The sequence below is a fragment of the Parambassis ranga genome, chromosome 24, assembly GCF_900634625.1.
Source record: "Parambassis ranga chromosome 24, fParRan2.1, whole genome shotgun sequence".
Classification (NCBI taxonomy): domain Eukaryota; kingdom Metazoa; phylum Chordata; class Actinopteri; family Ambassidae; genus Parambassis; species Parambassis ranga.
The window spans coordinates 1,003,864-1,139,184 of NC_041043.1; the positions used below are offsets into that span (position 1 = coordinate 1,003,864).

At 41.9% G+C, this 135,321-nt stretch overlaps 5 protein-coding genes and 1 pseudogene across 6 annotated transcripts; 2 read left to right on the forward strand and 4 right to left on the reverse strand.

Annotated features, from left to right (window-relative positions):
• The first annotated feature begins 332 nt into the window (after positions 1 to 332).
• On the forward strand, positions 333 to 2,986 carry rab10 (RAB10, member RAS oncogene family). The gene is made up of 3 exons (XM_028396758.1): positions 333 to 453; positions 1,507 to 1,608; positions 2,455 to 2,986. The coding sequence occupies exons 1-3, from the start codon at positions 388 to 390 to the stop codon at positions 2,539 to 2,541; spliced, it is 255 nt and encodes an 84-aa protein (XP_028252559.1). The 5' UTR covers positions 333 to 387; the 3' UTR covers positions 2,542 to 2,986.
• A 2,056-nt stretch (positions 2,987 to 5,042) lies between these two features.
• On the reverse strand, positions 5,043 to 9,085 carry LOC114428391 (serine/threonine-protein kinase LATS1-like; annotated as a pseudogene).
• Positions 9,086 to 11,710: 2,625 nt separating this feature from the next.
• Positions 11,711 to 14,274, reverse strand: LOC114428395 (nucleoporin Nup43-like). The gene is made up of 8 exons (XM_028396752.1): positions 14,010 to 14,274; positions 13,543 to 13,665; positions 13,291 to 13,368; positions 12,933 to 13,095; positions 12,694 to 12,829; positions 12,457 to 12,608; positions 12,259 to 12,375; positions 11,711 to 12,147 (listed from the first exon to the last, which is right to left on the reverse strand). The coding sequence occupies exons 1-8, from the start codon at positions 14,127 to 14,129 to the stop codon at positions 11,918 to 11,920; spliced, it is 1,119 nt and encodes a 372-aa protein (XP_028252553.1). The 5' UTR covers positions 14,130 to 14,274; the 3' UTR covers positions 11,711 to 11,917.
• Positions 14,275 to 14,386: 112 nt separating this feature from the next.
• Positions 14,387 to 19,891, forward strand: LOC114428396 (protein-L-isoaspartate(D-aspartate) O-methyltransferase). Of its 2 annotated transcripts, none has more exons than XM_028396753.1 (8): positions 14,387 to 14,682; positions 16,470 to 16,574; positions 16,678 to 16,709; positions 16,978 to 17,082; positions 17,241 to 17,361; positions 18,140 to 18,225; positions 18,304 to 18,473; positions 18,982 to 19,891. In XM_028396753.1, the coding sequence occupies exons 1-8, from the start codon at positions 14,502 to 14,504 to the stop codon at positions 18,992 to 18,994; spliced, it is 813 nt and encodes a 270-aa protein (XP_028252554.1). In that variant the 5' UTR covers positions 14,387 to 14,501; the 3' UTR covers positions 18,995 to 19,891. The 2 variants fall into 2 exon arrangements, with proteins under 2 accessions (XP_028252554.1, XP_028252555.1); XM_028396754.1 differs by having other exon boundaries at positions 14,391 to 14,682; positions 18,304 to 18,531.
• Positions 19,892 to 19,989: 98 nt separating this feature from the next.
• On the reverse strand, positions 19,990 to 25,959 carry LOC114428392 (low-density lipoprotein receptor-related protein 11-like). The gene is made up of 9 exons (XM_028396749.1): positions 25,177 to 25,959; positions 24,505 to 24,662; positions 22,724 to 22,865; positions 22,509 to 22,634; positions 22,241 to 22,426; positions 21,610 to 21,777; positions 21,456 to 21,512; positions 21,276 to 21,365; positions 19,990 to 21,193 (listed from the first exon to the last, which is right to left on the reverse strand). The coding sequence occupies exons 1-9, from the start codon at positions 25,742 to 25,744 to the stop codon at positions 21,039 to 21,041; spliced, it is 1,650 nt and encodes a 549-aa protein (XP_028252550.1). The 5' UTR covers positions 25,745 to 25,959; the 3' UTR covers positions 19,990 to 21,038.
• A 666-nt stretch (positions 25,960 to 26,625) lies between these two features.
• LOC114428537 (mitogen-activated protein kinase kinase kinase 5-like) lies at positions 26,626 to 76,369 on the reverse strand. The gene is made up of 30 exons (XM_028397048.1): positions 75,394 to 76,369; positions 61,087 to 61,226; positions 57,810 to 57,833; positions 54,360 to 54,553; positions 52,427 to 52,595; positions 51,675 to 51,781; positions 47,685 to 47,855; positions 46,784 to 46,896; positions 43,174 to 43,333; positions 42,813 to 42,966; positions 42,616 to 42,723; positions 42,266 to 42,318; positions 41,215 to 41,310; positions 38,807 to 38,888; positions 37,794 to 37,927; positions 36,968 to 37,095; positions 36,665 to 36,801; positions 34,680 to 34,785; positions 34,012 to 34,169; positions 32,356 to 32,533; positions 32,200 to 32,217; positions 31,639 to 31,816; positions 30,825 to 30,993; positions 30,561 to 30,746; positions 29,991 to 30,096; positions 29,506 to 29,746; positions 29,288 to 29,400; positions 28,696 to 28,817; positions 28,515 to 28,591; positions 26,626 to 27,626 (listed from the first exon to the last, which is right to left on the reverse strand). The coding sequence occupies exons 1-30, from the start codon at positions 75,806 to 75,808 to the stop codon at positions 27,566 to 27,568; spliced, it is 4,098 nt and encodes a 1,365-aa protein (XP_028252849.1). The 5' UTR covers positions 75,809 to 76,369; the 3' UTR covers positions 26,626 to 27,565.
• Positions 76,370 to 135,321: the final 58,952 nt, after the last annotated feature.

Below are 135,321 nucleotides of genomic sequence, written 5' to 3' on the forward strand. Positions count from 1 at the left end.
ATCCTATCCAGATCAAACAGACTAGATTATTTAATGTGACAGATATTGGATATCTCACATTATCCGTCTTCATTATTCTTTGGTGCAACAAAACACTGCAATATTACACAATCAGTGTGAAGGTGTAACACTTAGGGATTGGCTTGGTTTGGGATTGGCTGGAAGGATTTCTTGTAATTTTTCTCACCGTCGCTTTCTCAGATTGAGCTGTTTGATGTTGTTTGACACCTTGATGTGTATCAACCACATTGTCTGCCCCCTAGTGGCTATTATCAATTTTGCAGAAACACTTTTTTTAAATAAAAACATACTTATTGCCCATATATTGTTTGATCGGATTGACCCTTTGTGTGTATTTTACAGCATGCAAATGAGGATGTTGAGAGAATGCTGCTAGGCAACAAGTGTGACATGGAGGACAAGAGGGTCGTACCAAAAGCCAAGGGGGAGCAGGTGAGTGACTGCGGTGTGGAGGTATTTCGTCATCGAGGGCCTGTGTTGATTGGCTGATTAGCTCGTGCTGCTCTGGACATTCACTTCAAAGGCCTTAATCAGCTCAGTCTTTGACACAGAGCAGACTTCTTTACATTAATGTATAGTCTATAGTTTACATGCAATGTACATTAAGCTGCTGTTAGTCTACACATGCCATGTAGCTGCTTAAACAACATGCTTTCTTGAATCATACGCCATTAGCAGTGTATAAACAATTTTATGAAATAGATCACATTCATGGCATATTTAAGTATTTACAGCCTCCACAAGCCAGTTATTCACTCCACACATCAGCTGTAGGAAACCTGTAGATCAGCAAAAAGCTTGATGGTTTTTCATGTGGCTGCCAGTCACATGAGTGTCAATCAGGACTTCCTATTTCTGTTGAGAAGTGCAGACGTTTTTGTTTTAATTGAAATATGGAGACTAAATCCATCTTAATGAAGTCTTATTTATTAGTTTAATTTTAAATGTGGTTATATTTTAGTTATCCAGTTTCCTGGCGGGTTTGTGTTCTGTCATTTCAGAGTTTGTCATCACTTGTATTTAGCTTCAGTGTTTCTCTGATCTAGTCGCCTAATTCTGATAACTTGGTACATATCAAAGTGGCTCATCTGTCCATTTTACCCTCATTTAACACCGGATGAAAAATGTCAAAAATAGCCCAGACCTTATGACGTTGTTTGATCATAATATTTTAGCTCGGTGTATTTTTTGTATTTGTTTTTACTTGATTGAAAACACTGCATGCAGTGATCTAATCCTTCAGACTAACTGAAAACATGTGTGGGCCTTTGGAAAGTTTTTCTTCATATTATCTAAGAAAACCTGCAGTCACTACTCAGGATAGTGACAGATACAGATCTGCTGCTTACTCATACACACACGCACACCTGGCTAGCACAGTGTGTGTTTGTGCACGCTTCAGTGATACCTGATATCCTGTCCTACTCTCTTTATTTTTGGACTGGACCTCCACGTCCACTAACAGAGCTGCTCTCTTATCCACAGATTGCGAGGGAGCATGGCATTAGGTTTTTTGAGACGAGTGCTAAGGCCAACATCAACATCGAGAAGGCTTTCCTCACGTTAGCAGAAGACATCCTCAGAAAGGTGTGTGCTTTCAGTCACCTGATAAAGTGCTGTTTATTTGAAGTGTTTGATACATGCTGCCAAAGAGTCAAACGCAGTTCTGAGGTTCAGTGTTGGTAGTTATGATCAAATGATCCAAATAGGTGCATGGGACACTTAAACATTTTAGGCTAAATATAATTAAATGAGTTATAGACAAAAATATCCCTGGCATGAGAAAGTATCTATAGAAAAACATTTAACCTCAAGGTCTATGTATAGCTCCCTCGTTAAAGGAAGCCTCAAGTGGCCACATGAGGAATTGCATCATCATTCAATCATTTGCTTCATATTCAGCCCTGAAAGTTACCGTTTAGGTCAAACTGAATTAGCTGTTTTAGCTGCAGGCAGGTACTGACTAATATCTGGATTATAGTCGCTCAGAACAAGTTCTTAAAGACACACTGTCCACACTTGTAATGGGTCGTGTTGATGGTTGCAGGTTTCCTTTTCAGAGAAAATAGCCAGAAATGCATCAACAAATGAACAGAGGGAAATAGAAACTTGATTAAAATGCTGACCTGAGGTGCAAATGTTTATGGACCGACAGAGCCACCTGCTGCCTGATGTGTGCACAGGAGGGTGTTTCTTCCAACCGTCCTAGTTGCTGTTCAAAAGGGACCATTAATATGACTGAATAAAGCTTTTGCGGACACAGAAGTGAGGTTTGAGTGATCATAACAACACAAGCTTAAACCTGCACTGAACTTCAAGACAAGTTTTGTTTGTGTTGTTCCTTGGTGAGCGTTTCAAGGTCACTTTCAGTGTTAGAATTTTCCTCAAGTGCGACGTACTTAACAAGCCGTATCTCTCCTGTTTGTGTGACAGACACCTGTAAAAGAGCCCAACAGTGAAAATGTCGACATCAGCAGTGGAGGTGGAGTCACAGGCTGGAAGAGCAAGTGCTGCAGTTGAACAACAACTCTTGTTTCACTCACACTAACGCACACAGACACATACACACACTTACTTTTTTTCTCTCTGTGTCTCTCTCTCTAACTGCTAAGTCTAACTCTCTCGCCCCCTAACCTGTCTCAAGAGTTTTCTTGCACACTGACACTCTCTGTCTTTATCAGAATAAAAAATAAACCACAGTCATCTAACCCTCCTCCTCTCTGCCCCCCCCCCCAATGTTCCTCCACTCTGCATCTGATGATCATTTTTATTTCTGATAAAAAGAGAAATCCAGTCACGTTTCTTGTCATTTTTTTAAAAGGTTGTTAAGAAAAAAGAAAAAAAAATGTGTGAAAAGACAAGCTCATATTTTTAATATTTCTTTTGCCTGTTTGATCACCTGTTTGGACGCCCTCACCTCCCCCCTCTCCCTCTGAACCTTACCCACCCACAGCACTCACCTTCAGTCAGAGGAAATCAAAGTGAAAAAAGAGAAAAAACATGTAGGATTAACATTTTGTACACTTAGTGAGGTTTCTGTTGTCTAACGTATTTGGTCATTTACTATTTGTTACCAAGTGACAGAGGCGTGGCTAGCTCCTTTTGTATGTGGGGGTTTATTTTGTCCTGTGCCTTATATGGAAGACAGGGGCGGGGCTGTGTGGTGGGCGGAGCCACATCCACCCAATGAAATTACAGTTTATTATTCTGTCGGTTCAGGCTCTTTGTCTCGAAGAAGCCGAGCTGAAGCTAAAGCGTTTGAATTTCTCCTCCAGCCAAGAGAACGGCATTATACAGTATGTCCTGTTTATTAATGTTTTATTTTTATCTGTATGATTTATTTTACAATTTTTGTTTTTTTCCCCCTTTTTGGGTTTTTTTTTTTTTCCTGCATGCAGATTACTTTGGGTGGAAGCGTTTCTGTAACGTTGTGTAACTTTGTCACTGGGTAACTGTGGGTGGGAGGTACAGAAGTTCTCTTTGGAAATTCAAACAATTTTGCAGATCCATTAAAAATAAGCTTGTTTAAGTTAACTTGTTTGTCCTCAATTGTGTGCATGTGTGTCATTTGATGTTTGCACTGTGAAATTGAAGCCATCACCACAGAGAAAAAACAAAGAAAAGAAAAGTCCATCATTAAAAGATGGACTGAGGATTGTGTTTAAAACCTCAGCGAGTCGGTTAAAGTGTTTATGGTTGTTGGTCTTGCTTATATTCATTATTCAAAACAGATAGTTTAACTCCCTGCTGGAGGAACAGCACAGGTGACAATGAGCGGCAAACCTTACACAGTAACCATTTACTCAAAGTGTACTTTTTAAAAAAAAATTACATTTAAAACTAACTGGGTAAACTGTTCCAGCTACATGAGTATAAATATATGCTTTTTTCGCTGAACTTTTAGATTTCAGCCCTGTAAAACATGAAAACACTGCTCATATTGTGACCTATTTTGGGGCAGAACACTTTCATGATCTTATCAAAGTATGTCCTTCACTGAACTTTTAGCCTACATGAGGCCCTGACAGTTGGGGTGATGATTTACTGTTACTGTAATCAATAAACCTCAGTAGTCTTGTTTCTACTAGATGGTAATCACCAGGACTCTGAATTCACAGGTGTGCAAGTTTTGTTCTTTACATTCTTTATTTATCACCCTATTCCCAAACCTCCCAGAGCAACAATGTACACAAAAATAAAATTCTCTCACAATGAAAACACACAAAAAAAACCAGTGCAGAATGACAGTGGTCACCGTTAAGTCCATAACAACTACGTTCAGAGATCTTTCCTACACACAGAGAAAAGTACAGCGGTTTACACAATCATCATGATATGTGACCAAGAGTCCAGTTTCTCTTACAGTTCTAGAAGATGAAGTGACGAGGCGCCTACAGGGAAGGCTCTTCTGGCTGATAGTGTGAATATAAAACCACAAAATACTACTTTCATGGTTACTTACTACAGTCAACACCCACTTACTTAGTGCTTTGGTTGAGAGATGAGTATGAAGTGTAAATGGAAGAAAAATGAGGCATTAAATCTGTACCTGTAAATTACTGTTAAGAGGCAGAAAGTAGATAGGCATCAGTGGACACTGACAAGGGCCTGCCCAATAAAAGAGGACAAAATCAGCTGACAGGGAAGAGAAAATATTTACATCCACTGTGTACAAATTAATTTATAAATACATTTAGGTATAAATTAGAAAAATAAAACAACACAAATCTACTGTAGTTCAATCAACTACTGCTACGTTTCATTTTAAAATGCCAGTCTGATTATTAACCCCTTTTATTTTTGGTGAAAAGTAAGAATAAATCACAAAAGGCACAGCAATTAATAATTAGAGCAATTTATCCCTGCAAATCTCTACGACACTAAGTCCCCATTGCAATAGACATATATAAATTAAGACGATTTTTTTTAAATGACAGCATCACCAGGTAAAACTTCTTAAATAAATTAAGGGTTTAAGGGGGGGAGAGGGTTTAGGACAGAGAGGCATATGACATTTTTTAAAATGTCATATGTCCCCAAAATGTGGTACTACTCCTTAAATCTGTGTGTGTTTGTTAATGTAATTATGTACTGCAAAATACTTTCCTATGGCCGAGGTTTTAGATACTGTACCGCAACAACCCCCTTCACATACACAGACACCTGCCACAAATCTGTTCTGTGCAGGCCCCAGGCTCTACACGTACACCAGGTCACGGCCCTGTGTCGCTGCCTCCTGTGCCATCCCCTCTGAGTCTGCCTCATCCTCGTTATAACTCTCATACTCGATGGGTTTGGGGCAGCTGTACGGGTGGCCGTTATCGTCGAAGAAGCGTCGGAAGGTGAACTCGTAAAAGGCGTGCTCTGGGTGCTTGCCGTTGCGGAACCAGCCGTTCAGGGTGTCGTTGTGGTTGTCCTTGTCATCGCCGTCGCTGCTCCACAGTTTTTCTGGGTCTACGGGGTCGAAGTTGGAGGTGTCAGTGGAGTGAGCGATGGTTGGGATATAGGGCGCCACCTGCTGCCTCAGGTCGCTGGAGAAGTCGATGCTCTTGAAGAAAGGATGGGCTTTGATTTCATCTGTGCCGTTCTTGCCGAGGCGGTCCTCGGGACCACGGCACAGTTTAACTATGAGATCGGAGGCCTCTGGGCTGAGCTTGGCCTGGGGGAATGTGCAGCGTGTTCATCCAGTTTATCACCTGATTCCAAAGAGAAAGTAAACAAAATAAAACAACATGAACAAACAATAGAAGTCTGTGGATGCATGACATTTCACTGTAAGTTCCTGGCATACCTTCAGCTGCGTCTCCAGGGGTGTGGTCGCCAAGAATGGAGGCTGTCCAACAACCATCTCATATAAGATGACACCAACGCTCCACCAATCACAGAGCTGGGTGTATCCTGAAGAACAGGAAAAGATTTAAAGCAATCGTACTATAAATACACCTTATTGCAGGATTTGGGAGGAAGTTTGCTGCTCTCGTTTTAATTTTTGTGCATATTTAATTTCGAGGGTTCTGGTCCACTTACCTGTTCTGAGCAGAACCTCTGGTGCTATATAGTTGGGAGTCCCCACCAGGGAGTGGGCCAAGCAGCGCTGGTGCTGCCGGGCCTTTCTTCTCTCCAGAGGCTTCAGCCGGTCTGAGCAGCGGCAGTTAGCTGGATCCTCCCACTCCTTGCTGAAGTCCATGCTGTCTTGCCTCACATGGTCACCTGGAGAGAGTTCACATTATTTCTTACTTTGGTCTGATAAGGAGGGTGGACCTCTGATAGATACGAGTAAAAAAGCTAACATGAGAACTTGGAGATGCAGCTACTATAACAAGAGGAAAGTCAAACAGAGTAGTGCAGATGTTTACAAAGATACAAAGGTCCTCCTTTGAAAACGGCTCTGAACGAGCTTACAGGATAAGGTCTTACTTATCTTACCTTATTATAATGACGTGACATTATTTTATGTTAAATGTTGATGCACATAAGCAAGCAACCTGAAGCGTGGCTATATGTAATTGGTGATTTTTTGAAAAATTGTTAGCTTACTCATACATGAATTTTTTTGCCTGAGGTAATGAAAGTTGGTACCTACCGCTCTGGTAATACTTGGAGTCATGGGTCCAGCGGAAGCCAGTACAAAGGCCAAAGTCGGTCAGCTTTATGTGTCCATCTCGGTCTATGAGGATGTTGTCAGGCTTGATGTCCCGGTGGATGAAGCCCATCTTGTGGACGCTCTCCACAGCGCAGGTGAGCTCCGCAATGTAAAACTGGGCCAGCTCTTCTTTGAAGATGCCGAGTCGGATAAGAAGGCTCATCATGTCCCCTCCGGGGATGTACTCCATGACGAAGTAAAGGTTGTCCTTGTCCTGGAAGGAGTAGTAGAGACGCACTACCCACTCGTTGTCGGCCTCAGCGAGTATGTCCCTCTCAGCCTTGACGTGAGCCACCTGATTTCTGAGCAGCACATCTTTCTTACGAAGTGTCTTCATGGCGTACAGTGCTCCAGTGTCCTCTTTTCTGGCCAAGCACACCTCACCAAAAGCTCCGATGCCAAGTGTCTTGATCCGTTTGAACATGGACTTATCCATCTTGGCCCGCTTTAGCCGGATGTAGTTGGATTCCTTCTGGCAGAGCATCATACGCATCTGCTCTTGGGCTTCAGAAGATAAGCCCACCTGAGCACAGAACAAGATCAACAGTCAAATACAACATACAAACCACACATCTGGTTAGAAAGCAAGACACTAAGAAAAGCAGCGTAACATTCATTTAACATCAACTTTGTATGCAACATATTCCCAGGTGATTTTCTGAAACAAAATAGCATAATCAGTAAAATGCAGGCTATGGAGTGGCATGCATTTACTTTAGCTACATGCTTTTTATCACAAAATGCAGTACGCTTAGGATCCACACACCAGTCTCTCAACAAACACGTTATGTGAATGAATAATGTGTGTCACAGGACAGCAGAGAAACTGTTACCTTTTAGATCAGCTGTTAATGACAGCGAGGAGAGAAAGAGAAAGAACAGCTAAGAAAAAGACAGTATGAAAAATATCAGGTAAAACAAGACAGTAAAAGGGTGAAAAAAAAGGCTGGAAACAATATAAAACATTTCAAACTGGTCAGAAAAGCTTTTATCAGTGTTCTTACCCGCTGCATCTCACTTTCCAGCTGCTTCCGCCTCCTTATCCGCATATGATGGCTCTTCAGAATGTTCTCAACATGTTGCTCCCATGAAAAACTTAAGGCTTGAGGGGAATACAAAGCGACTCGGCCAGACTCCCCTCTGCGCTCCTCATCTTTCTTGTTGCGGCGCACTGGAACAGGAGATGTTGTGATTTGCTTCTCTCTTTCTGTTGCTGCAAGCACTTTCAGGGCTTTCTGATGCTTCCTCTCTGGGTTGTCGCCGGTGGCGCTTTCCCCTTCAGCAGGCTCCTCTCTACCTATGCTGAGTCTGTTGACCCCTGCATCATACGCTGGGGGGCAGGGTGCAGCCTGCTGCTGGAGGGAGGTGCTTGGGGTATGGTGGAGGGGGGCCTTGGTAGCTAGGCACCTCGGGTGTTACAGGGATTTGAGTTGACAGACGCTGGGGGTTCTGGGTAGGCAGTTGCAGCTGTAGATGGCTGAACCTGCTGCAGCCATGGAGGATGTGTGGGGGCAACAGCGGTGTGCAGTTCAGGTTTCTGGACACGCATGCTTTTCACTGGCGCAAGATGGGAGCCTGTGTGATGGCAGTTGACAGTTGGTGGCAGAGGGCTGGGAGCTAGCTGGGTGGGCAGGTCGGCCATTCAGCTGGTGGTTGTTAAAAGAATTAGAGGCGGACAGGAATGTTGTGCTGCCATGACGGAGACAGATCCTGGTTGCTGCTGTTGCCAGAGGAGGACTGAGGCTGGTTTGAGGCCAGAGGGGGCTGGGGCCAAGACTGAGGAGGACCTATGCTGTACATATCTAGGTTGTGACTGTTCCGGTTGGGCACCATCATGGACTGAGGGATGTTTCCACCATTGACATAAGAAGGAGAGGATCCTGGCCCCTGCATCTGCTGATCGGTTTGGACTATGGCGGCTGCTCTGGTTGACTGGGTAAGGTGGAGGGGGCTGTCCTGCGGGTTCCTCCCATGTAGTCTGGCCTGAGTGGAACCATTTTGTGTCCAGCTGGAGGGGAAGGTGAACTTGTTTGCCCCAGAGCTTTGCATTATGATGGGCTGGTGACCCACAGGCACTGGGCTGATCCACGCTGATTCTGTGCTGCTGCTGCTGCGGGGTACCCATCAGGCCAGGCCCCCTGCGGTACTGGAGAGATACGGGGCCCAAGGTAATCCATGTTTCCGGAGTAGCGCTTGGTTGATGGGTTGCTGTCCCAGGATGATGCAGGTGGCATGGCTCCGCGGTTTTGGTGGGGGTGTGACGCTGCGCACCTGAGGTGGCAAGGGAGGATTGACTCTCTGACTATTACCTGGGTGGCCTTGTGGGAAGGCAGGAGGTGGTCCAGGGCTGTCTGAGCGGTACATCATCCCATCCACCATGAGAGGACCATGTCGAGGAGCCAGAGACTCTTTAGAGCCCTTCCAGCTGGCCTTCTCAGCACAGCCTGCTGGATGTGAGGAGCTCCTATAGGGACACAAAAAGTATCAGTACAACAGCTCACATGTACACAAGTCATCTCTTTAAACCTCAACCTTGAAAGTAATTATGACAAGTGGAACGTGATGGCAATGTCAAGGATTATGAAGGTGGATATACAACTGTATGTCAGCATGTTAATTAAAATGTTAAACATGATAAATAATTATAACAGAGCCAACTAATAGAAAAGTTAGGATGTGTTTGTATTGTCAAGAATAACTTCCTGAGACACCCAACAAAAAAGAGCTGCGTATCTGAAAGCAGAATGTGTCAGTTAAGTCCTAATGGTTAAATAGTACAGTACATAACACAGTCATGTCCTTGATTAGTAATCATCTTACTGCCACTGTGAACATCCCCTTACATACTCTTTGTCACAGTATGTATTGTCATTTCAGGAAAATGCCCCAAATCCTACAAACAATATTGTGGCTAAATGAATAGCCCTGGGTGGAAGGTAAAGGACAAAAAAAAAATCCCAGAGGACTGTATACGTACCTGGGGCTTTCAGGCCTATATTGTTGGGTTGGCAATGGCCATTGAGTCCTGGTAGCTCACTTTACCCATATAATCCGCAACAAACCCTGCACCACGGAATGCTGCTTGGCTTTAGAGGCAAAAAACAAAACAAGTGACTTAATTTAGGTAATCACAGTACTTTGTTTGTGCAACAGCCATATGAAAATGGTCGAGTAAACTCTTACATTTAAATATCTGAGGGGTTGATGTGCAGATTACCCTCAATTGTGTGTTACAGTTTGATACTACTACACTACATACTGGTACCACCACATACGTCAGTTGCATGCACACACTCTTCCAACTAAGAGATGACTTCAGCATTGTCAACTGTACAAAATCGTCTTCCACTTTGCATACCCGTCATTTTTCAAATAATCCCCCTACACAAAGACACAAACCAAGTACTCTGCTCACCTCTTCAAACCCCGCACAGGGGAGGTCAAGAGACATGTGTTTGTTATCCTCAGGTCCTGAAGTGTTTGACTTATTGGCAAAAGGCAACAGGGATTTGCGTATCTCCTGTAAGGCCTTATGGTAGGGTTTTTGGGGTTGCTGCATCGTCCCTGTTGCCTTGGGTCCTCAGGGTGCATTTTTTCCTTGCTCACCAACATCAACTTTAGGCTGCTGGTATGAGGGGTTTTGACAGGTTCCGCAGGCTTGTTCCGTATTTCCTGCAGCATTTGCTGGCTGTTGCCGCTGTAGTTACTGGCGGGGAACGTTTTGGGTCTCATCTGTCTGTAACCTTCGGGTTCTCCCCTCTCTTCATGTAAGAGCATGTATGAGGACGATGATGGGGATGAACAGGATTTCACCATCCAGGGCTGCAGGGACGGTAAAGGTCTGTGATGTCTGACCTCACATCTGCATTCCGCTGCTGCAATATGCAAAAACCAATATGAGATGAGCAGGCATCCAGAGTACATGTTATGTTACCTAACAGGCTGGACAAATCAGACAGAGTAGCAATTAACTTTCAGATGACAATACTGTGGCTTATTCTGAATTATGATGTTGAGTAAATACAGTAATACCATTACTTTACTATTTCACTTCGATATATGAATGACATATGAAGGGAAACCTGCCTCAGAGGAAACCGTATGCTCTCACAAACCAAGACCTGCATCCACTTCCTAGCGTTATTAGCATTTTTACGCTAACAGCGCGTCGTTAACGCGAATCCTGCTGCGCCAGGTGGAGCATTAAACACAAAAATCTCTGTCATATCCTCCAAATATATCTGTTATTTAGCGAGAAATGTATCGCTAGTTTGAGTTCATTTAAAGTCAAACGGCGCAGCAGAGCCTCCGCGGCCTGTGTTGTTGAAGGCATCCATTGCTGCTAGGCTAATTCAACAACAGGTTGAGAATTAGCCTGCTAGCTATGGCAACAGTTAGCTCAGTTAGACAACTTACTAGTGTCTGTTTCTGCCACTTTCCTCGACGCGTTTCCTGCTTTAACAAATAACGAGAATTGCTCGTCGTTTCCTGTCAACAAGAACACCAATTTTAACTAAAATGTCCTTGTTGTGCCGTGGTGGCTGATTCCTTGTCGTGTTGAATTCTGGGATGTCTGAATGACAAGTACAACACGATAAACCACACGCAAAACTAACGCAACACACTTCCGGCCCCAAGCTTTCATAATAAAGCTCTGTTGCCATATTTTAGCAGGCTTGATTCAGAAATAAAACATTTTGTGATGGGATTTGTAACAACAAAATACACGTATTGCGTAATGTAAAAGTTCCATGTACGTCGGCATAATGTCAGACCTTCATTCCTTCACAGCGGTACGACAGTAGAATTTTAATTTCTAAAGCACAGCCGGAAGTCCTCCTAAAGACTCATTAGTGAACCTTGGTGAAACTTCATATAAAATACCCGGATGCTGCTTGTTTTCTGTAATAATGCTCAAAAATTGACAGACATGGAGTGTAAGTAGAGCTGAGGCTGGGAAAACAAGGAAAGTATAACTATGCAAATATATAGCTTTGAACAGTCATATATAGTCCAGTATTAATAAAAGAATCAATGAACCCTTGATACATTTGTAATAAGGCTTTTTATTACATTTTATTTAACAATTTTATCTGTAAAAAAGAGTTGGATTGAACTATGCTATTTGGAATGGCTTACAAAACCTTGAGGTGTGATGAATGAAGCAATCCCAGACAAATACACAAGAAAAACCTCCCTGTGCAATCCATCAGACAGCTGATCTCTTGTCGCAGAAGTTGACAGCAACTTTATTTAAACTGGGACCTGTCTGTTGACAAAAATTGCTTCTCCGTCAGTCCCACATACAAGATACTGTCCAAGTACATCCAAACTATTGACGGAGAGCGTCTGGCTGGGCAGCATGTGAGTCGTCTCCAGGTGGCCTTTGCTGGAGTCTCCACTAAGCCAGGCGCTAATGAGCGACTGGTTCCCTCCAGCTGGGGCCATTGCACTGCGAGAAATTATACTACTGTTTCTTCCACCTGGAAACACAATAATAAATGATGACTTTAGAGCATCTTTGCAGCATCTTAAGTATCTACTTCCGATCACATTAAACAACAGAGTTGTTTAACTCCATCAACATTCCTCACCTTGTAAGAAAGAGGGCATGTCTGAATGTGACGAAGTCTCCCAGTGCAGCAATGAGCCGTCCTCTGAACATGTAAACAGGTGGTCTGGGTTGGTTGGGTGGAAGTGAACCTCCCACACTGTCCAAACAAAATAAAAAAATGTAAGAATGAATGTTTAATTTAAACTAAACAGTTCAGTTTATCTGCCCATTATCTTACTTTCAGCAGAGTGCGCCTCCATAAGTGAGAAGGGCGCGTTGCCCTGTCTCACATCCCAGACACAGAGCATGCCGTCTTGACCTCCTGTGGCCACAATATGTTGCTGATTTGGGTGTCTGTCCACACAGTGCAAAGGAACTCTGTCCCCTGACCTAAAAAAAAGAACACATCCAGCTCATTTATAATCAAAACATGCCAAAGAAAACATATAAAAATCTACCTTTTCAAGCATCTTACAGGGAGAGAATCTGGGATGGTGAATTGCTTTGTTGTCTGAAATCCCACAGCTTAAGCTGACCGATGGAGTTCACGGTTAAAATCTCTGTTGTCCTCAGGTAAGTCACAGCATGAATTGTGCTGCTGTCCGCATTTTCTAAAAAATAACGGTCACTCATTAATACCTTGTTGTACGTGAGTTCAAAATATTACACATGAAAGTCAGGTTACAGCAGCTTATTATACAGCTTATTACTTACCTATGACTCGAATCACTCCTTCATGGTCGGCTCTGAAGACAATGATCCCACCATCTTCACCAACCGTTACAATCTCAGGACTACTGCACACAACGCCAGTACAGGGCGCATTGTTACAAGGATAACGGTGGGCCCTTGCCCAGTGCTGTGAAATAGACATTGCCTGCAATTGAAAAATAGAACACAACGCTATTATTGTGAAGGAGTCAGAAGGCGGTATTTGTTGTTTGTACAAGAAACTGTGTCTCAACTATTTACATTACAGCTCTGCTCAGCACAACTAAATGTCCTCCCAAAATAATCTCATTTGGTTTTTATTTATTTTACTTCCTACATAAGAAAACAGAATTCACAGTACCTGGGTGTTTTGGTGGTGGCGAAAGATGGTGACAGCCCCCGATGACGATGCTGTGACAATTCTGTCTTGGTCCAAAAACTGTAAATTAACCACAAAACAGCCAAGCAGTGGCATTATGTGAAAGCATGTGAATGATTCCTCTATTGTATGCATGTATAACTTTATATTATACCATTGTTCTTTATCATCAAACATAGCTCTGAATGAGTGCTGACATTAAACATGGTCAATTGATATAATGCTGAGTCTTACTTGAAGGTCGAGCACATCTCCATCATGCTTGTGTTCACATAAAAGCTGTGGATCACCTTCAAGTTCATCTTCTAGTCCAGAACCTCCATTAGTCCCAACAGACCAAATAGAAATCTTGTTGTCCTGCAGTAGACACAGATTGGGACAAATGAAGTCACAATTGAGCAAAATCTTATCAACGATCAATAATGACACAATGATCAAATAGCATTGCCTTTGTAATGTACATTTTTTCTAATTTATATTACGGACTTTAACCGTGTTAAATATCTTTATATTGCAAAATATGAACAGTAGTTTGAGGTTATTAACATCTGGGCAGCAAATATAACACTGCTTCATACATTCGATTAAAATACCAAAAAGATAGGTCTAGAGTGTGTACAGTGAGCCAATAAGAGAAACATACAAAACATTTGACCATTTTAGTCATATTTATCGTAAATGATAACTGTCAACTTCCCAACCTCGTTGTCCCACGAGCCAGTCGCAAATATCTCTGGTTGTTGCAGAGACGAGTACGATATTGGCCGCCATCTCGTTTTGCTGATTTTCTGGGACACGTATTTAGCATTTATACATTCCATGGAAAGACAGCCCGTTTCTACAATTCAAAACGAACAAACTATTAATGGCGTTAGCTTAGCATTCATGAACAAGACCGAACAGTACGCGCCTGCTACTTCGTACGTAAGGATGGTGGCCCAGTAAGGCCAAACAAGCCAGAATCCGCTTTTCGTTTAACACCGACTAATAATGTGGCACTCCACCTAGCGGCTGCAGTCCATGTTACTGCGGCAAATCTGATAAAGCACAGAGTGTGGGAATGTGGCATTCCCCTTGCGTTCCCAAACGTTGGCGTAGGCACATATCTACACATTTCATTTATTTGATGAATATTATACTGTCCTAGATGAGGGCGTGTGTTTAATTAGCGGCCCTGCTCTAAAATCATTTGGATGTCTAGTGACGTATCCGCCGCTCCGCCGTCTGCTCTGGAGGTGGTCAGCTTCATCGGCAAAACCGTTGGCGCAGGCGCGGCACTGACAGCTGCTGTCTACTTACTCCGCAAAGTCTGTTTAATAATGGCCTGGAAATCAGGAGGAGCGAGCCACGCAGAGCTTGTCAACAACCTCCGCAGTAAGTCCGAATGGTTTGTGAAGCGGCGGCACCGATACTTACATCGACACGCCATGCGTAAAACGGTTCAGTTTAGAGGCTGTGGTTAAACAGAGGAGCGGTAGCTAGCTGAGCTATCTATGTTGTCGTAGACCTAGCGTTGCCTCTCTCCACCCCTTTCCCAAAGCACGTTTACGGCGAGGAAGAGCTGCATGCCTTCGTCATTGCAGAAAAAGACCCAGTCATAAAAACAATATTACATTTTTATTGTGTGAAGCAGTAGAATATTTGTGCAGCTTCATGTTTGTTGGAAGTTAGCTTAGCATGCATAGAGCTACTATGTGCGTCATTTGGGACGTTGAAGCTAGCGATAGCAGTATCTAGCTAAGTGCCCTGCCCACGTTCATTGATAGTTATTTCTAAGGGTTCACGCTGCTTTTACGTAAATGACAGTGACAACTGTGCATGTGAGGCTAGTTTGTTGAGGGGGCATTGTTAGTGGATGATTGAACGTGACAACTTGCTGTGTCACAACTGCTATCAGTTGCACTCAGGGTGCAGAAAAAGAGCAGTGTGCCACCCCGTTTAATGGTTATAGTGCCATGTCCACTGTAATAATACTATCAATGCCACATGGCTTGATCTGCCAGCAGAGTGTAGTGCAGTGTGTGGTAAACAAAGACTTAGCCATTGACAGCTACTGTTCAAACACACAGACTCTGAACTGACATGCACTTCATCAGATTATACTCACTGTGATGATATCTGCAGACGCGAACGCAACTTTCAATATTAAATATCTACCAGGGCTATTTATATTCTGTGCAGTCCAGTATATTATTGCAAGCTGCAAGTATTTTGCTTAAAGCTGGTTGGTTTGCAGGCTAGTAACCCTAGTTTATTATTTATGTGTTGCTATGTTGTAGTTGTACAAAAAAGAACATATAATATAAGGAAGTCTAAGCTCTTTGGTAATAATTGATGGTACAAATCAGAATAAGTGTAATTGCTGCATTATTACTTCTTATTCTTCTCTGCTTTATGTGCTTTCATTTTGTCCACTTCACTGGTCGGTGACCCATTAAACACATAAATGGCTTAAATTGAACTCAAGTTTGCATAAGCTGCATTTAAGCAGGTCACACGCAGGATGCATGCTAATTCACGACTTTCTTATTGTCTCACTCTGTCCTCTTGGACTAAGACCAGTCAGTTAAATCTTGAGTGCCTCATTAATTTTTAGCACCCAGCTATGCATGTGCTGCAGGAAGTATGAAATGTGTCTCTAAATTATACACATTTGTAGAGGGTAATTATGGATAGGAATAAAACAGCTTTAAATAGAATACTATTGCTTATTTTAAATTATAGAAATCCCTTGTAGGTGTCTGTTTGGCAACTTGTGTGGTTTATTTGTAACACATCCTAAAGAGACATGTTGTGGGGGCACGGGGGGAGGTCAGGAATGAGAACGGTGCCGGCTGTCGTTGGCTTTTCTTGCATTTGGCTCAAGTCATTATAGGAACCTGTTGGGAGGGATTATCCTGAAGATACTGACACTCTCTCTTTGTGGTTTCTTCCATGACTTGTGTATTTGCGTTGTTAGTGTGCTAAACCCTGTCTTACTTACAGAAATGGGAAATAGAGTTAATGAGTAACCTCACAGTATGCGTGGTTATATTGCACACCCCAAATGTAATTTATGTAAAATGTCCTTGTCTGTCTGATTCTGCTGCACCTGTACTTCTGCCGTGTGTTTCTTGCTTGTGTTTCAATAATACACAGTGACAAACTCTTTGTGTCCTCAGAAAATGGCATTATTAAATCTGACAAGGTCTACGAAGTAATGCTGGCCACAGACCGAGCACATTTCTCTAGATGTAACCCTTACATGGACTCGCCGCAGTCAATAGGTACGTCTGCTCATGAGATCACTTATGCATCGCAGCACATTGCAAAACTACTCTGTCTGAGCGATGAACTAACACAACTTTTGTCCTTTTTTTAACCTATAAGGTTACCAAGCAACCATCAGCGCCCCTCACATGGTATGAATATACAGACATTTAGACATTTGTGCATAGTTTTTGTACAGCTTGATTCCAATCAGTTATTCATCTATTTTAGAAGATTTTTTTGGGCTTATGTAGATTATTATGTTTTCTGCCACAAGTTAAAATAAATAACCCAATGAGACAAGCAGCTAGTTGTATCTCCCCTGGGTGGTCTTAGAGATGTAGTATAAATGCTGACTAATGGTTATAATGCAAGGTTTTTTGTTTGTTTGTTTGTCTGTTGACGCCACATCCCACCCAGCATGCCTACGCCCTGGAGCTTCTACACGACCAACTGTATGATGGAGCCAAAGCCCTGGACGTCGGCTCTGGCAGTGGAATCCTGTCCGTTTGCTTCGCACGAATGGTGAGCCACACACATGACGGGTAAACACATATGATTTCTTATTGGTGACGTACTGATTTTGTATTTTTATTTTTTTGTTTGCATTCAATAACATGCCACTAGTTCATGTAAAATGTATGAAATAAATGCATGAACCTCTTTTTTTTCCTCCTTCACAGGTAGGTCCTAAAGGGAAAGTTATAGGAATTGATCACATCAAAGAGCTGGTAGATGATTCTATAAACAATGTGAAGAAAGATGATCCTAGTTTGATAACATCGGGACGAGTCACGCTTGTAGGTAAGACATTATAGATGACAAACACATGCACTTAATGCATACTGCTTTCTTTTTTCTCTTCCGTATAAAACAGGAGACTGTACAATGATCTCTAGCAGTGAAAAAACAGCCTGTAGTGCTAAATAATTGAGCAGGGGGTGCCTACTTTCGCAGACATGCCCAAGTTATTAATAATAAAAGTTGTTTGGATGAACTTCAGTGCTTAAAAAGTCTACGATGTTTGGGTTCAAAGCAATATTTTGACATTAATGTAAGGGATGAAACAATTATTATAGTTCATCTTTTGGATTTAGAATAGTAGTAAAATACATTTTGTGTATTAGTGATGTCATACACCATTTGGAGAAAACCTCTGGCAGCAGCCTGGTTGAGGGAGGATCTGCAGTTCAGCATCCATTCTTTCCGATGTTCACTATGTTTACACCTAGCTTCCAAACTCCTCTCAGGAGCTGTGTTGGATAAGTTACAGGCATTGCCTACCTTGTTAGCCATGCTAACAGTTACTGTACAGCAGCTATTGTCAACATATGGTGGAGAGAAGATGTTTTTTGAGCAGCTGGCGACCATTCTTATGTCCAGCTGTGTTTTCAGACCTACATGGAGAGTTGTCTGTTGTTCGTTGTCACTAAAACAATGAGTGAGATGAAAATAGTGTTGATGAAGCCATTGCAGATAATAAAATCTTTATTTAATAGATAGATAATGAAACAGTTTGCTGAGGATTTCCTTCACTGTTGAGTCTAGCAGGATGTAAGTGATACCCTGTGGTGTGTTTCAGTGGGAGACGGACGGATGGGCTACACAGAGGAGGCGCCATATGACGCCATCCATGTTGGCGCAGCAGCTCCCACTGTCCCACAAGCTGTGAGTTCTACTAGAATCCTGTTGATCACATTATGTTCGGCCATCGACCTACACTTATCTCTCATGCATGTCTTCCAGCTCCTGGATCAGTTGAAGCCTGGTGGCCGGCTCATTTTGCCTGTGGGCCCGGCGGGAGGAAATCAGATGCTGGAGCAGTATGACAAGATGGAGGATGGCAGCACCAAAATGAAGCCCTTGATGGGGGTGATTTATGTGCCTTTAACAGACAAAGACAAGCAGTGGTCCAGGTGGAAGTGACTTCCTTCTCCCCCCTCCTCCCCCTCTCTCCTTCTCACAGTGGCAAAGGTGAAATGGTGTGGCTTGGAGCAAGCAATGGATGACAAGGGGCTGCGTTTTGCTGCTTGTTGACTTTTTTTGCTTCTTCCATACCATACCAACAAAGCTGCACGTTTCCTTCATCTTTTTTTAACACCATAGTTGCAAATTGGTTCAATAAAACCCACCCAACTAATGCAATTAACTTTTTTTCTTAAATGCCTTAACACAAAAGCAACAGTGTGAAGGTTTCGTTTTTTAAGAGCATGAATGCTTGGTCAATTTGGATGCCTATTAGACAATAAAACCCAACTCCTAAATATGTTGCTTTAATCTTTTCTCTGTGAGATGCAGACAAAAACAACTGTTTCCATGCCATGTGTTTCTTAACATTTTGCATGTGATTCTGTTTGCATGACAGGAGCCAGGTTGTTTCTTTGCATGTTTTCTGTTCTAACAGTGAATCTGTGTCTCTCGCAGGGATGAACTTTGAAGAGGAATGCAGCCCATAATCCACCTTTTTCGTTTGAAACCTGGAGAAAACCTGGATGTGGTCAGATAGCCATTGACATTTTGTTCAAAGCATAACATACATGCTTTTTTTTGTTTAAGGAGGGACTGGAGTATCACACTGATGACAGCCCTGAATGGCAGGGATGGAGGACTGCTTTTGAGCTCAGCACAGAAATTTACAAGAGGGCTTGTTTTAGTTCCAGGCCTGCATCTTTTGGGTTTACTTTTTAACCACTGGATTTTAGGTTTGATTTTTTTTCTTTTGTGGTTTCACCATTTGAATGGCAGTCAGATGTTTTGTACATTTCAGCAGCATCAAAGCTGAATGTAGGATGAACAGCAGGACAACAGTGAAGAAAAACGCCTGAGCCTTTTTTAGATAAGTCACATAGCTACAGTGTGTGTGTGTGCCGATCATATAACTGTAGACCTTTCTGCTCAAATATCAGCTTTTTCCCCCCTGCCAGCAGTATCAAAAACACACACATGCATACAGGCAACACAATGACAATAACACATCCTGTTTATTGTGCAGCACTCTACACGTAGAATATAAGCAACACCTGGAATCATAGTGAATATACTCCACTGAGAGCAGAACACTAATAACACCAACACGCAGGGCTGTGTGCTTTTCCACTTGTGTTGCTTTGCATTAACAGTTTGTGCAGGCTCCTCTGGCGACTCGCACTAAATGGGGAGAGTCACTGCTTTGCCAAAATAAACACCAACAATATAAAGCAAATGAATGTCTGTTTTCTTTCAAAAACATGAAATAAAAAAAAAACACATTTTATTTTGGGAGATGGAAGTGATGGACATTTGGCTTTCACAGTTTCTGGAATGGCAAATGAAAATAAACAGATGCTTATGTTTTTGTCTTGCCTTTTTCTTATTGAATATTTTGTGCACATTAAAGTCTTATGTTGTAGTGTAATCTGTCATGAGTATGATTGTGAACTAACAATTCAATAGTATTTTTATATATATAATAAATTTTATTAACTCACATGAAAGACAGCACTTTGAGGGAATACATCTGCACGAATATATAGTACATATGATACTCCACATGTGTTTAACAAAGTAAAATTTCAGACAGGACAATAGATCATAGGAGGTTGCTGTGGCTTTAACACGATTCAGGTGAACGTTATTAAAATTAGTTGATTCCTGTTGAACTAAAATAGGCAGTCTTACATGTCATATTTCTGCCCTTAAGCTGACTTAAAACAGTTTTCCCCCAAAAATCAAATGTCTTTTTTTTTTTTAACCAAACTACACCCAGCAACAGTATCACTGCACAGAAGGCAGTGTGCAGCCCAATCAAGGAGCAGGCCATCAATGTTTAAACGTAGCCTGGTGTCATAAATAGATGTGCTCTGCCTCCCTGCACTGTCATGTGGATTTTTTAGGAGTAACTGGGCTGTGACGTCTGCAGCGACCTGCTCTTGTAGAGTGTAGTTCTGTCACATTAGAGAGGCACAAATTTCTACACCCACTCTACATGGATAATAGTAGCGCAGGCTATGTGAAGGATGTGACTATTTGAAGTTGGAGTGAACTGTTCCTTTAAAACACTTTAAATTTGCAGCACAAATATGGCACATTAGTGCCACACAGTGGCAGAAATACACCATATTTTGTGCAGTGCTACAGTGCAGTGCTAATTGACAAATAATTGATATCAAACAACTTCAGGAATCAATCAATGAAAATAAAAAGGACAAATGGTCCTTTTATGTGTCACCTTTGAGGAATGTTTTTTGTTAACAATGAGTCAAAATCAGGTTTTCTTAACATAAATATCAATGCACAAGCAATCGGAATATGTCATAGGCTGTGAAGGCAGCATCTATCAGCAGCAGATTTACAGTACCAGTCAGTGTGGAAGGTTCATGACAGCAGAGCATCAGCTGTTTCCATCATGTAACAAGGACAAAAACAGACACTGGACTGCAAGAGTGCAAAAAACCCTCCTGGATCAGACTCTGGTGACCTTTGTCTGTCTCTCGGCTGATTGGCTACAGGTACATGCCATTGATGAGGTAATCAGACTCCTCTGTGGTGAGAGGTCGAGCTTTCTTCAGTTTGTGACGGACGAGTCTAAGGCGACAGCCGATCATAAGCAGCAGCAGAGCAGTGATGATCAGGCCGAGCGCCAGAGGAAGGATCGCACCTGGAGGATGAGACAGGAGGAGGGTGGACGAGTGGAGCAACATATTTCATCACAAAGACACAGGAGACACACAAGGTCTAACCTGATTCAGGGCCTGGATGTCCTCCCATTACTGGAAAAGGTTTGGAGATGGTGTCACTCTCTGCTTGTTTTTGGGACTCTTTAGGAGCAGCTTCGACAAAAAAATGAATACAGCTCAGAATAAGAAGCGGCCAGTCACTAACGCTATATTACTGACTCCAGTAACATTAGATGTACTTACCTATCTCAGTCTGCTTGGTGACTGGTGGGGCCACGCTTGCCGGTCTGAAAGCTGGACCTAAAAGACGTTCACGAATATTAAATCAAATGAATTCATGGTTTTGCATTTATAAAAGAAATGCAAGAAAAAAATGAAAATGATGGGTAGTCCTTACTTTTTTGTATACATTCACTGACACAGTCCGATTCCTGTAGGAAGTTGTTATGGTTACCCTGACAACCACCATACAGGAAGTGTTTGCACTCGCCTGCATTTTGGTCATAGTACCAGCGTGGGAAGATTCCTTTACATGGACCCACGACTGGAGCTGCAGCACACGGATCTAAAAGAAACACACACACTTTCACCATTGACTCAGCCTCAGAGTCAGACGAGCTCAATCATGCATCAGTGATATTTCATGCTTTCGTTTGACTTCAGTCTCTCTCGTTACTTAGCATTTGTACACAAGGCTGAGTGTATTGTGAGCTAAAGAAAAGACTCCTGAGAACGCCCCACCTCAGGCATGTAATGGTGAAGAAATAACAATGGGGGAGAGAAGGCCTTTTTGGTTGGTGTGATTCAGGGATCGGATGGCGGAGGGGACAGAGAAGCTTTGTTCCTGCACTTAGAGGAGATGCAGGCAGAGAGCTGCTTTCAGTGGGAATGCAGAGTGGTCCTGTGGCTCACTGCTCTGACTCAGCGGCTGCCTACAAGCTCCATCTGTCTCCATGTCCAGACTAATGACACAGAGACAGAATCATTCTGTCACACAAATATACAAACAGGTACCATCAGGACTTTACCTTGACTGACCGAATCCTCCTGTTCACTGGGACGTTGTAATGGAGCAGAGTTGCTCCTGTCGGCTGGTGGTGTGAGGGCCTTCCTGGGGAGCACAGAGTCCTCCTTAGCCTCCTCTGTCTGGGCTACAGGTTGCTGAAGGCTGGGTAACTCCACAGGGTGGGTCACTGACTTCCGGTTGCTATCAACTAGAAATAAACCCCAAAAATATAATCAGTACACAGATGATGATAACATCATTTTTGTCATTCTAACATTCATATTTCTTACAGTTTGGGCAGAAGTCTTCATCAGAGCGGTCTGGACAGTGTTGCTTTCCATCACAGGCGTAGGTGATGTCAATGCAGCAGCCATCGTCGCACTTGAACTGGTAGTTTGAGCAGTGACCGGTACACACTGTGGGCACAGACGCAGGCTTCACATGAACTTTACAGCACTGTGACATTAAAGACTACACTGCAGGACAAAGATGTCCGCCTTCTCACCTTCTGCTTGGTGTTTCGGTGCCAGGACAGTGACGGAGACGTTGTCCGAGCTCTTCTGTCCCGCTGTGTCTGTGACCGTCATCTGGAACGTGTACACACCCTCCTGGAGGCCGCTGATCTTTAACAGTCCTGGATGGGTCGCCTTCAAAATAAATAATATAATATATAATCATAATATATTTCAGACACTATTGTTTGTTCAAGGATGTTTTTTTAAAGAACATAAATGTGAAAAAGCTTTACATACAGATGTCATCAGGCAAATAGTCCAGCAGTGTCTTCATTAAATCTGTGTTTGTAAAATATATATTACCTTTCTAATTTATGCTATAATACTGTTTCCCTTTACAGTAACTCCACTATAACCCTGTTCCTACCAACCATTGTGTTGTTGATGCTTATCAGGTCTCATTGCTATATTGGTTACGTAGCCATGTGGAGTTTATTTACATGTGTATCTATATTATAAATGCATCAGCAACCTTCAGGGCTGGATGGCACCAAACAGATATTTTTGTGTAAATATATCAATATGGAGACTGCTCAACCCTCGGTGTGTGAAGGAGAGATTTCTTTCCTGCTGCTGTTAGACTGTATAATGAACACTTTTGATAGGTGCAATATTTACACACCGCAGTGTACAATAAACTATTTATTTAGGTTCTTTTGATGCACTATGTATAGTTTTTTACAAACCACTTCTACCTCCACTCACCTGTGCAATAACTGTTAATATGTATACTCTTTTTTGATTCTATTGTATAATTTTATTGGTAGTTTATCTTATTATGTAGCTTCTCAACATTATACAGATAGTGTTGCTGGCTAGTAGGTGACATGTGACTGACTGCAACACCATATGCTCAGCTGTGATGGTGCTACATGTGCTGCAGACACTGCCGACAGTATTGTAAACAGCGGAGTAAAGCAGCTCAAAATATAAGACTATTTCTGTTTGTTAAAAGGTATTGAGCAATATAAACAACACTATATGCGTATGTGATAATGTCAGCAGACAAATCTAACTGCACTTTCAATTGAGGCTGATTCACGTTAACATGGAGCTCCATCCATCATCTGAACCCACTTTGTGTTACAGTGTAACGCCAGGACAGGTCGCCAGTCCATCACAGGGCAACACACACAAACAAACAACCATTCACACTCACACCTATGGGCAATTTAGAGTCACCAGTTGACCTAACAAGCACATCTTTAGAATGTGGGAGGAAGCCGGAGCACCCGGAGAAAACCCATGAAGGGAGAACGTGCAAACTCCACACAGACACATATCTGATAAAGACAATCCAATAGTATTTTCCTACATGAATGCTGTAATTATATATACATTCATTATTGCTTGAGCTATGATGGATAGCTCATAATCAACTTCAGTTCTTAAAGTGTAAGAACTGAAGTTCTTAAAGTGTAAAAAAATATTTTACACGTGTTTGTGATCTATTACTATATGTACAAGCAGGTCAAGTTTCAGGGTCTGACGCTGCTGCTGTCCATGCTGCAGATTGGGCATGAAAAACTCTTATCTTTGCTGATACAGAAAAGGTTTATGGAGCTCTGCACACAAGCCACCTTGTTGACTTAACTAATGCAAATACTCAAATGCATTTAGTCACTGGTGCCTGTGAGGACATTTAGTGACTATTTAAATACAGCACATGGAAAGAGACACCTGCTCCCTATGAGAGCAAACAATATGAGCTTCGCCTTGTGTGTCTCCATTCAGCTGCAAAACATCATATAACAGCAGAATATACACTGACCTTCATATTGATAGCTGTGTCCCCTTTAACCAGTGTCCATTCAAAGTGGTTGATCCCATGGTCGTCCACGCTGTCCCGGCCGTCCAGCACGGCCCAGTCTGTGGGCAGCTGGATCACCACGTCCTGTCCGGCATCGCTGCGAGGAGGCTCATCCGCATCTGCAAAAGCACAGAGGACGACGTACACCACGTGACAGATTTATTCTCCATTCTTAGTTTATTTCACTTATTTTATTTTCTGCAACTGAAGGACTGCACCTTGTTCATGAATTAGGTGTGTTTTCTTAATGCAAGAAAGCTGTTCTCATCTGAACACCTGCACCTGCTCTCAGAGTGACCTCATTTAACACAGCTACAGCCATTAAGGCAAATCATTAACTCGCCCCTCCTGCTTAATCAGGATAAAAAGTCAGGAAAGAAATTCTGTTTTCATTCTGAGATTAAATAAATGGACACATTTACGCATTGTAAATTGTTGTTTCCTTGAAAAAAAAATCATAAAAAGCCTTGGACATGAGCTCAGCCACCGCTCTTCATGACACTTCTTGTTGTTAGCTGGATAATAACAACAAAATGCTAATGTCTAATGACTTGATCAGTGTACTCATTTAATGTTTCACATAGCCTGTATTTCCAAGGCCAGGTTCCAAGCATAACAACAGCCCTGCCCCACCTTGTTGTGTGTCATCCTCCTCTTCCCCGGGCCTCCTGGCTGGGCCGCCGGCCTGAGCGGGGAGGTGTCCCTGCGTTATGTTGGGGGACCGGCTGTAGGTGGTAAAGCCCTGCTGCGGAGCGAAGGAGCAGACATTTTTACCCCTGTACGTGCAGTTGAACAGGTAGCAGCTGATGGTGTCCCCGGGCTGCCGCCGCTCCTCCTGGACCAACGCCACGGTGCAGTGAGGCTGAGAGCAGCAGGCGTGCAGGCAGTCCTTCCAGGTGTACACCCTCTCCGGGGCTAGCAGGAAAGTGGCCCCCTGCTCAATGGAGGCCCTGGCCCGGATAATGCGTTCCCCGACTGCGTTAAAGTCGCCCACGCAGGAGTCAATCACATCCCCTGCCCTGTGCGCCTGGTCCTGCTGGAGCTGCTTGCGGAATTCCTCCAGGAGCTCCTCCACGCCAGATATTTTGGATTTTAAATCAGATATGGGCGAAGAACGACTGTCGATGCGCTTCACGCCGAACAGCAGCAGCGCAGAAGCCAGCAGTGGCAGCAGCGGCCCGGGATGCTGAAGCAGAGCCATGTTGTCGTTCACGCAGAAAAACAGCCTCTACCTCTGCCTCCGACTGGCTCCCCAGTCATGAGGGTCCCTCACAGCGCAGGCGGCCTCCCTACACCAAATAAATCCCCGGCTTTAAATACGCTGTTCGGGTAAATAAAACATGAGCCACGGAGCTCACCGCTTGTCCTCTGACGATGCTACAAATCTGTCGTTGTCATGGTGAGGGGAGGGGGAGACCGCGAGAAGCTGACGTCACAATGATGAACAAACATGGCGGAGAACAGTTCACCTGTAGCAGGTCCCGTTATCATCGTTAACTGATCAATATTTTGTGATAACGTGTTTTTCCCATTTCTTTAGTATAATAATAATAATAATAATAATAATAATAATAATAATAATAGTATTATTATGTTTCAGGTTAACATTTTTTTGTAGTTTGGAAGGGCCACTTGCAGCACGTTATTAATAATATATTAATTATTTGTATTGTTTTGCCCTCCTGGCTTTGAATAAAGGAGCTTTTGTTAACCTTAACCGCTCCATGCCTCTGCATTTGTGTCCTCCTCCTGATGAACCCTGACAGGACAAACTTAATGACCTTTGCATATAAATCATAAAAACTGCTTTTATTTTAAAAAGAAAGAAGTGAATTATAGATGTCAGATATTATCACTTCTCTTTCTGTATGAACCTTTTTCAATCCCAGTAAGTTGTAAATTAAGATTCAGTGACTCATGTCTTTCACAGCTTCGGTTGAAAACTTTTATTTTAACAATATAACACAACAAATCTTGATTTACTTTAGATATGAAACAAAAAGAACACACAGTTCATGATTACGTCCCTCGTTTCTGACATCATGGTTTAAAAATAATAATAACAATAAAAAAAGGCTCTTCAATGTGAAAGATTTTTCATTACAATATGAACACATTAATGATCACATCTACACAGGCAACACAATTTCGTCAGTGTACAACAATAAAAAACAAATAGTCTGATATGATGTTATGAATTAGTAACTTATTATTCTCTCAGGTGATTTGTTACACTAAAAAATACAAGAATATACAATTCATTTGTCACGTGTTCATCGTAAACTTGGTCCAATCCACATGAAAATTGTTAATCTTTTTTTTAAAGGTACATAAAGGTCTCCACATAGAACCCTATAACACAATATTTACACAATAGAGTTGTTTCTGTTTTAACAGTGTGCACTGTTCCTGATAAGGAAATGAAATGAAAAGTAAAACTGATTCATATTATAGCAGGAAATGTGAAAAAAGAAGCACTGTCAATATCAAAACAATCTGAGTTTGGATTAAAAAAAACTCATTGAGGGCATACACTGATGTCCTTCAGGTTACCATGGCAATTAAATTAAAATACATTTAAATAAAGTAGTGATAAGACCATAAGGAATATTAGTACAGATGGTGTTGAATGTAGTATTTTGTATCTCAGGCTTGTATTAGAAAACAGTCAGTCTCTAGGGGATTTTTATTTGTAAACATCTTTTAAAGACAGATCATGTCATAATTTAATTTTACAACCATCTTAACACACATCTGTAACAAAAGCTGTGTTGTGCCATCAGGCATAAGAAAACTAGTGGCCCTTCTGAATAAATTCTGACTTTGAAAAAATGACCTAATATCCCCCAGAAAATGCTCATTTGAAAAATTCTCCAGGAGATCTTCTTTTGTGTTGGTGGAAAGCTGCTCTGCAAACACGGTGAACACGCCGCACTCCTCCTGAAACATCTTGCTCCTATAAATACTGAGGTAAAGAGGAAATGCTGAGTTTCTCTGAGTGGTTGTTGCCTCTCTCAAGGCCTTAGGTCAACTTCTGCCTGTGGTCTGTGATGGCCTTCCATAGTTTACACAGGACTCCACCTCTGACAGGAAGAGCAGAGAAAACAGCATCAACACATGTAATGTTGGATGCCCGCAGAACTCGTACTATACGTCAGCTGGCATAACAGAACTTTTTCAGATGACGTCTCACTTTACTGCAGTAAAACCTTTGTGATGTTAAAATATATTGTATTAACCACAAAGCCTTTAATTCTCCCATCATCCACCCACACATACACCAAACAAGCACGTGAAACATCTTGGTATTATATAACATCTTTGCAGCACCAATCATTATGTGACCTTTATGATATGCACCTTGCAAACAATACTGAGGTCCAGACCTTGGGGACCTGAGTGGTATCTATGGCCGTGTATGTGGCTCCTACATGTAAGGAGGTTCTCAATATGTCAATATGTTTTTACAGCCCATATGATAATCCTAATACAACAACCAGAGTATAGAAAGATGCTGGAAACCAAAGGACACTATGTGGGGTGTGCTGGAATAGATCAGATTATGGGTTCTTCCAACTTTATTGATCCTTCAGAGAAGAAATATTTAGGACTTTTGTAAAATTACAGCAGTCTAAGTCTGCCACCATGTGCTGCATTCATTTTGATATGACAACTAGGGGGCGCCAAATACAGAGATATACACACCATGCACATCTTGGCTTGTATTAATGATGTCGTGTCTTTGATTTCAGTTTAAGTGCCAAAAACTGTCACTCTGAGAACATCATTTTGAGATTTGAATCACAAAGCAGTCTTGTGTACATTTACAGTAAGAACAGGAAATTAACAGACAGCTGTCAGAGCTTCATGCTGTCTTCCTGTTTATCAGAGAGCTGCAGATGTCAGCATTGTGTTATGTGCCTAAAAGCAGAAGCGAAACTGCCAGTCATATAAAGAAAACTGTTCACTACCTCAGTCTCAAACTCTTCAGATCGTCTCTCGTTACATCATTGAGGATGTCATTCAATGTATACTCCTCATTCAATATCTGGAGAAACATGACAATGGAATACATCTTTGTGTATGAAAAATACACGACAACCACCGTTAATCCGACATCTGAGAGAGCGACAGAGACATGCGCGCACCCACCCTGTCTATGGAGTCTTGGTCTGCGCCGTAAAGCCTCAGCCAGCTGGTCAGTGCTGGGTCTTCATGCGTCTCTGCAGATTGACTTCTCTGTCCCTCTGGGCCATCTGATGACAGGGAGGGGTCTAACAGAGAACATACAGAGGACACATTTACAGAAGAAAACCAGCACCCTACATTAAAAAATGATGTATGGGATAATTTATTTTTGCACACTTTTCCCTCCAATATGTGCCCAAAAACAATTGGACTTATTTTTACTAATATAATCTGATTATATTGCTTCTGCTTCACAGCAGAACTTTACTTCAGTCAGGCTTCAATACACACCTAATTGGAGCAGGAAATGCATCATTTGCACCTTCAGTAGGTGCTAAAAGAGCTTTGTTTGTGTGCATCCCTCATGTCATGACTTGTATAAATTGTTCAGAAAGCTGAGCATCATTGGATATTTCTCTGCACTGTTTATAAGCCTGTTCCATTTTTTAGGCATACATTTCTGTGGAAAGGGAAGTGACTCAAAAAACTTAAAACGGGAAGGCAGACTGGGATTTGCAGCAGCAAAGGAGTGAGTGTAAAAAGGTAAATCACAGACCTGTTGGCTCAGATCGCATCCTCAGTAGTCTGATCTCTTGCTCTCTCTCCTCCAGCACGTGTTGCAGGATAGCCTGATACTCTCTCTCCTTCTCCAGCAGCTGTTCCAGCAGCCTGGAGTCAAACAATGTCAGAGGGAGCACAGAAGGAGAATTTATTTCAGAGTTTTTTTTGCCAGACGTGAAGCTGAAAACATCCTCCCCTGCTGTGAATGTTTACCTGTTGGTCTCCAGCTTCATTCGGCCCAGCTCCATGCTCACCGAGTGCTGTGCATTGTGGGACTCGTGGGAGACAGTGGAGCTGAGCGTGCTGACTCCTGATGTGACAACTGTGTCATCGTGAGTGGCGACAGGAGGCGCCCTCTGGTGGGTGGAGTTCCTGTCTGGCTCGCCGTCATCATCGACATCGTCCTGATCAGCCGGGTCGCTCTCAGAGGCCAGACTGAAGTGAGGCCTCAGCTCTGAGCACAGCAGCAACACATGTTTAGCGGCACTCATTCATATATACATCCATCAATTCATCCATCCACCTATCCATGCACCCACCTCCACATTCATCCAACCATGCATCCATCCATTAATCCATCCAATTATGCATTCACCCAAACATTCATTATTTAATCCACATATCCATCCATTCATCATCCATCCATTCATCCACCCCACATTCAACCAACCATGCATCCATCCATCCATCCATAGTACCTGGAACCAGGATTGTGATGGCGGTCTGCACAGCTTTACGGATGATGTTGTCCAGAGCAAACATCCAGTGAGGCTTGATGTTGTGGTTTCTCAGCACTTTGTTTACCTGGAAATGAGATAATTTCCACTTTAAATTGCATTCTTTATACTAAATATGTTTGTATAATGTATGTATGTAATATATTATATGATGACACTCTTATCACTTGCAGCTCAACAGTCTGCACCGATGACCAACAGGAGGCACCATAGCCTCATCTTCCTCTAGGATTATGCAATAACCCTCAGTATGAAAACAACCACTTGTTCTACAGTCTTTTCATCTGTATTTCTGCATGTGTGTGTGTGTCTTTTTATCACCGTGTTTAAAGGTTATAAGTGTTTCACAGTGCAGCCTGCTGCTGTCTGCAGCTCATGTGTTTTTTGCTTTATGCGAAGGCCAGAAGAACCTCAATTCTCAATTGTAATAAATAAATCTCAAACTGATGATGTTTTATATTCCCGTTATGATCAGTAATTCATAAGAGAGACCTGCTTCTCAACCCTCCCTGTGATTCTGTTGATACTTACAGCATCCTGGAAGCTAAACAGCACAACCTGCAGCTGACTGATGGCGGTGCTGTCAAAGTCCAGCTCCAGTTTGAGTTGAGACAGAGTGTTGGCGATGATTTTCCTGTCCGCCATGCGAACAAAGTCGGCCAGGCTGACCACAAGGGTGGAGATGTGTTGAGCTTTCAGCTTCATTTCTTCTGAGCCCTGGAGGTGGAGGAGGGGAAAAGCCTTGGGTTTATACACATACACACACACCTTCTGATAGTTTATTCCATTACAGACCTGTGTGAGGGCTTCCATTAAGTTAGCCACCACCTTGTCCTGGTCCTCTGTCAGGATGTGGTGCAGGGTGGCTCGTCTCTCGCTGTCTTTTCGAAGCATGAAGAAGCCTGAGTCCTTCTCATCAGGAGATGGAGGGGCACTGTGGTCCTCGAAGTTTTCCACCGGAATGCTGAGTAGCAACACATAAATGTCTTAACTGGCTTAATATATGACAATCCTACAAACCTATTATTATTATTATTATTATTAGAAACAGGCTTTTAATTAAATTATACTGTTTACCTATTTAGATGGCACAGTCTGCACTGTGTACTTAATTTTATAGTATTTATTTCATTTATAGTCTATTTATTTATTTATAGTATTTTAGCATTAGAATTTTTTACTTAATGTAATTAAAGTCTCTTTTTTAAACATTTTAATTTAACTTTAATTTGAATTTAATAATTAGTCAACATAACTCATTAATTTTTAATTTACTTAATATGTTTATATACCATTATATATTATAATAATACTATTATAATGCTATTTTATTTGCCATACTACTAATAGTGTTTTATTTGTCATTCATTATTTTTATGTTATTTGCTTTTACTGGCATTATTTCCCCCGTTGGGGTCATATGGTATTACACACGCAAGCATGCATTATGGTGGCCAATGTGTCTCGTGTCTGTGTGCCCCTGGTTGAGTATGAAATGGCCCTAGGTGTGTAAATGTAGGTCAGGATTATATCTACACCTCTAGCTTAGACCACAATGGCAGCCTCATTCAAGGTGTCAAAAATCATGCTCTGGTTTCAGCTGTTCTACCTGAGAAAGAGCGACCTGGGTCCCTTGACATCCCTCTCACTGTAGCACTTGACGCTGGGCTTGAAGATGAAGGGGTTGGTGTTGAGGTCGTTGTCAGGGGAGACAGAGCCGTACTCACTGCTGCTGCTGGTGTCCTCAACCACCACCGGCACAGGCAGGGAGATACTGCGGAGGTACTCTGAATATAAAAAATAAACTCTTAAAGAGGGTGCATACACACAAAAATGATCTAATGAGACAGCTGCCTGTGCCAATCAGGAAATGATGCTATTCTTCTATAACAAAGAGAACTGAAGCCTTAAAGAGGATCAAACTAGTGAAAACTGATTGAAATTGTCCTCCTTTTGAGCTGATTTATCTGGCAGTAAATTGTTGTGTATAAGTCATTACACTGATTAAAAAGATGTTCATGCATCTACTTGTGTAGTCTTGAAAAGATCCTAGTTGCACAAGGTAGGTCGCCATTGGCAGGAGAAAAATGTGAACTGTTGCCTAGATTCTCTTCGGCAAAGCATGCATATGTATCACAAAACTGACAGTGTGGGGGACAAAATTGCTCACCTGACCCCGATGTCAGTGCTGCAGGGAAAAACAGAAGAAATCTGTCAGCAAACAGATTATGATTTACAAGCTTACTGTGCTGTTTTTTAACCTTTAACTTTATGCAAGCTGGGATGGTGTAAATATAAAGCAGACAGACTTGAGAATTAAACCCACCCGTGAAACTGCTCTTGCTCTTCTTTTTGCGGCTGGTGACGGTGAGGAACTCGTCAGTGAGCAGGTCGAGGGCGGTGGCGCGCCGATCTGGGTCAGGCTCGAAGCAGCGCAGGATGAAGGCTTTGGCCTCTAACGACATGGACTCTGGGATCTCTGGGTGGATCTTAAACATGCCAACCTGAAAATAAATGGACACACACTCAATTAAAGAAGGCAGGACGACACAAAGGTTTATGTATGATGTCTACATATTGTGTTGCACAGCTGGCCTGATAAGTTAGCATAATAATCAGTTAGTTCTGGATGGTGTAATACCACTTTGTACCACCAGATGGTTACTGAATTGGCAACAGTTAAAAAACAAGAAAAGGCAACAATGGCTAATGCTTATGGTCAGTTATTTGACAGCAGGACAGTGGAAGGGCTCACTGGCTGGTGTTTCTAGCCTAGCATTGCTGCTCTTCTGCTTTCTTGCATACTGTTAACACCCACCTCTTCCTCAGCTACCAGCCTCTAGGGATGCTACAAACAGATAGCTTATCTAACCGACCATGCATGTTGGTTGTTAGATTATCACTGTGCTACAGTACAAACACTCACAACATACCTTAAAAATGAGAAAAATAACACAAAAAGCACCTACAGAATGCACCTTTAGAATAATAATATAGATTTTTTCCCCTCTGGCTAAACTGTTTGATTACTTTAGGTGCAAAGACAGTGTTTACCCAGTGAAGTTAGACTACCATGGGCCCGGCTGTAGCTCGAGGCAGCAGTTGTTGAGAGGTAACACTAGAAATTCCTGCCATTCGTGTTGAGGAATGTTGACTTAAGATTAGCAGAGAGATGCCCCTCCCTTGAGACATTCCATGAAGAGGACTGTTTAAGAGAATTCCATACAAATTGCAGACACAACATGAGATCCTTTTAGAGATGGAGATTATGGACTGTACACACAATGATATATCCAGAAACTGTGAGAGGAAATCCAAGTTTCTCCTTTTCTGTTTTCCTTACTATAAGGTCCTTATTTAATTTTATCACATCATATGGAAAACTGCATGATTCAGAGCATTGACAGCAGGGCTGTCACGCTCTCCACACATCCCTTAAACATCTCCACTGCCCTTAATGGGCTGCACATGGCTAAGAACAATAATTCGTAATTTCATGACAATGAAAGATGGTGTGACACCAGAACTGTCCATGGCTCCTAATAATCACAGTCAGGAGCCTAAACCATCTATCTGTTCTGATTTCTCTGTTCTGACTCTTGGATAGTTTGTCAAATATGTGCAGTAAGTGTTACCTACAGTACATCATCAAGTGTTACCTACAGTACATCATTATATTAGATTTTTTTTTCTTGTTTTGAACACTAGTCTGTGACTTAAAACCTTATTTTTTTTCCACAAGAGGCTCCGCCGTACCCCCAGGAGGCTACACCTACTCCGTTTCCATACAATTTCTTACATTTGGCTACTGCTGCACTGGTGCTGAAATTACCCAACAGACACCAGATTTGAAACTCCTATACACAGCAAAATACAGACAGGTGTCCCTAACTTAGCCTAAGACACCCCTTAACCAGTACTTCCCTACTTGTCGTGTGCATCTTTAGGGTGAAAATAAACACACTATTTAGTAGGATAGTACCTTAAACATAGCAGCTTGTGGTTCTCCCAGTTCATAGAAAGGTGGTTTCCCAGTGGCCATCTCTATGATGGTGCAACCCAGGGACCAGATGTCTGCCGGCTTGCCGTAACCCCGAGGACCCTTGTCTATAATTTCAGGAGCCATGTACTGCAATGTGCCTGAGAAACAACACAAAATAGTAACACAACCACAGATGAATATTCAGATAATAATAAGAAGTATATTGTTGGCTGGCTGCTTATTTGCTGCTATTAGTAACCTGTGTACAGGCATAAGAACAGACGGGGATACATTTTTAGCAGGCTTGGACTATAAAAAGGAGTAGCCCAGTTTCCTGAAAGAGCTCCGCCATTCAGGCTGCTGTCAGACGACTCAAAAGGTCAAGCTGAGTTGCCACTGGCGGCCGTGGTGGTGACATCAGAGAGCTGCAGACCCACCCGATCTAACTGCAGACTCAAACACAGTGTCTGTGAATAGCAGCAGTCAGCTATTTTCAGTGATGTCACCTACTGGCTGAGTAAATAAGGCTGGATTAATGGTGCTGTCCAAAGACACTGTGCTGGGATTACTTCGATGCTTAAGTGTATTTATGGCTACTACTGAGCAAACTTTAAGACTTTATCAAGCCTGTCTGAGTATGTGCTGTGTGAACAGTGTTGTACCCGTACCTGTGAAAGTCTCAGTGCAAGGGTTAATCCCAGCCAACCTCTTAGATGTGCCAAAATCTGATATTTTCAGGACGCCGCTGTAGGTGTTGATGAGGACGTTGTCACCCTGTGAATTGAAAGCACATCCGTGAGAATACGCACACATCGAAACGATGCCACTGAGATAATGGAGAGACTCATTCTGGAACAGCTCCGGCCTACTGTTAGGCCTCACCTGGACCCTCTCCAGTTCGCCTACCAGCCCCAGCTGGGAGTTGAGGATGCCATCATTTACCTGCTGAACCGTGTCTACACCCACCTGGACAAGCCAGCGAGCACTGTGAGAGTAATGTTTTTTGAATTCTCCAGTGCCTTCAACACCATCAAGCCGGCTCTCCTGGGTGAGAAACTGACAGCGATGCAGGTAGAGCCCCCCCTTGTGTCATGGATTGTGGATTATCTAACTGGTAGACCACAGTATGTGCGGATGCAGCGGCGTTTGTCTGATACAGTGGTCAGCAGCACCACGGCCCCACAAGGGACAGTCCCCTCTCCCTTCCTCTTCACGCTCTACACCTCTGACTTCAGCTACCAGACAGAGTCATGTCATCTTCAGAAGTTTTCTGATGACTCTGCCAGCGGACACAAACAGACTCAATAAACTGATCAGAAGGGCCGGTGATGTTGTGGGTGTGTCAGACAGAAGGATGCTGTCTAAGCTGCAGGGGATCCTGGAGAACAGCTTCCATCCTCTCCACCACGTGCTGCTGAGGTGCAGGAGTACGTTCAGTGCCAGACTGATCCCTCCTAAATGCACCACTGAGCGCCACAGGAGGTCATTCCTTCCTGTGGCCATCAAACTGTACAACTCCTCCCACTGAGATCAGACAATCTAACACACTGTCTTGTAATTATATCCATATTGGATTTATTGTAGACAAGATTTTACTGCACACAGTATTAGTTGTATTATATATGACTTCAGTTTTCACTTGCCTGGATTTTACTTGAATGTTTAGAATTTATTAGGTTTTATATTTATTTTACTCTTACTACTACTACTACTACCTTATTTTATATTTCTAACCTGTTTTTTTTTTAGTATACATGGAGCACCTGGAATGAAAGCAATTTCCCCCCTGGGATCAATAAAGTATTTCTGATTCTGATTCGGATTCTGATAATAAGCAAAACTGCCTGCAAATCCCTGAAAACTGACACACCGCAGCTACAGCTTTGCACGTAGGAGGTGGGGTTCTGAGCCAAAACAAGGTGATTAACATTTACATGGTGCTAACGAGGCTTATATGAGCCAGTTGTTAAGTTAGGTAGATGTGTGGAGGAAGAGGCCGCTGCCTCTAATGGGATTGTTATCAGTGTTGGTTTGTCATCGCTGAGATAACACAAGGAGAGCCTCTTACTTAAACCCTTACTGTGATGTAGCCAATACGACAGAATTTACTGTTAGCAAAAATGACGTGTGTCACACTTACAACTATTTTATTCTTCTGACTACACGCAGTGCATGTTGTTTTCTTAATCAGGTGTTTTTTGTTCTCTCTTTGTACATGTTTTCATAAGCTGCAGTCTGTTAAATTCACTTGGCCACTGTAATCAGAGGGATAAACTGTGCCGCTGTTGCTGCATATCTGTCCAAAGAAACATCAGGAGGGAATTTCTGTATGAAACCATCTTTGGATTGAGAAGCTACCGACTTAATCTGATAAAGCAAGGCTGCCCCTTTCATGTATTTTTAGAAGGAGTCTGCAACTTCTTCCCGAAGCTAGGGAGAGATCTTTAAAAGGCTGTTATGAAAAGGTATGTGTTTAAACCTGGAACAATCTATTTGGAATAACCCTTTAAACGCACACCCTCCTGCACTTTAGTCTCCTCTGTTCCTCTTATCAAGCTTCAAGCTTCCGGATATATCCAGATATGGCCCGAATCCTGCTCTAGCTGGATTGATTTCCCCAGTGTGAACGGGGTCAAAGAGAAGCTGTCATCACCTTGATGTCTCTGTGTGCTATCTGATTGTCGTGCAGATATTTGAGCCCCTCCAGGATCTGGCGCGTGTAGAAGCCGATGGTGGGCTCGTTGTTTTTAAGAGGGCCCCACTTGGATCTGAGCAGTGCAGACAGACTCCCTGCACACACAAAGGGACAAAGTACAGCAGCGATCTATACACCCGATCTGACCTGACAGATCTGATTACACAAACCCCAATTTATTTCCACCTGATCCCGCACTGTGGCGTTTATCAATGCAGTGCTCTTAGTTATTCAGTCAGAGCATGGCAGTAATGACCTCACCTCCGGGCACCTGCTCCATGAAGATCTTGATGAAGCCGTTCTCGCTGATGGAGCCGAGGTACTGGACGATGTTCTTGTGCTTTAGGTGTTTGTGCAGGGCAATCTCCTCATGGAGTGGCTGAGAGTACCTGTATGAAAAACAAAATGACACATTAAAATGATGAAAACAAACTTTTTTTTCATCACCATAGAACATGTTTGAAAGAGTACCAGTGCTAGACATATCTCTCTCTTCTTTCTGCTGGAGAGAGCTCCACATCTGAACTATTTACCCTAAATTCCCCACATTCTTCACAGCTGAGCGCCTGGCTGACTCACTGATGTGATTAGCGTGACGGTGGAATCCTCTAGTCTGTGAGAGAGTCTTGCAGTCTGAGGTGGAAGTAGGTGGAACCGTGAGTGGACCAGCTTTAGGAGCAGTGATGGGAAATTAAAAAGGTGGAGGTTGGGAGTTTGACTTCACGGTCCCCTCCATTAACCAGCCACTCCACAAGAACCCCACAGGGTATGCTGCAGCTGTCCTCTAAATGTTGCCCGACAGCAGGGTGAGGCAGTAACAGAACAGTACAATTAATAGACCTGAGCTAATCATGATGTAAACCATGACTGCAGGTGGCTTCAAATATTTAACCCCCATAGCAGCGTGCTAATCAGATAATATGACATTTTGCTGTGATGTTGGCACTATAGCAAAGGTCAAAGTTCAAAAGGTCAGGGAAAAACTTCAGGATTTATCCTCTGGGTATCATGAATATCACTGTTCTTAGGCCTCTGTTGCTTGTGCCTGTGTGAATAAAAAACCATTATGATGGCACATGTTCCTGACCTGCTGTCCCTCTCTGGTATTTCTTTGATGGCGAGTCGGACCTGGTTGCTGAGGTCTCGGCCTGCGTACACCACTCCGAACGTGCCTTTTCCCAGGACCACCCTCTCTCCGTGCTCGTCGTATTCATAGTCGTACTGCAGAGACAAAAGACACACACCGTGAAACTCAGTCTGAAGACATATTTGAAAAATGATCTAAATACAACACATTTTGGTCATCAAAAATTTCCACACATTTACTTATTTATTCAAACCTAAATGTACTAATTTGTGTGTGTGTCCATTTTTGGCTAGCAGTGACACTCTGGTGCTAACAAGCTAATAAATACAAAATTCAAATATTATATTCTGTATAATGCCTAAAATGTATTTAAAATCTTTTTTTCTTTGTTGTGCTAAGTGGCTGCTAAAGCTACATCCCTCAGGTCAGGCTGATCACATGTCAAACAGACATTTAAAAAGTTCCTGTGAGAGGACCTGTTAGGCAGTCGATCTGAGCCACGCTGAGTCACAGAGGGCGCAGCGGCATTTTGTGTAATTAGCTTTTCTCCCCCCCCACCCCTTTGGCTCTGCTCGTTGGTGAAGACAGGTGAATGCAGCAGCAGGTGTCTGTTCAGCACACCGTCAGCATCATAAAGCACAGCAGCAAAAAATCCAGGTCTTATCTCAGCAGGTTACTGTTCATTTCTCAGTGTTTGCTGCTGCGTTTTGATCCCGTTATTATAATCTGAATTGTGAATCTGAATTGTGACAAGATGAATTAAGAAAAGATGGGTGGAAAAGACTTAAAAAAAGGATGAAAATGTAACAATTAAGCCACAAAACCTACATCAAAACACCAAGTTGCAACACTAATTAGCATTTTTTTTCTGTCAAACACCACATATTTCCTGTGACATTTCAACGGTGGGTGAAGAGAAACAAAACAGGATGCAACCAAACAATGTGGAGCAACTCACACACACACACAAAAAAAGAGTTTCAAGAGTGTATATTCAAGGTTCTGCATCTCACCTCTAACGTATCAGCATCACAGTCTCCTTCCTCTGGTCCTTTCCAAGCTTCTTCTGTTATGCTGTTAACCAGATCACAGAATCTGCCAAAAGAAAAGAGAGTCCAGAGCAGTCCAAATGAAATCTCATTTATTAATATCACATGTAATAATACATGTTATCATGTTTAAAAGGAGACAGAAAAAAACTTTCAAAATAAAAGCATAACATTACTGGCCATGTTGTTCTCACACCCACTGCACCACATAGGTCTGAAATCACACACACTATGTTACCAAAAGTAAAGGGACGCCACCACCTTTCGCATACTGCTAGTCTGTTTTTAGTTGTAATGGTATAATATCTTAATGTCATAGCCTGATTAGATTATCCATGATTGATTGCTGCTGATGTGCGTGTTTGCATATGAGTGTTTTCCTGTATATATTGTATTGATTGTTCTTTGCTTGTTTTTTTATGTATGCTGCTGGTACTGCTACCTAAATTTAGGATTCATAAAATAATCCTTAATCTTAATCTTAGGGTGTTTTCACACTTGGTCCCTTTCAGCCCTCTAAACTAACTCAGATTGAAGACTCAGCATTTTTTGCACATAAGGGAACGCTCCAACCATACCCAAAACCCCTTTAAAGTGAACCAATAAATACCATGTAGTATTTAGACACCCAATAAACAATAATTATGGCAATAAATAATGTAGTCTCCTCAATCGCTTTTTGTGCTCAGATGTAACTAATAACTTCTTTTGAATATGCGCGAATTTAACTAGAAAATACAGGAGGCAAGCATAGCAGCAGACATTTTGCTTCAAGTGAATACTACCCAGAATTCAGTGCAGTGGGGGTCTGAGAGCTCTAGAGAATCTGGTGTGAACAGAAAGAGGACCGAGGCCCCAACAAATCTAAACTGGACCAGAAAGAGAAGCCGATCCTCTTTGTAATATACTCACAGTGTGAACACAAGAAGAACTGAGAGCTTTTTCTGTTGCTCCACTTTTTGGTCGACTTAAAGAGGACTGAGTTCAGTTCTTTTAAAAGGTGTGAAAGCACTCTAAATCCTAATCAATCAATGTATTCTGAAATTTAGTGGATGAACCAGTAGAAACTAAAATTTCCAAACTTCTATTCAATTGTTTCAGCTTACAGTGAGGATTTAGATGATAACTTTGTGTGAAAATAAACTCAAAGAAAAATATCTTTAAGGCCACCTGACACTTGACCTCATCTCACCTTCACCAGAAAAATGGAGACCAAAGAAACGCATGTGGTTCACAGATGGTTTGTCCATATTGTATGGAGATAAGATTTAATACACCGACACCAGGTGTCTTGCTCTGTACTGCTATATATTTCACAATATGAAGTGATCAGACATCTGACTCTGAATGCAAGATCTGATATCTTAGAGCAATACAACATATTATTTTTATTCAAAAATGTATGTTCTAGTTTGCACAGTTTGTCTGCGATCCCGTTATTACATATTGAGGCTGAGTTGTGTTATTTAGCTGGTGATCTGATCCAGAAGGGGTTACAGTATGTTTACAAACACACTTCCCACACAGATACATGTCGTACAGTGACCTTTTACCGCAAGCTGTGAATTAGCGCGTCTCCTCGTCATGCTGTCACACAGGTGTTCAGTCACACACACACACGTGTGCCTTCCTTCCTTCCTTCTTTCTCACTCCTGCCCAAATGAAAGCAGCATCATAACAACAGCAGGCATGACTCACTGACTCTCTCACGCTCTTAATAATGGAACTGGAAGTGCTCGGCAGGGCTCAGATGTGCAAGTCACAAATCTGAACACTTCAACGAGCAGCCAGAGAGAAACACAATGGTGTGCACAAGGTGTGCTCGTGGTGGTGACGGGGAAAGTGTGAAATTTCCCACCTGAGTGCAGAGCTGACAAGTGCACTTCAACTACCGGTACTTGTAGGGATGGGTGCAACCACAGAGGAGGCACAGTACATCATCGTGGCCTGTCACACATTTATCGGACGATGTTGGTTCAAAAATGAGCAGGATATAAGGAGTTTCCTACTAAGAATTTGAATAGGCTAAAGAGGCTTATGAATAATCTCTCTGTAAATAGTGCTTTTTGATTTCAACCTTTACAAATTTTAAATTAAATTTGAAACCTTTATTAGTCCCACAATGGGGAAATTGCTTAAGACAGCCCAGCAAAGAGCGCCATACAGCAGTGAGTACACTCGAGGCTATGCGGGTGTTAGCATGATTACTTGAAATGTTAACGTTTTCCTCATCAGAGTGAGAGGATGAACATGCTCAAAGCATAGAGCTTCTAGCATGACTGCAGACTCATGCTACAACACAAGGATGACTGGATGTCAGATGTCTGATGTTATATGATGTCATAAACATTACACATATATGTCTGACCAACCTTTTACAGTGCATCTCTGTACAGAAATAGATCTGGAAGTCTTCTGCATTGTGAAGGACGTAGAGAAAGGCGCTGCGTTCATCGAACTTGGAGATGCTGTAGAGAGACAGTGCACAGTTAGTTGTCTACTCATCACTTGGGAGCAGATGACTCGGATGGATACACTTAAGCCTTTCACTGAACTCATGACATCCACCATGAAGACTGCAAGGTGATGTAATAGTTTAACACTGCACATGGAGGCAGCTTCAGTTAAACATAAAAGACATACACACAAAGCTCACTGAAGCAAATAAAAGTTGCCATGAGCAGCACTGACATCGTTGTTTTGATGAGCACTACTCTCCATTTTCTGGAGTGGCAGTGCCAAGGCCAGAGCCGCTGAACCAGACAAACGGAAAGCCTCTGTGTGTGTGTGGTCGTACGAGCTGCTCGCAGAGCTGCTATTGTGTCCCGCTGACTGTCTGCAAGCTGAGTGGGCACAGAGAATGAGTTGTTCCCTAGCAACATGTGAGCACGGCCCTCCACTTCTCACTGATCTGACAGTGAATTCCTTTGAGGAGCGATGAAAAAAAAAAAAAAAAACAGGCACAGAGCAAGACATCAGGAAAACTGTCTCTGGTAAAAAAAAAGGATGATACTGCTGTGTGCAGCTGTGAGAAGTGAAGTGGTGCTAGCTTAAAGCACATATGTAATGTAATGTATATTTGTGTTTTTTTGCGCATGCTTACACACATCTGCACATGACACAACATGTGCTCTGAGTCATGCAGCAAAGTTCATACAAAGCAGGGACTCACAGGAAGTGTAGTCTCGACAGTTTAGAAAATGTGCTTCCTGGCCTGGAGCTGAAAGCACAGTGCTGCGACTCCCTGTAGTCTGCCACAAAAATCATAAAAGGAGCGCAAGACGGCCTCCTCCCAGCAAAATGCTAACTAAACCCAGAGTCTGCTGTTTACACTCCATCTCTTAGCCTGTGCTCTGCTGAACACTTGTGGTTTTATTTCTCCTTTATGCACCACCCTAGCTGAAGCTCGAGTGCTGCACTGACCTGACGCCTCGCACAGACGTGCCGCTGAAGTTCCACTCGTGTATCCCCTTGTTCTGCAGGACAGAAGAGAAGGAATGACATCATTTCTGCACATATGATGACACAGTGAGTTTCAATTTCTAATAATGGGTAACAAGGAAAATAACACAAATAACAAGGAAATAATCCACAGAGTAAAGAAAACTGTAGTCATCATCATCATCATCATCTGTCTAGTTTTATTATCACCTTTACTGTACAATAATGTAAAGCAGTGTAATGTTGCCATGGTGACTGGCAGCACAGTCGATACTGATCAAACACACCACAACCAGCTCAAAGATGCAGCAGTCTTTATTGTAGATGGTCACCTTGTCATCAGGAGCGACGTGCCAGATAGACACCGTGTTGTCATCCACGTCTTTGTTTATGGATAAATATGAAGGCTGGTACACTTTAGTGGGCTCCAATATCAACACCTGTCGAAAGTATGAATACACAAGTTTTTAATATTAGAAAAAAAGTCTTCGGAAAATGTCAATTTGATGCTTTAGGTGTGCTCACTTACAGGGAATCGTACAGAGGAGACATCTTTCTTGGTCGCCTCCACCAGGAAGTCCATCCAGAAGTCCATCAGCTCCTGTTTGGAAGCCGGCTGCTCCCCGCTGGGCTTTTTAAAGTGCTGGTAAATCAAGATGGTCTCCACCAGCGAGTGCAGATACCTGGAACCAACCACAGTAACTACACATCGGCTTCTATTGTATGAAATCAATGAGCAACACAAATACATTTTGAGGCCGCCATATTAACTGAAAGAAACACAGATGGCCACCGCGGCCTCATGGGAAAGCAAACTTCAGATCACACAGTGACACAGGAGCAGTTGGTGATGGAGGTGGTCTCGAGTGTGTGTTTTTTTGTGTTCTCACCAGATGGGGGCTTTGAGTTTGAAGAGTTTCTCAGACGCCTGGATGACCCTGGTGTTGTCGCAGGCCAGGATACTGGCGCCCAGGAAGAAGCCCACATCCCAGTAACTCTGCAGCTTGTCCAGGCTGCCTTTTTTACCCAGCAGGCTGCTCAGCTTAACTCCTGGGAACGAGATAGTAAACATATTTGTACACAACTGGAGCAACAAAAGGTCAAATATTGGATGTGCCACAACCTGTCAAGTCTTTACTCTTTATGTTATTTTATGCATCTGCGGCTACACTTTGTCTGCAGAAACTGTCATTTGGAGGGTGGGGTTAATTTATGTTTCCCACATTCCCCAGCTCCTCTGAGCCTCAGATTTCACAGGAAAGAAAAAAACACACAATACAGACCAGGCTACATTACACCCTTTGCCTTTTGAGAACAGAAAGTGAAACACCACCCTATAAAAGTTATATTTATATATATTACAGCATCAATCCTAACAGATTAAACTACAGAGCTGTAGTTTCCTGGTTTATCCACATAGGTGTGTTTTTCAACTGACAGTGTGCCACCTGCAAGGCACCAACGTTTAGCAGGCAGTCACATACTTCCCTCCAGACCAAAACAAATCTAACAGGAAGAGGAAGGAGGATATTACACTTAAATTTAAGGCCAGATTTTTTAGGATTAGTAGATTACACAGACACAGAGCAAGATTATCTCCAATTATTGTTCACTTAATAACAGCAGCTCAGTCAGATAATAATAAGAATATATTACAATGATAAAGTGGGGATTTTAACATTAAATTAAGTCTACATATAATATCATCTTATCATCAACATTAAACTGACTGGTTTCCTCCATGACAAAATAGAACAGGTGCAGTTTTTTCATTTTTTTTGAAGGTCCTGATACTGATATTTTTTTATCTTTATTTTATCGTAAAAACAAATGTGGCCCTAAATAAAAAAAAAATAAAAATTATAATATTTTTCTAGGTTAGTTGCTCCAAAATGTTCAGCAGTCACTCAGGGTGTTTTTAACTCTTCTTTTTTTACTCCCTTTCAGCCCTCTAAACGAATTCAGATCGATGATTTTTTGCATATATTTGAACTTTCCACCCTTTTTGTGCTCATATGTAATGAATAGCTCTATTTTCCTTATAATTGTGCACTAATTTAACCAGAAAACACAGGAGGAGGCAAGCATAGCAGCAGATATTTTGCTTCAAACTACCCAGAATTCAGTGCACAGGGGGTCTGGGAGCTCTAGAGGACCTGGTGTGAACAGAAAGAGGACTGAGGCGACAACAATGCTGAACTACACCAGAAAGACCCCGTTCACACTGGGGAAATAAAACTGGCTAGAGCGGGACTCAGGCCATATCTGGATATACACTCAACAAAAATATAAACGCAACACTTTTGTTTTTGCTCCCATGTTTCATGAGATGGACTTGAAGATCTAAACTTCATTCCAGATACACAATATTACCATTCCTCTCAAACATTGTTCACAAATCTGTCTAAATGTGTGATAGTGAGCACTTCTGCTTTGCTGAGATAATCCATCCCACCTCACAGGTGTGCCACATCAAGATGCTGATCTGACATCATGATTAGTGCACAGGTGTACCTTAAACTGCCCACAATAAAAGGCCACCCTGAAATGTGCATTTTGTTTCTGCTTTATTGGCGGTCTGGGGACTCAGAACCAGTCAGTATCTGGTGTGACCACCATTTGCCTCATGCAGTGCAACACATCTTCTTCGCATAGAGTTTATCAGATTGTCTATTGTGGCCTGTGGAATGTTGGTCCACTCCTCTTCAATGGCTGTGCGAAGTTGCTGGATATTAGTGGGAACTGGTGCACGCTGTCGTATACGCCGGTCAAGCACATCCCAAACATGTTCAATGGGTGACATGTCCGGTGAGTATGCTGGCCATGCAAGAACTGGGACATTTTCAGCTTCCAAGAATTGTGTACAGATCCTTGCAACATGGGGCCATGCATTATCTTGCTGAAACATGAGGTGATGTTCATGGATGTATGGCACAACAATGGGCCTCAGGATCTCATCACGGTATCTCTGTGCATTCAAAATGCCATCAATAAAATGCACCTGTGTTCTTCGTCCATAACAGATGCCTGCCCATACCATGACCCCACCACCACCATGGGCCACTCGATCCACAACATTGACATCAGCAAAGCGCTCACCCACACGACGCCACACACGCTGTCTGCCATCTGCCCTGAACAATGTAAACCGAGATTCATCCGTGAAGAGAACACCTCTCCAACGTGCTAGACGCCATCGAATGTGAGCATTTGCCCACTCAAGTCTGTTACGGCGACGATCTGGAGTCAGGTTAAGACCCCGATGAGGACGACGAGCATGCAGTTGAGCTTCCCTGAGACGGTTTCTGACAGTTTGTGCAGAAATTGTTTGGTTATGCAAACCAATTGTTTCAGCAGCTGTCTGAGTGGCTGGTCTCAGACGATCTCGGAGGTGAACCTGCTGGATGTGGAGGTCCTGGGCTGGTGTGGTTACTCGTGGTCTGCGGTTGTGAGGCCGGTTGGATGTACTGCCATATTCTCTGAAACGCCTTTGGAGACGGCTTATGGTGGAGAAATGAACATTCAATGCACGAGCAACAGATCTGGTTGACATTCCTGCTGTCAGCATGCCAATTGCAAGCTCCCTCAATGCTTGTGGCATCTGTGGCATTTTGCTGTGAGACAAAACTGCACATTTCAGGGTGGCCTTTTATTGTGGGCAGTTTGAGGTACACCTGTGCACTAATCATGATGTCAGATCAGCATCTTGATGTGGCACACCTGTGAGGTGGGATGGATTATCTCAGCAAAGCAGAAGTGCTCACTATCACACATTTAGACAGATTTGTGAACAATGTTTGAGAGGAATGGTAATATTGTGTATCTGGAATGAAGTTTAGATCTTCAAGTCCATCTCATGAAACATGGGAGCAAAAACAAAAGTGTTGCGTTTATATTTTTGTTGAGTGTATGTATGGATAGTTTTTTTCTGAGTCTGAACAACGTGAATCCGGATATATCCGGACTGATTTCAATCCAACACTCAAAGGTGGATCTAGCCGGATTGGCTCAAATGTGGCTCAGGTCTGAACGCAAATGCAGCTAGCGAATCCTGCTAGCGGCATGATACTTCCGGTTTACAGGGACAGTGTCCGGGTCGCTTAAAAAAGCCGTATGTAAACAGGATTGACTTTATCCAGTGTGAACGAGGCCAAAGAGAACCTGGTTCTCTTTGTAATAAACTCACAGTGTGAACACATTTTGGTCCACTTAAAGAGGACTGAGTTCAGATCTTTTAAAAGGGACCAGGTGTGAAAACACCCTCAAGGAGTTTGTCCACTTGTTGTTTTTTTACTAGAAACAGCTGCCTGCTGCTGCTAGAAATAGGAGCTGATGAGAGCACATAATACCGAAACGATCAGCTGAAAGATGCGAAAATGCCCTAAGGAATTTGCAGGGGTTCAATCTCAGAGGGTGATTAGCATCAAACGTCCTGTTTAATAAAAAAGCTCCACACAAAGACACAAGACGCACAAACATCCAGCCTGGCTCTCTACTCACCAACTTTACGAAGCTCAAAAGACGTGTCAAACTGGTGTCCCGCAGCCAGCAGCAGAACGGCGTAGTTGATACCAGAGTGTAGTGTCGGCTCTGACTCGAAGCCCTTTTTAAACCTGAAAGAGAGAAAAAAAATTAAAAAATGAGCCCAACAAACAGTGTTCCTCCAAGAAATGCGTCATTCCAAATCCCAAGCATCTCCGAGAGAAAACGGATAGCTGCACATAGGGCTCCCATCCTCTGGCTCTCTGAGACACTTTGAGAGAGAAAAAACAATTACAGCCATATTGAGTTGGGGCCACAGAACGACAAACAGCGACTGTGAGTGCCTCCATAAAACAAAAAATAAATCATTTATTTAATGAGCAATCTGTTCTGCGGAGGGAAGGCGTGTGAACGTTATTAGAAGCCTGCGCCAAGTTGTGGCATTGAGCTGAAAATAACAGGCAGATGGGCGCTTGATTATCTAAGCAGCATAGATATGAGATCTTAAAAACTATTTCCAGATTAAGACAATCACCAGCATGACAGTGTTATTATTAGGGTCCGAGCATGAAACGAGCGAAGGCCCTATTGTAATTGTAATGTTTATTTAGGGCCCGAGCACCGCGTGGTTTATTATTATTATTAGGGCACCGAGTGGTGAGAAGGCCCTATTGTAATTGTAGTGTTTTTTATTATTATTAGGGCCCGAGCACTGCTGTGGAGTACATGAATTAGCCTAATTCAAATAAAAAAAAGTCTGTCCATGACAGATTTTCATTACCTTCCTGATAACACCTTTTAACAACTGCAGCGCTGATGGCATCATTCATGCTAAATGCATTTTTTTACCCTTCAAAAACATCTCTAATGATATTTATAGGTGACTCAGTGTCTCACACATGCACACATCCTGTCTCACCATTGTGCGCTGCTGTCTCGGCTCTGGGTGTCAGTAAAGTGAGATTCCAGGAACATGTCCTTGTAGATCCGCCCCACCATGCAGTAGATGTCCGATGCTACCTGCTCCTCGCCCTCCACCAGCGGCAGCATTATGTCCAAGGCTTTCTGTCTATCACCCGGCAGGTTCCTCCTACACAAAGACAACACACACACAAAAAATATTTTCGATCACCTACATATTCTGTAAATCACATCATCAATGGATAGATTTGGAACAGAACAATAGAGAAACTCCACAGATTGTGTTTAGAAGAACAGTAGCCGTGTGGGTGCACATGTGTTTGCGTGCAAGTAGCTAGGGAACAGTTGCACGGCCTTTGTTGTAGGGAAAGTGATAGCTGGCACGGAGGAGGCCATTAGCAGCCCTGCTTAAATTACAGAGGACACCGAGTTCAATAAAAGAATCAGGACTCTTATTTAGCACGGTGAAACTCAGACTGTACTGAAGGCTATCATTCAGCTACTGCAGGTTATAACTGAACTGTAAGGACATTATCTGAGGGCTTATTCATTAGAAAATGAACTCTTCAGGTGTTAATTACTTAAATTACATGTCTGTCCATGAAAGCTGTCATACTTATTAATTAAACATTAAACTGATTTAATGATCTAACTCTTGCACATAATTCTACCTTTTTATTAGTACACCTAAATTACTATAGAAAGGCAAAGCCCCTTCACTGTCCTATTTAAAAAAAAAACATATCGGTATAACTGGTTGTTGCTCTGCCTATATCACATGCTTCATTTCTCTGATTGGTTTTTCAGATTATTGATTACAACTGATGACAGAGCATCAAAATCTACAAACCCATGATCACAGCTTATAAACGTAGCATCCACCTTAGCTTCAGTTGTCCTATAGACTTCCACAGTTTTGCTTTAGCACACGGCAAAGCGGTGTAAGTCTGTCTTCTTCAACCAATCATTTTGTCAAAAGGGCGGGAGTCATAACCATGGTAACTGAGAAACCAAACCATGAAGGAATGAGGAAGCAGAGGCTGTGAAACTTCAACTCAGGCTTCATAATGACACCTAACTGACATTAACTAAACCTGCCCCCTAGTTGAACCCTGAGTATGACTCTCCCGTCCGTCCCACATGCTAAATGTCCCTGCTGATGACCGACTTTTGCCATACACGGGATGTGATCAGTCTTCCTGGTCATGTGTCCAGTATGTAATGAGATGGGATAGGCCATGTTGGTTGTGTGTTTGTTTTCCTCCCCCTTTCCTGACAAGCTCAGTCTGCTCTGATGGTCAGCTCCAAAGGCCTGAATATTTCAGTGTGTACAAAATCAAGTGCAGGATGAGTCATCATTTGTGACACTATGGTGTGACTTTAAGTCTCATGCAACAGCCCTGGTGTTAAATATCCAACAGGGTGGGTAGATTTGCTTTTGACATTGGTCTAGGCTCAGGTCTGAACGCAAATGCAGCTAGCAAATCCTGCTAGCGACGTGATACTTCTGGTTCATGGGGACAGTGTCCGGGTTGCGTACAAAAGCTGTATGTAAACAACCATCAAACTATGACAGCTTTGCTTCGTTAGACAGGGCTACAAAGGAATAAACTGCTTTTTGAACTGAAAAAAAGAAAAAACGAGACAAAAAAAACGCACGATGCATGCGCACACGTGGTCCTACCACGGCCTGAACAGACTTTGTATATTACAAGGCACCACCTAGCGGTTTGGAGGACCACAAACAAGCCGGATTAAGCCGGATTAAGCGTGGACACGCGTGTGTGATTTGAAAATAGGTCTGAATGTATCCACTTTAAAGGCTATCCAGATACAATCCTGCTCTAGCTGGATTGACTTTCTGTGTGAACAGTGCCTAAGTGACTTACAGGTTTGTTTATAAAATAGCTCCTTATACAGACCATCTTAATGGCTGCCATTTCTTTGATATGCACTAACGTAGCCACACACATGACAGCAGGGTAAGGCCCAGCCGATCACATGGCCATATGTGGCACAGTAGGACCAGAGCCCTTGATATAAGCAATCAGAATCAGAATATCAAGGGCTTTGGGACAGGAAAATATCTATTGGTAGGACACCAGAAAAAAAACAGAATTTAACCCTTCCTGCACACTGTAAATCTGTTTTTCCAAAGGGGATCGAATTATTGGCGGGGACAACTTAGTAATCGCTGGACATTGGTGGGGACCCAATAAAAGGGCTTTCAAAAGTAGAGTCATATTCAGGTCAAATATGTGTCTTGTGTATTAATTGCAGCAGCAGTTTAAGTTTATTAAAGCATTTAATCCTGCTGGTCAACAAACCATATATCTACAAAGGTGTCTATAAGCTTCAAAAAACATCTGATTCCTAGTTATTATGCTAATGTATTCTGAGCGCACGTCCTCTGTTGGGGGAATCTTTGTTTCACGGTACAGCGTGACATTTTAATCAGCCTGGTCTTTATTTAAGAAAACGTGTGATAGTCATGAAGAGAATCCTACTAAACATAACACAGCTGCCCCTGCAAGGTGCCAAGGTTAAATAAAACATATGAGCTGACAGCTATTACTATGGAGGCCAGCCCAGAGGGAAGAGCACAACCTGCTCACTCCCTTCCTTGTGCTTCCTTTCTTTCTTCTCTCCAGAGTGCTGATGATGGGTAGAGGAGATTCTTTCCTCGCTTTTCCTGTCAGGCTCTCAGCAGCATCCAACATTCACATGCTTGAGGCTAAAGCCACTTTAACCTGACAGATTCATTTAGCTTTTACTTTCAGATCACTTACTGTGCACTAAACATTGATAATAATCTCAGTGCACGCTACTGAGTCAGAGCTGAAGGAAAAAATTCATTCAGTTTCACAACAGCAACACACACTGGACGGGCATTTGTGTGCAAGCTCATTAAGTCCTCCTGAAGACCTCTTACAGCTGTGTCACAACGTCTTGTCAATCCTCGCAACAGAACTTAAAGATTCATCTCAGAATTACGTGGAAGCTGCTTTTTATTGCTGTTAGAGGCAGTCGCACCATGAAACCCGCAGGAAGTTTACTAGAAAGGCAGCTGGTGAGAAAAACAGGCAGCCAAAACCTCCTGTGGTGTGCATCTCCTGTCTTTGCCTGAGAAGAGCACATGTGTATTACTGCTGCTCGGGCACATGATGCCAAGTTACGTTTACTGGTAATAAAGGAACTAACTCATACAAAAAAAGCTTGGGATGCTGTATATGTAGAAGAAACCCAATTTTAACAGGGGGGGGGGTTATTAGGTTTTTTATTTATTGTTAACACAATCAAGGCATAGTTGTTGAAAAAAGAAAAGGCAGCAGGAACTCATACAAGCAACAAAGGACTACACAGAACAACAGCATCTCTGAACGCACAACAACCTTGAAGCAGATGGAGTACAGCAGCAGAAGGACACACTGGCTGACGCTCCTGACAGCTAAGAACAGCAAGCTGAGGCCACAATTTACACAGACTCGCCAACACTGGCCAATAGGACTGTAAAAAAAACACTTCCTGGTCTTTTTTTCTGGTGCCAGAGAATTTAGTGTAAACAACATAAAGCATGGATCCATCCTGCCTTGTATCAGCAAGTTCCGGCTGCTGTTGCAGCTGTAATGTTGTAGGGGAAATTTTCCTGGCACACTTTGGGCCCCTTAGTACCAATTGAGGCAAAAAGCTAAGTGAGCATTGTTGCTGAGCCTGTCCACCCCTTTATGAGCACAGTGTACTATCTTCTGATGGATCGTTCACAAAGCTCACATCATCCCAAAAACCCATCAGTCAGAATAGCTGCACTCATTTTTTGTTTTATAGTAAGTTCTGGGTGCTAAACCGGCCTGTAGTCCAGTCCTGTCACCCACTGAAAACATTTAAAACCGTGATTTTCACACTCAAAACATTCGCATTCATTTTTTTTTTTTATTGCACTGTACACAGTGTGTCTATTTGTATAGACACAGTTATTGTGTCATCTTACCGATTCAGTGCAAAGGCGTAGTGGAACTTCACATGTGGATGAGCCATGGGGTCAAAGGTTGGAAGCTTCTCCAGAGTCTCCACCAGCTTCACGATGGACTCGTAATCCTAGACGACGAGTAAAGGACACGTTGATTAGACATTGCTGTGCTTTCACCGTGAGTTCGAAAACTAAAGGGAAGCCTTTCAGATGTCTTAACACAGACACCGACTTCAATAATTGAGTGGCCTCTTCATCGCATTTTTGTTTCTTACACTAGCCTACACAGTCAATATACCCAATGCATGTTGAATAATTCAGCACATCCTCAATGCTTGTTGTTCTAATGAATGATTTATGAGCCACTGCCTATGGTGAGTGGGAGGATCTGTATGTGAGTGCTACTGCCAAGACTAAAGAGCGGGAAGGGCGGCAGATTTAAAGGGAGCAAAGGGAGTAAACAAGGAACCATGAGCCTGCCTCCGCCCTGTTGTTCGTTATGAGGCTGAGCACAGTTGTGTTGTCCGTACCCTATGTGGGTAAATGGTCTATATAGTGCTTTTCTACCTGCTCAGAGCACTTTACACTACTTCACATATACCCCTTTCGTGCACACAAGCCCACATTCACACACCAGTGGGAGCAACTTGTCCAAGGACACATTGGCCTGCAGCCAGGGCAGGTGATCGAACCACCGACCTCCCAGCAAGGGGTATTATTTGTCTGCTTTGAGCAACACTGCTGCTCAGTCAGTGCACATTTAACGGCTGTACCTGGATGTCCCTGTACGTCAGCAGCAGGTTGATGACGACATCCACTGAAAGGCACTCCACGTTGTCCAGACGTTGCTGGATTCGGCTCAGCTCTGCGGCCAGCTCCTTGCCCGTGTACAGCTCCCGAGCCTTACGGATCTCGTTCAGGATGGTCTCACGGAAATACTGACTGCAGTAACAAACACATATACGTGCATGTAAGAGATTACACGTAACATTGCAATGCACCTAGAAGCATATTGTGTTATTGTGCTAACTATAAAAAGCGGCAATTCACGCCAACATTTGTTTAAAGATAAACATTTTCCAGACACAAAGTCATTCATTTCCTGCATTGTGGCGCCGTTTCTCATAATGTCTGATCATTCTTTGGTAAGAGGTGAGACATTTTGTTCTTGTTTTAAATGAGCTTTTAGCAGAAATCGGTCATAGATTTTGATTAAACTAAATAAACTTCTAGTCAGTTTGACTGATAAATGACTACTGAAGAGGCAGAGAACCTGAAGAAGACCTTTACAGACAGTATAGCTTGAATACGTTGGTCTCTAGCAGACGAAACCCAAATCGAGGGGAACCTGCCTGTAAACCTGCGTCACTTGGAGCTGAAGAAGAACTAACTGGCTGCTGTTTTGTCTGCTGGCAGGAGAGTCAACAATATTACCACAGCAACTAAGACAAAGATTTTTTGTTTTTTTCAAAATGTAGTCAAAGTTGATGAACGCACACGAAAAAAATAATTACAGTGACTAAAGCAAGAATGAGTATGGGTATAATAAGGCCTCTTCTGTTCAAACACCTGCACACTGATTCTTCTCCTCACACTATAAATGCTTTCTTCCTGATCTCTGATCTGGGATTTATGTGTCAACCTTCACCTGACTGTGTGCAATAAATCACTCACACATTGTTTCCCTTGTGTAACCTTTTGCATATTTTAAAGGGCATTTCCAACAAAAGTAATGCATTCAGAGACACCTCTGTTGGCAGGAATGCCTTTAAATAGATGCCTTTGCTTCCTCATAATCAAACCCAAATGCTCTGCTGGTAGTATTAATAAGAAAGAAAGAAAGAAAAGAAAAAAAAATCAGGGTCATTAACACTTCAATAAGCCACGCAAAGGCAAAAAAATAGATAAAATAAATATCCTACCCAAAACCCCAGCAGTGATATAGCTAGCTATGGTTTGCAAAAAATCTCCATGTGTTTGTATTTTTATTCAAGTTCCATCCATCCATCTTCAACCGCTTATCCGGGGTCGGGTTGCAGGGGCAGCAGTCTAAGCAGGGACGTCCAGACTTCCCTCTCACCGGACATTACTTCCAGCTCTTCTGGGGGAATCCCGAGGCGTTCCCAGGGAGGCATCCAGGAGGCATCCGAAACAGATGCCAGAGCCACCTCAGCTGACTCCTCTCAATGTAATAAAGCAGCGGCTCTACTCAGAGCTCCTCACCCTATCTCTAAGGGAGCACCCAGCCACCTTTCTTATTCGAGTAGTGAAAATGTGCATTCACTCTGATAACTTAGCATCTTAGTAGCCTGCTGATATTAGCTTAGCAAATCAACAATGCAGCTAGATGCCTAGATGCTGATTAGCAGAAATTGTGTGATTTGGCAACACACCAAACACAACAGTACCTTTACAGCTACTACAAATCATACGTAGAGTTTGGATTAATTATTAATGTTCAATATACAACGGCCAACAACAGGAGGAACAGAATGCATATTGCAGATTTTTCATAAGCATCATCCAAACATTGCGTTTTCTACATCTAAATAAGTTCTTCTATTAAAGAAGAAGGCCTGAATTAAAGTGAAGTGAGTTTGACTTGCCACAGGGGTGAATGTTACCAATAGCTTTTCAATTATAGTTGATGAAAAACGTGATGAGCAATCTATGGCAGAAATCGGAGTCTGGGTCCGGTTTACTCACTGGGAGTTGGCCTCTGACACTTTGAGCAGCTGGATGAAGCGGTCTAGCAGGGGCATGCAGATGGGCCCCAGCAGCATCTCGAAGCTGGGCTGCATCAGCTCAGTCAGACCCTTCATCAGGCTGCTGTCACAGCAGTACACCTTGTTGTGGGGCGTCACCATGTATGGGATGAAGGTGTAGTTTGCTGAGCATGTCTGTGAATGTGAGAGAAAACGGATCAGAATTATACATTTTAATATCAGAAGACGCTGTGGGATTGGTGTGAAGAGGCAAAAGGGACGTTTAAGCCAAATGTGGGTGTATCGTTGAAAAAAATAAGGATTACATCCAATGAACACAGACTTTATTATATATTAATGATAATACTGTTGTTCAGTTCAAATGTTCTGTAAATCATTGTACAGGGAGGAAGCAGTTTGCCTTGGGAAGTCTGAGCTGCTTCCCCAAAGCTTCATCATTGATCTGTCTGCACACACACAATAGTGTTTATGTGACCTTGTCTTTAGTTTCTAAACAGGCAGCAGCAGACAGGAGAGCTGTGATGATGGTGACAGCCTAATTAGAAGCTGTGCTCTCTTTCAACCACAGCTTACATTCCACTTGTTCATGCAGGAGAGAAAATTGTGCAGAAACCAAAGCTGCAAAGCTCTCATGTCTGCTTCACTGTTAGCTAGCACCTAAAGTCTTTATTTACTTAGCTCAAATTCTAGACATTTGCTCTTTGTTTTTTGTTTTAATTCTTCAGTCTCTCCATTCTCCTGTTGTCCGTCACTGCTGAATAAACAAAAGACAAAACACGTGTGTGTGTGTGTGTGGCGTTTACAGAGGCGCAGGAAATCTGCTAACCTAAAGTAGTTAAAGAATTTCCCCTCGGGGATAAATAAAGTAATTCTGATTCTGATTCTGAAAGGGCTGAGGTCTTTTCAAGGAGAGCTATTCCCAGACTGAGGAGCTGCTACCCATCCTTTAATATTCTATCACGCTTTCAGCTTTGAGAAAAGACATACTGCTGCTCTCAGCACCAGCAGAAAGAGAAAAAAAAGGAAGTGAAAGGAAGGTGCAGTGTTGAAGCAATGAAAGCCATCCTCTGATAACTACTTCCTCCTGTGCAACAGCTTTTCATGACATCATCAGCTCCTGCAGCAGCGGTGATGCATGACTGTCAAAAATAAACCTGTGACCCCTGCCTCTGTTAGATGTAGCCAGACAGGTTGCTAAATCTTAAAGCTATATTTAGCCCCTCCATGTGTGTGTGTGTGTGCAGTGCCATCACAGGGATCACATGGCAGGTTTGTTTTCACAGGCCGATGCATATTTCAGGGGTCATCTGAAGCTCACCTGCACTGGCCATTTACAGGTAACAGGTAACAGGTTTCTGAGCTGAAACACACGTGACAACCCCGGCTCATGGGGGAATCTGGTGAATGTGACTGAGAGTGAGTCAGTTTTTCAGCCAGTGAGTCATCTTGTTTAGTCCATCTGTAGTTACAACAGGATCGTACAGGAGAAGCGCTACTCTCTCACCTTCACACACACAAACTGCAGCTTAATTCTAGTTTACATGTGGGAAGCACACACTTCAGGCTGTGGCAGGTTGTACCCAACAAAACCAACACAGAGGACCAAATCTGTATGTAATTACACTAATTGGATATGCAGAAACAGAGGATGATTACCTGGATTTCAATTATCCTGGTAGGCAGTTAAATGTACTTTGTTAAAGACAATTAGCAACACATGCTTTTCTGAGAGCAGAGAATAATCAGGCACCTTTGCACCTGCCCCAGCAGAATTGTCACTACACGGAGACCACATGACACAATCTATGATGTGATCTGACAATAAACTCCAAAGGACCAAGCTGACAGCTCACCTGGTCCTGAAGTCTCTACAACAATCTACTACTCCTAAGCAAGAGCTTGACTCTGTGAGCATGGATCAGATCTGGATCTGTAGACCAAAGGCCAACCCAAAAAGAGGAATCACCAAGAGTCACATACATGTTGCGCAGCCAGGACCACATCATAAAAAAACTTAAGTAAGAATCAAAAATCAAGATGGATGATCTGGTTTGCGTGTGATTTGAGTTGTTTATGCCTGATATTAAGAACCTGAATATGCATGTTTTTTTCCACCACTCTCAACATGCTCATAGTCTTATTTTCTACATAATGCCAGAACAGAGGGGAGATTTACATCTGGTACATGGTAAAGACACATACACTATATGGACAAAAGCATGTGGACAACCAACCACCATTATGTGCTTGCTGGCTCCCTGTACAGCCCATTCATCATCTATGATGTTTTTCCACAGCAAACAGGGATGATCATTTCTTTGAGCTTTCTGGTTGAAACAGCTAAAGACAAACCAGAACATGGTGTCGCCTTTATTTTTGGTCCAAGTTTTTTTACTGCAGGATGTGGAGGAGACCAAAAACAGAGCTAAGAGAAAGGACTTATTTATTAGGTGGTCGTAAACAGCACATATTATAGTACATATATTGTATTTAAGGTCGAAAGGTCATGCTTTAGATTGTATCATGCAAGACGTAGGTCAGGAGTGACTTCAGGAACTAAAGATGGGAAAACATTATTGTGGAAATGGAAATAAATGATCAAAAAGTCCACTTTAAATGCTTTTTACCAGTGCAGAGGGCATTAATAGGAGCAGGAAAGAGAGAGAACAAAGAGAGAAAGGAGTGCACATAAAAAGAGAGACAGAGCCGTGAGTTCACACTCTAATACTGCGAGTGATAATCAGCTCTCCTCGCGCAGTGCGTGTCAGTGTCAGAGAACAGTGCGTTTCATGCAGCCCAGGCCACATCCTTCTACTCTGAAAAGCCACTTAAGATAGAACTAAGCCTTTCATCTGGCTCCTGAACATGGACTCCTGGCCTCTATGTGCTAAACAACACAGCCAGAGACCAATTAGTGCATCAACAGTATCAACGAAATGCGTCTTCCAGTGCATAAATCTATGACAGACTGACTGTTCTGCAGGCAGCATCTGAGGCAGTTAAGAACAGGATTTCCTTAGCTTTTAAGGCAGCGCTGCATTTGAATGCTGCAGTTTTTGCAAGTCAAATTTTCAAAATGCTTGTGCACCTTTTTTTTTTTTTTATAAATGCAGATCCCGCCTCACCACATGTCACGAAACAGCTGTCATCTGAGAAACCCATCTTGAAAGTGGAAGAGAACATTTTTACATGAAACCGAACGTTTATCACAGCTTTCAAACAAAAATAAAAAAGCACCAGAGAGAGAGAGAGAAGGCAACCTTTAACAACACAGAGAGGAGGCAACATAAGGCACTGTTCACTGCACGTTGTAAAAAAAAAAAAAAAAAAAAAAACATATTCTTTGCAACACATAATATGTGTGATGTGTGAGCAATGGGTGAGTAATGTGTGAAAAGCAAGAGGAAAAGCAAATGTTTTGTGTACTTACAGTGTTCTTCTGGCAAATGATCTCCTGAAAGAAGAGAGAAAAGAGAAGAAAACATTCAAAGAAGATCATTTTTTCCTGGGGAGGGGGTTCAAATATAACAATCCTGGAAGAGTAAATTCAGTGCATCACTACAGAGACAGCCAACATGTTCTTTGTAGGAATTTTGGTGGTTGTTTAACAGCTGAATGGATGGAGAAAAGAGCAAAGTAGATGCATTATGGAAAAAAGCACAGTGAGAAGTATCTTTAACTGTTCATGCACAATGTTTTTCCTTCACACATACACAACAACAATAATGGCTGCTGCGCTTTGTGCTGTTTTCCTTTCTTGAGTAATATTTCAAAAGGTATAGCCCTGAATTAGCTTTTATAATTTGCACAATCCCATGCCGATCTGTAATTTCAATTAAATAAATGTTTAACCTATCTGTAATCCTAATCCTATTTATCCAAGTTGCTTAGAATAGAGCAGAGCAGAAATACATGCAGAAACTTATCATTGCAGTTATGTACAGCTAGCTATAGCTTCATTATAAACTGCACTTACATGGTTATATTCTATATTACACCTAATCACATCTCATCCTGGTTTCAGTTAGCAGCATAATGCTGCATCCAGGATTCTGAACGTTCTCTGGGGTACATGATAAAAAACCTGGATACTGTTGATGTGATCATGTATACAGGGACATGAATGGCCATGGTACCCATGTTCTGTGTAAATGGCATATGATCAGACCAGGAGGATCATGTGTTCATGTGAGTGCAGTCATAGAAATAAACCCACTCTCATTTATCATTTGTGCTCTGTGCTTTGTTTTTCAGGGAGGAGGAGGACAGGGAGCCGGCAGCAGGAGTGGTTGTTATGTGCAGGCGTCACAGATGAGGAGACATCAAGGAAGTATCTGCGGACAGACTTTGATAGTAGCATCAACAGCTTTAAATAAAATTTAAGGGGCTTTCAATTGGTTTTGTGTGTTTGGTGCACTGGTCACCATAGAAAGGGACAGGTGAAAGAAAATCGAATGGAAATCATCTTACACTTTGCCCCCTTAAGTGTCATTACACAACATTTCTTTGTGCCATGTGGCCAGCCAGTCAAATTGCAACAAATTGACCTATAATAAATGCATGAATGTTAGCTCTGATCTTCAAGGCCTTTCTGAACAAATGGGATGGAGCTGTGTACAGACGAGACAGAGATGTAATGCCTTTGTCCAGGGTGTAGGCACGGCAACACAACTCAAGGTTGTTTCTCTCTCCAAAATAAGTCCTTGTTGAATAACATAACACTGAAAAAAATGTAAAGACTGGGGGGTGGCTTCTTCACAGAGTGACTCATCAGGACCCTGCAGCACAGAGCACAAACTGTACCAACCAGCTCAGAGGGGGAGAAGAAGGAGCAACACCACATCAGGAAGGCCCTGCAAACATGTGGCTACCCCAAGTGGGCACAAAAAAAGCCACAAAAAGGACAACAACCAACGGAAGAGAAACATCTCCATTTCATATGTGTCAGGAGTATCAGAGAAACTCCACAGGATCTTCAACAACCATGACATCCCGGTCCATTTCAAACCAATGATAACACTGAGACAGAAACTGGTTCACCCGAAGGATAAGACTCCCAGGGAGAAACACAGCAATGTGATATATGCAGTCCAGTGCAGTGAGGAATGCTCTGATCTGTACATTGGAGAAACTAAACAACCACTCCACAGAAGAAAGGCCAACACCAAACAGAACTGATGAAGCTGCTTGGAGGAGCAGTGAAACGTCTTCAAGAAAACTCTACAAGTCCAGACGCCTTGCTTCAATCTTCTCTACGTATTATGACCTGGATGACTGAGAATCTTCATCAACATTAAATGTATGCTTTGTTAAGTTTTACACCCTAAGTACCTAAGTACTGGTGTCATTATAAAGCTCTGATATATATATTTTTGGTTTTAGGGTGAACTGTCCCTTTACACAGAGTACAGATCTCTTATAGCACAAAAGAAATATCCTTATACTGCTACAACATAATATGGCACAGTGTTACTTTCCCCCTGAGGAATACATGGCAATAATGTGTGCATGCAAAGCATCAATATCATATTACAGAATGTAAGTGCTGTGATGACCTTCAGAATGTGTCCAATCAATAGTCTTTTTCATGCTGCTGTGTTTAACTCAAAAGAGGAAATGAAAAGTATAAAAGATCTTTAGCATGCTCGTGTATTATTTTACAGAAACAAAGGGAGGAACACTAAGGCTTTTTAAGGTGCATTTTTTTAATAATCGAGCTCCTATATTGAATTTTTAAACAATTTCACAGTCTTATAAAGATCAGAAGGAAACCACCGGAGACAAACGTTCTTGTCAGGCTGGGTGAGGAGGAGCAGCAAGCCCACCGACTATGCCAGACGGGTAGGCACCGTGCCACACCACAGGGAGGGGAAACTCCTGTGAGCTTACATCAGAGCATCAAAGAGTGCACGTTCAAACTGCCCTTTGAGCATTACTGTAGGTTGGCTGTGCAGCTTCTCTTCACCACGCGACGTAAAAGAAAGGCCTCAGTGTTCCTCTGCTGTTAAGTCACAGCTGCTTTTTTAGCCTTGTCTGACACACAGGAGCTAAAGAACTGACACTTGTTCTAACATGCTGACACATGCTGTTTTTATTGCAAACCTGTAAAAAACAGGTAACCGACTCCCTTCCCTGACACTACCCGAGTTTCCCTCTAATTTGTCGTCTATCTGGGGCTGAGAAATGAAGCCTAAGTGTCAAAAACTGCAGTTCCCCCACTGGCCTCTAGGCCCTGTTCCAAAATGTCTTTTTTAAACACAAATAAACTGGTTGCCTGGTTACTCTGTTGAAGGCCCACTTCATATTATTATATTTTGTTTAGAAACTTCTCAGCAAAGAAATAATCCAGACTAAAATGAAAATATCCTTTATAGAGGCTAAAAGGTTCACCTAAAAACACTACATTAAAGTGAAAAAGACCATCACTGTATTGGACACTGTAATCCCTGAGAAGAAGGAGCCAAACCACCACTGAGAGAAAAAAATGCAAATCAATCAAGGAAGACACTTTTAGTCATAAAAGCAGAATTGCATTTCCTTAAGTCTTATTACCAATGCTTTTATGTGCTGCTGCCATCAAATTACATTTCCTCCCAGCCCCCTCCTAAATATAGTCTTTAATCAGCACCTTTGTGATTGTTTGGATTGTTGCTAAAGTGATGAGGGGTCAGAGTGTCCCGGTTTCCGCCGGCTTGATGACGGCTTACCTGCAGGGACTGCAGGGAGTCGGAGTTAGTGTCGCAGTACAGGATGATGTTGTTGGCCATGCTGAAGCTCTCTCTGACCCCCAGGTGATAGAAAAGTGAGGGCTGGCGGAAGGCGTCTGTCATCTCTACCACGGCGATGTCTGAGAATGAAATAAAGGCATCAATGGAGCAGGTTGACAGGGTTATAACTTAAGAAGACAGAGCAATCACTCAGCTAAACAAAATATATAAAAAAAAATGTCCCCAGAAAAATAATGGAAGTTCCGTTACTGGTAGCAGACATGCAGTTCATCGAACGGCCACTCGAGGCTGCTTTTAAAAGTGAGTCCAACCCCTTAGATGTTCCTTTTTAAAACCTTACAGCAGAAACAAACATGTTTACAGGCTGGTACCAGAAGCATATAGCTCATCTGTTTATAGTATATAATTATGAATAATTTAAGGTTTGAATGAGCAGTGCCTGCTGGTTTACAGGACCACCCGTCTGAGCTCTACTCCATCTTTCTATACATTAAACCCTGCTTGTATATAAACAGTCTCTCATGATCATTTGACAAAGTCAATATATCAATAAAACACTCATGTGTTTAAAGCCTGCATTATGTCAAAGCTCCACGTGTCTGCTTTTAATTACAGCCACCACTTGCCTGTTTTTATTGATTTTACAGTGAAAACTGCCAATAAGCGTGTAATGAAGTGTGTAAGAAGAAGGCGATGCTCAGCCTGTCCGTATAGCTATAGATTCTCATGTGAGACATACAAGTGGAGCTAATTCAGAAGTCTTCAATGAATCCCATTAATAAGGATGACAGTGAATACAAATACACTCAATAACCTCATTGATGTCAGCTGAACCCAAACCGGACAGGTCAGGATCAATAGGTCAAGGAGGAGTAAATATTGCTAACAGTCACTCAGGGCAGCAGGGCTTCAGGCTGCTCTGTTTTGCTAGTGGACTTTTACCAAAGACTTCATTGACTAGAGGGCTGTTCATGCTGTTAGATGACATTGTGTTTGGCATGGAACACCAAAAAACACTGGAGTGTGGAGGACGGTGGTCCTCCAGCTGCTGATAACAACAAAAACAAATCACCTGATGACCTGATGGCCGTGTTCCAGCAATAACAGAGAGTCACAGAGATAAAGGCCGTGCCCTGCTTTTTCATCTGTTTCCAACTATCCACCTCTCTGTGTCAACAAACACATTACACAGATTCTGGGAGGTGCAGATATGCTCTGACCCTGCTGACCCAATCTTTTACCTTCTAATGGGCCGTTTCAAGCCTGCTGCCCATTAGAGCTGAAAAACCACCGAAACATTCAGTCAGTCGTCTTCAGTTGATGTCAGCGTACACTCAGATGATGGGTTGTTCGCTTTTTGAAGAGGAGCTGAAAATTGTGTTTCTCAGAAAGTCTGACAACTGCAAAATAGATGTAATGTTACCACCATTACAGCATCTACGGTTTACAGCAGCAACAGATACTCGAGTCATAGCTGTGGTCTTAAGGTGATCAGATCCAGACTGGAGTCATTGACAAAATTCTCAGAACAAATATTCATGCCTTAACAGTAATAAATAGTAGTTATGTTGCAGAGATCCCTATTACAAAGTAATACTGGTGTCTACAACTGCCTGACTGATATTGGATTTTTGGGGCTGATACTGGTACTACATTTTGTTTGGAAATAAAATATGTCTTCCTATAGGAGGCACAACTTTTTAAACAGCACGTATTGGCAAACATACGCTCATAAGGCTCATAAGGAGAATGTAAACAGTCGCTACAAACTGCCATCAGCTATAAACAACGCTGAGACACCCCACTATACATCCCTTCAGCTTTATATGCAGTGGAATATGCATATATGCATAACACAAAATAACTTCATGATCACTCATGTGTTGTCTGATTTCTGACTGCACTGCAACGCAGAACATGATACATGATAATATGTAGCATGATGACTTAACAGAACTGTATATGTCATAGGCAGACCAATCAAAGGGCTGCCTAGGGCTTTGCCTATTGAGCAATACCGGATACCAAACTGATATCATTTCCTTTAGAGATGTTGTAATGTCATTAAATACCTCAATAAATCTGACTCACTCTATGTGTTCCTTGTGAGTCAAGTCCACCGGTATGCTCCACATGACTCTGATGCATGAAGTAGCATGTAACACAAACAGAGTTGACACAACTAGATTGGCCCCATTATTGGATACCTGATCTAGCTAAGTAGTTAATATTGAGGCCAATATCTGATATTAATATTAGATCAGTGTATCACTAGTGCAAACAGGTAATCAAAAAATGTAAGTGATAACCTCTGGAGAGCAGGATTAACCAGAGAGCCATTCCCTCCCTCACCAAATGCATCAGGCAACACTTACAAATGGAGACCTGGACCTGCAGTAAGGTAAGATTGCATGGGCTATCCAGCAGATTATCATCCTGGTTGGCTGCTGGATTATTCCTGCACTGCAACAGTGTCTGACTCCGGAAGTTCTGATGTCAGTGACAATATAAGAGGTAACGAAGTAACAAATGACCTGATAAAATTATACAAAAAAGAGTCATATTATAAAAGATAAATTGCCAGACCAATGTTTTTTTTTAAAGGCAAACATCTATCTTGTTTTGTCTAGCAACTTTTTAATCACACTCACTGCTCCCATCAGCATCAGACAGCACAGGTTGTCTGATGAATAAAAGATAAGCTTATCACATTTCTCTGCTGGCAGCAGACCCCATCAATATTACATCTGAAACAGATTTTAATGCAAAGGCGCCATTAAGAGCAACAGCTCAGCTGTATTCGGCAGAAAAAAAGAAAGAAAAAACAGTTTTGTACTGCTCTGCTTGGAAACCTCACCTGCTTGTCTGAGCCGTGAAAAATGTTTGCTGCTGTGTCACAAGGCAGGTCTAATAAAGGTGGTGAGGAAGGAGCTCAGCCAACTTGGTGCAAATATGAAGGAAAAAAATGAAAGATTGTAAGATGAGACGAGCAATCAGTTCACACAAGTGCTTTGTGCTCACAATAAAGCCCATCGGGGGCTGACAACACTCGACTAGCATCAGCGTGGAGTGTATATTTCAGCCTGCTCTCATAACAACAAACAACAGAAGCTGCATGCAGTGGCAGCCTTTCAGACCAAATCACACATTTTCTCAGCTGTGTCCAGCACATTGAGTCACAATAAATCCATCCATCCATCCATCCATCCATCATCTGCCCCACATTTTGTCCTGCAGTGCAGGGTCACAGGGGGTGGAGCCTATCCCAGCTATCTACGGGTGAGAGTTTGGGTACACCATGGACAGGTCTACGGTAAATCCATATACATTTATACAGCAAAAAATAACATTTCAAAGCGAATAAAAATTGGTCTGCTCTATATGAGGGTAGCTGAACCCCAGCTCCACATGGAGAAACTGATCGTTATAGAGCCTAAAGTGTTTTTACAAATAAATGTATTTGTAAAAACAGTTCATTTTAACATGGAATGACTCCACTGTTGACTCACTGTTGGAGCCACACTCAGGTGGCCATTAGAGGAACTGCAGTTTTTGCACTTCAGCATGTTTCAATATGCTTCAGCATTTTTTTTCATACATTATAGCACCTTATAATCATGGCACATGCTGCACAGTGTGCCTGGTAATTATATGGAATGCTAATGTCTTATGTTTCAAAAGTCAAGGTCCTTTAATATTTATTGAACATGTAGACCTGCTGCAATCACATTTACAAGGTCTACTACTACTACTTTGTAGATAATAAGCATGTGAAACTGTAAACACATCAAAGAAGAAATTGCTCTGCAGGTTGAATAAAATGCTAAAAAACAGCAAAAATGAATCCTGCGAGCAGCTTTATAATGTATAATCTGCCACATTCAAGATGATGAATTTGATTTCATGCAGACAAACAGCAGAGAAATGGAAACCATCATGTGTACACTGGAAGTCTCTGACTGATTCTGGAGAGCAGTCTCATGTCGTGATTGCTTACCAAAGCTGAGTTTATGCCAGTGTAAGAGCGGACCTGCCAACATAGTGTTGACAGAAGGCAGCATGAGAGACAGCGGCAGAGAGACTTGAGTCACAGGCCATCACACGATCACATGCGCACATTGATTGGTGTTTCTTGTAAATAGCTAATAAACCAACGTGTGTCTACAGCAGGGAAAGATAAGATAAATTGGAGTGAAACATGCATAGTGATGTCCTGATAATCCTGCTGCACCTCCTACGGCTGGACCTGCTGCTGTTGACCAAAAACTAAACCGATTCCTTCGCCTACAGCTCAAAGCAGAGGAGGGAAAATAATTCAATACTCTCTCACACTTTGAGCAGCACTGGGCCTGCTGCTGCAGGTTCCTTAGGCCCTGCGGGGCCTCTGAGGGGGGGAAGAAAAGGGAGGTGATGAGCAGCTGAGTGAGTGGTGAGCTGCATGAATACACTGGAGACCATCCTGCATGTCTTTTGCCTCCTCTTTATAGATCCTTCTCAGCCCTCCACTGAGAGCCGCCACCAGTTCCACATGCTCTTTTTGGAAGGGGGTATCTGCTCAATATTACAATCACAGCAGGGTCTAAATGGCACTGGAGACTGTTCAAGTGGATATGGATTATTTCAGCAATGCAAAGTCTCCACTGTGCCCACAGCCAAATACATTTGGACACAAAGAAATCTATTTTAATGAGTGTGGGATGTGGAGAATGTAAACAGTCGCTACAAACTGCCATCAGCTATAAACAACGCTGAGACACCCCACTATACATCCCTTCAGCTTTATATGCAGTGGAATATGCATATATGCATAATACAAAACAACTTCATGATCACTCGTGTGTTGTCTGATTTCTGACTGCACTGCAATGCAGAACATGATACATGATAATATGTAGCATGATGACTTAACAGAATTTGGAGTCGTTAGCGTTAGCAGAAATATGCTAATTATTTTCAGAATAATGACTCCCTTGCACTACTTACAAGCTCTTACAGCCTAGGATGACACCTTGCTGTTGGTCCCCTTGTCTTTCTATGCATATGTTAGTGTTAGACGATGTGTTCTCCCGACCTATGGCCCCCCACTTATTTACATAACAAAATGTGCCCTCCTTAGGTTTTTCATGTACGTAAGGTGAATGCATTGTGTTCTCCCCACCTTAAGCATTCCACAATTGCACATGAAGGATGGGAATTGTGTTTTCTCTACATTAGACTTTCTAGGCATTCACACTGTGCTCTACCCTCCTTGAACTTTTACACATACGCACTTGTTGGGGTATTGAGTTGTACTGCCAAATCTTAGGCTTTTCACATATTCTCATGGAATATTGTGCTCTCACTGCCTTAGGCTTCTTTATATGCACATGGGCAGGTGGGGAAATATATTTTCTCATATACACAGAGAAGTATGTGCTCTCCCTGCCTTAGACTTCCCCCTATGCACACACCAATCTAAGTTGAATGTACAGTGCTGGTATCTTTTTAAAGACCCAGTTACTTCTGCAAGCTGCGTGTTTATCGATGTAGAACAGGAGGAATCCTTGTATCTTGTTTAACTTTGCTGATAAATACTTTATTGCTTTCCTCCATGTTATTTCCAGTACACCACAGCTGTTCCCTTGTCAGAGGATTACAGCAGTATACTGTACAATCTGCTTCATCTGACTGGGAAAGTGAAGCATAAATTGTTTGCATGTGTTAGTTTGTACTCTCACTTTGGCCTAACAGCACTTCCTATTTGTGAAATTGTCATTGCATGGAAATGCTAAAAGTCCTTGTGGTTACATCAGTGAGCAGTTGTACACAATGGTCAGTCAAGTGCCAGCTGTGTAGACCTGCAGTTTTATAGCGATGGCCCCATTTGACTCCAGCAGTACAGTAGGTGAATAAAGCACTTGTTACAATCAATTACATAACAGCTACACATAAGATGTTGTAACCATGGCAACTCAGTGAGGAAATGCTGTGAGTGAAGCCATCAGTGTGCATTTCCCCCCCTTTATCTCTAATAAAGAAGGAGGGAATGAGGCTGGTGCTGTTAGTGGAGCAGAGTGCAGAAAGAGTTTTTTCCCTGGAGCTCGGCACACATAGAGGACAGGAGGGAGACAGTTGAATTACTGTCCCCAAGCTCCACTGGAAATTATTTCCCACACTCAAGAGGTCTTTTTCCTCTCCCTAAAAAAAGCAACCTTCAAGAGCATAAAGTCCAAATCCTCTGCCAGATTTCCAGGAACAGCAGGGAGGAGGGTGGTTGTGTATGCCTGTTAGGGCAGCTACATGATTTTTGGCTCTTAAACCCATGCTACTAATGATGATTCATTGCTGTGATATGCAGGCTGCTGTGGACTATAGACTTAAATGTGGAGTTCCTGCTGGGTTACCATTGTGACAATGTCAGACTTTTACTATATAATAACTGGAAACATTATAATGACTTCTACTGAAATTATTCTTCTTGTGTTAGCAGACCTGATTCTGATCTAATGTGATAGTAACCAGCAATCACCTTCCCAAGCTATAAGGAATTATTAAAAGCAACCTTGTTAAGCAGCTGGATTCTTTTGAGTTGCAAGATCACATGCTGCCTAGGTCTTGCCGGGCCGTTTGTTTGGACCAATCATCATGTCACCTCACTCTGTGAGGTCACTTACAGTTTTTGGAGTCTCCACCTGTCACCATGATGGTAGCATGTATGTCTGCCTAACTCCTGTTTGATCCAAATACAAGCAAAGAGGTAGAGCAGTAAAAGAACTGAGGTAGGCGAACAAGTAGTCTTACTTGTGCACGATTACATCTTTTTATAATTTAATTAGCCTTTTCCACTTTTGGTTATGTATTTCATACTGATTTGTATCTGTAATTGTTGTGGTACAAGTTGTCCAAAATTAACCCCATATAGCTACCTTATTATGCCCTCATTTTCACACAAATACGGAAGTATCATCTACGCGGATGCAAATTGTTTAGCTAGCTTGGTAGCTTTGATAGATTCTAAAAGCGTCACGGCAACAAGACACAATCTGTGCTCAAATATGACAAGATACAAATATGGAGAGCAGGTTAGTGGTTTGAGGTTTCCTCTTCTTCCTGTCAAGTCAAGATACCGGTAGTTGGTATTTACCAGCTGCTACTGTTTGGCTGCCTTATTTATTAGCATTATTAAAGGTAGGGTAGGAGATTTCATTCTGATACACTGTTGTTTGTTTGTTAAATTAGTGTAACTTCTCTTTACAATCCGATAGCAACCAATTAGTTAGACAGTTTCGCATTAAAACGAAGAATATTAATCATCTGTGGAAGCTATAAAATGCTAAAAACATCAGCCAATCCTCTGGGATGACCCTGCGTGGAGTATTGGCTGATTGTCACTCTCTTCCTGCTCTGCGCGCACCAGAGAGGTACGTGCATGATGGCCGAAGTCACAGACTTGTCTTCAGGCAATGCGCGTCCATGTGATTGGGAGGCTTGGCTTCGGGGTGAGCTCTGAGAGCAAGGGGCGTGTGTTTACTTTCAAAATCTGGCACAAAATCTGACTCATTGAAGATGATCTACTTGTACAGTAGAAAACATTTTTTTTAACATTATACAGCGTATGCCCAGCTTTGTGTGTCCTCCTACAACAGGTAATTCGGATCAGTCTGCTGCAAGGCGTCTACTCTTATAACAGTTTCCTAGGACTCAAAACTAGTCAGGCCACAGTTCCAGGTAAAGACAAGGCGCTGCATGTTGGTCCCTCAGGGAGTCTTTACTACCCATGCGAAACGACGCGTTGCTTTTATTTTTCTTTGCATAAAAACACAAACCAAAACAATAATCAGTGATTTTGAACTGTACACAAATAGCCCAAATGCATGCTTGTCTCTATCTGTGATAAAATACGTGGGGCCAAATACAGACCAAAAATATAACCCTGGGAATGGGAAAAAAGGGGGCTTACAGTCCTTCAGCTGAGCATTTCTGTCTACAAATGCTCTACCACAGGATTGTATGGGAAATACTACACAATGGTTATTCAGTAGTTCTGATGCCCTGCCCAGCAGAGAGATAAATGCTCCCTTTATTTTTAGCCACAAGTCTGCTTTGAAAGAAACGGCCCAGAAAGCACCATGATGGAGGAAATGAGGCCGACCTGCCAGCCCTGCACACCGCTCCTCCTGGCAGACTCTTTACCTCTGCTCCACTTTTGTTGCTTTTTCACACACTGAGAGATTTTACAATCTGTTATGCCATAGCCCCGAGGGGAAGAAAATAGCTGAGAACAGAATGTGAACAAACACACTGGGAGAAACCTGTGCCGCAACACATGCTGCCCTGACATGCATATGCAATTTCCCAAAAAGTGGGACAAATAAAGGGTTTCTTAACCTTTCCTAATATTTAATGTACTTCCTGCTTGTATTTCAATGAAACAGAATTCTTTTGAAACAATGGGGATTCGTATTAATGACAAGCAAACAATGTTTTAACCTAATCACTCTTACTTCCCCTGATAGGAATGAGGAACCCAGTGCAGCTGCACTATGAGGCAGCTGCACTGGGCAAAAAAAACGAGTGCAAATATACACCTGGAAAACCTGAGAAGTGGGCTACAGATAAGAAACGGTAAAATCATCACACACACAAAAAAAAAAATCATGGTGGATAATTTCTTGGTATTTCCAGGAATATCCATGAAAAGTGTGAGCTACTGTTTGACCTAATAAACGATCTTTTACCTATACTCGGCCAAGTTGTTTAAAAATAATGCCGTGAGATACATAAATGTGGTGTCTGAAGAACAAATTTTGAAATAAATACATAATTATACAGTATATTTACAGTCATATATAAATACATATATTTATTTATTTAATTCTGACTAAGGTCTGGGCACATACACAGCAGCAACAAAAGAAGAAGAAAATGTACATACACACACATAAAGCAGATCAATGAAGATAAGAAGCGTAACACACAGTTAATGTAACTGAGTAGTTTGAAATGCACCTGTGATGATGCTTTAGTCCGAGTTAGTGAGCACAGCTCTGACAGTCACAGAGGAGTTATACAGTCTGATGGTGGACGGCAGGAATGAGTTCCTGTACCGTTTCTTAGAGCAGCGGGGCAGCAGGAGTCTGTTGCTGAAGCTGCTTCTCAGTCTGTCCACAGTGTTGTGGAGAGGGTCGGAGGGATTGTTCATGATTGACAGCAGTTTAGTCAGCACTCTTTCCCTCGCCACCTCCTCCAGGTTGGCGAGCTTAAAGCCAACAACAAACCCTGCCTTTTTGACGAGTTTGTCCAGTCTGTTGGCGTCCTTTGCTTTAATGCCTGATCCCCAGCACACCACAGCAAAGAAGATGGTGCTCACCATGACAGACTGGTAGAACATGTGGAGCATCCTGCTGCAGACATTGAAGGACCTGAGTCTCCTCAGGAAGTACAGTCTGCTCATGCCCTTCTTGTGCCTCAGTGTCACTCCAGTTTATTGTCCAGTTGGACCCCCAGGAATTTGTAAGATGGGACTATGTCCACATCTTTCCCACTGATACAGACTGGGGAGGGCGGGGGCTTTTCCCTGTGGTAGTCCACCACCATCTGCTTTGTCTTGGCCACGTTCAGCTGCAGGTGATTCTCTTAACACCACCTGACAAAACACTCCACAAGGCCTCTATACTCATCCTCCCATCCGTTCTCCACACAACTAACTATGGCTGTGTCATCCGAGTACTTCTGAAGGTGAACAGTTGGAAATTAGTGGAAGCCTTGATGGCCAATTATGCATGAGGCAACCAAGATGGCTCACTGACCCGGATCAGTTTAGTGAGTGAATCAGAGGAACCCTGAATCCACAAAAAGATCTGGATTTACCACCACTAAGCACAATATGAAGCAACTTCAATTCATGAATTGTTTGCATGTTGTGTGTTGGGATTCTACAAGAGACCAGACATCTACCTTACTGGGATAAGTGTATACACAGAAACACACACAGACACACACTATGCAGCTGATCATGTAAACTGAAACTCTTTATGTTGTTGCCCAGAATGGTTTTTTTTCCTTACCCACAGCCACCCATGCAGATTTGCATCCACTTTACTGTTTAACATTTGCGGTGTGTATTTAGAAGTCAGACAGTGAAACAAAACAGAAGCAACAGTAGCTGCATAGTGTATGTAAGAGGAGTAATTGTAAAGACAGATGAGTATCACACCTCTGCTGCAGCATGGTTATGGTGATATAATTATATACTGCATTGTGAACATGTCGCATGACAGCACACTGAGGAAACTGGTCTGCTTGTCCTGTCTTAACCATGATACAAAAACTGAGATGACTCAGTTCCTTGTCACCCTTTGCTACTTTCTTTACCCACTCCTGCTGCCATTCACCTTAAATGAACTCTGACAAGTCCTGAAAGTTAGTTTTGCTCCTGCATGTAAGCATGTTAGATCCCAGAACATGCATAATATCCATTTGACAGCCTGTCTGAGAGTTTAATTCCTGACATAAATCTGTACAGTGAATTTCACAATGTGTCACACAGTGAGTCCACACTATGCTTCCTGTTGTGAAATGCCAGCATGAGAAGAAGAAACATGTACTCACTGCAACTTACTTCTCCCACTGAGGTGATGGTACTTTTACCCCAGACGCCAGAGAGCCGCCAGTCGACAAATTCCCTCTGACCTTGTGCTTTCTGACCTCTAGGAGGCAGTCAAGCATGAAGAGTAAACAGGACGGAGGATAAACAACTTAGCAGAGGGCCAGCTGATGGGATTTCAGAGCAGCATTGCCTCTCAGCTGAAAAGCTGAGTATGCCAGTGAATCCCGAGACAATCTCAATCTGAAGTTGCCACCTGGCCCCCCTGCGGAGTTGACCCTGGATATAGTAGGACCTTGCCTGGTCATTTTATACTACCTGGACTAACATATATCTAACACAAGGACTGCTCTAAAGTACCATTATGAATCAACCTAGCATGGATTAAAGGCGCATTGAGATCGGATCACTAATGCAAATGTGCATGCAAGTGTGTCCTGGTCCACCCTTGACCCACCCTCTCAACTAACATCTGAACTATCTGCAGAGTGTTAGGATCTCCTGCCACACCTCAGTTTATGATGACTCCTTTACCCTTATAGGGCCCGAGGCCTGGTCCCTGCATCAATGAAGGATCAGATCATTAAATTCAAAGTAGATCATCATGTAGTTTGGTTGTTCAGTAGTTTCTATGGGTACATTTACACCAGATGATCAGAACTACATATTTGGACATTGGGCCGACATAATCTGATCACAGGGGTGATAAACATGCTAAGGTGTAAGAGTTGATGGTGTCACTGTTCACCCCCTGATGACCACAATGTATGTCTTGGTGGAACTACCAAAGGCAATCTGGCCAGATAAAAACAGCCACCAAACACTAAGGCAAAGCTGCTTTGAGGAACAGTTCAGAAACTCACTGAACTGCCTATGAATTATACCGTGTTGTAACATAATGATCAACTGCAGAAACAAAGTCCTGCATACCACAGCAATGACCAAAAAAGTTTGATCCCTGATTCACATCGACTGCTGCATTTAACAGGGCATATCAGTCTAACATTAACTTGTATTGAGCTGCTCTCAGTTCAGGTTGTGTTTACCCAATCACTGACTGAGGTATCTGCCCTGTCAGATGTTCCATTAGTAAAGGCCTGTAGTTGACTGAAGCCATATGTCATTAGGAACATACTGAGCAATTTCTACCTGAGTACTTCATGATTGCTGTGCAGACATAGCACCATCGATCCAATCCCCTCATCTTCTCTCACTTGATGTTCCATCAATGCGATCAGATTAGAAACATCTACAAACATTGACTTCTGAAATAAGTTAGTCGATGCTAAAAGCCTCAGTTAGCTGGTGCATTCACCTGTGTTGCATTGAATTGTTTGGAATCCAGGACTGCTGCCATTAAATTATAAACGATGCCCACCTACACAGGCTCTATAGATCTACTTTGTTTATTGTTACTTCTGACAGTTACATTGCCTTTTGTGGCAGGCTCTGCCCTGTCTGTCCGCAGCATCATGTAAGGGCTGCATTTGAATCTGACAAATCCTCTTTTCAAATTAAGGAACACACACACTTCCAGTCAGCATCATTGTTTTTTGTGCAGTTGTTGACTGGCATTCATCTCTGCTACACACTTGTGCAGGAAGAGGATAAAGAAGTGTGTGTTTGAACAGATACCACAGTTTCTAGGAAAATGCCACCACCCTTCCATGTGAGGTATGAGAACATTGTTCAAAGTAGGAAGAGCAAATAATATACAGGGAACTGACTGAGAAAATTGTTTAATTCTAAGTCTAAGTCTTAGACTTAAGTCTAATTTTTTAAAAAACACCAGTCTCATGCCTCTGTACTGTGCTTACATTGAGTCCTCTGTGGGATCAGACTGCATCAGCCAGCCATCACTGAGCCCGGAACTGTGAACCTGATGTCCTTGTTTGGACCACTTAGGGTAGCTACTGTGTCACAATCTGAGGGTGATTTTCAGATGGCCATGTTAAATAAAGTGCACCCATACAAATTAACTATTATGACTTATGTTATAGCCATGACATCGATCAGACAACATCAGCCCATCACAAATACAGTGTAATCAATGTGTCTGCAAAACAACTATACTTGAATATTTGAACACTTTATGGGTCAGATCTGCCATATAAGACATGAATGAATAGAATCGAAAAAATTATATTTAGAGTTATCAATGCTTACTAACATGTGCAACCTCCGAATTGATTTTTATTAGCCCTGTCTCAGTTAATGACTTAATGCAAAAAATCAATATTGTGAGGAAAAATAAAGAAAAATTGGTTTAATGCAACCATTAATAAGCTTTTCATTATTACCATTTTTAGAGAGGATGATGTACACTACTGCAAGCCTCATCACTTCTTTAATAGATGGCCAAACCTCCCTATTAAAGGGTTCTAAAACACATGCAGCAGCATCTACAGCATCTATATTTTCACTCATAACTGTCATTAAGGTGCTCTTTGGTCATTTGTTTTAGATGCTATTGGCAGGAGAAATAATAGTTTTATTGAAAATTCTGATTGGTCGACTTTTTCTTGCGTGTAATTTTATCAGGAGGAATGTACCAAGTGCTAATGGGGGTTTTCTGCACACCCATTTCACAGGTAACAGTCAATCTTTGAACACCCCCCTTGTTTTCACTACTTTGGTTTAGCCTGACCCACTAGAGACAGAGAGTACCGGCTGGTGGTTTGCTGAATATTTATGGGTACTCGCACACAGGTACACCCCCCCCTTGATTAGTCGATTTTTAGTCGGAATTTGAGGCTTTCAGTTGACCAAGACTTTCTTTGGTTGATTACAGCCCTATTCTCTAAAAGGCTTGTGGCTTTAAATAGCTGTCCCACATATATGATGTGCAGATTTATATCTGCTCAACAAATCATAATGCTGAATATCTTAGTGACATGCAAACTGTGCATTACAGCTGTTTTGAATTTTACCCAAATCCCTCTAAGGTCTGCTGTCTGAGATCTTATTATGCAACTGAACATTTCCAGCAGGATTACGAGCCAACTACATGTACAGTGCAGTATGAGTAAGAGGTAGAACATGGCGTGCGTCTCTGCCTGTAGATTCCAGTGGAAAGTCCAGCCTCACGGCTCAAACCATGACACTCCTGCTGCACAACACAGGAAGCGCACAATAGAAGTAGGAAACTGTGTGTGTGGGGAAACTTTAACAATGATCTCCACATTTTTTTGGAGCAAATTAAATCAACCACAAATGATGCTGTCAGTTTTGCTGCCATGACATCCAGTAGTTACGGTGTGGAAAAGACTCGAGGCTGCAGGTTCAAGCCCTGACATGCAGTAACGTGTGTGTGTCTGTGTGTGTGTCAATGTGTGTTTTGTTTGGGCAGCCCGGAGCAACCTGTCTTCCAAGCAAACTATCTCTAAGAATAGAGAACAGAATGCAGCAGCTACTATGACCTCTGACCTCTGACAGGGAGGTGAAATAATCACACTTCAGGGGTGACAGACTCACTCTGCTCCACAGACCTTTAAACATTATAATGGAGAGCATAGTTAAACCCTGTGAAATCACTGGAGGAGGATTGGCGTAAAAAGGCCAAATCACCCAATTTGATCACATCTGCAGGATGAGTTATGACTTTGATGTGAACTGTACAAACACTTATGATCAATCTTTCATGTTGTCAGTCACATATGGTTTACTTGATGGATGAGTAGTTGGTGGTTGACTCGACTTACCAGCGTTGTAAAAGCTGTCCAGCACAGTGGTCTCCCCAAAGTCCAGTTTCCCAAAGTTGACGGTCTCCAGCTTGCTGCCCACCGTCTCACACGCGTCCTTCAGGCACTGCAGGGCCATGCTCTCCGCGTTACTCTGCTGGCTCGCCTCTCCGTTCACAACATAGGCCACCGTCACCGGCCTGCTTTTGCATGACTTACCGGTGGACAGTAAGCCTCCCCCTTCCATCGGGCAGCTCCCGGGGGTCGGACTGACGCCTCCTATCACAGAATCCTGCCAGAAAGTCCCGGCTGCAGGGATTCCGCCGCCAACAGCTCCGCTGTTGCTGCTGGTATTCTCCCCGCTGAGGCTCTCTCTGCCGTGACAAGCACCAAAACAAGGGACCGGTAGCGATATCCCGTCTTGGTCCTGACTCATCTTCGCTTCAAGTGTCTCTCACTGTTTAAAGTGTGGGTTGTGATGAGCAGCTTCTCCACCAGAGCTCCATGGAGAGCCAGCGTTACGCACGGCGGTTACCCATAGAACCTCTGCACAAGCGCGACGTGCAACCTTGCCTTGTTTCTACACAGGTACGCAGTCTGTTAGAAGCGCTGCTGTAACTCCACATCATGCTGCATGTTTGCTGTTAAAATCACGTTAAAAAAACAGCCTGATGTCCGCGGCAAAGTGGCTGAGGTCACGACAATGTTCCACGAAGAAAACACGAGATAAAAAGCCACCAAATCCGCGCATTCCGTCTCAGCTCTAGCTACAAATCCACACAGGCTACTTCTCAAAGTTGAACAACATCGCCGGTGTCGGCGCAGCAACGCCCACAGGAATCACAAATGTCACGCCGAGTCCAGGTTAGGCGCAAATAAAGCCTCGATCTGCGTATCGGCGTGTCATCTGTCAAAAGAGAAAGTAGGCTACATCGCGCGTGTATCGACTCTTCTTTCATGTGCGGGAAGACCCTGCCCTTCTCCACTGTTATCTTCCCCGTCCACACTCACGCACTGGGCGGGGACACAGCAGTGGGAGTCATGTTCAGCTGGGCGGGGACACGATGACTATGAGGAGTTGTGTTCTTCAGGAAAAGGAGCAGTTCACTAAAAAACAGCCTTTTCAGTCACAAATTGATGAATCACGAATTCATCAGCTGATGTGATAAACATAAAAAATGAGAGAAGGGAAAGTCCCTTCTCTGAGCATTAATCTCCGTGATGACTGCATTGATTTTTCAGTCCTGTGAGCTGGAAGCGTTTCATAATGCTGCAAACTAATTGCACCGTTTTTGTCCATTAATCTAATGTGGATCCAAATGGATTAGTCTGCAGGGTAAATTAGCGGCTGTGGACAGTGTCAGCTACTACCAAGCCCGAAAGAGCAACGCAGTGCGATTTCTCTTTGTAATTCCTCCAAACAAATACACACAAGTATTTTCATTCAGGATTAATTTAATAAATGCACATAGAAGCTGTTTAGATAGTTTATCTTCTGATGTCCACTCTTTACAAGGCTGACACCTTGTGGTACAATTCTAATATTACAAGTCTTATCATAAAATGACAAAAACTACACTGCTCAAAAAAATAATGGGAACACTAGATCTAGATCTAGATCTCATTGAATGAAATATTCCAGTTGAAAATCTTCATTCATTACATAGTGGAATAAGTTGAGGACAAAATATGATACAAATGATAAATGTAAATCAAAATTATTAACCCATGGAGGTCTGGATTTGGAACCATACTCAAAATGAAAGGCAAGCTTTATTTATATAGCACCATTCATACACAAGGCAATTCAGAGTGCTTTAAATAAGATGAAATCACAGAATAAAACATTAAATTAAGAAGGAAATTACAATCATAAAAAGAATAAAATCATAAAAAACATCAAATAAAATCAGGATTGTCATGCATCAGATGGAACCCAGGGCCCACTGCACCAGCATATGGTCTCACAATGTGTCTGAGGATCTCATCCTGGTACCTAATGGCAGTCGGGGTACCTGTGGCTGGCACAAAGAAATGCCTCCCCACACTATTACTGACCCACCACAAAACTGGTCATGCTGGAGGATGTTACAGGCAGCAGAACAATGTCCACGGTGTCTCCAGACTTTGTCACGTCTGTCACATCAGACGTGTCAGTGTGAACCTTCTCTCATCCGTGAAGAGCACAGGGCGCCAATAGTGAATCTGCTAATCTTGGTGTTCTCTGGCAAATGCCAATCGCCCTGCACAGCGTTGGTCTGTAAAGCACAAGCCCCACTTGTGAACATCGGGCCCTCATACCACCCTCATGGACTCACAGTGAGAGCAGAAACAAGCATATTAGTGGCCTGCTGGAGGTCATGTTGCAGGGCTCTGGCAGTGCTCCTCCTTGCACAAAGGAGGAGGTAGTGATCCTGCTGCTGGGTTGTTGCCCTCCTACGCCCTCCTTTATAGGGCTTGTCTTTAACTGCCTCATTTCCACCTGTTGTCTGTTCCATTTGCACAACAGCAGCTGGAACTGATTCACAATCAGTATTGCTTCCTAACTGGACAGGCTGATTTCACAGAAGTGTGACTGACTTAGAGTTACATTGTGTTCTTTAAGTGTTCTCTTTATTTTTTTGAGCAGTGTATAAATGTTTTTCATTGTGTATTCACAAACAGACCTCCTATGCCATGTATTATTCATGGCCTTAAGAAGGAACTAAATGACTTCAGGAGTCCTTCAGACTCAAATTAAGTGTCCTAATGTGAAGTCACATAACATTACACTACGAAATAATAATTTTCACAACCTTTGTTAAAAATTAATAAACAAATACATCACTGTCTACTGTGTAACTGATTCAATGAGTCAATGAAGCAACAACATATTGATGTTTTATTTGTGGTGTACAAAAATTAAAGTAAAACACATAATAAAACTATCACATCACCTCCTGTCTCTTTAAGAACCGCTCTCCTTTTCTGATTGGCTGGTTTTGCGGAAGTGTTTGTAAGCATGCTTCATCCTAATGGCGCGTAATATCAACCTGAAAGTACTCAACTCGCTTGGAAATTGAGACTTCTGCATGTTGAATCCTGAATTATGGGAGCCTAATACGGTGAGTAAAATCAGAGTGGACGACACAAACATTGGCAGCGACAAGGACTACAACGGACGTCTGTGTTTGGTAATTATTACGCTCATTAGCCTATCGGCTTGTTGTTATTTGACATATTGGTACAGTGTTTATTTGTAAACTGAAAATATACTCTAGTAAAAATACAACTGTAGTGAAAAATTATTTTTGGTGACAATGGGTTCATATTTGCTCAGAGAATTTTAAATGTATGGCTTTGGTGTATTTGAAGTTCACAACTGCCAGCAGCCAGAGGTCCCACCGTGGTATTTGGCGTGCCTGGTTTTCGCTAGTACCGATCTCAGAGTGCCACATCAGTAGTGTGTACATGTGCGTAATTGCGCACAGCGCTGGAAAAGCAGGTTTAGTGGAAGTAAAACGCTGTATGGCGTAAAGAGTGGCTGGCTTGCCATAGACTTGGCTGGCAGGTGTCATTTATACCGGTAAAGCTCGGTATGTGTCACCGCTTCTTAAGGCCCCGTTCACACTGGAGAAAGTCATTCCAGCTAGAGTAGGATTGAGCCCAGACAGCCTTTAAGCTGAATGCGTTCAGACCTATTTTCAAATCTGGCTAGCACACAGTTGTGTCCGCACTCAATCCGGCTTCATCCAGCGTGTTTGCTGTTCTCCAAACCACTAGGTGGCGCCTCGTAATATGGCTAATAATGTGGCAAGCCGGATTCGCTAGCCACATTTGCGTTCACACCTGAGCCACATTTGAGCCAATCCTGCTAGATCCACCTCTCGAGGGTGGATCTAGCGATCTACCGAGATCACGTCATATTCATAAAATTTATCAAACATCTCAAAAAGTAAAATATATTATACTACTGAAGTAAAACTGAAGATTCAACCACAAAGGCATCAAATAAAATATGTTTAATATTTGATCCTTATCTTCTATAAGTGGATTGCATTTTTTTATTGACGGTATTAAAAATGATACCGTCGCTACCTGTGTGCCCCGCCGGTATACCTTAATACCGCCCAACCCTATTCTGTTGTTTTGCAATATTTCACGGAAGTCTTAGTTTGTATTATCATTGTGGTTTACAGATGTTATACCTTTTTTCCCCCCATTGCAGCTATGCATGTGATGCATACACATAAGTGTCACACATTACGTATTGTGTTAAATATTTAAATGTTTCACCGAGTCAGACAGTATGGTGTGTTGTAACAGTTTTCAGGTTTGTCTGGTTGTATAAAGGTGAATCTATACTACACCAGTTTAAATAGCATGTTCTTCTGTGGTACTACCACTAGATGTCCCCCATTGCCCATGCTTAAATTTTCTCTCTGCAGCCTCCAGTTTTCAGTGAATAAAGCTGCCAAACCAAACACATCCACAGGGCTGTGTTATTTCTTTAAACACATCTGCCTGTTCTTTATATGGCTGAGGGGCAAATTACAGATTTCACCAACCATTTATGCATCACCGTGTCTCCCAATCACAGTAAAATAAAGAGGAGTGAATGTTAAGTTTGAGTCCAATTATGTGTTGTTGAATACAGTTAAAATGTGACTTTCATTCATTCAATTGTTCTGGTTGTCATCTTTAAAAAATATTAATTTAGCAATATCCACATTTTTTGGTCTCTGTAAATAAATGAAAATGAAATGAAATAAACCATTAAGACACCACAAAGACATAATGGTAGAAAAAGCAGCCTTTTCAAGCTGCTGACACATCTGGCAGACAGAGCTGCTCAGCTTCTGCATCCTGCAGACGGGCCTCAGACAGTTTGTTGCCTCTGGCTGTCAGTGTGTCCTGAATCCGTGACCCAGAGATTCTGATATTTAAGGTGCTACGGGATGTAAAGTACTGACTAGTGGCTACTAGTCAGGATTTAAAACAAAAGAAAATATTATATTTGGTAATGCACAACATCATAGTTTTGGTCATCACTTAGAATGAGATTGGTGATGAATCCTGTTAAAAATAATACTATGTAAAGATAATCTGCTGTAATCTGAGCAGCAAAATGAGTTTAATGGAAAGATTTCAAATATCATTGCAGTTTAATTTTTCTGTACGCAACACTTTTTTGTTGTTAGCTGGTCCAACGCTTACAGTCTCTTTGCATTTGTTTATAAGAATTGAGTGACATTATACAACATGTAGAGATAGTGGAATAAAACACATACACTTTAAAATATAAAGGAAAGCTGCAGACAGGCCACAAAATAGAAAATTTAAAGTAGTATTTATGAGTAGTACTTTCATTGCCACTTATAGTTTTTCTTCACAAGTTCAGTATTTTGATCAGTTATTTATATATCGTTTTTTTATACAGCTAGATTTTGATTGATGTAATTGACTTGGCACAGTGAAAATAACACACAAAAATAATGTTTATTTTAAGTGACTCAAGTTCTATAAAAATCATTGTGGAAATAACTGATTTTATTGAGTATGTAGAGGTAAAAGGGAAAAGCTGTAAACAAATCAAAATATATCATATGAATTGTTACAGAGAATTTCAAAAAAATGTTTTAAGCTCTGGAGTGTTTTTATACATAGATGTATCGGCCTTTCAAAGTTTTACCTGTGTTGTGTTACATGTTTGTAATACTGCAATGCTTTATGCTGTAGGTGTATGTTATCTATTTGTTTGTTTACAATACTGTCAGCAGTGTCTGCAGCACATGTAGCAGCTGAACAGATGGTGGCACAGCCAGTCACATGATGCTAAAATGCTAAAATACATTGGCAAGTTTCGAGTGTAACATATTTAAAGTAATTAATATTGGCATCACACTCAGAGATGGGAAGAAACAATTGCTCTCCATTGACTTTGTATTGTATAGGAATGTGTCTCCTCACCATTTCACTCTTCTACAAGAAAACTGCTAATCCCTCACATGTTATTGCCTCCTGTCTCTGCTTTTATCTCCATAAAGATTCAGTTTTATGGTCTGTAGACTTATAAAAACTTAGCTCTGGGTTATTTACCTTGTTGGTAAGTCATACTCAAATAAATCAACTTTTAGACATATTTATCGTTTTTTTTTCTAGCAGACATAAATATGCAATACAAAGTCAATGAAGAGTGCCTCTGTGCTGATTGTTTTTTTTTTTTAACCAGAACATCAGCATTGCTATCTGTCCCATCACTTGGTGCTTCTTGGGATTAGATGCATTTCTCTGCCACATTTATATGAGCCTTCAAAATGGCACAGATGTGTCCCAACACTGTATCACTCCTCAGACCCAGTCTTCTGAATGGAAGCACCGTGACAGGCAGCTAAACAATTCATTTCAACCTGGCATTAGGTCACTGTTTAATCATGACCTTAGTGGGCACATTTCCAACGGTATCTTGTTAGATAAAAATGCACATTATGACCATTCTTGTAAATGTCAACTTACATTTGCATTTGCCAAATGACTGTTTCTCAGTGTGGCAAATGGTCTTAAAAATGTATTTTCTACACATATGGCGGTGGAATTAGAAACAAACAACCTGCAATATGGAGTAATGTAAGAAGTTTGTAAGGGTTTGAGTGTAGGTAACCATCAATAGGCCGTCCATGCTGCACCCTGCAAATAAAGCTTTCCATTCTGCTCAGCCACAGACCATGAAATAGTCACTCAGCTCTGAAATGGAGAGAATCACTCACAAGGAGAAACAGCGAGAAGTTCAGTTAGTTCTGCAGTGCAGGTAGGAGATAGATACTTGGAGGCACAGACTTATTGCAGCCCTCCATAGATATCTGCCAAAGTCTACACAAACATTAGAGGGAAAATGGGGAAACAAAATTACAGAAATCTGCTAAGTTTGACAAATGGTGGGCCCGGCTTTGCCACTAGCTATTAGCCTGCAATGATTAATAAGTGAGAAAATAATTGCACTTCATTGAGATTGATGACGCCCCATTTAACCTCCCCACTCATCCCGGCTGTGCCACAGAGCACCAAGATGAGCCTCGGACACACTGCTGCTCTGCCGGCCTCATTGGCACCACACACACACACAAGCACACACAGGGTCTGTAATGATCCTGTGGGGCATTTTTAAGAGCCTTGGAGCGCTCTGATCATAAGTTCATTGTTAGTAAGTGAAAAACAACGATCTTAGCACTGAGAGGCCTCTGGGAAGCTCTTACTCTACCAATATAGAAGCATTTAAGTAAAACACCATGGGGAATTAATGACAGCGGAGTCACCATTAACTCTCATGCTAACGAGTTTGTGAGTTTTTGCCCTCTCAATAGACACATTTCTTGCATGCGTGTTTGAGGATCTTGTCGATCTTGAAACCCGAAAACGTGATTGTCACGGGTAAATGCAAACAAAACAGCAGCGATCAGGCGAGGCGCTAGGAGTGCCGTGCTTCCTTATCCTCTCAGTCTGCAAAGAGACATGGCCAAGGTTATTAAAGAAGGATGTAGCAGAGCAAGATGGCCGCTGTTGTGACCAGAGGCAGTGTGGAGAGATAAATGGTTGACCCAGCCTGGTGTCAGGTTAGGATTGATGCCACTATCAGCCCCACTGCTTTCCCAATGATTTTCTCAAATCTCTGATAGAGTGTGTTATCTAGTTACTGGCATGAGGGCAACGGCCTGCAGGCACAGAGAAGGTCAATCTATGAGGACAATCTTTGTTGGACTAAATGAGAAAAAAGACCTCACAAAAAAGAATAAAAAGCAGCTGCTAGGTCTCTGGGATAAGATAAGCCAAATTACTTCTCTTTAGTAGGATAGGCCTCAGGCAAAACATCAAAAAAAAAAAAAAAAATTAAGTGAGGATGGTGGGCTCTCTAACTTCACGTGTTGTAGATTTCACCTGAAACCTCGGCTTCCTTGAACTAATGTTGTTTCGGTGGCAGGACCACCTTGAGGAATGGGCTGTATTTGTCTGCAGTTTAATCTGCATTCACCTAATAAATCTCCTTAACAGGCAAAAAAATGTAGAATTTCTGGAATATATAATACCAGTCAGCAGAGTAAGCCACCATCTACCTTCTTCATAATCTCACTCTTGCTCTTCGGTCTGTCTGAAATCTAGGGGGAAAAGAGTTTGACTAATAGGTTGTAATTTACCGGCCGAGGTCTTGATCAATAATTCTGTGTCAATAATGATGGAGAGGTCAGCGCGAGGCGAAATGATTCCACTCATTGTCTGAGAAAAATGAAGGTGCGGGCATCACCTCGGGCTTCAGGCAGATGTCCACAGGTTCTCGGCTGGGATGATGGTGGAGTCGATGAATGGAAAGGCAGATAATGAAGTGCCCTATGTGTTTTTCCCCTGGTGTACTTATAAGGATCAAAACTTTACAACACACACAGGTCCCTAATGGTTGCATTTTTCAGCACACTTTTTTTTGCTGACATTTGAGTAAACGGGTCTTTCTGGTGACAGTCTCATTTTGAAAGCAGGCTTCTGACAGAAATATTGACCAAACTACTATAAATGGAGAAAGCAATCAGTTTTTTTATGATCCAGAAAATTGCTGAAAATGGTTTCAAGGAAATAAATAGCACATCCTGATCCCTGTCTGATGGTGGTGTGGAAAAAAATATTGTACCTCTTATCTGTATGTAAACAGTTCATAATATTAGACTACCTGGACCAAATGTATTCAAATGGAAAAGTAAAGTGATACAATTAATAGATAAAGCAGTTCCTGTAGTTTTGATACAAACGCCAATCTGCATACTTTGATGTTGGTGTTTCCTCCCTTAGCTTTCATTTAACTTCCCAAATGTTCCTATTATATCGCCATGGCGACTAATCTATAGTCACACTTTTCACCTCAGCAGTTTGCAATATGTCGATTCTTTTAAAAATCAGCCTCCCCATCCATCTTTGTAGTTCACAAACTGATTAAAAGCAGGCAGCAGGTTGACCAACAAGTAATAAGTTGAAGATTTTATTAGCTTTTATAGCCACAGATCTATCCACGATGACTAATAAGTTAAGATCTTGAGGTCTAGTTTGATTAGACCACACTTAATCTAAGAGCCACCAGTCACTGCTGACCTGGCTAATGCCTTGTACTGCTGAATACCTAGCTAACACCAGGCACTGCTTACCATCCAGCTAACACCACTCTTCAGTGAAGCATGGTGGTGGAAGCATCATGCTGAAAAGCTGCTTCTCCTCTATAGGGACAGATTGACTGACCTTAAGACTGATGGGTGAAAATGGCAGTTTGAAAGCGGGCTCTTTGTAAATGTAACCCTGATATGTGATTATATAATATGTGATTTTCTTTAATATGATCAGATGACATATTTTTTGGATCAGAAGCTATGTGGTGTGAAAAAAAGCTCTAGGTTGTCTAAGGCAACATCATTATGTAACTCAAACCTCGTTTTATTGACATTTATGTCAAACACTGGGCTTGCAGATCTCTGGTCTCAATAAGGTACAGTGAGCTCCGTAGTTCTTAAATTCACTGTCTGTGTTATAAAATCGGAGCAAGTTCTCCTGTGGCGAGAATCCCAGTACTTACAAGCTTGATATCAAAATCTTTTCAAGCTGCGGTAAGCCAGAGTCTAATGCCTTGATCTGTCAGTCAGAGATAAATGTTACTGACTCCAACCAACATGGGTGCGGGGAGTTTTGAAAGCAGTCTAAATATTTTGACACAAGCTTTCAGTACAGCGGCAGAGTGAGAACTCAGACTGTGTGCAACACACTGAGAGGAAACAAATGATTTGACATTCATTAAATTAAAATTGAAGCTTAAATGTGATTAATGCTCTTATCTTGTATTTTTCTCCCAGATTCCAACATTCACATAAAGCCACATCTCAAGAAGTATACCGTACTAATACATATATTCTCTTCTGCATAGTTTTAGTGTGTGTAAATTTAGAGAATTAAGGAAAAATTAGAAACTCGAAGTGATGTTTTAGAAGGTGGCGTGTACTGTTTTTGAAAGCTAGGATTGGTTTTGCCGTTGGTAGTATGTGTGTGAATAATTGCCAAAAACCTGTAGCCCCTGGCAGACTGGCACATAAAACAGATGGAAGCAATATAAAACCCATACCCGACTTTTCTGTGGCTGACAGTTACTGCTGTTTTATCGTTAGTTCGGGCAAAGGCGGCAGTGGTTAAAATGTAAAGGCTACATAAACAGCTGGTGTTTGTGTAGCCCGTGCCATCCTGTAACTGTGTCAATATTTGGTACATTTGGACTCTCGAAATCCGTCTTGAATCTACAAAGACAAGGCTATTTCTTTACCTAGAGTAGAAAAGCAATTATAATGGCTGGCCAAGCTAGATATTTATTCAGAAGTTTACACACCTGACGTTGCTAACTTTACACACAACTCAATAAGTTTTATCAAACTTCTGAAACTTGCTATTAACAAAGATTGGGCCAATTGCTTGCTTCAACGAGAAATGGAAGTGTGTCTCACTTTGAGTTAGTATTGCCTTCACATTCTATCACAGTTTATAGCAACAGGATGCAGTTTGGAGCGTCCCAGTCTTGGTGAATGTTAGTCAATCAACATAAGCCAAATCATAAATATATAGTACTGAATAGAACATAAGAGTTGTGCATGAATGATAGAAGCCAGATTGCAGTACCACCAAAAACGCATGTTTTGGGTTAGCAGCAGGGTCTGCAAATATAAACGCAGAGGTCAATGACAATACATGAAAATTCACTGTATTTAAATGTAATAAGTTCAGCAGAAAAGGAGGATGATGAGACAAAAGCTGTGTCTGGTTCTGACGTTCCCCTCTGACCCCCTCGCCTTGCTCTCAGTCCCAGTCGGCTTCTCTTCCACTGAGGTGTGTGTGTGTGTTTGTGTGTTTTCCAAGCAGACCTGAGCCGTTTGAACATTGTGCTCTAAGTGGATTGGGTTCCTGTCAGAGCTGAGCGGTTGGACATTGATAAATTTCCTCCTGTGTGGGATCAATAACTCTCACCTTTCAGCCCAGGGCTCCTTCAGAGTGGGACGTCATAATTACTCTGTCAAAATGAATGCCTGTCTGTGTTAAGACTGATGACGTGTGTGTGTGTGTGAGAGAGATATATAGCTGGTGTGTGCATAGCAGTTCAAGTTTGTGTCTTGTCTGTTTTATGTGATTGTGCCATTTTGTGTTTGTGAATGTATGCATGGCAGTTTATGGATTATGTGTGTTAATGTGGGATTTTATAGGGTTGTATGTGTATGTGTGGGCCCAGGTGATACTTTGTTAGCTGAGCTGGACTTGTGACTGGCAGTGATTGACAGCTGGGCAGCCCGCCTCCTCCTTGCACCTCCCACGGCGCTTTTTGATGCCTGTCACATCGGCCAATCAGCGAAGTGATCTGACAGCTGTCCTGACTCACACATAAACGCACATGTTCGCAAATGTGTACGGATTGCACAAAGACCGGCCTAGTTCTAATCCAGATTTGCCCTTTGAATGAATCTTTGTAAGGTTTTTCTGACGTTTTAATAACCTACAGCAGCAGTATTTACCCACAGATTAGCAGCTACGATTAGCTCCAAAAACAACACGGTGGGGATGATGGGCCCCCTCACGTCGATCGCTGAATTAACATATGCAACATTCCTTTCAGCTGGTTCCTCGAATCTGCAATCTGTCCAGATGTAATGATGATTTATTTATTCTGTTTCAGGGAATTCGAACCATCTGTTCCATAAGAGACTGATGCATGCAGCCTTCCTTCAGGTTAGCACTGGTTATTTTAATACATGTGTGTATGTGCATGCATGAACGTGTGTGTTTTGTCTGTTTTGACATGTTGGCCTGTCGCTTTGTATTGCATGTCTAGCTATGATTGCAGCTTTTTTTTGCATCCATGTAGATGTGTGTGTGTGTGTGTGTGAGTGTCACAGCAGCCATGTGGCGCTGCTGTCGGTAAAAGAAGCAGCCTGTGGAATTAAAAGTGAATGAAGCGAAGATGAGCAAGGCGGCCTGCTCCTCATAACAGCACCACAATAACAATACTAATAATAATAATAATCATGGCAATAATAACCTCAGTGCTCATTTAGACATCAATACTAATCACTCTCATTTGGAGGACAATAATAATAATCAGGCTCATTTAGAGTGCCGTTTCTCCACAGAGGCTTTCACTGCCTTTGGGGTTGGTTGGTGCTTAACCTAATGATAATAGTCATGATTCATGGCTCAACTCTCCCTCCCTGCATGTTGCTCTCTCTCTCTCTCTCCACATGAGCACAAGAAGAGAGATAAAGAGAATGTGTGGATGAGTTTGATACACACAACCTTTGTTTTGTACTTTTTCTAGGACATTGAATTTTAATCCAAATTCTTGAGAACACATTTTCAGTTTTTCTTATTTTTATTAGCATTTTTAGAGTCTTAAATCGCGTCATCATGCAGAGTTGGACTCTCTTCTGTAATATAGCTTATCTAGCTAGCCGTGTCTGAACGTTGCAGTCCTGAAACCTCCACACTGTCACTGCAGAGGGAAAAGAAGCCTCACATAGATTCCATACAGAATGACACTAATATAGGTAAAGAGGTGGAGTGAGAGTGTAGCTGAGGCAGGCGGGCGGAAAGCTCACTCTGAGTTGACAACAGTCCATCACAGGTTTATTTAACTCTGTATTAATAATTGTCTAAGGACTGACACAAACTTCAAGCTAAATTGAAAATCTGATAGTAACATGGAACAGTGTTGGAAAATTTAGTTGAGCCTCTGAGCCGGTGTCACAGGTAGTAACTCTACACACAACAAATAAGCTCTCATGCTATGGTAACAGACATTATTTCTTCTAAACCTAATTGCATGACCTGAAAATGACGGGGAAGAATACAAAAAATGAGTAGTACATAAACTTTTATGTAGCAATCGCACTCTGTGTGTTGATCATTGACAGTATAAAACTATGGCCGAAGCTTCTGTGACATCACCTGTTGGTTTCTGCTGTATACTTGGACAGTTTTAACACATTCTATGGGGATTGGCTCACTTTTGGAGTTTTCAGCATTAGCTTCATGTCTGAGCCCCGGAGGCTGCCGCTTAGAAATGACCCACCACCACCACCATCACCCCTTGTATTGCCAACTTGTTGCATTCACATGCAGCAGGATGATGCATTACCTTGAGAGTTGAAAACTGATGCACCACTGGTGTCATTTTTGTAAGACTTCCTTTACGCCACGGCATCCTGTTTGCCCTGGTGCTGTGCTTTACCTTATGCTAACCAATAGAAATCATGGTACTACAACTGCAAATGGAAGGTGAGGAAAAGGCCTAAGGGGGTGCACAAAGTTCAAGAATGTTTTGTTTATGTGTATTTTATTGTCTTACTGGGACTGGGTGGTTTGATTTTTGACACCCAAATCTTGAGTGCTGAGGTGAGGTTATGTTAGAGATGGAGCTTGGTGTGTTAAATGATTCCTAATAGGTGATTATATCATGTCTAACAGCAGAATAGAGTTCCTTTCTGTTTTGTGTGCTTGCAGTCAGATGTAGCACCTAAGATCTATTTTTGCTCCCCCTGATCACAGTCCAATCGACACACATGCAGGTTAATGCCACAGGAATTTGCAGTAACGCTCTGTCAGCCCTTTACAGCACTATAAGGACATCTTCAAGTCATGAAAATATTCTCTTTCTGATGTATTGCGTGCTGGCACATGGGACAGCCAGGCACTAATGTAATTCCTCACGAAGGAGTGGTGCTCATCTCATCTGGGCTCCAGCTTTGAACTCTTGGCTCGGTGGCTTTTCAGAATGAGACAGAAAATGGGGACAGAGGGAGAGAATTGTCCGGCACTGATTCGCTGTAAAAAACTCGGACAGAAGATCATTTCAGCGCCGCTCAGGAAGATCAAAAGCTTAGCTGGCAGAGAGCGGGCGCGAGGGGAGATGGTATCACCGGGCTCTCATTTCATTCACAGACGAGTGTGAAATGACTTCATCTGTTGTGTGGACTCACACTAGACACTATTAGAAACTACTGTATCCTGACCCCTCCCTTTCTCTCTCACTCATTCCTACACACTGGCAGCTACAGGCCAAAAACCACTGCAGCTGTGTCCTAATAATACATCTGTAAGGTATGGCTTTGTGTATCTATTAGACACACTTCTTTGGCAGCTATTACCTACATTGACATTAAGAATATTAAAAAGCCTTATTCTTTAGCACTAATTGCATTGTGGGAATCTGCTCTGATGTTAATTGCCTATTTATAGGAGCTGAAGATCTCAACCTTAAAAGCACTAAAGGGTTTGGGAGTGCTAATAAGAGAAGATCAGACCACAAGTCCAGGCCTGCAGTAGTTTTGGGCCCGGCGGTGCACATCGTTAACAAAATAAAAAAAAAAAAAAAGAGGAGGAAAGGCAGCAATTTGCTCAAACTTCTGAGCCTTAAACACTTGAATAATTTAGTGCTGAATATTATAAAGCCGCTTGATTATTTCAGGGACGACAACAAACGGGCTTTAACTCCACAGCTCTCCCTCTCTCTCTCTCGGCATCCCTGCTAATGGAGATCGTAGCGTACTGTGCAGGCAAAGTAAGACAGAATGTGAGAAGGAAGGAGAGAGGGAAGCATAATGAGATGATAAGAAATGACTTAACACAAAGATATTCCCTCTCTTTCTCCTTCATTAAAAGGAGTCCGGAGCAAAGCCAGGCTGTAATGCTGCGAGTCAGCTGTGAGAGCTTTTTTTTTCCCTACCGCCCTCCTCCTGTCTTTCTCCTCCTCGCTCCCTTGAACACCCTGTTCAGCTGTTTACGCTGATGACACAGAGAATATTGCATGTTGAAAGGCCGTTTCACCACACACACACACACACACACACTCACACTCACACACTCATACATGCACACAATCTTGCCCAGAGCGAAAGGCCCCAGGCAGTCTCTTTCCCACTAGCCAGGGGCGATCATTCTGCCTCTATGATACTTTAACTGTGGGATGTCAGGAAACATTAGGTCTTTATAAACATTGCTACGATGCAGTGCAGACACACTCTTGACAACACACACAATCCCATCCACTTTTCTCCAAGGCCAGAGTGCTTATGCAATTCTGCCATGCAGATTTTATTTGCTGTAAATGGCTATGATTTGTCTATTTTTTTTTTGTCTAATCACTTTTTCTAAACTCTCTTACGACTGTGGAAAAGGTGTTGGTATTTTATGAGTCTGTCTGAAGGTCATTGCTGACCTACTTTATATCACTGTAACCTTTTGATGCACTGAGCCTGACACAGTGTCATTATAAGACCTGTCTGGAAATCTCTCTATTTTTGGACTTAATAATTTGGACTATCTTAAAGGAACATTCCTCTGTTCTCTACCTGTAGATGGGCGATCATCCAATAGATTTAACACTGAGGCATAGTAGTTATGTTTTTGTCGTCATAATCATGTCAATAGAGCTTACTTAACCATGACAGATTACAAAAATAAATCCAGTAGAGTTTCTTGTGCACATGCTCAGCAATATTACTGTAACATACTCCATCTCTATTGGTATATGGCTAGCACAGTGCTCGTGTCTTCCAGTAGAGACATTATTACTTATTCATTCTTAATAAAGGGAAACATTTCCAGGTGCTGCTAAGCTGGTCAGGCCAGTTGATGGTGTCATGGACACAATGGTCTGGTTTTAGTTCTTAATGCTGCAGTCTGATGATTGTTAGGATTAATGACTATCTTTTCCATGATTTATCAGTCAATGTATTCTGATATTTTATGGACAAACTATCCTGAAAATGTTTCAGTTTCCAGACTTGTAGTTCCAAACTTTTATCATCGACCTCATCCCTTTTCATTAGACTTTACAAATCTTAATGAGCTGGACAGGAAATCAGAAACGTGGAGGCTGACACACTTTTGTCCATAGATTGTTTGCGTTAACTTTTCATAAGATAAACCAGCATCCCCCTAATTGTAACAGGCGTATCTCTCTTAACACTCATCACAATGGAGGATAACGGACCTTCTACTCATCTGCCAGAACTGTGCCAATGATCACAGCCTGTCATTGGCCTGATAACTTTCAAATCACCTGGCAAACCAGTGCATTAGTTCAGAAATCTCTCCTATACAAAGACTTATCTGAGGTTGATGGGCTTGATCAGGATTTCATTGAAATTCCATGATACTGGTGAATAGCACAGCTGATTGAGCTGACCTCTGAGATTAAACTGTGCTGGACATCTTTATGCTTTGCATTCTTGTGGTCACTCCCCTTCCTCTTTCCACATTTCCTGTGCTCTGTGGAAAAAGGTCAGAAAGTTTAAAAATGTAATATACTTCAGAAGATACAGGGTATTTCATTCATGTAAAATGTTTATTTGTGATTGTCTTTTACATAAGGCTGCTGAGCGTTCATTTCCATTGGTGTTACAGCAGACGACCAGTTAAGATGTGTTGTATCTGGCATTATTAGTGACTCCAGCCTGTCCCGTCTCTCTTTTCCTCTCTGTCTTTGAGCCTCTGAGAACTGCAAAGCATGGACTGAGTTTTAATAATAAAACATCTGACATCAGGATTTAGAGGGCTCTGCACTGGAATACTTCCTGTATCCTTGCAATAACTCCTGTATTTTGCTCCAAAAATCGGGGAGAGATGTCTTTTGTAAGCAGAGAGAGAGAGGGTCTGGAGCTGCTCTCAGATATTAGCATTTAATGAAATGCACATTTTTTCCATTTAGTTTGAAATGTTTCCAAATCTAGGAAAATACAGGGATGACCCATATTTTGATATGCTCTTTATTAGTTTGTTTTCTTTTCCTGCATTCTCTTCTCTCCACTTAAGGTTTCAATTTGTCCACTTTGAGCCCTGCGTGCCAAGCCGCCGAGAGGACGGGCTGTCTTTTTACTCTGGGACACCTGCTTTCCCACAATTTTCTGAAATGAAATTCTAAAGTCCAAAAATGTGCCATAGTGACAAGTCAATTTGAAACACTTTTCCACTATCCTGAGTAGTTTTATTAAAACGGTTTTAGTAAAATTAATGTTTTGTGTCATATCCTTTGACATTCTCACACAGCTTGTAAATAAAGATAGACAAACCTTTTGTGACATCCTGGTACTTTTTGTAAACTGCATCTGATGTCATCTGTGACATTCAGCTGCATTTTTTTTAAATTAGGAGAGTCAGCATATTTTTCCCTAATCTTGGCAGCTTGATTTACACTCCAAACTGGCCAGAATTGTAATGTAAACGTGCAATGATGTGCAGCTGAGGGCAAGTATTTAAGATGTTTCTTCTTATTGTCTCTTTAATAGACTGTGGACAGATCTATTCTGGCAAAAAAATACAGATGCATTTCTTTGTTTTTCACTTGCCTGGTTAACATTTCACTTGCCCAACCATAGAGTTATGGTGCCAGGCAATTGGGTTAAACATTAATGCTGAGCCCTGTCATGTCTGAAAATGTATTGACTCACTACTGGAGCTAGCCTCAAGTGGACACTGAAAGAATTGCACCACATTATAAGGCGCATGCTACGCAATTACAGGGTCTATTTCTGTACTCAACACATACATAAGGCACACCGTATTATAAGGCGCATGCTACGCTAAAACATACGTTCTACCAAAAAAATGGTAACGGGAGCAAAACAGCGAGTTAAGTCGAACTTTATTTTACATATGCTCTTTTTAATGGTGATACAAAAGCATTTAAACATGACGGACAACCCACTTTATCACCCATAAGATGGGTTAGCCTAAATCTGAAGCTTAATAATTGTTTTTTTTAATGACCTGAAGTCTGCCAAAGTGTCATGATTTTAAAAAAAGAGCAAATGCATTAGCAGCTAGCAGCTGTGCTAAAAGTTTCTTCCAACATTTCCTATTACAGCTTGGATGAAACCCACACGTTAACCACATAGACATTCAGAGGAAGGTCCGGTTAGTGTGTGTTTGGCCGCGGGCCCACATAGTGTTAATTGGATAATGAGGTACAATGACAAATCCCTGTTGCTGCAACAATAAGGTGGTGCTGTCCAGGTTTAATATCTCAGACCCTGGTGTAATGCTGTTTGGACACACACACACAACACTCAGGTGTCTGTTACACCACTTTGGAAACTAATCTGCTTCTTCCTCCTAGCAGCCAATCAGGGGCAGCCATTGTTGTCCTAACAACCAATCAGTTATCTCTAATTCTTCTAAGGCACTTTTCCTCTCCTCCTCAGCCCCTTTCTTTCTTCTATCCTGATTTCTTTCCTTGTTTCTTTTACCCTCTCTCTTCTCTCTTTCTTTCCTTGTTTCCTTTCCTCTCCTTTCCTCCTCCGTTTTTTGCTTTTCATTTCCTATTCCTCGCCCCCCCCCCCCCCCCCTTTTGTATTTCTCTTGTCCCTATGCCATGCCTTTCCTTTCCTTTCCTTTCCTTTCCTTTCTGCTCCTCTTCTGTCGAACCATAACTGGCGGGATGATGGGCAATAACTCACAGGGATCCGGGCCGCTCCAGACGTGCTCACATTAATTGGATGTCCATATTAAATGGAAAATGAGAGCGGCACTGAGGGAAAAAGTGAATGACTGACTCTCTTGGCTGCTATTGACCTATGAGGAAGAGATGCTGCCCTTTTCCCCAGCGCTCTCCCTCGCCCAGTTTTCTCTGCTCCCGTCAGCGTGATGGATCTCAAAGCATTCATTTTCTGACCCCTCACCTGGAAGCAGATTAAGCGCTCTGATTCAATAGGGCCTTTAATGGGGGCGCCAAAAGTTTATGAGGATTTCTGGAAAAGGCCAGGGAAATTAGATTGTAAGCTAACAGATTTATTGCTCTGTTTCAACACATTGTAAAAAGATTATAGGACCTGGAGGCAGGTTAGCGGGGCAGAGGGGCCGCAGCGTGTGAAGGAGAGGTATAGAAGAGAGACACAGAGTCCTGGTCTCACAATTACCAGCTATTCTACTCTGACAGGGCAAAGACAAGCATGTCAGTCAGCAGAGGATAAGCTCATGTCTGATCGTAACCTGAAGGACAGATATGTAGACAGCATGGCGAGCATTCCTTACATGAAATCCTGCTGGAGGTGATGTGGAGAGATGTTGTTTGGAGCCCTTTTCACCTGTTTTGAAATCCTGACTCTTAAAAAAGAACACATACTGTGACCCAAACTGCTGCTCAGTGGAGGTATAGATACACAATATATTAGCTTGGCAGGTATTGGATGTTTGGGACCAATATTTTGGTAGTAATATATCCACCTTAACTCCAAATACAGGCAAAGAAGTGGAAGCAGGAGTCAGTCATGGAAGCAGGAGGCTCGTGCACCTACACTGTAAAATGTAATTGCTAGTATAACTTAAAATATGAAGTGATCTTTACTGATCTGTGCTTACTTTGCTGACTCTGCTGTTACACGTACGGTAGTTAATACAACTTTTTGGTGGAGAACTAAATTAAACTTATCAACTCTAAGTAACCTTAACTGAAAAAGTATGAGTAATAAAGACTTGTACTGAAAACCGACAGAAATCTGACACCTATGTCCGACACTAGGTGGCAGCACTTGGTTCTGACATGTGCATTTCTCTCGTACTGGTTCAACTGCAATAGCGGAAATAACTCGTCTGGCTCTGTCATGTTGAGGTAAGTTGCTTAGATAAAAAGTAGCACAAAACAAATGTGCTCCGTTTATGAGGCGAGGTGATATAATGAATAGCTGCTAAGCTAGCGCAAGCGATGTTAGCGGCGTTAGCGCTAGTGACGCTAGCTAGCATGATGCAAAGATGAGCATGTTTAAGCTAGCGCTAGCAACATTAGCTCTTCACATAGGTCTTGTACATTCATTAGGATTTTAAGGATAGAATTTAAGCAAACATAGTGTGTACATTAATACGGTAGTTGCTAGAGCAACTGCTACACCCATTGATAGTGCAGGATATATTGAATGTTAAGTAGGATATTTAGAGAAATTAGGTGTAGCTAAAGTTCAAAACAAAAACTTTGTAAGCACTGTTACAGTATGAATCAAATTACACCTAATGTTACAGTTAATCTGTTGTTTGCAGTAATACAAATATTGTGCAGAGTAACTGAAAATATCCATAAATCCTTCCTGGGACATTACTCTATAATTTTGGCTGGTGTATAAGTTTTATATTATTTATTTTTATCTTTATTGTGATAAATATCTATTGTCAGACACCGACGCACCATCAAGTTTAAAGTCAAAGGTCCAGAAGAGATTTGGATTCTATATGAGGGATGGAGGCTGGAGCACTGGATAAAACCGCTGCGATATGCAAAGAGTGTAAAACCACAATAAAGTACACCGGTAGTACGACAAATCTCAACACTCACTTGGTGAGACGCCATGGGGAAACAGGCAACGAGCAAAGACACGACAGGACACAGACATACAAGACTTCTTCCAGCCGAAGCTCAGCCACAACTCAGCTAGAGCCAAGGTAATAACGGCGTCAATAACGTAATTTTATTGTTATTAAACAATAATTGTTAAAGACTTGAGACCATACTCTGTCGTGGAGAACAAGGGTTTTCGGGACATGACACTGGAGACACTGGGAGCCCCGTTACAACATGCCAAGTCAGCAGCATTTCACTGACAAGTGCGTGCCAGAGCCGTATAATAAAGTAAAAGTTGAAGTCAAAGAACAGATGTCTAACGCAGAATGAGTGGCAATTACCACAGATGCCTGGACGTCATGTGCAACTGATTCCTATGTGACAATCACAGTGCACATCTCTCCCAGCTGGGAGTTGAGGAGTCATGTTTTACAAACCAGGGTATTCAATGAGTCCCACACGGGCAAAAATATAGGTGCTTTATTAAAAGAAGCATGTATTGACTGGAACATTGCTCACAAAGAACCACCCGCTGGAACAGCTCCTATGACTCAACTCAGCTTTATTTATATAGCACTTTAAAATCAACCCTGTTGGCAGGGCAGATTGTTCCATAGTTTGGGGGCAGTGACTGCGAAAGCACGATTACCTCTCAATTTCCTCTTTGTTTTTGGGATGACTGCCGACCTGAGAGAGCGTGAGGGAGGGTATAGGTGACGCAGGTCGGACAGATACTGTGGGGCGAGGCCATTAAGACATATAAAAACAAATAAAAGAATTTTAAAATCAATCCTAAAATGCACTGGGAGCCAATGAATGGAAGCTAAAACCGGAGTGATGTGCTCACTCTAAAAAAGAATTCAGCTGACAGTAGACAATTTTCTCCAGAATCTAAGAAAGAAAAATTGGCCTAAAATTAGAAAGTACAGAAAGGTCTAAGCCAGGCTTTTTAACCAGTGGTGTCACCACCGCATGCTTAAAACTCACAGGTACACTCCCACTTGACAAACTGCTGTTTATGATGTTAAGCAAATGTGGTGCCAGAGTAGAACAGACCTCTTTCAAAAGACGAGGTGGGACTGGATCATTGGGAGACCCAGCAGGTTTCAAATGATCAATTATTTCTCTCGGAAAAGGCAGGCTGACATGCTCAAACTGGTCAAACACAGCCGAGCATGTGACAGAAATGGAAGGATCATAAGAAGGGAGAGTAATCAGGGCCCTAGTGCTCACAACCTTGTCAATGAAAAAGTTCAGGATGTTCTCACATACTTCACTGGAATTCTCCAAGCAATTGACTGTGGAGCATTAAGAACAGAGTTTACAGTTTTAAACAAAACACGTGGTACATCAGAAAGATGTTTGGTTTTTGCAGCCTTTACAGTTCTCTGATAAAAACACCAGCTGTCCCTCAACATCTGGAAAGATGAGGACATCGTCAGGTTGATGGCCCCTGTCAAAGTTGTGACAACTATCCTTTGTGAGGATGAGATGCCCACAGTATCAATGATTGCCCCACTCAGAGAGATGAAGAAGGCATTTTCCAATGACTTTGAGAAGCGGTACACACATCTCAAGGACCTCAGACTGCATCTGCTTTAGACCCTCGTTTTAAAACTCTTCCATTCCTCAGTGATGAATAAGCTGAGAGCATATTCATAAGTTTTACAGCTGAAGCTACTGCCCTGCTTAGCAAGGTAAAACACACAAACACACAATTTCATTAAATTACAAAATAAATTAAAGCTGCAAGCACATATATAAAAGACAGGTCCTCCGGGCCAGTAGGTGGCGCAGTGACTGTAGCATATCAGCATATCAATCTGTGCAGAGTCAGATGCTCAGCATGACTGTAAAGTTTCATCCACATAGGATGAAGTATGTGGGAGATACAGCCACAAAAACATCTACTTCCCATGCGTTGGCGAAGGGTCAAATTCGTGGCGGCGCCACAGCCAGACCGTGTGACGAAGTACTGCGTTTTTGATAACTTTCAGTTAGGGGTGGGTGACATGGCAAAAATTTTATATCACGATTCTTTAATGATAAAATCACGATCACAATTTTATCATGATTTGTTTTTGCATTGACACTAATTTGCATGTTTCTATGTAAATGACGTCAGGTAGCCTACTCACTTCACTCAAAAATTATCAGTAGATTTTAAAGGCAAACAACTCTAACGTGCACTCAGTATTAGTTTTTAATAAACATGAAAATTTAAATAACAATTACAGAACAAAATAAAGTTGTATTTCAAATAGGTTAAAAAGAAGACTCTAATGTAATTCTGTAAAGTATTATTCAACAGTCATTTAAGCAGACTGAAGTGTGCCTCCTAAGGTTAAACAATAAATACAGTATTGAGACTTAAGTAACTCTTAAAGTTCAATGTGATTTAGAACGCATGATCAAACTTTAGTGGGAATCATATCTAAGGAAAAACGGAGCTGCTGCTGTCTCCTCTGTCCACCATTTACTAGAGTCCTCATATGGAGCCTCTTCCTCAAATGCCTGAGTTATTGTTTTGGTATAACGTCATTAGCTGTTGCCTCTGTCTGCATCCGATGTACACACGTGGCCCTCCCACTGCGCACGCGCACACACACACACAGGTGTAGAAGAGCTGCTGACGGCACAACAGCAGCGAACCTGAATATAACGAGCTGATAATGTTCAGAGAGGTGGGCGCGTACGTGCTCGTAGCATTATAATACATGTACACGCAGCCCTTCCACTGTGGAGGTGGAGTTCGGGACCAGTTCCTCCGTTTTCTTTTCGTTTTAAGCCGTAGCTTCCTAACAGGGAGTTTGTCATTGGTTGGTCAGGTTCACATTAAGCGCACTGAGAGTTGGACGAGTGAAAAAAACTAATGCGGCTGCACGAACATAGAACTGCAATTAATAGAAGGTGCTCTATGGACGATAAAACGATATGTCCGTTCTGGCCGATCGCCAACATGTTCAAATCCTTCACGATCTTTTATCGTCAAATTGCACAACCCTACTTTCGGTCCCTAATACCTGAGAGTAACCAGACCAATTTTCAGCCCGATTGGACAAATCCCCTAGGAGGAGTTCGTAAAAGTGATGGGAGTGAAAAATGCAAAATGGCGCAGTTTTTTTAAAAATGGCGGACTTCCTGTGCGTTTTAGAGGATACCTCCAAGAGACTTTTTTTCTCGTCTAGAGGTGATACATATGTGTACCGGATTTTCATATCTGTAGGTCAAGCGGGGACTCAGATCTCATTCTAGGGGGTGCTGCTGAGCTATTTCGCCACGCCCACATATGACGATAAGTTGATATGAAAAGGTGCACAGGGCTGATGTCATGATAGAATAAGAGGCAGCTAGGATTAAAAAATCAAGAAACACAGCAGCGTTCTCTATGGTGGTGAAGGGTCACCTTCTTGGCATTGCCCCACCCACACGGTGTAACATCGAGCTGCCTTCAGAACCATATGACAAAATCTCAGGTCTATCAGAGTATTTCCCTAGGAGGAGTTCGTTCAAATGCGGTGTGGAACATGGATTATCAGCCTGAACACATTTGATACTGCCAGTACGTGGCTCTATGAGAGTATCAGATCATTAGCATATCAATCTAAGACAGGCTCATCCTAAACAAAGACAGGCTCAGCGTGCCTGATTTTTTTCATCTACATAGGATGAAGTATGTGGGAGATACAGGCACAAATACATTTATTTCCTGTGTGTTGGCGAAGGGTCAACTTCGTAGTGGCGCCACAGCCTAACCGTATAAGTGCCGCGAAGTGCTACATTTTTGTTAACATTTGGTCCCTAACTCCTTAAGGGCGAGCACACCAATTTATTTTCAGCCCGATTGGGCAAGTCCCCTAGGAGGAGTTCGTAAAAGTGCGAGGAGTGCAACATGGCGTTTTTTTCAAAATGACGGACTTCCTGTACGTCATGGAATTTTCGTCCAAGAGGCTTTTTTTTCTTGTCACAAGGCGATCCATCAGTGTACCGAGTGTCAAGCCTGTAGCAGTTGCGGTGAATATTTTCACACTTTAGGGGGCGCTGCAGAGCCATGCAGCCACACCCGCCAATGGTGACAGTGTTAAGTCGCGATTTTCGTCGGGGGACAATTTTGTGCCAAATTTGGTGAGTTTTTGAGCACGTTCAGGGGGTCAAAATCGTGATACTGTGTCCAGAACAACACTCAAGTATAATAAACGCTTGCATTTCAATTATAGTGTTATTATTGGTAATAGTGTTATTACAGCTGCTCTTGAACATATGGTAATATTTAGCTCTATTCTGCTACATATGAGTTATCATCTATATACAGTATTCCAAGATTTAACAAAAATTACACTAGTTAATTCAAGTTTTGAGTTTGAGGTTATTGTAAATGTTTTCCTAATATTTTAATCATCATTTTTTACATTAATTTCATTAGGAAGCAGAGGGTGTAGACAGCCAGGAACATGTTGATCAGCAGAATCCAATGCAGAGAGAACCTTCTCATAGAGATATAGACAACAAGATAGTTGGTCAACAGATCCAGGATAAGTCAAAAGGTGTGTTTTTTATACATAGTGAGGTATAAGCATATGATATAAGGTGAGAGATAATTTCTAAAGGCTTACAGAAAACAACCAGTAATATATACTGATTGCATTGTATTTCAGATGATGATCCTCCATGCAAAAAGAAAAAAGCAGTGCAGCACTGGACCAGCTGTTTGGGGAGACCTTTGAAGTGAGAGCAGCAGCACGATCTTCAAGAGAGAAGGCCAGTGAGGAAGTCTTGAGGTACAGAGAACGGAATTCTTTGCCCCTGACTGACAACCCACTACACTGGTGGAAAGCACAGGCAGACCTGCTACTGCTATCGTCTCTTGCAAAAAAATATCTCTGCATACCAGCCACCAGTGTGGCCTCAGAAAGAGTTTTCAGTACCGCAGGAGACATTGTTTCCACACAATGCAGTGTACTCCGACATGACCATGTTGATCAACTGAACCTTGACAAGCACAAGTGTGAAGATTTATGATAGTGTGTGTACATGTGTGAGTGCACCAAGCATAGAGGAATGGACACTGTCTCAAAGTGTAAAAATTTGTTTTTGGTAGTTTGTTTTCAGTTTACATCTGGCAGAATTTCAAAAAGTGAAATACACTACATTTCACCAAGCAAGTGCAAATTATATTGCAGGCTGATATTCTTTGTGTGGTTACAGTTTAGTGATCCTGTACCCTTTCTGTGTTCTGTTTTCAGAAAATATTACACGAGGTATGTCTTTTCAAATGTTATATTCTACCTCAGTAGCTTATTGTTGCTTGATCTGAGGCCAACAGACCTCCAAAGGTTTATTTCCTTCACCTTGTTTAGTTGATTATTTGGCTTTAATTTGTGCCAATAATGAGCTTGAATATTGTTTGTTTTTCATTGTCAGAGGGGCTTTGTAAAGTTCTTACAGTGCAATATGTTACACTAATAAACATGACATGTTTCTGAATTCACATGTCAAAAGTTACAGATGTTCTCTTGTCTTTAACAAATCTATTGGAAGTCAAGTAATGCTACATCTATAGTTCAGACATGTTAATTCATAATGTAAATTGTACAAATTGTAAATTGTCTACTTTAAAGAAAAAACTGTCAAATCGAATCAAAGCGTATCGTATCGCAATGAAATCCTATCGAATCGAACTGAATCGTTCCATTTTAAAATGTATCGTTTCTGAATCGTATCATACTCCATGTATTGAGATACATATCAGATCGTATGTTGGAGAGATGCACACCCCTAGTGCACATAATTCAAGCATTAAAACATACTTGGGAAGTGGAACGGTTCACAGAACACATCAATGCAGTGGACAACAACATCAAGTTCACTCGGGAGGACACCAGGGACAACAATCTGGCCTTCTTGGACTGCACAGTACACATTGAGGAGGACAGGAGCCTCAACTTTCCGGGTAACGTATTGCGTCACTTCCTGTTTCGACACTGTCCTGTTTGTTTGTTCACTTGGTGTGCGTTGTTGGTGCTACGGACTTTCTGCATTAGACATAATTGTGTTTGCTTTTATTGTGGTAATACACAAGCACCTTAGTATTAGAGTTAAGTGCAGCAGTCTCTGGGTTCCCTTCTCGTTTATCACTGTAGCGAAGCTTACCGTAACTTAGCGGTTAGCATTAGCGATTAGCATGGCTTCTTCCACTCGCTCTCCCTCTGCCTCTCCCTCTCCTGCCCACTGCAAGGTGTGTGACATGTTTAGCTATTCCTCTGCCTCCTTTAGTGAGCGTGAGGTGTGCACAAAGTGTAGCTTATTCACAGTCTTGGAGGCGAGGCTAAGCAAGTTAGAGGGTCGGCTCTGCACGTTAGATAATAGACCTGTAGCTGCAGCAGCTAGCCAGCAGCACTTAGCCTGTGCGGACCGGCCTGCCTTAGCTGATGTTAGCCGCCCAGGCGGAAAGTCAGAGAGGTTGGGTGGCGGTTCGAAGGAAGCTCGCTCCGTCGCTGGCTGTCATGGTGGTGTCCAGAAAACGGGGCCTTTATAGATAACTGGGAAACTTTCTGGGGGAAACCTGGTCTTATTAGGAGAGACGGCATTCATCCCACCCAGGGTGGTGCAGCTCTGATTTCTAGCAACATAGCCAAGTTTATTAGACCAACCTGACAACCCAGGGTCGAGGCCAGGAGGCAGAGTCGCTGTCCTACACACCTCTCTGCTGCTTCTGGAGGACTGCCGCCCTCCGTTAAAAACACATTAAATACAAATACACATAGAAACGCTAAGCTTAACAATGTTATTGAAGTGGTGTCAGTCGCACGTCCTCCCACAGTTCATCAAGCACACAAGTTAAGATATATTAATCATAATAACCTCATAAAAATACACACTAGCACACACAAACACATAGAACAAGGTAACAGAACACTCAGGTATGGATTGTTTAACATTTGATCCCTCCACTTTAAGTCGCTCTTAGTTAATGACTTAATTATTGATCATCCCACTGATATATTTTGTCTCACTGAGACTTGGTTACAGGATGAAGAATATGTTGCTTTAAATGAATCAACTCCGCCTTGTTATGTTAACTGTCATGTTCCTCGAGTTACAGGTCGCGGAGGAGGAGTGGCAGCAATCTACCGCTCCAGTCTTCGGATGAATCCTAAACCTAAGTCTACTCGTACTTCTTTTGAGAGTCTCACTCTCAGCCTGTCTCGCGGAAGCTGGAAGAAGTCAGAATGTGTTTTACTCGTCGTAGTGTATCGTCCACCTGCTGCTGCTTATTCAGAGTTCCTGCTGGAGTTTTCAGACTTCTTATCAAGTTTAGTGCTCAGCACAGATAAAGTCATTATAGTGGGTGACTATAACATTCATATGGACGTCGACTCCGACAGTCTGAAGACTGCCTTCAACTCACTCTTGGATTCAGTTGGGTTCTCTCAGTTAGTAAATGAACCCACACACTGTCACAGTCACACCCTTGATCTGGTTCTCACCTACGGCCTGGAAGCTGAGAACCTGCTAGTGTGGTCTCAAAATCCTGTTCTTTCAGATCACTCATTAATTACCTTTGACTTCTCTCTTTCAGACCTATCAGCATCTGAGGAAAAGGTCCACTACAGCAGATGTCTGTCTGAAGACGCCGTATCACAGTTTAGGACAGCAATCCTACCAGTACTTAGGGGGTACCAACTTAAATATTACTCCTGCTTTGTCAACAACACTGCAGACACATTACACTCATTCTTAAACAGGATTGCTCCACTGAAGAAGAAAACTACAAATCAGAAGAGGCTAGCTCCGTGGTACAACTCCAATATCCGATCACTGAAACGGATTACACGAAGGATGGAGAGGAAGTGGCAGTCCTCTAAATCAGATGACTCCCAGAGGGCCTGGAGAGACAGTTTGCTGACGTATAAGAAGGCCCTTCGTAAAGCTAGGACAGCCTACTATTCATCACTAATAGAAGAAAACAAGAACAACCCGCGCTTTCTCTTTAACGCTTTAGCCAGGCTGACAAGGGCCACAGCTCTGTGGAGCCTCGCATTCCTGCAGCTCTTAGTAGTGAAGACTTCATGAGCTTCTTCACCACCATCACCACTATTAGAGGACTAATCAACCACAATCTCTCTGTGACCGCTGAGGATACACCGCTACTTCTGGAAACAGATCCTGATATAGGATCTGGACTGCTTCATGCCCAACGGCCTCCCTGAGCTGACCACCAGCATCAGCAAGTCTAAACCTACTACCTGTCTTTTGGATCCGATCCCATCACATCTCCTCAAGGATGCTAGTCCTCTGATCGGAGACTCTATATTAGGACAGATCAACCTGTCTCTGGAAACAGGATATGTACCACAGGCTTTTAAAACTGCTGTGATCATTCCGATACCTAAAAAACCTTCACTGGACCCGGACATCTTAGGAAACTACAGACAGATCTCCAACCTCACCTTTATCTCCAAAATACTCGAAACAGCTGTTGTAAGTCAGCTAAATGACCACCTGCATAGGAAGTCTGCTCGATGCTTTCCAGTGTGGATTCAGAGCCCATCACAGCACAGAAACAGCACTGCTTAAAGTCACTAATGACCTCCTCGTGGACTCGTCTCTGTACTCATTCTACTGGATCTCAGTGCTGCCTTCGACACAGTAGATCATCGCATCCTGCTACACAGATTAGAACACGAGATCAGGATTACAAGAACAGCACTGCGCTGGTTTAAATCATATTTATCTGACAGATTTCACTTTGTTCATGTTAATGATGTTTCCTCCTCATGTACAAGGGTTAATCACGGTGTTCCACAGGGTTGTGTGCTCGGACCCATCTTGTTCACCCTCTACATGCTCCCTCTAGGAAACATCATCCAGAAGCACTTGGACAAGACTGAGGTCATTGTTTTTGGAATTACTTTGGCCTCCAGTATGACTGTGAGGAACCTCGGAGTTATCTTTGATCAAGACATGACGTTTGTCTCTGATATTAAACAGGTCTCCAAGACTGCTTTCTTTCACCTGCGTAATATTGCTAAGATCAGGAGCATCCTCTCTCAGAGTGATGCTGTAAAGCTCATCCATGCTTTTGTCACTTCAAAACTGGACTACTGCAACTCTTTATTGTCTGGATGTCCACATTACTCCATCAACAGTCTGCAGCTGATCCAGAATGCAGCATCTAGAGTTCTGACGGAAGCAGCCAAAGGGATCATATCTCTCCTGTTCTAGCATCTCTTCACTGGCTCCCAGTAGACTCAAGAATACACTTGAGTCTACACAGATCCTTCTTCTAACCTACAAGGCTCTTCATGGACTTGCTCCATTGTATCTGCAGGACCTGATAGTACCATATGTTCCTAATAGGACACAGATCTCTGAGTGCAGGTTTACTTGTAGTTCCTAGGATTCATAAAAGTAAAATGGGAGGACGAGCTTTCAGCTATGAGGCACTGCTATTATGGTCCCGATTACCAATCTGGGTCTGAGAGGCAGACACTGCCTCCACCTTTAAGACTAGACTTACAACTTTTCTGTTTAGTAAGGCGTTTAGTTAGCCTTAGACCTAGTGTGTAGGGCTGGTAGGTATAGTTACAGTCGCCTCAGCTACAGGTATAACAGGTGTCATAGGGCTGATAAAATCTTAACTTTTAGCACAGCTATGCTGCTCTAGGCCTACGTTGTCGGGGGGCACAAACATGATCCACTGAGCAGTATCCCTCTCACCCTCTGACCTCTCCTCTACTCTCCTTAGTCTGGCTCATACTGGGTAATATCATCTCATAATCTGTGTTTACTGTCTTCCTCATAGTTTTGTGCCTTGCTCTCGCTCTCTCTCTCTCTTTGCAGGTCTCAAGACCTGCATACTGACCTGCAGTCCAACCCCTGAACTCTCCTGTGCTCATTGACTTCATCAGCCCCTGCTGCTCATCTTTGCTTTGATTACTATCAAATTCCAATTACTACTTATGGACTGACGATATATATAGATATCCATTATAATATAATCACTGTTTCATCTTACTGTCATGTTTGCTCTGTACTGTATCATGTTTGCTGCATATTTGCTCCTCTCTCTCTCTCTCTCTCTCTCTCCTTCATCCTCTCTGTCCTGTCTCCCTCTTCTTCTCCTCCTCTACCCGGCCGACTAGCAGCAGGACTGGTTCCCCCTTAAGTAGACGGGTCCTGCTCAAGGTTTCTTCCTCTTAAAGGGAGTTTTTCCTTGCCACAGTGCTCTTAGGGGGGTTCAGGTTCTGGGTCTCACGCTCTGAGTATCTATGAAGCGCCTTGAGACAATTTCTGATTGTAAAATGCGCTATATAAAAAAAACTGAATTGAATTGAACGTGGAAGTGTACCTGCTGTTTGATTCACACCACCCACTGGAACACAAACTGGGAGTCATCAGGACCCTGCAGCACAGAGCACAAACTGTACCAACCAGCTCAGCGAGGAAGAAGAAGGAGCAACACCACATCAGGAAGGCCCTGCAAACCTGTGGCTACCCCAAGTGGGCACTCATCACAGCCACAAAAACAAGACCCCCCAACAACAAGAAGGATAACCGACAGAGAAAGAACATCTCCATTCCATATGTGTCAGGAGTATCAGAGAAACTCTGCAGGATCTTCAAAAACCATGACATCCCGGTCCATTTCAAACCGATGACAACACTGAGACAGAGACTGGTTCACCCAAAAGATAAGACTCCCAGGGAGAAACACAGCAATGCAGTCCAGTGCAGTGAGAAATGCTCACAGTAAGAACAAAGGGCTGTCAACCAGTCCCCCTCCAGCAGTTCCATAGTCGATAGCCAGTCGTTAAACACAGCTGGCACAGGCAGCCAGATCAGGTAAGTATGGAAACATTTAGTGCTATTTGTAAGTTTTACCCAGACCCACACACTGAGCTCTGCCACCACATATAAACCATGTTTCCCCACCAAACAGTTAGAACTGATGAAGCTGCTTGGATGAGCAGCGAAACGTCTTCAAGAAAACTCTACAAGTCCAGATGCCTTGCTTCAATCTTCTATTTGTATTATGACCTGGATGACTGAGAATCTTCATCAATGGCCGAATGCCTGCAGAGGAATCTTCTGTTTGCTTACACTTCCTAAATCCTCCTCCAACACTCAGTGCTCAGATAGAGGCCTCTGCTGGAACGAAGATCTGCTGAGGAAAAGGCATTTTTTATGATGTCAGTAATGATGAACACAAACAGATTCTGCAATCGACTCCGGAGTAATGTAAGACTCAGTCATGCACATTAGTTTGGCTGTCAGTGGGGACCTGCGTGCATGGCCCTGGGTTAAAATGTACTCACCAGGGCTGAAGTGTCTCTGTGGGCTGAGCTGCAGAGTTTGGGTTTAACCCTCTGATGTCTGATGTTCGGATGCACACCAGCGCCTCGGGATCTCTATCTGTAGTAAATTAATTTACATTTGGAGGATTTTCTAAAGATGCTGGCTTCCTGTGGAGCCAGGGAGATCAAAGTGTCTCATTCTGTGTGTTTGATGATGTTTGATGTTTGCTTTGAGTGTGAATGTTGCTGACTTTTCGCTGTCTTTTTCTCTGCACAGCGGGAGGTGCTCTTTCCTGCCTTTTACTTTCTGCCCTTCCTCGCCCAAATTTGGTAAGTTGCATTTTACTTTTTTCCGGATTCAGATTCCCTTTGCTGACATATTCTTAATCACCTTATGATATCAACCCAACAAGCATTTGATGGAGGGTGGTGATGTTGTAGAAGGAGGAGGAGGAGGAGACCAAGTTCAATTCTAGCCCCAAGTAGCAAAAAATCTTTGATATTCAGTATTGTGGATCAGTAAAAATCCAGGTTCAGAATCTTCTCAGCTACCATCACTGAGTTTTTTGGGTTCAGATTATGCTATCCTGCTAGTCAGACTGAATTACCATTTAGTTGTGCTGTTACATTCACTGCATCGTCAAAGTCATTCTCTTTTGATAATGGTTTTAAGTGGAACTGTCACAATTTGTTGTCATTGTGGCCATTTTCTAAAATTTCTGGCTCTGGCACATCCACCTTAGTTACACTCTCCTACCACAGCTGATCATGATCGGATCATGACCCTCTGCAGCTTTTTTCACCCTGTAGTTTTTTGTGCTATTGTATATTATGTCATTTTATGATGTATGCATATTTGTACAATAGGTGCAGTGCATGCAGCTTTGTGTCTCTTTATGTGAAATTGTCATGTTATTTAACCCATTGTTTAATGCACATTAGCACTATTCATCCAGTTTTGTTTGTGAAAATAGAGCGGTGGATGACTCTTCCTGGGTTCATGTCACTTTAGTTTAATTAAGTGTATCATATCACGATCATCTCGTTTTCCCCTTCACAGGATTAGGATTGGACATTAAAGGTAGGAGATTTTGAAATCTCAGTGAGAGTCAGCCAGATTTTGAAAGTAAACACACGCCCCTTTCTCTTGGAGGTCACCCTGAAGCCGCGCCTCCCAACCAGTCTGTTACTTCGGCCATCATGCACGTACCTCTGGTGCACGCAGAGCAGGAAGAGAGTGACAACCAGCCAATACTCCGCGCAGGGGCGCCTCGTAGGATTGGCTGATATTTTTAGCGTTTTATAGCTTCCACAGATGATTAATATTCTTTGTTTAAAGCGAAACTGCCAAACTAATTGGTTGCTATCGGATTGTAAAGAGACGTTACACTAATTTAACAAAAAGTGCATCAGAATGAAATCTCCTACCCTACCTTTAAAGGAGTTAAATACTGTGGTTTACAAATCATGTAAGTGCAAAACATTAAATCGTGACTGTTTCACAGAAACCTAACATACTGCAGACTGAAATAGTACTGAAGGTACTGATTGCTCTGATATTATATGACATAACTGGACCACTGAAGAAGACTAAGGTCTTTTGGGAGGCTCCTATGTTGGCAGTAACAGGTGGAGTAGGAGTCGTGTAAGCAGGAAACTTGTGTGTAAATCCAAATCTAAGTTTTGTGTTTTTGTTCTGATCGCTGCAGACGTTGCTGGCTTGTTTTGACAGCAATTAAAATGTAAATAAGTTTATGCGCATGCTGTGCATGAGTTGGAGCAGCAGTGTGTGCGTTATCTACACTGAGGTGCTGAGTGGCCATGATGGAAATAACTATGATTTCTGTCAAAGCTACATCTCATTGCCTGTTTATTCAAATTCCATTATTGCACACGTTGCATATCTGTGTGTTTGTTTGTATATGTTGTTGCATGTGTTAGGAGATGTCAGTGAGTTATAATGTGAAGAAGAATTCCCCCTTGACTTCTTTCTACATGTGACGCCTCCAGGCTACAGCGAAGGCCCCCAGGGCACTTTGTGAGGCCCCTGCACCCCCTATTTTATATATAGAGTGTGTGTGTGTGTGGGTGGGTGTGTGTGGATAGCTGCATCTATTGTTGTTAATCTGATTTGGTTAAATGCCCCCAGGGTGCACACAAAGCAGAACCTCCTCACCTTTGACCTCTTGATCATCTTGCTCTTTCTCTCAGTTAATAATAATCCCGAAACATGTCTCTAATTTGAAGAGGCTAATCAGTTTAACACACAGATAATAGTGCAGGGTGATGTGTCAACAGAAGCTCAGTGCAGCAGCATTTGTTTTGGTTTTGTATTGAATAAAGTACAGTCCAGTTTTTGTCTTTCTTTCTTTCTATTAAAACACTTCATTCAACTAACTCACTTCACTGATGTAATGTAATGGTGCTGACTCTAATTAGGATGTATAAATTAGAACCTGACTAACGTTGAGTAACACTGATGTCAGTATCACAGCTGATGACTATACTTAGGATAGTTACATATATGTTCTGATACTGTATGGCTAGCTACTGCCTTTGCGCTATGCAATAAGAGAGCATTCTTATGTACAAGAGCATTGTTAGGGGGCAGATTTATTTATTTATTTTTGTTTGTTTCTTGCATCACTTTAACGCTTTGAATATTGAAGGAAGTATGTGAGCCTTTTAAAAATTAAGCTATGATACCTTAGTTTGGAATTAACTGGAAAAAATAAGGCAAGGTTGTCTTTCCTGTTTTGAGCCATTTTGAATCAGCATACTTCACTTGAATGTCCTGTTGAAGACACATTTTAATATTTGACAGGATGACTGACAGCAGCAGCAGACCTGTATTTAACATCCGAGGTTGATGTGTTTGACGTCGGCACTCTATCTGTGTCTGTGAGCAGTGGAAATGTCAGTATTGTTGGTTTAGCCTCATTATCCCAAATCATGATTTCCAGTCGGTTGGGTGTTTGTGTATTTACTCCTTGCTGCTTTTCTCTCCACTATCTGAACTGTGATGCCGAGCTGACCTCAAAGCTCGCAGTCGCCCTTTTCTTTTCTCTCTCCCTCATGCACCCATCTCACCCATTGCCTCCCCCTATCCCTTCTACCTGGGGCAAAATCTTATGTAAAACACATTTATTTTTAATGGATTTTTTAATGAATTTTTTAGCTGCCTATTAATAATGCCATTAGTGGTGGCAGAGCGGCGTCAGACAGCAGCCCGGCCTGCTAATCCTGCCCCCCAGCCCTGGCAAACGCAACTAATCCAGGCCCCTGCTCCAAGTAGGCCTCTCTCTCACACACACAGAAGTATGTGCAAACACGTTCTGTATGTAAAACACACTGCCACACACACATGGTTAATCCTCAGTGTGTATACTTGCACTGCTTCACCACACATTTCTGTCTTTTCACACGACCCCCACCCCCCCACCCCCACACACATCCCAGTCTTCTTCTCTCCTCCTCTTTTATTCCCTCTGTCGCTCCTTCTCTCCCTCATTCGTGTCTTTCCTTTGCCTCCCACCTTCCTTCTCCCCTCCATTCCCCTTTCAGGCGCTCCCCTCCCCTTCCTTCTTGACCTCCTCCCTCTTTTTTTCCCTCTCTCTTCGTCTTCGCCTCCCTCCTCAACTGCCTTTCTTCTTTTTCTCCCCTGGGCACCCAGCAGGCCTGGCCTTGGTGCTCGACTCCTCACGGAGGCTTCTTACCTGGGGCCCTGAGTACACACACACACACACACGTCCACACACACACACACACACACATCTGCAGATGCTACAAAAAGTCAGGGAAATAGAGAGCTGCTTAAAGCCTTAATAGAATTTGAGCCCAGCTCAGAGAGCGCAGCAGAAAAGATGTTAATTACTCCTGGTTTTAATGCTAATTAAATCTTTCAATTAATGGTGTGTTTGTTGCCAAAATGTGTGTCGGTAATTGACGAATGGCTATAAGGTGTGTGAAGGCATTAAAGAAAGAGACAAAGAAAGAAAGAAAGAGCGCTCTACCTCATAGATGTGCCAAAGCCTGGAGCAGTGCAGCATGGGAAATTTCATTCATGAGGTGGGGGGAAGAAAAAAAAAGCTCTGGAACAGATTCAATACAGCTGTTTTCCATAAAAGTCTTCATGGCCTCCATCAAATATAGTGTTTCTGTGCTGCTGGACAGCACTGAGCTAAAGGCGTGCTGAATGTTTAACAGGAGAAAATAAACAGGCTGAGAGCACACGTACCCACAAAGTTCAACTTATTTGTAGAAGATAAAATAAAACCCCTCAAACCTCAAGACTAAATATGCAGCAAAGAAAGAAGTTTTTTTTTTTTAAATCTTTAAATTTAAAAGTTTTTAAATCAAATTTTATGCCCAGACACAAAACATTCAGGTGTGTGTGTGTGAGCATTGATTTTTATTTATTTATTGATTGATTTATTTTATAAAAGATTGAATTTAATTTTTATACATACATTTTTTAAGCATAAATATGAGCTTTAGTATTTGAATATCAGCTGCAGATTTTGAGCATTTATTTATTGTCATATCTGCAATGATGCAATAATACAGTACGAAATGGCTGTTAGGAGAACTTTGCTGAACTTTCACATTTAGAGTTTTTTTTCTATCGTTATAGCTCATAAGCTCAGGCCACACTTATATGGGTTCCTTCCTCTTCAGAGCCTTATAACTTATTTATTCCCGGTTCAGTTTGGTTGTTTTCTTCCTTGATCTTCAGAAGTCAACATTTTAATGGACAAATGGACAAACCCTCTTTACATTAACACAGAGTTGTTGGAGCTCAGTCAGCCATGTTGGCACTGAGTCTTCCTAATACTTGAATAACCCGAAAATAGTTAAAGATGTTGAACCAGATAATTTATACAAAAAACGTCCGTTTTTTTTATAGGGATATCCAGAATGTCCTATGAAGTCTATTAGGTTAAAAAAATACCTCTTTATATCCATTAGTGATGCCGCAAAGCACTTTACAGCTTCCGCTATCATGATTTAACGCATCCAGCAAGCAGCAACAGAGCCTCTGTAGAGATGTCTCTGAGTATTCCGACAACTCAGAGCATCTCAGTTTTTTCAACTGATTAATCAGCATCCATTAGCACAGCACTACTGTTTTATGGATAAAATAACATATTTCTGAACTGAAACTGTACTAAAATGTGGGCCTTGATGTGAATAAGCCGGTGTAAAAGATGTAAGCAACACTATGAAGTCTCAGTTGAACAGCCCTGGTGGAACAAGAGTGCAGATGAAGCAGGTGGCGGACACTTCAGTAGATGGCACACACCTGTCACTCAAAGTGGTCACACCCGATGTGAAATTAATATGTAAAAACTGATTAATTAATTAACAAATAGTAGAGATCAAAACTGTTCTTGTTCCAGGCTGTAAATAAAGTTGGACATTTTGACGTGAAGGTCTATGTGGATTGTGAGTTGTGATTCTAACCTTTGGAGCATGTGGGGGACTGGAAACTGCACTTTTTGGCTTTCTTTAAACCCTATGTAATGATTAGCATATTATCTGTATTGACATCCTTCATAGATGACTGATATATGATAGTGTAACATCAGAAAGTGTTTTCATTTTCAGTACTTTTCAGCAGACAGGTGTTTGTCTCCTTGTTGTATCTACCCCACGGTGATACACTGCAGACACAGACAGTCCATCACGCTGAATTATAACCTTACTGTGGAGGCAGCAATCCACTGGCCTTTGTGCACACGTGTGTGTGTGTTCTGGTGCGTAGTGTGTGTCACACTTGCTGCACACTGATATGAATTCTGTCTGACTTGGTATGCAAATCAAAAGACTCTAGGTAGTGTAGTGCTAATTGCCCTGTGGCTTTTTGAGCAGTAAGTGTGTGTGTCTGAGAGGTGTGTGTACATATGTATGTGTGTGTGTGGTGTCCTAAGGCTTTCAGGATAAGGATGTGAAATTCCAGATCAGCGTTTCAGTGCTGAAGGCCTGCAGGCCCCTGTCAATCCTGCTGACACACACACACACACACACACGTCTGAGTTTCTGGTTCCGATTAGCATAATTAAGTCATTTGTTATGGTTGAGGCTGATAAAATCATTGAATTATTCAATACCAACAATATCACAGGGAAGATAAATGTGCTTGTGTGTAAATGTTTGTTTGCATGTGTGCGCAAGTGTCACTGCGCCACCTCTCCATCACTCACAATGCACTGCACTTCTGGCAATGATACGGTCAGCTAATCAAGTACTCCACTCCCCAGCATCACAACAATTCATCACACACACAAGCACAGCACCATCACTTTGTTTCCACGGTGTGGTTCCTCTTTTAACCATTTGCGGGTGCTCTACAGCCTTTTGAAAGTTAGAATGTCTATGCCTCAACCATAGAGTTTGAAAATAAAATGGCGAGTTAACATTGTTGCTGTGTTGAGTTAGCGTCAGCATCTTCAACAGCTAGACAGTTATTTTATTGAACACTGTCGGCAAAACAAAGTGGATTGAGGGGCAGGAGAACACAGAGAAGAGAGGGCGGGGGTGTGATTGTGTGTGTGAATGTACTTTGAAGTACAGCAGTTGTGCACCAAAAGGACAAAGGAATAAGGTTGATGAGAGCGGGGAAATGCTGTAATTGTGGGGGTGCAGCGATGTTTGCAGAGTTAAATTACAGCTTGTTACAGAAGAGTCGTAGGATCTGTGTACATGCTGTTTGGGAGCATACGAGATTCATGTGTACAGTGAGTGTACAGTCTCTATTTTTCCTTTGGTGATGAGATTGTTGACAAAAACAACCCAACAGATTTCTTGCATATATCATATTTAACCATCTATATAATAGAAATTTCTGAAATCTCTTAGGTAAATAATCAATCTCATCTGTCTTACTACTAATGATTACAATCACAGTGACACTAGTTTGGTAGAGCAAGTATGAATGAATGTTATTCAAGGCCACATAGTGATACATTTTAACATGGAGGTCCATGCGGGACTGACTCACTTTTAAAGACAGGCCCCAGAGGTTAAAGGTGGAACTGCAGTTGTTAAACTTTCACATTAGTCCCAGAGATTGCCACTTGGTCATTGAGATCTCCAATAAATGAAAGCAAAATGCCCTCAGGGGTCATGTACTGTAGCTCTCTGGGTGAAAATCTGAAGCTAAATGAGAGCCACCATCCACAGCTCCACCTCCAAATGTGGTCTTTTGTGAGATGATGTGCTGTTATGTCCATGTGTAACCATGTGTTGGTTCATGCTCATGCCTTTTTAATATACAGTATATACTTAGAATAGTGTAGACTGACATGTTTCATGTTTCAGATCATCTTCCTCTGAGTGGAGCTGCTGAGACTAAGCACTCCGGCAGAGAGGTAAATAAGGAGGGTGATTAAGGGGAATGAAGCGCAAGCCCTCGTTATGTTTGCGTCTCCTTTCTTTCTAATCAACATTAGTTCAGAGTCATTATTCATCTGAAGCAATTGTGTGAGTGGCTTTCCACACATTCATAACATAGTCCATTACTCTGCGCCGCCACACAGGAGGTGGAGAAAAGAAGAGACAGAGAGGAGGAAGATGGAAAGAAAAACTCATTTTTAAAAGATAAGAAGTAGAATTTAAGTTAACTTCTTAATGTTTTATTGCATGTTCATTTTAACACATATATAATGCACAATTAACACATGTTCTGCAATTATGACCGTCAGCTAGCCGTGTAGTTTGGGAAATCAGGAAGTGATTAGGATTAAGGTTACTACTCTGACTCACTGTACCAACTTGTGGTCTAAACTGGTATTACACAGGAGTATAGCGGGTAAAGTCCAATTGGTCTAATTTCCCAAGATGAGTAATGTAGCTATTATTTCATCCTTGGTGGCTGTGGATTTAGTGGTTGAACAGTTGTCCACTAATGGTATGGTTGGTGGTTCCATCCCTTGCTGCATGCTGAAGTGTCCTTGGGCAAGTAACCTAACCTAAAATAGGTCCCAGTGGGTGCAGTGTTGATATTTGTGCGAATGTGTGACTGTAAGGCACTTGTTTCTGTCAGTGCCTAAAGCTGCATAATTAATAGTCTTGTATAACAAAACTGCATGGATTATGAATGCACAAAGGATTTTTTGGAATTGTTTAAACGTAAATAATATGATAAGAGTCCATCTTCAGACCTAAACAAAGCTAAAAGAAAGGCTAAAACTGAAATATGAAAAACAGTGATGAACACATTACCACGTTGATTTGACATCTGTGGAGCTGAAGAGAGAAGTCCATGCTTGTCTGTAGCTGTGTTTGATCCTGTATGAGAGCGTGAAGGATGAGAGGAGAGGGACAGAGAGAGGGGCAAGATTTCAGACAGAGAGCAGGAAGGAGAAAAAGTTCAGAATTAGACACCCTCCTGTGTTTGTTATTTTGTTTTTAATGTAAAGAAAAATGCATGCCATGTGCTATAAACCTGTGTTTCTGTGTGAAGTAGCCATCTGTATATGTCTGTCTAATTTTTATCTGCCAGAGAATTTCCAGGTCTGTGCTCAGCGTCACTGAATTTGAAATCTGAACATCAAATCACTGCAAAAATCACATGGAAACGACTGTCCAATCAGAGCAGCTGGCTGATGGCTAGTGGTGGTACTGCACGTAAATACCCGGAAAAAATAAAAAACTGTTGTGAGCTGCCACTTTAAGGAAACAGTAAGTGTAAAAAAAAAAAACTTTAGCAGCAAAAACTAATAATTGCAAAGCAGCCAATTAAATTGTGCGGGAGAGATGAAACCGCTCATATTTCCCCTGGTAATTTCATGCTCTAAACTCGCTTCCGTGCGCACATAAAAAGAGGAGAGAAAATATCATTTCAGAAGCTGACAGAACTCATTGTTCGTGGAATTTTAAATTCAAAAAAGTTAATAAAGGCGAGTGCGAGATGAAGGGAATTTGCATTTCTCAGATTAACAGCATGTAGAGCAGCAGCGGCGCGCGCAGCCTCGGGTCATCATTTAAGAAACCTTTGCATATTTTATTTAAGAGTGGCCCGGTTTGGAGCGTAATAAGACAGACAGATAATGATTAGAAGGTCGGGCCTGCAGGGCACAGCCGGGCTGGGCGCTGTAATGCTCTAATACCCAACACACACACATAGACACAAAGCACAACACAGCACAGCCTGTGCCGGCTCCTCTAATTGGCTGCTGATGGTTTATGAAATGTTTTCCAAAGGTTTTATTATTGTTGTTGTTGTTGTTGCTTTTATTGCTTTCATTATTTTAATGGAGGTTTCAGCTTGTGAGTGTTGGTTTAGCTCAAAGCCACCTGGTTCTGCTAACATGCCTCTTTTTAATCAATCCAGAAAACCCCAAATGGTCCAAAGATGTTGGATCACATGCTAATATGGCGACACTGTAATATTGGTCAGCTGGAGCATCCGTCGACCAACCAGAATGTGTTTCTAGCAGAACAGGAAACATCTCAAGAATAATGGTTTTCACTGAAGGGATGTGACACAAAAAGTCTTACATGTAATTAAAACTTCGAAGTTCTGGGGTCACGGTTGTCAGTTCGGTTTACATTGTTTAAGTTTAAGCTTTTTTTTTATTTACTCTGGAAATACCATAGATCAGCATAATATATATAGCCTAATCCAACATTTGCCATGTTTAAGAATCAGTTACTTTGTGTTGCTGCTGTCGCCCCTCTGAAGCTTCCATCCTGTCACTGCTTGTGTTAGTGCTTCAGAGAGATGCTCCAGTGTTGCCAACTCTTCAGTAAGAAAAGTAGCTATTGGCTGTCCCACTAAATGACATCATTGCTTAATTTGCATAATTGAAAGCATTTGAACTACCACTGTTGTTTTTGCTGTTGAAATATGCTATTTACATCCCGTCTGTAAGGTATGACGCTTTTTGCACGATTGGAGTCTCCTCTCTGCTCTGACCGCTCACAGTCGCACCCGCTGTTCAGGACAGTAACTGCACAACAATACATGCTTTCATGTCAGTGTCCAAAAGTCACCAGAGAAAGTCACAAGATTTGTTGCTAGTCACCTTTGACTAAAAAAAATAGATTTGGAAAATCAGTCTAAAAAAATCCTTCCTGCATGCACCGAGACATGTGTATTGAACAATTCAGATTTTTTTCTGAACCGTCCAATGCCTATTTGTTGCTTTAAAAATTTTTTTTTTTTTCTAGAGCGAAATAGAAGGTTATTTTTTTATGTGTGTAACCTGCAACATTAACTTTTCATAGCCAAGCCACATTTGACAAACAAAATAAGTTGGGCGCAAATACAGAGTTTACATATCATTTTTACACAATTTGGCATAAAACTTCTGGATAACCCTAAATTTATTTACATAGGAACTTTTTCTTACCAATGTGACAATGACTGTAATGTAGCTTTAAAAAATGAGACTTTCAGTGTGAAGAACTCAAGATACCTTCAAAAATCTGAGGATGAACATCATCATGCTCGCCCCTGAGGGCCTGTAGCTATAGCTAAGTTTAAATACATAGCCTAAGTGGATATTTGACCATGATGCGTCTAATTGATTCAATGCTATTTGATGCTGCCTGCTGATCACTTATTCACCACATGGTTAGCTATTAACAACATTCCTAAGATTTTAACTTGTAAACGTACCAAATTATTTATAAATAATGACCTATTTCTGTCTTTTTGGATGATTGACATCTATGTTTTGTTGTTACATAAAGATAAAATGCATTTGTGGAAAAGCACCAAAAATGTCAACTATAATAAAAAAAAAAAAAACTGCTTGTAGTTGCACATTTTGTAACATGATGTTCAAAAGATGACACAACAGAAAGGAGCCACCTTTATTCATTTGTGAGCAGCTGTAACATAAAAGAGGATCAGGAAGTCAGAGCTGTGTTACAGTACAGTAACATGTGCTGTATCTACAAAGCATCATCAATTAAGAATGCTGTGACTTGTACTCCGCAGATACAACAGAGTTATGGTTGTTATTTTTCCTGCTATTCTTCTGTCTATCTGAAATTGTGAATCAATGCATCCTTTTGATCTTTCTCGCTCCCATCTTTACAACAGAGGTGTGTGTGTATGTGTGTGTTTCCATGCCTCTGGGTGTGTCTGTATAATGATAGGATCTCACGGGCCCCTCCGTGGGTTTGAGGCCTTATTATCAGAGCAGGTAAAGTAATTTCTCAGACCAATGTTCCACACTGATTCCTCCTCTATATGTGTATCCATGTGTGTAAAAGATCGTGTGTTTTTGTGTGTGTGTGTGTGTGTGCACATCAAAGCAGCACAGAGAGATGAGCCAGATAGTTTTTCTCTGATTAATTTAGTCATTTGGGATACTCTGTTAACTGGATTACACTCAGATGTGTTGATATGACCACATTGCCCAGGGTTCTGTGTGTGTGTGTATGTATCTGTGTGTGTGTGTTGGTGCACATACATGGATGATTTTAACAATTATTAAACAGATCTGTGTTTCATTCCACTTGTGAGGTCCAGAGAGCCTTCAGTGATGTATGTGTAAAGTCACTCTTCTCAGACTGCAGGTCTTTCTTGTGCACATTCCACACATGCTCTAACAGTTTGGGGGATTTGGTGTGAGGTTTTGAAAGTAGCAAACCCAAGTTCAGAATAGCCTTGACCTGGAGACAAGGGGAGGACAGTCTGTCCAGCTGTTCAGACTGCTTTGTTAGTCCACTTTTTCCACAGAATGATGCTATAAGGAAGTAATACGGGCTGTTTATGTTTGGGCTGTGATCTCTGGTGTGGCCTCTTGTGGAATGCTTTAGTAGTACATACACTACCGTTCTAAAGTTTGGGGTCACCTGGCCAGTTCTATAGCTTCTCTGATCAGCATAACGGTTTCAGCTGTGCAGCCTTTTAACACAATTAACTAACACAATGTACCATTAGAACACAGGAGTGATGGTTGCTGGAAAAGGGCCTCTGTATACCTTTGTATATATTCCATTAAAAATCAGCCTTTTCTAACTAGAACAGTCATTTACCACATTAACAATGTTTAATTGTTTAATTGTTTAGACTGTATGTCTGATTACTTTAATGTTATCTTCATTGAAAAAAAAGTCATTTCCAAGTGACCCCAAACTTTTTAACAGTAGTGTATAAGTGTGTGCAGAATTTTGTTCATTGTCACACACACGTATTATGTATTGTATGTAATGTAATGTATTTTCCACTTTCTCCTGATCGCTGGTGTTACTGTACAGATCTGTAGAAACAGGTATATGATGACAGCTATATTGATCTGTATCAGCCAGTGATATCAGCTATTATGGATATATTGGTACATGGTTAAACAGTAAAGTTTAAAATCATAGCGTGAGGTCAGCAGCACAGTGCACACAGGTAACATGTCTCCTCCTCATTATGTTTGAGCCAGGCAAATGTGTTCAGACACAGCAGATCAGCTCCACTGGCTCTGGGTTTATGAGAAGGTGGGAAGATGAATATGTGATATTAAAATGGTGTGACACTGACTTTGCTAATACATTGGACATCCTTCCTGAGTGTGTCCTATACATCACTTCCTTATTTTGCTGTTGTGTACCATTGTCAGACTTCTTATAAAAGAATACTGCATGTTGTCAGAAATCGTTTCTTATTTCTGCTATCACTCTAAAATCCTGATTAAATTATACAATATACTTCAGAGGTATACATATATATACCCGAAGTTCACTTGTGGAGTATTAGTAGCCTGTAGTCAATAAAATCCACTCTGCAGTTGGTAAAGGAGTAGAACTGCTTGTGTGTGAAATGTGAAGCTGATGTGAACACTTTTTGTGCTTGCGGTGCCTCTGCAACTCTCCTCCTCGTATCCAGTTTCTGCAGCATCTGTCTGTTAGGGTTATGGCACAATTATAGTTACACATGAATGTTTAGAAAATACTCACAACATCCTGGTTTTGAACACCTGCTGCTGACACATTTGGTCGATAATTACATCCCATGTCCACTTCTCTTTTCACTCCTGGTTACCATTCTTTTGTTTTTAGTCATGGTTTGGGTTAAGCATTAAAAACTACTGATTAAAGGTAGTGTTGTAAATTCCCTATTATTGCTGAGTTTATGCAGGAACTGTTCAGAGCTATATTTAGTGTTTTATAGTCAGGCACCTCCTTGGGCAGCTAAGGGGTCCTTGAGAATATGTTGGCCCGTTAGCGGCAGCTTTCGTGTTCCTTTGCGTTGAAGCCTGTCTGAGTTTGTGATAAGGTGGGTTATAAGTACCCAAGTAGTAGCAATCTGTATTGTTATTTAAGATAAGATAAGATAAGATAAGATAAAACTTTATTAATCCTGAAGGAAATTCTTGTGCCAGAGGTATCAAGTCACAATAAACGCAGTTAAGTACAGAGTATAAGTATAAGTGTCACTATAATCCAAAAAAGAGTACAGTACGCAGTATGAGCACAATATATGATACATGGATACAAATATGGAGATGTAAGGTGCTAAGTAAACATAATATAGACAAGTGGAGGGAATGACAGTGATGCCTGACATGATTATCTAGCGCTTCTCCCTACAGAAAGGGGAGGAGTTATACAGTCTGAAAATTTAATGTGCAAACGATTATCTATGTTCAAGTTAAGATATGTTACTAAGCTAGCACCCTTTCATTTATTGTATTTATCAATTTCAGATACCAGACAGCAACATATGTAGCTAATTATAAAGCTGAAGTGTGCCTCATCATTAAAGCCCATTCTACTGTGTCCGGCCTTGTACCCTGATCGGAGTGTCTGTGTGGATAAGGTGTATCAGGTCCTGGGTTTGAAACTCAGATGAGCTGTTTGTTAGTTCGGTGTGTAGTAAGTGTTTAGATTCCGTAGTAATGCGCCTCAGGCAGATATGGGACAAACACACTCATTCTTTTTTAAACCCAGAATCCAGTAGCAGAGATACTTGACAGCAGCATGGAGGCGGATGAAGCAACGAGAAATTAGCGGTCCAAAGTAGACCATTAGTCGACTAGTCATTAGGGTAGTCGATGACTAGTCAACTATTTAAATAGTCATTATTTGCAGCCCTAGTTAAGGGGTAGGCATTAGAAACATGGCTAGGTTTAGGTAAAGATGGAGTTTTGAGTTCAAACATGTAACCATATTTCAAAGACTGGAAATATTAGAGGTGGAGGCTGGAGAACTCACAGTCATGTGATGTCAGATCTGGACATAGATAATATAACAATAATGGTCTAAATCTGTCCTAATCCTTTTTCTATATTACTCTAACTTTACCATAATGTTCGTCTTTCTGTGTAGCTTCATAAAGAAATCCAGCCAAATAAATGTATTGATATCTAATTATTTAACTTCCCAAAAAACATACAATCTGCACCCCACAATCAATATTGGCAAAGCAACAATTCTCAGATTTTTCATATTTTTTTTTGTAATAAATGCTTCTCTACCACACCAGACCTTTGGCCAGAGTTGGTGAGAAAAACAGTTCAGTGTAAGTGTGGATTCAGATTCGCTGTCCCACAGCTTTGTATTCCCTGTATATTGTGCTGCATTTGCATAACATGGTGCAACCTTTAAAACCCATTTAGTTGGGTTGACTATCTAGTCCTGTGGGGACATTCGACTCTGCTTCTGAATGTTAATGTTTATTTTCCAACAGAGAATCTGTGTTTTGTTAAGATGGGCACCATAACAGCTGGCTAAAATTGAAGCGTAAACATCTAGATTGCCACCTGGTGTCTGGCTGCAGTAAAGCTCATAACCCCCTCAAATATTTTTCTCTCCAAGAAATGGTTTATTATATAGATTTATGTTTATGTAAGCTAACATACTTTAGCATCACTTTTGTAGAATGAGCAGAACAAAGTTGTCATTCTGTTATACAGTCTACTGCTGTTGCATGTTGTATGTTTGTATGCTTGTCCAGATGAGCATGCAGGTATTCTGAAATACTTATAAATTGTGTGCGTATTTTGTTGTAAAGCCCCTTCTTGCAGCAAGGACAGACTGGAAGAAAAATAATAGCTACTAATGACCCTTTTTTATGTGCATATACATGTCAGTATCATAACAAGAAAATCTAGTGCATTGAAGTTATAAATGTGAATTTAAGTCAAATTGTCAGAAAATGTGTGAAAACAATTGTTGTGTGTAGGTTTGAGATTGTGTGCATGTCAGGATGCATCAAGACAGACAACCAGTGAAACGTAAAGAGAGAGAGAGTGAGCGAGCAAGAGGAAGAGAGAGAGAGAGAGAGAGAGAGAGAGAGAGAGAGAGAATGCATGGAGAGTGTTAGGATAACGGTGAGGAGCTGAGAGAGAGAGAGATGGTAGAGTGGCCAGAGGGCAGTGTGCATTAGAGTAAGAGCCTGATTGGCTCTGACCTTCCTCACAGCCAGCTGTCAGCCTCTTAGATACACACACACACACACACACAGAGTGTATAGCACACAGCCTGTTACGGCCCTGCAGGCTCTGATTACCATATCAGCACCGTCTCATTTGCATAAATCCCAGCACTCTTAATTAGGCTTCATCTCTCTCTTCCTCTCTTTACCTCACTCTCATTTTCAGCTCTTTCCCTCCACTTTTCTTTCTCTCTCCCGTCCTCCATTTGCTTGCAGATATGGGCTGGGGTTTAGGGTTAGAATTAGCTGATAGGAGGGTCCATGACTCCCAATTAGTTTAGTACTGATTAGCCTAATGACAATTTTACTTCATCTACATGTATTAGCACACTATATTCTTTTAGTACTTCTCTTCACATAAACACTATCTGCAAGAAACGTTCTCTTTCATCTTCCTCCCTCTCTCCTCTCTTTTGCTTCCTGTCTTTATTTTACAGGTGTTATGGTCACAAAGGACAATGAGCTAATTATGGCCAGCAGTAAACTCTCGTACCTGCAGTAAATGAATGTGCAGGACCACTTGGTACCTTTGCATCAGTGCAGCCGTGTCGCAGTAGTAAAATAAGTTGTTGTGGTTTTAGTATGTAATTAACACTGACACAGTTTACATGATGCTCAATGGAGGAAGCCTAATCTACAGTATATGCACCAGCCAAAAATCTCACACCACATTGTATTGCAGCTTAACTCGGTAGAATTTTCCGTGTGCCACCTACATGTTGTCAGAAGGATGATTAATTTGCTGCCCTTTTCCAAGAGTCAATAAATGCGATTATGAAACTGTAAATAGATGCAATGTGCAATATTTGGTGTTTATTCTAAACAAAAGCCTGGTTTGAAGTGAACTAAGCAGAGAGGGCAGAATATGCAACAAGTACATTTTTTATTTTAGAGCTCCTGCGGAACATAAAAGGAATCATTATCTTAAACATACTACACAAGGGCCGGCTGCTCAATCACTCTCACTGTATTTTACACAGTTGTTATTCATTAACATTAACATAGCACATCAGCAACAGTTTGGTGACCATATACACAACAGTGTGTCTTTAATCTCATCTGTCATAGCTCCCACAACACTCCAATTATACAGAGAGGGAGCCCATCAGAGTTTGAGAACCAAGAAAGTTTAGTCTTACCTGCTTACAAATGGTGGCTAACTAGCAAACAAGCTACACAACACAACGCCTGTCAGTTTATCCATGTGCAGCATGAATCATTATGCTTCCTATATACACACTCCCCCAACCAGCAGCCTTGAAACAATTGCATTAGCAGAACTAGCATTCTTCCCACACATGAATCAGCCATTTGTTTCCTGACTCCTACCTGCAGTGCACTGTCACCCAGGAGTTCAGCACCCATGCACCCATTGGCATACTTGCATCATTTTTGTGACAGTTGTGAACTTCAATTCCATTTTGTTTTTTTGTTTGTTTTGGGGTTAGTCATTAAAATAAATAGAGGTTAGGGGTTAGCTACACTATTTTTTGCAGTGTGGCTACATAAACAGCAGGTTTACAAGTCAATTCAGTTTAAAGATGTCATATAACATATCTATTGTCTTTTGCATTTACATTGTTTTCTTTGTAAAGATGTGACAACATGTTTGTGGACAAATTTTACCCCCTTTCGTGTTGTTCGGGACAAAAACGTCCTCTAATTTTAACGGTTTTAAAAATATATATGATAAATATTTTTGTTCAAATTTTTTTGAATAGACCTTTTAATTAACTTCAATTAACAGTTCTGATCAAAAGTAGTGAAAAAATAATTTCCCCCCAGGATTTTAACCATTTAATCACTAATTTCATAAGGGGTGGTGCTGAAAATTGGAAAAAAACACACAAAACATTTTTAATAGAAAAGGTGAATGTGGACTGGATTTTTTTTTAACCTTTATTACAGTCTTGGTCATGTCAAACATTAGTAACAACATTGACTTTATTGTATTATTAGTTTTTGCACAGCACTGGATTTTCATTTTTTCTCCCTAATGTGTTGTTGGTGGACATTTTTGTCCCATAGACTGCACAGCCATGGCAACACCATAATCATGCATTCTTGATTGTTGGTGGTTTACCCTGTTGGTAGGAGGTAAAATGTGTGGTTTTACAGTTAACAACCTGATGACCCTATTAAAACCCTTTACCTGCACACCTGTGCTTATGTAGTGCAGTTTCTGGATTGTATATGGAGTTATAGGGAGTATTTTAGCAAATAATTGTGTGTCTACACACTGTGTGTGTATGTTAAAGGGTAGAATCCTGGGGGAAAATGATTTTTTAACTACTTTTTGAAGTTAATTAAAAGGTCTATGCAAAAAAATATGAAAAAAATATTTATTTGATATATTTTTAAAACTGTTAAAAGACGTTTTTGTCCCAAACAACACGAAAGGGGAGTGTTTGCGAACGTTGCACATTAAAGTCCTTGATTGTTTCAATCGGATGTAGCTCCACATCAGACTGAAGAACCTTGGCCTCTTTGGATACACTGGGGACACTTAGTGTAGAACTTCTGTCCCATCAGAACTTTAAATTGGAGTGTAAATAGGACTCAGTAACACTGTTGTAAAAATTCTACACTGCAGCTCTGCCAAAATTAGTAGTACCAGGTGGCTTCTGCAGAAAATGTTCCATGGTTGGCAACCTTCAAAAAATGGCGGTGTGTTGCATTTTAATAACAGATGGTCCTGATACAGAGACTCCCGGGTGGAAGGGGTTAAAGTGAGCATGACCAACCAGATCAGCTTTTCTGAATAACAAAGTCTGGGGAGCAGATCTACACCTTATATCTGCATGTTTATGTAGGCTTAAATTTTAATAGTGTGGTAACATTTATTCTTTTCATCTTTGTTTTAAGTTATTTTTGCTGACTAGGAGTTAAATAATGACTTTAAGAAACATGATGACTTTGGAACTTACACATAGTTTGAAGCAATTTTTTTATACAGAGTCGGGTTTGTGAATGTAGGCGTTCTGAGTGAAAATGGATTGAGGGGAACTAAATCACATTCAGCTTTGGTGTCTCTGTGAGCCCGAGGCGACCCTGATCTGTGGACCTCCAGTATGTCTGCCAGAGGGCGTGTTACATCACCTGAAAGCCTACAAAAACTGACGTGGAACTCCAAACCCATTTGGGAACAAGTTATTAACCTAAAACTAGGCTGCCGGAGAAGGATCTAGATGAAAAGAACGGGACTTGGACTTCACTTGGTGAAGGTTCAACTACATCTACGTTATCTGTAACCGAGATGCGGAGGCAGATGGTTTTTGGGGGTCTGGTGTGGAAACAGGGGGCGCTCTGGGAGGCTGTTGAACCCCATGAACACTGAATTCTGTGTGTGTACATCATATGTGTGTGTTGTTGGAGGGAGGTGTGTAGGGGGGGTTAAACACAGCTATATTCTGTAGATAACAGGATTAGCTGGGAAGCGGATAATAAGTTAGCATTTCCTCCCTGCGGCGCTCTCTCCTCTCTCCTCTCTCTAATCCTGCAGCTTTGATGTCCCTGCTCCCATCAGGTATCTGGGCTGCTCTGGCCCCGGGGCCCCGGGGCCTCCAAATGCTCAGACACTGAGTTGTGTGTATGTGGGTTTGGCTGTCTGTCTATGTGTGCACGTGTGTATTCAGTGTCCTCATTAGTTCTGCCTATTTACTAAAGTTGGCTTCTTGGGATGAAATCTGCTGTGCGGCTGCTCTGCCAGAGATCTGCTCACATATACAGACCCCCCCCCCCATCTCTCTCTCTCTCTCTCTCTGACCCGACAGAAAGCTGATGAGGCATTTTATTCTGGGCATGAAACATCTGAACAGCAACAATAAGCCAACAAACAACGATTTTAGCACCAAAGCAAGGACCACATATAGAGCTTTACAGAAAATAATGAGCACTGAAAGAAGTAATTTTTCAAGGATGTTGTAAGAGCTGAAGCTGTTTCTCTTCTAGTACATAATTTCCTTCTATGATGTCAATATTAAAATACAAATCATAGCACATATTGTTTACCCTGACAAACATCTGACTGTCCTCCATGGATGTGTGTCCAAACAGCAACAGCATTGTACTGAGTAGAGTACAATGTCTTACACCATTAACCCAATTGATGATTAACCTCACAAAATGAAGGCCATAATAATTACCATATACATGTATTAATGCACAAGTACAGGTCCAGTTGGTCCGAGTGTTAATAAGTGCATTAATAAGTGCATGTAAATTCTTTCAGTCAGGCTGGGGCTTGCAGTATGGTAGCCACGGAAATGACACATTAGCCTGCAGCGGATAGAGAAGTTGTCTTGTAACATGTTTAATCCAGTCCATTGTCACTAAGAAAACATAATAAGCAGCTGATGTTTCCAGGTCTCAGAAGAATGACCACAGAACATATTGTTGAAAGGCAAGACTCATCACCATGGTAGCAGCATCGGAGGAATTTCTTCATAAAATGTCTTTTCTGACTCAAACGATGACCTTCACATAAACCTGATGATGTTAACGCCTAACTTTTAACCAGGCATTTGTGATGCTACTGTTGATGAAGATCACATTCAGTGTGTCCATGAAGCAAGTAAAATAAGTTAAGTAACAGGCCCTGGGAGGCTGGCTCTAACCCCGAGACTCTTGGGTGGGTCTCGGGGTCAGAGCCACCAACCACCCCTCCAGCATCCTCATGCAGATTTTTGCTGCTGTAACAGTCCCTTGATTAGCTGACACAGTTAGGCCTTTAGTCCCAAATGTGCTATTCTGACCATCTAACTTTAACCATGTGTTGTTCCTGTCAACCAAATATGCATTTTTTTTGTGACAATGTTTTGTTTATGTTTTCTAAACCTATCGAAGTAGCCATGGAGCCAACAACATAAAACAAAGCAAAGTGACAAAGTAAGTGGTCCGATCAAACTGTACATGAAAATGGGTGAACACATGCCACCCACAGGTTTTTGGTCTGTGTAGGAGGGCCGCTGCATTTGCCATGTTGGCAGTGTCCTTGTCCATGTAACTCCTTTGTAACTGGATTTATTATTCACTTCCTGGATCCTGTTTCTCCTCTGTAACCACAGCGAAATGCCCTCAGCCATGAAGCAACTTGTGTTGTTCTTATTATTGTGTGAATGTGTGCTTAGGAAATGTGTCCGGACACTGTAGAGGTGCTTGTTACCTTCAGGCAGACCTACTGTTTGTTAGCTGTTTCCAGACTTTATGATAAGCTCCACTAACCAGTCTGCGGAGCCAGCTTCATATTAAAAGGACAGATATGAGAGCGGTATTGATCAGGACTACACAAGCTAAATCTTATAACCTCAGCACCACACAGGGAGGCAGTGGTATAAATTTAAAGTGTCAAATTAGCCGCAGTTTCTTCTTATAAATGATCACACTGGTTATAAATGCAGATTATCTTGAACCTTCATTTTTTTCTGCAGACCTGATATAGAAGCTATAGGATCTCTATACTGGTGGGATGCGTCAGTATGTGTGTGTTCTGTGGGTAGGGAGAAATTGAGTCTAGTGAGTCTGAGTCTAATTAAAACGATGAAAATAATTACTGATACAGGCTGACAGACAGCCTCGCCCTCAGACATCCTCAGTAATTAGTTAATTAACCAAACGCAAATTAGCAGCAAGAATTAGTCAGCCAGGCTTAACGGAGAAGATGGTGAGCCCTCCTCTCGCTTTCTGCCTTACTACACTCTGCTCCGCCTTTGCTATCAGTGTGTGTGTGTGTGTGTGTGTGTGTGTGTGCTACACTGCACTGTTTTTAAAAAGTTAGAAATAGGGCATGTCTGCTTTATTACACTTTATCACCGCTTTGCATGACACAGTCGCAACATAGTATGTAATATTTTTATGCCTAAGTCAATTCATTCAAATTAAAAAGTGATTTCAGGATAATGGTAGTAATTTTCTCAGTTTGTGCCTCGAAAAAAATTGGGTGGGATACACATTCTTTTGCATCTGTTCCCCTCTTCAAATCCCCTAAACTTATATATGTTAATAAAAAATGCTAATGGAGACATTTGGCTCTGCGGTTTAAAGCTAAAAGTTTCAAAAAAGTCACAAAGGATTGAGCTGATACTCTCTCAACTGAATGTAGTTCCTCATCATTCCAGTTCACATGATCCCAACAAACCACTGTACTGTAGCCCCCCCCCCCCCCCTCCCTGAGGCCCTGCAGGTCATAAGAACAACCCCTCAGTTCCACCACGCTGAAGTCAAAATGATTATGTGAGCAGGGATGAATATTCGCCCACTGTTGGCTCCAGCGGGCGAGTTGAGGCGCACTGCTGGAAGTGGCTGGTATTCCTCCTTTTAACACTCACTGCGACTCGCCTGTGGCTCATTGTGAGGAAGATCTGAGAGAAAACAATGCTCCATCTGCACAGCAACCCACAATCCTGACTTGACAACAATGCACAATATAAATGTGAATAAAGGGAAAGTTGTGTTTTTGTCCTGCTGATGTAGTCACAGTTATTCCCCTGTGACAAATAAAATTAGAATGAAAAAAAGGAATTTAAATAAATGTAAAGGCTTAGTTAAAAGCTTAGATGCATACATTTATACTTATATCTAACACATGCTTACACAGATAGCATGATATACTTTTGTCTTTTGCTTACATGTAAGAATATAAGTGTGTGGTATGTGTATGCTTGCTTGTAGCTCGCGGGTCAGAGCCATGTGCACATTCAGGTCAGAGCTGTCAATCAGTGTCCAAACTGGTGTGTGTGTTTATTAAAGTAACCTAAAACCAGCATTAGTAGGAGCCACTAGGAAGTTTCTGTCCATTAGCCCTGCAGGATTTTGTCAGGTGGGGCAGTGGGGGACATAACGGATGGGCAGTTGTTCTTCCAAGTGAACTTAAAGGGAGGCAGCAGTGTATCTGAATCCACTAGATTGTGTATTCTTCACTATTACATATATTCTTCTGCAGCAGAAACTGTGAGTTTCTTAAACATAAATCGTACATATATGGGTAGAAACCGAGGCCTCTCTCCTTAAAAGCGCAACCGTACCTTTTTGTAATTTGCATGTTAAATGCCAAATGTAAGTATAACACTATATAAGTGATCAAATATATGCAGTCCCGTACAGAAGGTGTGTAACCCCATAAGACACATGTGAAGGGACCGAAGAGCAGTAAATCAATTATCTTCATCAATTTGAATACACATGCAGTGAAAATACCCTCAAGACAACAGAAATGTTTCCATGGACCTTAAAGGGTGACGGACCTGCTGTGACACACTTATTATTATTAACGCCTTGAAGTAACTGAGGTTTGCTAATAATAGCGGAGATGGAAATTAGATTTATTTGAACACTCTTGGTGCACTACTCATCTTTATGCTAATTGTTAGCATGTCATATAGACATGGTCCATCACGTATTAAGGTCCCTGAAAACACTACCCTTTGCTTTCCTAATTTGTTGCAACAGTGCAATGATACAACAAAATATCTGCCAAAGCATAAACTAAATATGCTACGTATTATTTATACGTATACATATTGGATGATGGATACATTTATCAGTCTAATAATTGGCCTAATACAGATATGTATATTGTTATATACATATTATATATTATATTATATACATATTATATGGTACTCACTTTTCCCCCTTTGGATCCATTGACCTAGCAGTCATTGCTTATCTCATGTTAACCATGAAGGTAATCTTGGTGTGGGTAAACTTTATCATATATTTGGAGGTGGTTTTTGTTAGCTCTCTCCCTCAACCATGATAACTTGTTGTGCTGAATAATTGATCTAAAGATACATGCTATCTACATGATGTTTTTGCTTCTTTTGTTTATGCCGTTCTCACCTTCTCCCGTGTTACTCCACTCTGTATCGCTTAGTAAAACTACAAGTGCCTTTGAACAGCACCGTCTCTCTGGTGGAAAAACGTCTCACCGTGTTTCCATTTACCAAGCAGCCAGCAGCCAAAGAGCTGGTGCACTGGGATTCCAACTTTTTCTCTAGGGACCCCTCACTGGAAGCTCATCTACACAAAACACAATGGCAAAATCTAAAGTAATAATTTTTGACAGTAGCTAAAAATATGAGAAATAACCTCGGGGGAGCGTGTCTGTCAATATTTTTTCTAAAGAGGAATAAAATGATTTCCTCTTCCTTCTTTTTTTTAAAAATGTGTTTATATTTAAACTTTTGAACATTGGAATGAGAAATAATTCTAGACCTGCACAAACTATCTTACAAACAGGTCAGGTTGATATGATATGAGTGGTAACGATGTTTTTTGTGAATCTATAGCATTGTTTAGTATTTTGGAGCCCTGAACTAAACCTGTCCAAATAAAGTACCTGTCTCACCTCCTTCCATGCAGCCTGCTTCCAGAGCTCTCAGCTTATTTACTTGCCACTGATGGACCCTGAAGCTGCTGCTGTACACACTGTACTTCCTGTATTTGTGCATGCTTGTAGTGGAGCTTTCTGGGCTTTAGACTAGAAGCCGACAAAACAGAGAGCCAGTCGTCGCCCCCACTAAGAGTCATGCACCAATCAGTGCATCATGGAGATGAGTGTATATCTGCCTCATACTAAAGCAGGAGCTGTACACAAATATTTTTAAGCTTTGGCCCATACGGACAGGGGAGTGCTGGATATAAGGTTCAGGAAGAAGAAGAAAAAACCAGGAAGAAACTTCCTAATCAAAGTCCTGATGTGTTGCTCAAAGTAAGTGAAAGATAACCATTTGAGACACAATGCTAGGCGTTAGCTAACATCTGTGAAGAAAGACTTGTGTTTCCTGGGCAACCATTTTACATGTTTGTTCTGTCTCTTGGTCACTTGAACTTTTTTGGCTCTTCCCATATAGGGCTTCATTTTATTTCCATGCTGTAGAAACAAATCCTCCATAAATACTGAAAAGAAGCAGACATTCAGGATAATGCGATGCTATGACCTCATACTGCACCCGCCATGCTTGCTAAACTTGCGTCCCTTTGTTTTCCATTGGCTCTGCTGCCATTGACTTTGCCCTAATGTCAGGGATATGACATGACCTGCAGGCATCTGTTCTCCTTCCCTGGAAGCTTCACACACACACAATCATCATAAACATCACACACATCACACACACACTTCTGCAACACACCCTCACTACACCCTTGTCTTCTGGTATTTCTCGGGTAACCCACGCCCCGCCGTGTCCTCCTGTAGAGGAGTGTATGTTTTGTTTATGGTCAGTGACATGCACAAGCACTGTGGGGCCTAACTGAATGTGAGCACTGTCAGAAAAGATTAGATGCGTGCATGTTAGTGTGTGCGCACGTTGGCTAGTTGACTGGTGGGGAGACACCAGTACAGATGGGGGCTTCAGATGTGATGAGCGTCATGGCCGGGCCTCCTCCTGTCCTCTTGGTTCAATGTCAAAGAAAAGCCCTGCTGCTGCCATCCAAACTAACACAAGCAGCCCATCGGCCACACCAGTGTCCCCTTTGTCTCCTTGTCCCCGTGTCAGACACACTCACTCACAGACACACACAGATATGGGTATTAAAAATCAGACGTTGTGGAATAAACCAGCTATAAAGTAAATGATCTGATTTTTTAACTATGCTCTGCAAAAAGTTTAATATGGTTTCTCCTAAGGTTAATGTCTATGTTTATTCCACACATTATTATTGCATTGATCACCACGGCAACCACCAAGAGATTAAAAATGAGGGAGGAGTAGTACTAAAACCTGATATGTCTTATATCCTGTAACCTTTATATACTCGTTTTACTTTAATATATTTCAAAGACAAACCCTGAAAATAATCCCTATCCATTTATTGTCATAATAATATTAAACATTCTGCTTCAGCATATGGTGCGTTTAAGGCTATTCTATATTAAATATGCATTAAAACAAACAGCATTATATACGTCCCATCAGACTGAACTGTCAGAGGACTGATTGTTTTATGTGTCTACCCTTACACACACACACACACACACACACACACACACACACACACACACAGAGTGTTGTGAGAGTGGGCTGGATGCTATAGGGGTTGATGGTTAGTTCATGGCCTTGCTCACTCGATCAGACTAGGCATTTTGTTCAGACACTGAACAGAGACCTCTACAGCCCTGAGGCCAAATCCTCCTCTCTCGCTCCCTCTGACCGTCTCCACACAGTCGGTGAACCAAGCAGAATTTTTATTATATCTGTAAACAACAAACAATACAGTGTGTCTTTTATCCTCTTCTATAGCCAGCCTCGTTATCATTTCATCATCTTTGATTGTGTTGGTGGCACAATCACTAATTGGGATGTTAATGGAACCTGGAACCTGGAACCAGGAGCCAAACATCCAGCACAGTTCAGATGGCTCACTGACTTTGAAACCACACTGATTCACCTGTTTTTCCTTGCCACTTCTTCAGGATTAGCAACCGTTAGCAAAACATTTCCTGACTGTACTTAAGTGTATTACATCCTAAATTTGCAGCCATATTTTAGAACTAATTAAAATTTACAACAAATCCCCGTCTAGGGTACCGCAACATTATGGCGTACAGCTGAGTGCATGGGTCACTCAGTTTCTGCATAGTTAAAGGATAGAATGATTGATAGACTAGTTTAAATACAGTAGCCGGTTATTACATTTGCAAAATGTATTGTTTTTAACCACTTTTTTAAAGGACATTTAATTTGATAGCCATGTGAGGTGCCCTGTTTTTTTATTAAGATATATTATATTACATATACATCTCATACATGTCTCCAGATGTCCTAAATGGTATTAGAATTTTGCGTTCTCTAAAACAAACAAACAGACACATTCTTAACTCACAAATTCCAGTGTCTGTAGCTGAAAATCAGTTTCTGTTTTCACAGAAAATATATAAAATCAAATGTTTCACAGTTTATTAAAGTATTCATCATCTTCCTGTGAATCTCTGTAGGTCTCAGAAGGAGACAGAGATTCCTCTCCTCCCTGTTCATGCCTCTCTGTAAGTGGTATGACCCAAACATGCCTCCAACACAGCTAATAAGTGACTCTCAGGGGAGTGTGTGTGTGCTGGGAAGGATTGGTTAATGAGGGGTAAATAATGTGCACACACACACAAGTTCAGTTCAGTAGGGACGATGCACAGTTACTGCAGTAATTCTCACACACCAATGACTCATTTCCTCTTCCTTTATAGATAATACATACATAGTTTTGGATTAAAATAAGATATTGTTCCTGTTTTGCAGCTTTGTCAAAGTCTTTTTGACATGATTGAATAAAACATGCATTTACCACTGCATCCTCTGGCACCAAAGGTCATTCAATCCACACAGAATTTCGTGTTAAAATGTCCAACTTTAAATCAGAAATAAACATGTTTACAGCCTGGTGGAGACAGGGGAAGATTTTTTTCAATATATTATTTAATTTCCCATGATCATGTATGGCCGCCCCCTGTCTCAGCTCTACTTGAGGACTTCCTTCTTGCCTGTATTTGAAATAACTGGGAATTCAGGCAGACTCAGATGCTGCTAACTTAGTGACACTTAAAGCCCCTATTGTAGCTTCAAAATGGCTCCTCAGACACATATAGGTGGTGTCAGATTCTTTGTCTATGGATAATATCTATGAAACAAAATACTACATTATGACGCTTTTGCCATTTCTTCTAAGGTTAGGCTACAGATTCATTAGCCTGGTCAAACCTGCATAATTTGACTACCATGCAACTAAAGCCCTTGACACAGAGATGGCCCCACAATGCTAGTGTATTGTGTCCAGCCTCACCAGGTCTCACTTTCACACCAGTGTTAAATATGAAAGCAGATAAAGGTGTGACAGTGAAGTTATAAGTTAGAGCTGTCAATCAAAGGGATCGGAGCTATAAATTCAGATGACATGTTGATGATGTTCTACTGTTCTAATTGGCAAGAGTAAGAGGATTTTTCTGACCTTGTGGTGCAGGCGAGAGGGAGTGTGTGTGTGTGTGTCTGAAGAAGCTACAAGGCTGAAGTGTATTCTCCTCTGTGTAACCTTGACCCGTCTGGAGACGCAGCCTTGCCTCAGCAGCAGCAGCAGCAGCTGTGTCACTTCAACTCAGCGTCTTTAGTCCAAACTTAGGGACCCGGACTGCCCGTGTCCCTGCCCAGCCATTCAACCAAGACCCCCTCTCCTCTTCCTCCTCCTCCCCCATCACCACCACCACCCTCCGCTCCCGCCCTGAGCTACCAGCAAACACACATTCATGCACACTGTCCGTCATGCATACTGATAAATGCGTTCACTATCAACAGCAGCAGACAGTGGCCTGGCTGGCTGGCTGGCTGGCTGGCTGCTTGAGTGCTGACAAAGCCCAGTCCCTGCCTGCTTGGCCCTGCAGACACGAGAACAGCAGTGGAGACAAACACTGGCCTCCAGCCACTTCCAGTCAGCTCTACATATGTCACATGTTAATGACATCAAGTCTGTGGCCACCCACACACCGCGGCGTAGTTGAGGGCAGCAGATTGAGAAATAAAGTGTATCCCCCCTCTGGAACACCAGTCTTATCCTTACACTGTGGCATTCATTGCCAATGCTTGAAGGCTTTAAGCCTTCGCTTCCCTGCAGGTCTGATCCCCCCACTTTCTCCTGTCTTAGTGTCACACCCTGACATTAAGAGTTTAGTTGGAATAAAATGTATTTGTACAACACAAATATAGCATTATAATATTTATGATACTTGTTTTCTTCCTGTGAAATAATGAATATTTGTACCCTGGAGGTTTGCTTTGTTAATTAATTAACTCAACTAGACTGAAAAGGGAAAGTAAAAAAGTCATTATTCCAGCGCATGAGTTCATCAGTCTGTGTATGTTCAACTGTTTGGGTGAAAACTCTGGATGATACCTCCTTTGTTTTTGCAGGGATTTCAGCCAAAAAAC

Coding starts and splice junctions, on each gene's coding strand:
- rab10 (XM_028396758.1), top strand. CDS start 388: ATGCTGCTAGGCAACAAGTGTGACATGGAGGACAAGAGGGTCGTACCA. Junction 454..1,506: donor CAAAAGCCAAGGGGGAGCAG/GTGAGTGACTGC, acceptor TCTTATCCACAG/ATTGCGAGGGAGCATGGCAT. Junction 1,609..2,454: donor CAGAAGACATCCTCAGAAAG/GTGTGTGCTTTC, acceptor TTTGTGTGACAG/ACACCTGTAAAAGAGCCCAA.
- LOC114428395 (XM_028396752.1), bottom strand. CDS start 14,129: ATGGAATGTATAAATGCTAAATACGTGTCCCAGAAAATCAGCAAAACG. Junction 13,369..13,542: donor GAGATGTGCTCGACCTTCAA/GTAAGACTCAGC, acceptor GTTAATTTACAG/TTTTTGGACCAAGACAGAAT. Junction 12,609..12,693: donor CCATCCCAGATTCTCTCCCT/GTAAGATGCTTG, acceptor TCTTTTTTTTAG/GTCAGGGGACAGAGTTCCTT.
- LOC114428396 (XM_028396753.1), top strand. CDS start 14,502: ATGTCTAGTGACGTATCCGCCGCTCCGCCGTCTGCTCTGGAGGTGGTC. Junction 16,710..16,977: donor CCATCAGCGCCCCTCACATG/GTATGAATATAC, acceptor CATCCCACCCAG/CATGCCTACGCCCTGGAGCT. Junction 17,362..18,139: donor GGGACGAGTCACGCTTGTAG/GTAAGACATTAT, acceptor GGTGTGTTTCAG/TGGGAGACGGACGGATGGGC.
- LOC114428392 (XM_028396749.1), bottom strand. CDS start 25,744: ATGGCTCTGCTTCAGCATCCCGGGCCGCTGCTGCCACTGCTGGCTTCT. Junction 22,635..22,723: donor ACCGAAACACCAAGCAGAAG/GTGAGAAGGCGG, acceptor CTGTGCCCACAG/TGTGTACCGGTCACTGCTCA. Junction 21,194..21,275: donor ACATCCAGGCCCTGAATCAG/GTTAGACCTTGT, acceptor CTCATCCTCCAG/GTGCGATCCTTCCTCTGGCG.
- LOC114428537 (XM_028397048.1), bottom strand. CDS start 75,808: ATGAGTCAGGACCAAGACGGGATATCGCTACCGGTCCCTTGTTTTGGT. Junction 52,596..54,359: donor GTGTCAGAGGCCAACTCCCA/GTGAGTAAACCG, acceptor TTGTTACTGCAG/TCAGTATTTCCGTGAGACCA. Junction 27,627..28,514: donor CTGAAGAGTTTGAGACTGAG/GTAGTGAACAGT, acceptor TCTTCCTGTCAG/AGGTGGAGTCCTGTGTAAAC.